General features: G+C 48.3%; 5 protein-coding genes and 1 pseudogene across 10 annotated transcripts; 5 read left to right on the top strand and 1 right to left on the bottom strand.

The window, feature by feature from the left end:
• The first annotated feature begins 2,295 nt into the window (after positions 1-2,295).
• On the top strand, positions 2,296-5,784 carry TMEM42 (transmembrane protein 42). The gene is made up of 3 exons (XM_061195306.1): positions 2,296-2,526; positions 4,396-4,542; positions 5,155-5,784. The coding sequence occupies exons 1-3, from the start codon at positions 2,335-2,337 to the stop codon at positions 5,293-5,295; spliced, it is 480 nt and encodes a 159-aa protein (XP_061051289.1). The 5' UTR covers positions 2,296-2,334; the 3' UTR covers positions 5,296-5,784.
• Positions 5,785-7,707: 1,923 nt separating this feature from the next.
• LOC133095745 (protein SET-like) lies at positions 7,708-8,872 on the top strand (annotated as a pseudogene).
• Positions 8,873-16,351: 7,479 nt separating this feature from the next.
• Positions 16,352-35,722, top strand: TGM4 (transglutaminase 4). The gene is given in 12 exon segments (XM_061197468.1): positions 16,352-16,427; positions 19,692-19,758; positions 24,282-24,382; positions 25,282-25,323; positions 26,032-26,136; positions 26,139-26,198; positions 27,693-27,974; positions 28,549-28,596; positions 28,599-28,714; positions 30,265-30,401; positions 32,973-33,135; positions 35,642-35,722. Coding segments are annotated over 12 exon segments (1,278 nt in total).
• On the bottom strand, positions 31,277-89,111 carry ZDHHC3 (zinc finger DHHC-type palmitoyltransferase 3). 6 transcript variants are annotated; one of them, XM_061196618.1, is made up of 9 exons: positions 88,867-89,111; positions 87,518-87,617; positions 72,999-73,328; positions 61,942-62,066; positions 54,876-54,972; positions 54,131-54,212; positions 53,927-54,022; positions 50,326-50,456; positions 31,277-36,088 (listed from the first exon to the last, which is right to left on the bottom strand). In XM_061196618.1, exons 3-9 carry the CDS (start codon positions 73,302-73,304, stop codon positions 35,831-35,833), a joined length of 1,095 nt encoding a protein of 364 aa, XP_061052601.1. In that variant the 5' UTR covers positions 73,305-73,328; positions 87,518-87,617; positions 88,867-89,111; the 3' UTR covers positions 31,277-35,830. The 6 variants fall into 6 exon arrangements, with proteins under 6 accessions (XP_061052601.1, XP_061052600.1, XP_061052602.1 ...); XM_061196617.1 differs by lacking the exon at positions 87,518-87,617; XM_061196619.1 differs by lacking the exon at positions 87,518-87,617 and having other exon boundaries at positions 88,858-89,111.
• A 42-nt stretch (positions 89,112-89,153) lies between these two features.
• Positions 89,154-118,697, top strand: EXOSC7 (exosome component 7). The gene is made up of 8 exons (XM_061196623.1): positions 89,154-89,256; positions 96,905-97,006; positions 97,311-97,405; positions 104,058-104,223; positions 109,384-109,454; positions 113,794-113,917; positions 114,982-115,137; positions 118,148-118,697. Exons 1-8 carry the CDS (start codon positions 89,200-89,202, stop codon positions 118,250-118,252), a joined length of 876 nt encoding a protein of 291 aa, XP_061052606.1. The 5' UTR covers positions 89,154-89,199; the 3' UTR covers positions 118,253-118,697.
• Positions 118,698-128,058: 9,361 nt separating this feature from the next.
• On the top strand, positions 128,059-136,465 carry CLEC3B (C-type lectin domain family 3 member B). Its single transcript, XM_061196624.1, has 3 exons — positions 128,059-128,310; positions 132,396-132,494; positions 135,907-136,465. Exons 1-3 carry the CDS (start codon positions 128,202-128,204, stop codon positions 136,305-136,307), a joined length of 609 nt encoding a protein of 202 aa, XP_061052607.1. The 5' UTR covers positions 128,059-128,201; the 3' UTR covers positions 136,308-136,465.
• Positions 136,466-141,656: the final 5,191 nt, after the last annotated feature.

Raw genomic sequence — 141,656 nt, forward strand, 5'->3', positions numbered from 1 at the left:
AAATCCAAAGCTGAACCCCAGGAGCTGTGCGAACAAAGAAGAGAAAGGGAAATCTCTCCCAGCAGCCTCAGGAGCAGCAGATTAAATCCCCACTATCAACTTGATGTACCCTGCATCTGTGGAATACCTGAATAGACAACGAATCATCCCAAAATCGAGGCAGTGGACTTTGGGAGCAACTGTGGACTTGGGGTTTGCTGTCTATAAATGATTTGTTTCTGATTTTTATGTTTATCTTAGTACAGTTTTTAGCGCTTGTTATCATTGGTGGATTTGTTTAGTGGTTTGGTTGCTCTCTTCTTTTTTTATTATCATTATTATTTTTTATTTGAATAATTTTCTTTTATTTATTTTCTTTCTTTTTTCCTCCCTTTTCTTCTTCTGAGCCGTGTGTCTGACAGGGTCTTGGTGCTCTGGCCTGGTGTCAGGCCTGCGCCTCAGGTGGTAGAGCCGAGTTCAGGACATTGGACCACCAGAGACCTTCTGGCCCCATGTAATATCAATCGGTGAGAGCTCTCCCAGAGATCTCCATCTCAATGCTAAGACCCAGCTCCACCCAACGGCCAGCAAGCTCCAGTGCTGGACGCCCCATACCAAACAACTAGCAAGACAGGAACACAACCCCACCCATTAGCAGAGAGGCTACAGGAATCCATAAACAAGACGAAAAGACAACCCTCAGAATGGGAGAAAATATTTGCAAGAGAATCAACGGACAAAGGATTAATCTCCAAAATATATAAACAGCTCACGCAGCTCAATATTAAAAAAACAAACAACCCAATCCAAAAATGGGCAGAAGACCTAAATAGACATTTCTCCAAAGAACATATACAGATTGCCAAAAAACACACGAAAGGATGCTCAACATCACTAATCATTAGAGAAATGCAAATCAAAACTACAATGAGGTATCACCTCACACCGGTCAGAATGGCCATCATCAAAAAATCTACAAACAATAAATGCTGGAGAGGGTGTGGAAAAAAGGGATTCCTGTTGCACTGTTGGTGGGAATGTAAATTGATACAGCCACTATGGAGAACAGTATGGAGGTTCTTTAAAAAACTAAAAATAGAACTACCAAATGACCCAGCAATCCCACTACTGGGCATATACCCTGAGAAAACCATAATTCAAAAAGAGTCATGTACCACAATGTTCATTGCAGCACTATTTACAATAGCCAGGACATGGAAGCAACCTGAGTGTCCATCGACAGGTGAATGGTTAAAGAAGATGTGGCACATATACAATTGAATATTACTCAGCCATAGAAAGAAACGAAATTGAGTTATTTGTAGTGAGGTGGATGGACTTAGAGTCTGTCATACAGAGTGAAGTAAGTTAGAAAGAGAAAAAAAAAATACAGTATGCTAACACACATATATATGGAATCTAAAAAAAAAAAAACTGGTTCTGATGGATCTAGGGGCAGGACCGGAATAAAGACACAGAGGTAGAGAATGGACTTGTGGACACGGGGAGGGGGAAGGGTAAGCTGGGACCAAGTGAGAAAGTGGCATTGACATATATACACTACCAAATGTAAAATAGATAGCTAGTGGGAAGCAGCCGCATCGCACAGGGAGATCAGCTCAGTACTTTGTGACCACCTACAGTGGTGGGATAGGGAGGGTGGGAGGGAGACGCAAGAGGGTGGGGATACGGGGATATATGTATACATACAGCTGATTCACTTTGTTATACAGCAGAAAGTAACACAACACTGTAAAGCAATTATACTCCAATAAAGATGTAAAAAAAAAAAAAAAGCACTAACCACCCCTACCCCCCCAGCCCCCCACCCCCGCTTTCTCGCTGAATCTGCCGGTCTCTAGCGCCCTCTGCCGAAGCATCTCTACGTTTTGCGCTTCTCGAACTAGGAAGGTGCAGGCCAGACTCCTGGGGGGGGTCTTGCTAAAATGCATATGCTAATTCAATGGATGTGGGGCGGAGCCTGGGATGGGGCGTTTTAATCATATTCCCACGGGAAGCTGATGCTGGACCACACAGAGTGACAAGGATTGAAACTGCTAGGCAGCGAAGAGTTATTCTACAACAGCAAGCCCAGTACCACAGTCAGCCTTGGACACCGGCCCAGCAGTGCTCCTCGGAAAGTCTCAACGTAACACGGAAAGCCGCCCACCCTCGGAAGAAGGCTGTCTGTGGCTGGGCCGGCGGCCCCACCCCTCGAGGCCCTCGGGGAGCCTCAATTGGCCACCCCTCTCACGTGAGCCTCTCGTCACGTGAGGCCGCCGTCCAATCGCGGAGCGCTCTCGGCCCAGGCGGTGGCTGGCGCGGCGGGCGCACGGAGAGGTGGTGGCGGGCACCATGGATGGAAAGCCTCAGTTCGCTGGCGGAGGGGTGTGCGCGGCTGTCTACCCCGACGCCTCCGCCGGATTTCCCCCGCACCTCCAGGCGGGCGCAATGCGGCGCCGCTTCTGGGGCGTGTTCAACTGCCTGTGCGCCGGCGCGTTCGGGGCCTTGGCTGCCGCCTCCGCCAAGCTGGCCTTCGGCAGCGAGGTCGAGCCGGGGGCGCTGCTGCGGCGGGCCGGCGGGTGGGGCCGGGGCAGGAGGGGCGCTAGGGGGCAGCGGGACTTCGGGATGGAGCGGGGCTGGGGACGCAGGGGGCAGCCTCACCCCCGCTGGCCTGTTTGGCCCACTCCGCAGCCGGGCACTACTGACAGCGTGGGCAGGAAGGCATCCCTCGACTCCACATCACGCCCAACCCTCGTCCATTGTAGGTGGTAAGAGACGTCGGGGACTGAGGCTTGTTCCCTTACCAGGGACCTAAAATCTGTCCTCCGATTGGGCTAGTTCACTCTCGGGGAAGACGCACACCTCCTACATCCACTCTCTACCTCTCATTTTAAGCCCTTTGTGCCCGAACATTTCTCTCCACGTGACTCTAAAGGTGAGACACCTGTTGCCCATCTCTGTAACTCCGTAGTTAATGGCTGTTTTGACTGGTCTCCCCTGCTGGCGGAAACTTGGGAATTTGGGATATCCTAGGTATAAGGGAGACTGAGAGAAACATTCTGGACATAACCCCGATGTTGAGAACTCCTTAACTGCCTCCCCATGTCTGCTAAGGTGTACCTTTGCCTCTCCCATCGCGAGTCATAGGCCACCTTCTGCTTGTTAAAGAGATTTCATTGCATCTGCAACCCAGGGTTAGGCCCTGACCTGGACAGTAGACAGGTTGATTCTTTAGGTTTAAGCTAATCCAGTGGGAGCTGCCATGCTCGAGGTTGGTATCCTGTTGGGTGTAATTCTTGGAGTAAGTGGTCCAAAGTGAGATGAGTGACTATGAGCCATGAGGTTTTCTAGTCTTCTCAGTTGTGCATCAGACTTTCATAAGCCTTCACGTAAGCAGGTTGGCACTGGCACATAAAATGCTTCTGTGTAAATTATACAGAGACACTCCTTCCTCAAGACTCTGTATATTCAGCTGCTGATGAGAAGTAAGAGGATGAGGTGTAGATGGGCACCATCCCCAGGGGAAGCAGCTCTGTCTGCAGGCAGGTTTATAACTCAAAACCAAGCAAGAGGTCTGCATATCCTTTGTGTAGGAGGCTTCTAAAGATCCTCTCTTCTTTCAGTGCTCTCCTTTAAAAAAAAAAAGAAAAAAATCTGCAAGTTTTCCAAGTGATGCCTGGGGTCACCAGTTAAATAGTCCCCCATGTGGTTTTGCTAGGCATGGCTGTGTCCTAGTTCAGATCATGGAGCCACACTTCCTGGGCCTGAATACTGGCGGCTCCCCCCAGCTGTGGGGCTTTAGGCAGGTTACTTAATGCCTCAGGTTCTTTATCTGTAAAATGAAGTTAAGGAATAAATGAAAATGTACTTAAAACACTTAGCACAGGGCCTGGTACAGAGTAAAAGCTCAAGAATGCCCAGTGGGACCAGCCTGAGTGGGTTTTAGCCTTCACAGAATGGGGGCAGGGGTGTGGGGGGTGGGGAGATAACTAATTCATGCTTTACCTGATCCCGGGAAGTGACGGCTCCGCCCCTGATTTACTCATCCCTCAGACTGAGCAATAACCACTTGGCCTGCTGAGACTGAACTTCATGCACTGGTCACTGTGAGGCCAATAAGGGACTGGTGTTCAATAGAAGATAACTGGTATGGATTCGTATTTTACTTCTGCCCAAGGTCACATGGCTGGCAAGATGGCCAAATAAGTGTCTCCTCTGAGGTTGTTTCAGCTGTTAAATGGGTGTGCTCCCTGCTGAGGGTTAAGTGAAGCCCTGTGCAGGAAAGCTCTTGAGGACCCCCAGGCTGTGGTGGCCTGGCTGCCAGCAGTAACCATGACCCTGGGTGCTGTGAGGGGGTCTGCTGGTCATGCTGCCCGGGGCTGGCCGTGGCTGCAGTGACACTTTCTCCTGCAGGTGAACGTGGGCTTCTGCGTCTTAGGCATTATTGTGATGGCTACCACCAATTCTCTGATGTGGACGTTCTTTAGCCGGGGCCTCAGTTTCTCCATGTCTTCAGCCATTGCATCTGTCACGGTGACTTTTTCAAATATCCTCAGCTCGGTGAGTAGCCTGAGCGTACAGTTCCTCTGTCCCAAACCTGGGTTCTGGGAGGGTTCTGGGCGGGTTGTCCTTGGGCAACCCCTGCTTTCCCACATAGGAGAAGGGCCAGGAACTCAAGCAGAGGTTGGGCTGTGTCTTGACTCCCGGTGGCTGCTCCTCTAATCTCTAACTTGGAGGAATTCTCAAGTTAAATGGGGATGAAGTCCAACTGTCAAAAGCCTACTTGCCGTTCCTCAGGGGTCTGTGAACTCAGGCAGGAGATGTGGAGGGTCGAGGTTCTCTCCCAGGTGGGGCTGAGCCAGTCAGCCCTGCAGTCCAGGCAAGGAGGGCTTGGTGGACCAGCTGTGTGCTGGGCCTAGCTGCCGGCCTCTGCTGGGCTTTCTTGTGCACTTTGCTGGGTCCGATGCTGTGAGGAGGTACCCTCCCCACTTCTCCAGATGAGATATGCTGAAGGTAACAGATGGGTTTCAGGCCCAAGACTTCCAGCTCCAGACCTTTCCTCCCGCCCTAGGGGGGCACTCAGCCACAGGGGAGTCAGGTGGTGCCCACCCACCGTGGTCGCATCCTGCGGGCACGTGCCTGCCCAGCCTCACAGCTGTCTCTGTCCTGCAGGCCTTCCTGGGTTTTGTGTTGTATGGAGAGTGCCAGGAGGTCTTGTGGTGGGGAGGAGTCTTCCTCATCCTCTGCGGACTCACCCTGATCCACAGGGAGCTGCCACCACCCAGGAAGGCTCTTCCACACAAGCAGCAGTAGCACCAGCGGGCTGGGCGGACCCGCTGGAAAGACAGTGATGGCGGCTCAGGCTCGGGCTGGCGTGTGGGGACTGCTTCTCAGGGCGACCTGGGTGTGCAGCCTTCTGACCCTCGGCCAAAGGGAGATGCTTCCCAGGGAACCAGGCCTGTGACCGAGCAGCCTTGCGGGTGGACAGCTCCGGCCTCTGTTGGGGGAAGTACACCGCAGCATGTTCTGCCCGAAGCCTTCTTGGTCCGTCTGCTCGGTGCTGTTGATTCTCACGCTCCACAACCCACCCGGTGAGCCATGGCAGGTGCGGGAGACCCTGGGGTTGGTGGGCTTCCTGTATGGACTTGAAACCATTGCTGTAACTGCAGTCCTGTTGCCTAACAAAGGCCAGTCATGGAATTTTGGAATCAGTGACTGGTGGGGCTTTCGACAACTTCACACTGATATGTCAGGCCGTCAGCGTCATGCTTCTGGATTATGGCAAGAGAAGGAAAACTAGATTAATAAATACTTTTTTTGTAAGTTAAAACTGCCAGGTGTGGAATCTTAATTCTTTCCTACTTTTTTTCCTTGCCTAATTTTTTGGAGTAAGAGCAACCAGGGTGAGCTGCAATTCCCAGAGGGGGAGTTGAAACTCCTCCCCCCGCTTCCAGACCTGGGGCTTGACTGCTCTCTGCCTGCCTGCGTGGTTCCTTCCTGACTTCACCCAGGCTGGCGCTCTTCAAATTCAGGAGCATCTGTCCATTCTCTTGGTACCAAGGAGAAAAGATTGACCTCACTTTGGGAGCCTAGTTTTATTTTACTTATTAGGAAAGGAACCTGGCCCAGAGGTTGCTCCCACCTCCTCATGTTACCTCTTCTGTCCTTTGGTCCCGTGACTTTTTTGTATCTTATGCCATGTGAATCTAATTCCTAGTTCAAAACAGTCTGTTTGCTGTCTGCATCCTCTCCCCGTGCATAGCTTCAAGTGCGATGCTCACCTGCTCCAGTTCCCCGGGGCTCCCCTGGCTGTCTGAGAGCCCTCTCAGCTCTCCTGAGCCTGACTGCCAGCCCCAGGTCTCCTTCCACATCCCCTGCAGGAGAGAGGGCCTTCTTAGCCACGAGGCTGGGGGAGAGAAGGGTCGTGTCCAGCTGGCCCCTCCTCCCCACGCACATAGCACCTTCATTTCTCTCCTCCATTACTTGTGGCAGTTGCCGGATGCTCTCCAGAGCTGTTCTGTGGCTCCCAGTGACTTCGCTGTGGCCCAGCCCCCTCTCCAGCTGCTCCCTTGCTGCCTCCTTCCCTCCCCTACTCACCGTGCCTCAGTCACCCACACGTCTGCATCTCAGCAGTTCTCGAGGCCACCACAGCCAGTCGTGCCTCCATGCTTTTGTGCCTGCTTCTCCGTTTGCCTTGGATTCCCTCCCCCTTCCCCTGTCCCTGGAAAACTCCTCCTTCATATCCAACAGGGCACAATTTGCTGCTCTTTCTGAGCTCCCACAGGGGCCAAGGCCAAGCTGTGATTCACAGAATGGTAATTGACTAGCCCCGCTTTGACACATTGAAGCCTCCCAGCCTCACTGGGAGGGAGGTTTTTTTAAAATTTATTTTATTTTATTTACTTTTGGCTGCATTGGGTCTTTGTTGCTACGCACAGGCTTTCTGTAGTTGTGGTGAGCGGGGGCTACTCTTCGTTGCGGTGCGTGGGCTTCTCACTGCGGTGGCTTCTCTTGTTGCAGAGCACAGACTCTAGGCGTGCGGGCTTCAGTGGTTGTGGTGCGCGGGCTCAGTAGTTGTGGCACACTGGCTTAGTTGCTCCACGGCGTGTGGGATCTTCCCGGACCAGGGCTCGAACCCGTGTCCCCTGCATTGGCAGCTGGATTCTTAACCACTGCACCACCAGGGAAGAAGCCCAAAGGAGGTACTCTTGTTACTCTCATTTTAGAGGTGAGGAAACTAAGGCTCAGAGAGGTTGGGTCACTTGCCCAAGGTCACACAGCTAATGAATGCCCAAATCACTGTGTGAATCCAGGGTTTGGCTCTTAATCCGTATAACCATCCTGCCTCCCCCTTCAGCACGTTAAAGCCCCAGAGAGGTCCTGTGGACGAGGATCCTGTTTTACAGTGTCTAATAGCGCTCCCCAGGTCTTACCTTCTACCCCTCTGAAGGTGATGCTCCCTGGAACACTCTTCACATCTCCCTGATCAAATCTGACCCCATTATTCTACCAGTGAGGAAGATGAAGGCCATTCAAGGCTCTGCAGGGTGTGTTCACATATGTGAGTCAGGCACCCATCCAAGGCCAGACGTGAAGGCTGCTGAGAGCTGGTGGCCCGGCCTCCCTGAGCAGTTCATGAAAAGGGCAGGAAGAAGTCCATCTCGGAGCAGACGTTGTCACGAGGGGACCCAGCCTCCCATCCAGACGCCTGCCGGATACATAAAGATGCTTGAGGAGGAGGAGGTGGCTCGGGGAGATGGAGCAGCGAGCTGGAGCACAGAGCGTGAGTGAGGGAGCTGAGCCGCCTGCCCGCCCGCCGTTGCCTCCCCTCCGTAAGCAGGAGCCCGGGCGGGCCCGGCACGCTGCCTCAGCCCATCCAGCGTCTTCAGGCTGTCTTCAGGCCGCGAGGGCAGCGCGTGAGCCAGGGGGAGGGAGAGCGAGCCAGCGAGCGCCAGTAGGAGGTGGCGGACGAGACCTCAGAAAAAGAACAGCAAGAAGCAATTGAACATATTGATGAGGTACAAAATGAAATAGACAGACTTAACGAACAAGCCAGTGAGGAGATTTTGAAAGTAGAACAGAAATATAACAAACTCTGCCAACCATTTTTTCAGAAGAGGTCGGAATTGATCGCCCAAATCCCAGATTTGGGGGTAACAACGTTTGTTAACCATCCACAAGTGTCTGCACTGCTTGGGGAGGAGGATGAAGAGGCGCTGCATCATTTGACACACGAGTCGAAGTGACAGAATTTGAAGATATTAAATCAGGTTACAGAATAGATTTTTATTTTGATGAAAACCCTTACTTCGAAAATAAAGTTCTTCCAAAGAATTTCATCTGAATGAGAGTGGTGATCCATCTTCAAAGTCCACTGAAATCAAATGGAAATCCAGAAAGGATCTGACAAAACGTTCAAGTGAAACGCAGAATATAGCCAGCAGGAAGAGACAGCATGAGGAACCAGAAGGCTTCTTCACCTGGTTTACTGATCATTCTGATGCAGGTGCAGATGAGTTAGGAGAGGTCATCAAAGATGATATTTGGCCAAACCCATTACAGTACTACTTGGTCCCGGACATGGATGATGAGGAAGGAGAAGAAGATGATGATGATGATGAGAGGAAGAAGGATTGGAAGATATTGATGAAGAAGGGGATGAGGATGAAGGTGAAGAAGATGAAGATGATGATGAGGGGGAGGAAGGAGAGGAAGATGAAGGAGAAGGTGACTAATGGAACACTGATGGATTCTGACCTTCCTTTTTAAATTTTCTCCAGTCCCTGGGAGCAAGTTGCAGTCTTTTTTTTTTCTCCTCCTCCTCCTCTTGTGCTCAGTCGCCCTGTTTTTGAGGTCTCTTTTCTCCTTTATACTGTGGCTCACAACTTATTTGGGGGGGAAATACCTTGAGCAGAATTCAGTGGGAAAAGAATCTCTACCCCTTTCTGTTCCAAATTCATTTTTATCCCTTCCTGTCTCAACAAAAACTTTATGGAATCAATACCACCATGCTCTGTGGGAAAAAAGAAAAACCTTCTGCTCCCTTAGCTCTGCTGGAAGCTGGAGGGTGCTAGGCCCCTGTGTAGTAATGCATAGAATTCTAGCTTTTTTCCTCCTTTCTCTGTATATTGATTGGGCTCAGAGATTACACTGTGTCTCTATGTGAATATGGACAGTTAGCATTTACCAGCATGTATCTGTCTACTTTCTCTTGTTTAAAAAAAGAAAAAAAAAACTTTAAAAAATGGGGTTATAGAAGGTCAGCAAAGGGTGGGTTTGAGATGTTTGGGTGGGTTGAGTGGGCATTTTGACAACATGGTTTCTCCTTTGACATGTTTAATTGTGATGTTTAACAGACATCCTTGCAGTTTAAGATGACACTTTTAAAATAAAATTCTCTCCTAGTGATGACTTGAGCCCTGCCACTCAATGGGAGAATCAGCAGAACCTGTAGGATCTTATTTGCAATTGACATTCTCTATTGTAATTTTGTTTCTGTTTATTTAAAAATTTTTCTTTTTGTTTCACTGGAAAGGAAAGATGATGCTCAGTTTTAAACGTTAAAAGTGTACAAGTTGCTTTGTTACAATAAAACTAAATGTGTACACACACACACACACACACACACACACACACACACACACAGTGTTTGGTGCTGACCCAGACCATCTCACTCTCAACTCAACAAATGTGCCTGCAGGAGACCATGGGACACAATGAGATGTTTGTCTAAGAGGAAGGTTTGTCATTTTTCAAAAAGCAGAGAGATATGTGTCTCCATCTAAGAAGATGGGGAAGTGTTCACTGTGTCTCTTTACTCATTTCAGAGGTATCGAATCTTGATAAGAGAATGAACTGTGTATCTGAATTTGTCTTTCTGGTGTGCACCCTGGATGATGGGTTGGAGTTTGTTTGCTCTGGAGCTGGCAATTTGACATCCAGGTTCAACAGCCAATGGCCTGATAGGTCAGTGTTACTATTTTTTTTTTCTGGTTTTAAAATTTTACTTATTTCTTTTTAATGTGTATAATTCAATAGTTTATTATATTCACAAAGTTCTGAACCATCACCACTGTCTAATTCCAGAACATCTTATCACCACAAAAAGAAACCCACACCATTAGCAGTCACTCTCTATCCACCTTCCCCTCAACCCTCTGGCAATCACTAATCTGCTTTCTGTCTCTATGGATTTGCCTATTCTGGACATTTCATATAAATAAAATCACACAACATATGGCCTTTTGTGTCTGGCTTCTTTCATTTAGCATAATATCAATATTTTAAAGGCACATCCATGTTGTAACATGTATCAGTACTTTATTCCTTTTTATGACTGAATAATATTCCATTGTGTGGATGTACCACATTTTGTTTATCAATATATCTTGTGATGGACATATGGATTGTTTCCACTTTGGCTGTTGGATAATTCTGTTAAGAATATTTGTGGGGTCTTCCCTGGTGGCGCAATGGTTAAGACTCCGCGCTCCCAATGTGTGGGGCCTCGGTTTGATCCCTGGTCAGGGAACTAGATCCTACATGCATGCCGCAACTAAGAGTTTGCATGCCACAACTAAGGAACCCGTGTCCTGCAACTAAGGAGCTGGTGAGCCATAACTAAGAAACCCTGGAGCTGCAATTAAGGAACCCGCCTGCCGCAATTAAGGAGCCCACCTGCTGCAACTAAGACCTTGTGCAACCAAATAAATAAATATTGTTTTAAAAAAAGAATATTTGTGTATAAGTTTTTGTGTGGATTTGTGTTTTCAGTTCTGTTGGGTATATACGTCGGAGTGGAATTACTAGGTCATATATAACTGTATTTATTTTTTGAGAAACTGACTGCTTTCCAAAGCAGCCATGCCATTTTACATTCCAACCATCAAAATACGAGTGTTCTAATTTCTCCACCTTGTTGCTGACAATTTTTATTGTCCATAATTTTATTATAGTCATCTTAGTGGCACCTCATTGTGGTTTTGATTTGCGTTTCCATAATGACTAATGATGTCAAGTGTCTTTTCTGTGCTTGCTGGTCATTTGTGTATCTTCTTTAGAGAAATGTCTTTTTAGAGCCTTTGCCCATTTTAAAACTGGGTTTCTTATATTTTTATTATTGAGTTGTAAAAGTTCTTTAAATAAAAGAAAGAGTTATTTAAATAGTCTGAATACAAGTGTATCTTATCAAGTATACGATTTGCAAATATTTTCTTTCATTCTGTGGATTGTCTCTTTCACTTTCTTGATATTGTCCTTTAAAGCATGAAAGTTTTTATTTTGATGAAGTCCAGTTTATCCATTCCTATTTTGCTTGTGCATTTGGTGTCATATCCGTTGCCAAATCAGAATATGACCCCAGATAATGCAGGGCCTGTTTTAGATCATTGAAAGGACTTTGACTCTGAGTGAGTGTGCAGAAGAGAGAGCTGGTCAGCCATATCTTAAAGGAGTCCCTCTCATTGAGAGCAAACTACAGAGGGCAAGGGCAGCAGCAGAAAGACCTGTCAGGAGGCTGCTGCCACTGCAGATGAGGGAGAGGAGCCTTTGGTGGCAGTGGGGGTGATAAGAAGTGATCAGACTCTAATCCACTTTGAGGGCAGAGCCAAAAGGATTTGCTGATGGGTTGGATGTGCCTATGAGAGGAAGAAGTCAGTGATGCCTCCATGGTTTGGGCCCTACTGTGTGCCAGGTGCTGGCGGCACTGAGAGATTCGTGGTGCAGAGCCTTTCCTCACACATTATCTCAATTAAATAACAGCTGTTAGTCCAGCTCTTCTAGAGTTGATCTTCATGGTAACTGGAATGGCCAGCCACACGTGGGTGAGGTCATGGGGCCTCAAGAGTCAAGCAAGACAAAATAATAATAGTTGAGAGGTAAAAGAAAGTCAAGGGCCTTTAGTTCCTCCTTAAGTTTTGCAGATACTAAAAACCCCACCAGGTGGAAGAAGTTAACTGCGTGCTGACCACCAGCACGTAGCCCCCAGACCAGCTGGAGCTGAGGATTGATAATACTGACCCCATGATACCACCTTCTTACCTCCCCATCAACCAATCAGATAATTGTGCACAAGCTGATTGCACACCTCACAACCCTCTCCCTCGCCTTGCCTTTTTTTTTTTTTTGGTCGCGCCACGCTGCTTGCGGGATTAGTTCTTAGTTCCCAACTAGGGATTGAACCTGTGCCCTCAGCAGTGAAAGCGTGGAGTCCTAACCACTGGACTGCCAGGGAATTCCCTCACCTTGCCTTTAAAAACCCTTCCCCCCAAGGCCATCGGGAAGTTTGGGTCTTTTGAGTATGAGCTGCCCATTCTCCTTGCTTGACCCAGGTTGGGCGCATTGGCAAGAAACGCTGTGCTTTCCTTCACCACAACCTGGGGTCAGTAGATTGGCTTTACTGCGTTTGGGCTGGTGGACCTGGTTCAGTAACATAGAGGTGGCACCTGATGGGCTACAACAGAAGTGCTGGGCTGAGCACTTAACGCCCATTTGTCTCAGCTCGTCTGTGTAACCCCACAAGGTAGGTATGTTCACCCCCATCTTACAGGTGAGGAAACTGAGTCTCAGAGAGGCCCATGCCTGGCTGGAAACCCAGCTCTGCCCGGCTCTACCTCACTGCAACGTCAGATTGTGGAGCCAAAAAGAGACAACTGGGGAAATGAACATTCTCTTTTCTTTTTTTTTTTCTTTTTTTTTTGGCTGCGCTGTGCCGCTTGTGGGATCTTAGTTCCCTGACCAGGGATTGAACTCGGCCCCTTGGCAGTGAAAGCGCAGAGTCCTAACCACCGAACTGCCTGGAATTCCTCTCTTTCCTTCTTTATTCCACATGGTGTGTTGCTGACAGGTCTGAAGGTTCTCCATGCTGACTTCCTGAAAAAGGAGATGCCATTCCTCACCACACGTTACAGTTCCAGATGTGCAGACTCTGCTCTGGTGAGGCCTGGTGTTTACCTGTGGCTGGCGCTCTGCAGGCCCTGCAGGCCTGGGACAGCGCACCTGCAGCTCTCCTGCGCTCGGGGTTCAGGGGCCGGACCATGCTGGTTCTGATCCTCAAGTCTGAACCAGGAGTGTCTTCGCCTCCCTGGTCCTCAGTTTCCCCATCTGTAAAGTGGGAATGATATGGGGTGCAATGAGGATGCAGTGGGAGATGGGAGAGACCTGGCCCGTAGTGAGTCCTCCCTCCTCAGATGCTCCTGTTCCTTGGCTAGGAGCTGGGGGTTGGCTGGGGAGGGGCAGAGAAAAGAGAAGAAACTCAGCTGGGCAGCTGCTTTAGAAGGGTCTGGGATGTTTCTAGAGATGAATCATAGGGCTGAGGTTTGCTGACACCATGGAAGTGTGGGCTGGAGGCAAGTGGGCAATAGTGATTAAAACACCACACCTGGGGTAATAGATAATGGAAATGGCTCAGCTGCTGGTTATGATTGGCTATATCTATGGGCATATGTGCAATTAGGGGAACAGATCTACAGATCTGGTGACAGGGAATGGGATAATGGGGAGGGTCTTGCTTCTTTAATGCCGTTTTTTAAGTTTTATAAATAGATTTAGTAGATCAGCGTTACAAGAGAGTATATGACACCACTTCCTGGGAGAGAGCTTTCATTCCTTCTCCAAGGGAGGGACAGGCAGAGAGTCTCCTCAAATGTGCTGGTGGACCTTACAGTCAGAACGGTCTCCATTCTCTTCAGCCAAGACGAGATAAGTACCTACTATGTTCTGTGCCGAGGGCCCCCTGCTCAGCATGGACGACAGGACGTCACGGTCCCCAACATCTGTGAGTATATAGTGCCCCCGAGTTCACGTGCATCCCTCTCACAAACATTTACCTTGTATCACTCACCCACTCACTCAGCAAATAATGCCGAGTACCCACCGTGTGCCAGGAAACATCCCAGGCTCCAGGAATCCACAAGTAAAGCAGTGCCTGGCCTCCCAGACCTGCCCGTTCTAGTGGAGGGAGTCGGACAGGAAGCCAACAAGAGCACAAGGTCATTTCAGACAGGGACACATGGGCCCAAGAAACCAAAGCAAGAGGGTCAGGGCAAGGCAGGAGGGTTCTCCTGGGAGGTGGCCTCCCTGATGGGACCCACACCCCATGCAGGAGCCACCACTAAAGACCTGAGAGCAGGGTTCCCAGTTGGGGGCACAGTGTGTGACCCCCAGGGAGGCCACACTGGCCATCAGCATTGTCATGAACTGTCTCTCTGAGGACCAGAGGCTGGTCATTGCAGGGAGGAGAGGGAGGGGACTGGGCGGGCTGGAGAAGCTGCACGGAAACCATGTGCGGGCTATAAGGAGGGGTTGGATTTGATCCCAAGAGCAGTAGGGAGTTCCCGGAGGTCATGACATAACCTGACCAACGTTTTCTTAAGTCCTCCAACAGCTGGCAGGGTGGGCAGTGGCATCTGCCTCTTTCAGGCGAGAGAAACAGAGGCTAAGCCGCTAGCACTGGCTGCCCAAAGCAAATGAGCCTGTGCATCTGAGCAGAGCCCAGCGAGGGCTAAACAGACAGGGAAAAGAAGCAGGTGGGGGACACGTATGTAGAAGAGGCACCGGAAAGTGCCACACGCGGAGACAAGAGGGAAGCCTGGGTTCCGTTGTGGTGAACAGGGAGGCCGTGGAGAGCAGGAGGCAGAGGAGATTCATCCAAGTTGAGCAGAAAATGAAAACTGGACACTCGGGGCAGAGGGAGGCCTTGCAGCCCTGGCGGGTGAGGGCAGTTGGATAGGGAAAGGCTGCAGGTTGCAGAGCTGGACGCAGGGCTCCAAGAGGCAGAGGACACAAGTGAGGAGCCTCAAAGGGGGCTGGGAGCTGAGGCTTGGGGTGAGGGGGCAGCACGTGTCTTGAAGCGAGGGAACCTTTCTGGGGGCTACCATCAAAACTCTGTGCCCCTCGGGTGTTTCCAGGGCTGAATCTTGGTGTTTCCAACAACATCGTGATGGAGCTGGACCCGAGATCATCAGACAGACGTCCCTGGCAGGCAGCCATTCACAATGAGTCCGGTGTGGAGGTGAGGGCCCCCAGGCTGTTGCGTAAGTGGCTGGCTGGCTTCTGGCAGGTTCCTGCCTAATCTGAGGAGCCCTTTCCTTGCCGTGCTGAATATTCACTCCCATGATGCCTTCAACACCTGAGCCCAGACCCAGTGGGTCATCTGCTTCTAGGGGGAGGCTGCCCACCCACGGTGACACCTTCACTTCCTGTCCAAGAGGCCTAAACCTCTCAGGGATGTTCTAGGACATTCAGTCAGTAACGGTGCTGAAGACCAACCCCCAGCAGAGTGTAGCAGGGGCTGCGTCTCCAAACGTCTCAGGGTTTGCTTCCTCACCCTCCCCGAGGCTCTTAGCAGCTCTGACTGTGGTCAAATCTCCTACATGTCACCTCCTCCCCTTTTCATTTCAGAAAGGGACAATGTTCATTGGAGTAAACAAGCAAGAAGTAAATAAAAATAACCCATCATCCCACCAATTAACAGTTGTCAATCCTTGCTTCCAGGCTTTTTTCTATGACTCTATAATGGTTAGATACAAAAATAGAAGTGTTTTGCCTCTCACTTCATTCACGTTATAAGATACTGTGAATGCTCCTGTTCGTTCAGTGGTTCCCCTACAAGAGAACTGTTCGTGGCAGCTTCCTGCTCTGGCATGTGGGCTCGTGGTGTCCCATCGGCCCATCTCCTCTTGGGGGCTGTGAGGATTAACAGTTGTCCAGTCTTCCCAGGGTTGTCATAAACATGCTCTCAGCCAGATCTTTGGACTAATCTGTGAATATTTCCTTAGGATAAATCCCCAGAAATTTAATTGTGAGGTTGATTCCAGGATTTTCTTCAGAAGCAGAACTTGCAGCTGGAAATGAGGAGGTAAGTGGGCCAACTGCTGGCCTGTGTGTCCTTCCTTCCTCGGCCTCCGGTCCAGATCCCAGACTCCCAACCCTGATTTTTGCAGCATCTGAGTGTTTTTCAGGGATTCATGAAAATCTTCCCAGGAAAAGGCCGTTGATTTAATTTTCCTTTCATTTGGAAGTCTCTGTTTTTGTAAGAAGTCTGGTGGGAAAGTTGCCTTCAGGGTTATGCCTGAGAGGTGGAAGTGGGGTGGAGGAGGGAGCTGCATTTCTTCATTCAACAAAGTATTATTTAAAAAATTTTTATTGCTGTACAACACATATAAAGGATGCATATCTTAAGTGTCCCTACGATGAGTTTTTACATATAAATACACCCATGGAACCACCACCCAGGTCAAGGTGAATAACATTTCCCACATCCTGGAAGGTCACCTGCACTCCTTTGTAACATCAAGGAGGGCCTACTGTGGGTGGTGATGGGGATGCAGCCGGGAAGGCAAAATTAAGGTCTGCCCTGCGGCTTAGCGGCATGGGGACACTGTCACAGTTCTGCTGGTGCCAGGACATGCCCCTCACGGAGTCCAGGCCCCGCGTGGATCAGTCGTGTGGGTCAGCTGCCTGGTGGGTTGGGGGCAGGGGCTCAGCGCCCTCCTTTTGCTGCAGGTGAGGGGGGTGTGGGGAGGCAGAGTGGTGCAGGCGGAGTTGTGTCAGGGGAGTCCTGTCCCCACTTCACCTCCTGTGTCACCTCTCTGAGCCTGTTTCCCCACCAGCAAAATACTAACAATAGTTAATGAGCTAATAAATGTTTATCTCATAGTCCTATTGGGGCGGGGGGAGCACTATGGTCATTCCAAGTGTCTAAATGAGGAACCTGAGGCACAGAAGAGATTAAGTAACCAGCCGAGGTCCTACAGCTGGTAAGAGGGAGAGCTGGGATTGCGACCGAGAGCCCACTGTTCCTGTAAGATATCTTATAAAAACAAGCATCTCACAGGTTTTGGTGGGGGGGAGATCCTGGGTCACAAACAGAACTGTTTTGTGACAACAACAAGCCACTGTGGCTATAACAACTTCTACCTATCCATCCAGTCATTATCTACCCTCAAAGGCTGGGTGAAAGCCTGGGGCACCCTGGGACCGATGTCCCCCTGGGGCTCAGGCTCAGGCTGCTCATATTCCAAGAACAGAGACAGGGGGTTTTTTTTGCTGCAAAAGACAGCTGACATTTAACTTGCCCCCTGAAGTGCCAGGTGGTGGGCCAGGCCCCTTATGTTTATATTATCTATGGAATCGTCCGAACCACCTGGGCGGCTTCCCCTCCATGCTGTAGTGAAGGGAGTAAAGGTCAAAGGGGAAAGGTGAAAACACCCGCCAGGTTTCAAACCAAGTCTGTCTAGGCCCGTCGGCAGGATTCGCCGAAGCCGCCTGCTTTGCGTGGCTGCTTTTCTGTCTTGGGCATCTGCTATCCCAGCCCATCCTGGCCACTCCTGGTCTCTGGGGGAGACAGGCTTGTTCCAGACGGGGTGATGTGTTAGGACTGATGGATTCTTCTGGGAGGCTTTTGTAGAGTTCAGGGTGTGGCCAAAGGGGATGTGTCCACCATGTCACGTGTCTTTGCTTAGGTCAAGGTGGTGGTCGGCAGCCCCCGCAGGCTGTCTTAGGCAAGTACCACCTGCCAGTGAAAAGTGGAATCAAACATCTTCAAGTCTGAAGAAAATATGTTGTACCCAGGTTTCTTTTCAACCCATGGTGTGAGGGTAACGCGAAACTCAGGTCAGCTAGGGAAATGTGTCAGGTGAGACTCATGGGAGGAGGCAAGAAGCAGCGCCTACTGTGTGCCTCGCATGGTCTGTGAGCTTTGCTTACTGTCCAGGTGGTTTCAAACTAGGTGAAGGGACCAGACCCAGGGACAGATCATGGGTGGCTTTGGAGCAGCCCCTCTGTGGCTGAGCTCCTTGGCCATTTCACTTCTCCCCTGCCTGACCCCCGCCATCTGGCTTTGGCCTCCACCGCTGTACGGAGGCTTCCCTTGTTGGGGGAGTCACCCCAGCTTCTTACTTGCCTTCTCCGGGTGCGGGGCCTGAATCCTGACAGGTGTTTCCTTCCTCCTGAAAACTCTCTGCTCTTTTGGGTCTCCTCTCTCCCCTCCACGTTTTCATTGGCCCAACCCCTTCCTACCTGCGGCTCCATGGGAGCCTTCGCGCAAACGGCACTGGAGGGCATTCCTCCCCCACCAGCACCAGCCTCTCTCCCGTGGCTGCTGGGCATCTCGCCACAGCTTTACATGCGCTCGTTGGTTACCAGACCTTCTCCACACCCACGCTCCTACAGCCACCTTGAAGCTAAAAACTCAGGTGTACAGGCTAGAAACCAGGGAGCTGGTTTTTTATTTATTTATTTAGTGTTTGGAAATGATTTCAAGCTGCAGAAAAGTAGGCAAAAATGGTATGAAGAACATCCATATGCCCTTTATCCAGATCCACTGTGAACATTTTGCCCTATTTTCTTCATCATTTTCTCTCTCTTCCTCTCTCTCCACACACCCACACTTTATTTTTGAACCATGTGAGAGTGAGTTACATACATTATTGCTCTTTACCCATAAATATTTCAGTGTGTATTTCCAAAGAATAGGAATATTCTCTTGCTACACTGCTGTTATCAACTTCAGTAATTCAGTGTTTACATAACACTGTATGTAATCTACTTACTGGAATTCCAGCTTAATCAGTTGATGCAATCATGTTCTTTATAACATTTTTTTCCCTCCAGTACAGGATCCAGTCCAGGGTCACATACTGTGTTCGGTTGTCCTGTCTCTTTACCTCCTTTCATCTGGAACTGTTCCTCAGCCTTAGTCTTTTTTGATATGGACATTTTTGAGTAATAGACCCCCTCAGCCCCCCCCTTTTTTTCACTAGAACATTCCTTATTTGGGGTTTGTCTGATGATTCATGATCTTTATTTTTTTGTTTTTATTTAATTAATTTGTTTGTTTGTTTAATTAATATTTATTTTTGGCCACACTGCACGGCTTGCAGGATCTTAGTTCCATGACCAGGGATCAAACCTGTGCCCCCTGAAGTGGAAGCGAGGAGTCCTAACCACCGGACCACCAGGGAAGTCCCGATGATTCATGATCTTTAGATTCGGGTTATGCCTCCCTGCCTGGAATATTACATAAGTGATGCTGTGTCCTTCTCAGGACATCACAGCTGGTGGCACACAATGTCCACCTGCCCCTCTTTGGGGATGTTAAATTTGATCATTTGGTCAAAGTGTTGTGCAATTTCCCTGCTATATAATTACTATTGTTTCCTTTGTTGCTAATAAGCAGTCCTTGTCTTGTGGCAACACTTTCAGGCCGTGCAAATATCCTGGTCCTCATGAAAATGCTCCCCCCCTTGATTTACCAACCACTGACAGCTCATGCCTGAACCAACCTTCTCTATGATGGTTGCACAGTGATTTTCCAACTCCAGCTCTCCCTCCACACTTACCTGCTGGGCCCTGGTATTCTCCTGTAAGCAGAGCCCTCCCTTCACCAATCTGTCTATCATCTGTCTGTCTGTCTGTCTAATCTATCAATCATCTATCCATCTATGAAACAATCTATCTGTATGGACTCAGGGATCTCATTTGTTCCCAGTGGTTTACAGTCATTCCTGTTCTTAATTATGTTTATGCTCAGACTGTCCCACGTTTGCCCAGTGGAAGTCCCGCACAGCTGGTGAGGAAGTGAGCATCTTTTTGACACCTGTCTTAACTCTTGCCTCCCATGTCTTACCCCCCAACACACACTGTTTCAAACCCCTCGTGTAGACCTTGCGGGACCTCCCCCCCACCTCTCCCCCCCACCTCTCCCCCAGACCAGGCAGCTTCCTCCTGTGACAAGGCTGCCTGTGTCCAGGGGGTGGACGATAACCCCACGTGCATGTGTGCCCTTGCTTCATAGGACGTGGTTTTCACGGCTGATGAGACAGAGTGAAATGAGAGCGTCCCCCACAGCACTGGCTACCGTTACATCTGTTGTGTCGACTCTATCAAAGAAAAGCCCTGGAACTTTGGTCAGGTGATGAATTGGTCATCCTATGGCTGGGCCAGGCCCCACCTTTTTAGTTAGGTAGTAGCCAGTAAAGGTTATGCAGAAACGTTTGTGAGCCTCATGCCAAACCCCAACCCTATACATGTGACACTTGCCTAGAGAGGGGTAACCCTCCCCCCCAGAACATGCAGACAGGTGGCAGAATCAGAGCTGGGCCTAGGGCCTTTCCCATCCCCCTCTACTCTCTGCCACCCCCCCACCCCCACTTCACAGTGTATTTATCAAAGAACCAACCACCTAACAATTATTCACAAGGAAGCTCCATTACAAGTGAAATATTGACAAAGATAAAGAACTTCTAGAACTTTTTTTATTTTTTTGGCCACCCCTTGCAGCTTGCGGGATCTTAGTTCCCTAACCAGGACTGAACTCGGGCCTGTGGCAGTGAAAGCACAAAGTCCTAACCACTGGACCAGAAGGGAATTCCAAGAACTTCTAAAACTTGAGGGAGATTTTTTAGAAGACTTTGGTCTGGAGGCTTCTGCTCAGTGGAAGGATGAATGTCTCTGTGCAGCCACGAGGCAGAGCAACAATGTGGAAGGAGGAAGGGCTCCATGGCTCTAAATGCACAAATCCAGTGGCGAGGACTTATGGCACCAGAAACTTCCAGCCTTTCGTCTCACCACCTTTTGCAACAAAAAAACTTCTGGAAAATGCCATACTCTACACAACTGCTTGGCTGCCCCTCCCCTCCCTGGGTCTGGACACCTAGGATAGGATGGAAATTGGGACAACAGAGGGGGGGACTCCCATGAGTGAGGCCTGCTGTGTGCACTCTGCAAGGTGCTTCACAAGCATCCTCTTGTTTCACCCTCACTCCATCCCTGGGGGGCGGTTACCATCACTACTTACAGGTGAGGGGGTGGAGGGAAACAAAATGGGAGGAAGTGGTTGGCACAGGAGGTGGGGAGCAGGTAGCGAGTTGGTGGGGGAGCAGTCACCAGAGGAAGGAAACAGCCAGAATGAGGACCACAGCAGGGTGGGGAAGAAGGGATCACCTGAATCCTAGGTAATTGCCCCTCTGAGAAAATCAAGGGGTAACTTTAACAACCTCAAAGAATTATGACCATGGAACTTTCTAAGACTCTTTCTGAAGAATGAAGATTATTAGCTATTCCTTTTATTTTGGTAGTTTCCCTCTCAGATTACAAAAATAACACATGTACTTCAACTCTGTAAATATACTAAAACCATTGAATCATCCAGTTTAAAGGGTGGATTTTATGGGCTGTAAACTATATCTCGATAAAGTGGTTTAAAATAAATATATCAATAGAATTCAAAAAGTAACACATATGTTTATCACAAAAGACCTAGAAGGCTTAGAAGATACAGAGACATGGAAAGAAATGAAATTATAATCTCCTCCCTCAGTGATAAATACTTCATGTTCTAGTGTGTGTCATTCTTTTTCTATCACTAATTCATGCTTACAGAGTTGAGATAATGTTATACGTGCACAACTTTGTAGTCTATTTTGTTTATCTTGATCACAAAGGAATTTTCTCCATGGTATTAAAAACTCTGCTGGTACGTCTTTATAACGGCTGTGTAATATTCCACCCCATGACTCTGTGGGTTTACTTAACGGCTGCCTTGGGTATAGACCTTTAAGTGGTTTCTGGTTTTCCATGCTGTGGGAGACTTCTCTGTGAGCCTGTGGGCAGAGTTCCTTGCCGGGAGATGGGTGGTCCCACAGGGTGGTTGTGAAGTGCAAATTAGGGAGTATGTGGGAACTCCCCGGTGGTCCAGTGGTTAGGACTCCACGCTTTCCCAGGGCGTGGGGTCAATCCCTGGTCGGGGAACTAAGATCCTGCAAGCCACGCGGCACGGAAAAAAAAAAAAAAAAATTAGGGGGTATGTGTTAAGTTTCTGACATGGAACAAACACTTGTTAATGGCCTCTTTCTTCATTTCCCAAAACAACTGCTGCATTTGTCTGCCAAGCCAGAGCCTCCTTGAGATCATGGAGCTGAAGCACCCCACGCCGGGGTCCAGGACCCTGTGTGCTCCGGTAGGTGTGGGAGGCCTGGTCATGGCCTCCATCTCCCCTGCTTGGACATGCTGTTCGGTGGCCTGCCCTTTCTCTCCTAAAGCCTGCTCTGGGGAAAGCAGTGGCAGGGGGGCCCCTTGATTCCTAGAGAAATCCCCTCATCTTGCCCATCAAGTACACATAGGGATGGACACGACCCCTAGTTCCAGCCTCTCCTCCTCCAGGAAGATCTCTGGCTGTGAAGTCAGGGCTTGGTCACCTCTGTTGGTCACACAGGTCTCAAATCAGAAGCCTCCTCTTCAGGGAGATTTTTCCTGGCTCCCTGGCCAAAGGAGCCTGCTGCTCTCACATCCACCTGCTGTCTTTTCTTCATAGCACTTGTCATTCCTGAAAGTGTTCGTGTGTTCCGTGTTTACTGTCTGACCCCCAGTACCCACCCCAATACCACTTCCCAGACCAGAGCATGAGCACCTGGTCCTGTGAGGACCAGGATCCCCAGTTCTTACAGGGATCCCACTTGTTTGAACTATCGCAGCTCTGAGAGTCCTTCATAAGTTTTCTTACCCAAATAATAATAAATCATAAATAATATTACAAAGAATACATACATTGAATCTCAGTATAAAAAATTCTGATAATACAGAAGCCTGTAGAGTAATTTTGCCCCAAATTTGATGCTGTCTTATACTGTTTACCAATTGCTCAGCAGTTATTAGGTCCCCCCGCCCCCCCGCCACCGCTGGACTGTAATCTCTTTAAACTACACCTCAGTGCTAGGCCTGATTGACTATTCAAAGCTATCAAGAGATCTACACCTGCTGAAGTCTATTCTGAGTGCAGGTTTTCGTCAGACCTGAGTGCAGAACCCCAGCCCTGCCGCTTGGAGGCTGACCCCACGGCTTGACCTCTCCAAGCCTCGGCTTCCCCATCTGCAAATGGTATTCACGTGGAATTCCCTTTTCCTGCCTGCAGGCTGGGCTCCAGTTGGGTAAGCAAATTATTCCAGTTCCTTTGGGACATTCCTGGGTTTAGGACTGAGAGTCCGTGTCCCAGGAAAGCCCTCAGTCCTGGGCCAGCAGGATGGCTGTCACCCCTGTCCACCTTGCCCAGAGCAGCTGTTCTCAAATGGTTTGGTCTCAGGTCCCTTTTACACTCTTACAAATTATTGAGACCCCAAATCACTTGTGTTTATGACTTTTTTTTTAAGGGAATTTTATTTTATTTTATTTTACTTTTTTTTGGCTGCGTGGGGTCTTCGTTGCTGCGCTTGGGCTTTCTCTAGTTGCGGTGAGTGGGGGCTACTCTTCGTTGCAGTGCACAGGCTTCTCATTGCAGTGGCTTCTCATTGCAGAGCGTGGGCTCTAGGTGCACGGGCTTCAGTAGCTGTGGCTCACGGGCTCTAGAGCACAGGCTCAGTAGTTGTGGCGCACGGGCTTAGTTGCTCCGCAGCATGTGGGATCTTCCTGGACCAGGACTCAAACCCATGTCCCCTGCATTGGCAGGCAGATTCTTAACCACTGTGCCACCAGGGAAGTCCCATGACGTTTCTTTCTGCAAATATTTACCATTTTAGAAATTTAAACTGGGAAGTTTAAAATATATTTATTTAACTGATTCTAAAAGAGTAATAATAAATTCAACACGTTAACATAAATAACACATTTTTGTGAAAAATAACTATTTTTGGAAGCCTAAACTATGTCAGGAGAGTGGCATTGTTTTAAATTGTTATAAATCTCTTTAATGTCTGGCTTAATAGAAATCAGCTGGATTTTCCTACCTGCTTCTGTATTCAATCTGTCCAGGGACATTGTTTCAGTTGCAATATAGGAAGAAAATCTGACTTCCCCCAGATACGTAGGTGGAAAAGGCAGGCATAACTCCATAGCCTTTTCAGATAATGGTGGATAGTCTTCTTTGATTCTACACCCATGTGTAACAATTGGTGGTTTTGTAAAGTTGATCGCTGTGTGGAATCTGAAACCATGTCAATCAACTTTTCATCTTCGGTCCGTGTGGGAGAGAATGAGAGGGAGAAACACAAATAATGCCTGGGGTTTATTGTGCAAATCGTTTTGGTCACAGACCTCGGAACAACCCAGCCAGCACCCCGGGAACACTCTCCAAGGCCCAGAGAGAGAGACAGGAGCCATGGGGCTGCTCTTGCCACCTGGGTGGTGGGCAGCTGCGTTCATCTCTAGGTGAGTCTTAAATGCCCCCTTTGTGGGGTGGCTGTGACTGTGTACCTGACCCAGGGGGATGCCCCCTCCATGGTCGGGGCTCCCACTCCCTCCTGGCCTGCCTGGTAGTTCCAAGTAAGTGACTGGTATTGTACCCACAGGGCCCTCTCGCTGGCCCTCAGGGGCCCAGGCACAGAGCGCACGGTGCCCGTGGAAGGATATGCCTGCTCCTGCCCCTTTACCACCAGGCCGAGTTCTCCAGCCCAGGGCGGTGGGCTGGAGTGTGAGGAAGGAGAGGAAAGGGGACAGGCCGCCAGCAGGCGAAGCTTGTACTGGTCTTGCTCTAGTTCTCAGGGGTGCGGGTGGACTTGCACCCCCTTTCCAAGCTCTGTGACCCGGGGCAAGGCTCTGAGCTTCTCTGGGTTTCTGTCGGCTCATCCTTGGGTTAATATGAGGACTCAGTAACATGTAACAAGTATGTGTTATGCCTGACACGTGTGGGCCTGTTTGTACCTATTCCCAGGTGATTCTTATGTGTTGGAGTTTGGGAAGCAGTGGGCTAAACCACTGTTTATTTTGAGGACACCAGCCCAGAGACATGGGGCAGGCGGCCCAAGGTTGCACAGCAAGGTGGTGGTTGAGTCAGCAACACTGACTCCCAGGGCAGTGCTCCCTCCCGACATCCAGGCACCTTTTTAGCCTGTGCCCCAACCTTGAGCACCCAGACCTCCCAGGTGTTGCGGCAGTCACTTCCGAGGTTAGGTTAGAAAAGATTCCATCGCGTGTAAGGGAATATTGCTCCTTCACCCCTAGAAATATGTTGCTGTCCTTGGGCCTGCAGGAGCTACTGTGAATCTTTGGCCACAAGGCAGGGCTTCTGGTCAGGGCTGCCTGACTAGCACTCCCACCCTGGGCAGGGGAACTGGATGGGCAGTTAGCGCGTTGGTTATCTGCTGCCGTGTAACACGTTACCCCCAAATGTAGGGCCGTAACACAACAAATGCTTATCATCTTGCAGTGTCTGCAGGTCAGGAATCCAGGCATGGTGCTCTAGCTCAGGGTCCTTCAAAGACTGTAGACCTCTTGGGGCTCTTGACTGGGTTGGGGGCAGGCGCTCACACGTGGCTGCTGGCAGCCTCAGGGCAGGGACATCAGTTCCTCACCATGTGGGCCCCTCCACAGGGCTGCTCACACCAGGTAGCCGACTACTGTCAGAGCCAGTGAGTGAGAGAGGGAGACTCCAGGATGGAAGCCGCAGCCTCTTTGTAACCTTGTCTCAGAAGTGACATCCCCTCACTTTGCCGTGCTCTGTTGTCTAGAAGTGAGTCACTGGGTCCAGTCCACATTCTGGGAGAGGGGTTTCTGCAGGGAGGAGGAGGGCATTACTGGGGGCCCTCTTAGAAGCTGCCTACCACACCTGGGAAGAGGAATTTGCTTTGTTCCATAGGAAATATAACACCGCCCATTAGGATTTTTGAAAGCATGAACATCTTTGGAGCCCAGCATCACTCCCTATCCCTCCCCGCCACCCATTGCTCTGTGGATGCTTGGGTCCAGGAGGCACTGACATGCCGGGGCCACTTGGGACAGGAGGAAAGCATAAACATGTCATCTGCAGAACAACCCTAAAGGTAGGTGTTCTAACGATTACCATTTTACAGAGGAGGAAACTGAGGCACAGAGAGGTCAGCATGTGCCTCAGGTCAGCTGGCTGGTACGCTCCTTGGCCCTTTGTCCTGGTCCAACTGCACCCTCCCCATGTTCTGAGATGCTCTGTGGGGCCGCACTGGGGGCTGTGTGGCCAGGCTGGGCTAGGCTGCCAACACCTTGTTCCGCTGGGGGTGGGCACTGACCATCCCCCCTTGGGAGACCAGGGGCCAAAGGGAGAAGTACCAAGGTGGGGCTGATCGCCCCTGCCTGGTGTCATCTCAGAGCGGAGAGCATTGGGCATCCCAGCACGCGGCATGACCGCCTACGATTCAGCCCATGACACTGAAAATAGCCTTACGGTAGACACCTACCTGAAAGAGACAGGCGAGCCATCTCTAGCATGACTGAGATTCCATCTAACAGGTCTCTGCCCTTCAGAGTGTATTCTTGTTGGTTTTGTGTCAGTCCTTCTTTAAGTAGGGCTTTTAGGCCTGGGGAGAGGCAAGCAGGCCTTGCACCTCTTTTTAAAAATGTCCTCATTAAGGTTTTTGTATTATCTGACCAGCCGATTCAACTTGCTATGACCTTCAGTGCTTCCCAGTACTCCCCAAATGAAATAGCAGTTCCTCAGCCTGGCCTTCCAGCCCCTTCAGAGTCAGCCTCCAGTTCCTTTCCTGACTTTACACCCCAACTGTGCTGCTCCCTCTTCCCTTAAACGGCTTCCCCCCTCCAGACCTCTGCCTCTGCCTTCCCCATCTGCTACTTTCTTTTCTGAGGTCTCTGCTATCCACGTGCCCCTTGCCCCCTGGCCCCCAGTGTGTGTTAAGTTTTGTTTGTTTGCTGTTGCTGTTTGTTTAGTAACTTTCCTGACAGAGTTCTGCAAAGTCTGTATTCTTTGTTGTACATGGCCACTGAAGTCTCTGCTCAGTGTGCTTAGTGGTCAGCTAATGACTGGACAGGAATTTCCATAAACATCTTGGATTGATAAGTCTCCTAGCTATTGCCAAGGGGCTCTGTGTAAAGTTGGGGTACACATTTAGTGCTCTGGCAGGCAGTTTTCAACTCTGCCTTAGCCTTCACTTCCTGCCTGTGCAGGGACTCAGGGTCAGTCAGAGGTGACAGCTTATGGCCTTCTAGGTCTTTCCTGGGCATGTACACAGCCCTACACATGCATGTGGCTTTCTAGATTCCCAGGAATCTGTCTGAGCTTTTCAAAGCCCCTATGGATGTTATTCAGCTTTTCCTTTTAAGTTTTTTGGTGAGCTTTTTCCCTCAGCTGTTACTGTTGCCTTAGGCAATTTCAATGTTAAACAATGCCCTTTTTTTTTTTTTTGACAAATGCTTTTGGGTTAAGGCAAATTATAAGGAGTGAGCTCTGAATCAGCTCAAAGCCCCATGGGTTGGGGTTTCCAGGGGACTGCCAGAATGCCAGTTCTCTGTGGGTGGGTATTTGGAGATCCAACCCCATTCTTCTCCCTTCAGAGGTGATTAGGCTGCTGGTTTTCACTGTGATTGTGGTGCTGTTGGATTTTAAGGCTACTGTGGAGCTGGGGAGAAAGGGATGGGAATCAGCAAGTTAAGAAAACCATAAAACACTCTATTGTTACAGAGAATAAATGCTCCTCAGATAGTTGCAAGCCTTTGGCTAATTTCAAGGGTTCTGAAAAAGTTGATTTTGACCATTTTTGCCAATGTTCTCATTGCTTTTATGGAGGAGTGAATTTTCAGAGGTCTTTATTCTGCCATTCCCACTGACTGACATCAGAATGTGCTATTTTTCAGGCATGGTGATTTGAACACCTCTCTGAATCCATAGCCCTTGGGTCCCTGAAATGTCCTTGGAGTCCAGGCTGGTGGGTAGGCTGCTTCTGCCTCCGGGGTGCATTGGGACATTGGGCCCGTGGAGGAGCCCTCTAAGGAAACTGCTTTTGGGTCTCACTCAGGCTCCCCTGAGGAGAGGGAGGTCATGGACCATGCCTTCTCCCTCCGCAGTTATGAGAGCGAGTACAAACTACCCCAAAAAGAGGACCTTCTTTAGATGTATGTCCACGCAGAGCCTGTGCTGCTGGGAAACCCTATCGAGTTCACCATCACTCTCAAAAGAAAGACAGACAGCTACCCCAAAGACTGTCACATCTCGGGCTTCCTTGAACTGCAGACATACATGGGCAAAAATGCCACCAGCCTGGGCATCCTTCATAAGACCACACAGAGGCAAGGTCAAGGTACTGGAACCATGGGCAAGAAGAGGGATCAGAGTCCCCACTATCTGAGATGCCCCTCTTCTCTGTGGACTATTTCCATACACTAACAAACTTGTGCGTATGAGTAAACACAAACAAACATTTATTAAGTACCTACCACCTGGTAGTTACAAGGAATCTAGGCACAGAGAAAATGGGGGCCAAATAGACTACTAGTCCAGGAGCCTGGGGTCTATCACAGAGTCAGAAATTAGGGGTGCTGGAAGTGTCATTAGAAGTCTTCTTTTATGATGGCAAAGATTTTATCTCAAATGCCTAATCAATGGGTTGTGGGTACCCAGGGCAGTTGAGAATGGGCAGAAAGCCCCCAAAACAGCTGTGATGTCTCCATGGACTCAGGATGGGAGCCTGGAGAACGCAGCCAATTATTATTCCACCTTTAGCCCAACTTCTTGTTTTCCAAGGAGAGGAAGAGACTTACCCAAAATAACCCAGTTCCATCCATCTAGATTTCATCTAATTCTGTGCTTGATGATCACTCATTTGGGGGGGCTATAATAAATGACCACACCCCTCCTCTCTAGCTCTTTGGCAGCATCTGAAGAGACTCTGCCCTTGGACTCCAATACCTACATGGGCAGCCTATGTTTGATGATGAACCAATCATCAAAAGTTTCATAATTGCAGGAATTCTAGAGTCCAAGGAAATGACCGCCTCTCAGGAGTTTGCATCTTTCCAGTACCCTGAGCTCCCCGTAGAGGTTAGCCACCTGCAGGCAGAAGGGGCTCCTGGCTGGAGTTTGGCCTTGGCTTGAGGGTGGGGCCTTAAGAATCCTGGAGGGACCCCTGGTTGGCTCATTCTTCAGGTCAATTGTATTCCTAAGAAAAATGACACCTTGCTTTTCCAAATAATTATTTCTGGAGAAGTGATGGATCAAACAGTTTTTTTTTTTACATTTTTAGTCAACTGAATTCTTAACACTTTAATTTTTGGAATAAGTAATTATTTGCACATTGTACAAAATTCTAAAGATGCAAAAGTTACAGGGGCCCACCCTCCTGGAAGGCAGTTAGCGGTCTTTCATTACTTAATTGTCAAGAGTTTCTCTTAGGGAATTTCACTCCCCACCCTCACCCAAGTGGCTTAGCAGAGTATTTCTTCCACCTCCGGAGAGGAGTCTGGGAAAACGCACATCTCTCCAGGCAGTCATGGTTCCAGGGATGTTTGAGGTGCCTTTTAACAGGTGTTCTAGCTTTGCCTGGCTGGCCTGCCTTTTAATTGGCTCTGACTGTATTTCAGGAATTAAGAGGTTTTAGCTAATATATCTGCATTGCCAAAGGCATGGAGAAACCACAGGGTGTTGGTGGGGAGTGGGAACTGGATCAGAAGAGCTAGATATTTGGATGAATGTTACAAATGAGGTGAAACCTGAAACATGCAAAACATGATGTAAGCCCAGGGGATCCCTGGGTGGAGGAGGGGCACCAGGCCTGAGGTGTGGGTCTGAGGAAGAGGGCTCAGCCAGGGCCAGGTGGAGGAAGTGGGTACACTAGTGTCAGGTGTTCTGGCCAGATTAGAGGTAGGGGCACTCTGAGGGAAGAACAGAGCTTAGCTTCAGTTCTGCTTCTTTCTCTGGGCTGCTCTGTGAGGCAACTTGACTGACAGATCCCTTTTGGGATTTGGGGTCTTGTCTGTGAGGAGGTATGATATCCAAGGGTATGGAAGGGAGCCCTGGTGTGGTGGGCGGGAGCCTGTGTATTAACCCTGGAGCTCGGGAAGGGCATCTATGGGAATCCTCCCTCACAAATGTGCCTTGTTTGAAGGGCCTTTCTGGGGAAGCCTCCTTGCACCCGTCTGTCTTGCTAGATGGGGCATCTCAGAACCACAGGCTGCAGGTGGGGCTGGGTGGTGCAGGACGGTCCTTAGTTTGGTGAAGAGGGATGCTGCTTAGGGCTGCAAAGAGGCCAGGATACAGGTCAGGCTTGAACTCTGGCTGGCATGGCATGACATGTCTTGAGTTCCTTAAAAGAGAGTCTGACAAAGCTCAGGATGTCAGGTTATTTATACATATACATGATTGCCGGCAACACCAGAAGCTAAAGAAAGGCATGGAACAGATTCTCTCCTAAAGCCTTCAGACACACACACACACACACACACACACACACACACACACACACACACACACACACTTTCGTGGCTTGATATAACTCATCATTTTGGTTCTATTTCTCTGCTTTTACTTACCATGAAAACATGTACCTGACTCACACATCTTCTCCCCCGCTTCTCATCCCCGCCCCACCACAGCTGCCTGACGCAGGCAGAATTGGCCAGCCACTTATCGGCACATACATCTTCTAAAATGCCCTGCACATCCCTTTGACAGACACCAAGTCCTCTGTGGAAAGCCTGGGCGTCTCCCCGTTGCAGACCATTGACCAAGGGTGAGTCCACTTAAGCTGTTCTTACAAACAGTGCAGAAAATCTCTCCAGGACATAGATCTTTGCTCATGTGTGCAGGTATTTCTGAGATGTGAATTCACGGTAGGGGGTTATAGGGTCAAAATATAGATACATTTTGCTAATGCCAAATTGCTTTGGGAAAAGATTGCATTGATTTATGCTCCACCGACAGATCTTTTTGATTTTTGCCGATATAATGGTTGAATAATTTCACTGTTGTTTTAATTTGCATCTCTATTTGTGAGGCTGAATATTTTTATGTTAATTGACTATCTCCTGTGAATTGCTTGTTCAGATCCTTTACCTATTTTTGAGTCATTAATTTGTTCATATTGTGTGTAGTCTTTATACAAAAAAGTGTTATTGCTGCAAATCATTTTTCACAGTCTTTTTTTAACCTCTAAATGCCTTTCACCACTAGAACTTTGCCATTTTAATGTAGCCAAATTTGTTAATTCCTTCCTTTAGGGATACTGGGTTTCATGTCACCCCAAGAATATATGTTTCCTATGCTTTTTTCTAAAACTTTTGGCTTTATACTATTAGGCACCTGGAATTTAATTTTTTAGCATGTGGAGTGATATAGATAGAGCTCCAACTTTCTCAAATAATCTATCATGTCCTAGTGTTTTGAAATGCTGCTTTCATACATCTGGGTCTCTGGACTCTTTAATTTGCTTATTTATCTTCTCCTAATGCAATATCATACCATCTGAAGTATTGTAGTTCTATAGTACATATTGATACGTAGTAGGCAGATGCTCCTCACCACTATTTTTCTTGTTCATAGAACTTTTAAAAACTGTTGGGATTGAGATTGGCACTGCATTGAATTTACCAAGTTATCGGGGGGGAGAATCACGCCAAGTGACTACACTGAATCTTCCCATCTAGGCATGTGGGACATTGTTCCATTTATTCAGGTCTTCTTTGTTACATTTAGAAAAGTTTTATTGTTCATACACAATTTGCACATTCCTAGTTGGATTACATCCAAGATGTATTTATAGCTTTTGTGAATGAAATATTTTTCATTATATTTTGTACTTGCTTGCTGGACTATATGGAAACTATTGATTTTGATACGCTGATAGATCTAGCAAGGGACTTGACCAAACTCTAATGCTTTGTTCCTGAACGAAGGTTTCTGATGGTCTATTTCTTATAGGGTGTCTGAATATTCCAAGGAAAAACCAGTAAACTACTGTTTTCCTTAGACCTTAAGATACAGACAAATTAACTGGGGGAATATTGTTAAAATGTGTATTCTGATTCAGCAGGTGGGGTTGGAGGCTCAGAATCTGTGTCTCTAACAGGGCTCCCAGGTGATGCCACTGTTGCCAGTAGTGTGGCCCCCAGAGTACATTTTAGTAGTGAGAGGCTAGATGATTCCTTTTCTGTGATCCACCATAAAACAGATGTTCCTCTTGGATTTCATATGAAACAACTGTTTGCTAATACCCATGGAGCAAGAACATCTGTAAACACGGGCAGGATTCCTAGGAGGGTTTGTGAAATGTCAGAGCTGGAAGAGCCCCTGGAAGCTGGTTTAATCACCTTGCTTTACATCGGAGAATACTGAGGCCCAAAGAGGCGGCATAGTCATCTAAAGCATCAGAGCTGTGTCCCAGATCTGGTGAGTGCCATACCGGGGCCAGTTTATTCTAACTAGCCAGGGGACTGGCCTTCAGCAAGCCTCAGAAACTGAACCTCAGTTTCCTCATCTATAAAATGAGGATAATAATACCTGTTCACCGCATGGCACAGCTGTGAAAGTCAAATGGGCCAAACAGCAAGAGGAAAATGGATAGAGAATGGCCTGAGTGCCTAAGAGGACCCAGGTCTGTCTGGCTCCAGAGGTCATGCTTGTTCCTGGCCCTTTGTCTTCCCCCAGGGTGATGGTGAGTGAAGAGGAAGCCTATAGACCCAGGGGGCACAGACTCAAACTGGCCAGACCAGTTGGCGGTAACAATGGGGACAGTGGGGTGTTGTGGACAAACAGGAAACAGGTGGTAAACAGGAGTGGGTGCTGCCACTCACCTCATCTAACTGAGACTGTGTAGGAACGTGGGCCCTGCACTTCCGGATCTTCTGACCTTTCAGAATAAGCTAGAGGAGCATGTGTGTTCTTCTACAGTGTAAAGCTCCTGGGTCTTAAAATGCGGCAATTAATTCAAGTTGTAAAAATCACTGTGTGGATCAGACACAGCAAGTCAGAGGTTAAACTTGTCTTTAGCTTGTCAGTTTATAAACAGTGCTGCCAACAGCTGAGATGCTACTGGCACCCCTGCCCCGCCCTGGTGCCATGTTCCAACCCTGACAGGCTGCATCTGACTCTCCAGCATGGGTTTAATCATCAGTATTCATCAAAAGCTCCCTAGGTGCTTCTCACAGCACCCAGCATGGATGCCCACTGTGCTGTGTCCAGGAATGGCCAGGGCCCTTCAAAGAGGCTGAGCTGAGGTTGGGACTCCTGGTTTCTCACACAACTTACCTCCCCTCTCCTGCAGCATCCTCAGCTGAATGCATGTCTGTGTGTCTGAATTTTCCAGGACAGTGAAGCCAGGTGAGACCATTAGATTCCAAATAAAAGGCATCCCAACAATAGCTGGACTTGAGAAATTTATCAAGTTTAGTTCCAATCACGTGAAAGAGCTTCATGCTGAGAAGACTGTTCTCATCACAACTAGCCTTTGCCTGATGCCTTGGAAAGAGGCAGCAGCTCTGACTGGCTCTAAGCCTTGGCTGAGCGTTTCAGCATTTCCTGCTTTGGGATTAGCTTTCGGATAATTAGATTTTATTACTCATTAGATTTCAGATGATTAGATTTGATTACTCATATGAGGGCAGACTCAAGAGCCAGCTAGGTGAAAGTTAGCGTTCAAAGGCCAACACAAACCACAGGCAGCAGGACCCGCTAGGCCAGGTCATGTGGAATCACAGGGTAGCCTGTTGACAGCTAGAAACGCCCAGCCTGGGCCACAGAACCTCACCTCCCTGCCTTGAGTCATGGCCTCAAAGAGCAGGGCCACCACTATCTGCAGTCAGAACCAAAGGCGTCCACAGCCACAGAGTCCCTCTGTGGAGACACAGGCTATCAGAAGCTGCCGCCCACTTGCCCGGTGAGGAGGGACCACCTCTTCAGCCTCAGAGTGCATCAGCCCTGGAAGCACCAGCCAGGTAGAGTCTTCTGCCAGAACTGGGCTGGGCCTGCTGGAAATACATTCTCTCCTCGCTATTGTCTGCCTGAAATCCCATCCCTCTTCCTTCCCTGAGGGGGGCCTACCTGAGGAAGAGCGGGTGGACGAGGCCTTTCCCTCGGATCTCTGCACACACCGGGCCTGGGCCTGGGCCTGCCCGCCAAACCAGAAGCAGGACTGAGGGCCAGGTGCTGTCTGTTCACCTTTGACTTTCGACAACTTCAGGCAACTTGAAACTATGGCACCTAAAACCCAACTTCACAGCCGCTACGCTTCCCCACGGTTGGTGAGCCTTCGAGGCACCTGTAGTGTAGTAGGCATGTCCAGTCTTCCACGTGGAAGGAGCCCCAGCCCCTTGGTGGTGGCAGATGACCCAGTGGTCCCTCCTACTTGATGACTGATGGTGTTGGTAAGTTAAAATCAGGAACCTTCAAGGGGGCCAATGCGGGGGTGGGGGGGTGAGCGAGGGAGGGAGGAAGATGGTAAACGGCCCCACCTCTCCTGGTGAGGGAGCCTGCATACCTGCTCCCTCCATACAGCCCCGAACCTTCTGCAAGGAAGCCACAGCCTCCTCACCTGGTCCCATCCAGACATGTCACTCTCACTCTAACACCTGAAACATCCCCCCCCTCCAGGCAGCGTTGGGAGTGATCGGAGAGCAGCCCTCCCCCTCATACTAGGCAGGCCCATCCCAGGCCCTTGCCCTGCTGAGCACTCCCAGCTCACGCGCGGTGAGGACAGCCAGCCCTGTGCTCCCCGGACATGCTGCTGGACCCCAGGTCCCCTTTTCAGGAAGGCCTTCCCTTGGGAACCATCTTGGATGTGGCCCTAGATGTGGTCTGTGAATTTGCTGATCCTGTTGCTTCAGTCCCTCTCTCTCATGGCCAAGGAGGTAAGATCCATCCCTCTGTACCTCCCATTCACTCCCCCATCCCCAGGAATAAAGCTGCCTTTGTGACCCTGTGGGCCTCCACCTCGGGGTGCAGAGGGGGCAGGCCAGCCAGAGGGGTCCTGACTTGGACCAGACCCAGGAAAAGAAGGGTGTTAAACAAGGGTGCCCCTTCCTGACCTTTGGGGTAAAGAAGACATCCCAAGGGGTGCCCCAAGTCTGCCTTGCCCACCACCTCATCTCACCAGTGCTGGTGGCCCCATAGGGGTGTGTGTGTGTGTGTGTGTGTGTGTGTGGTGGGGGGCTGTTTCAATCTGCAGGCCCTGGCCACCACCCATCCTTTCAGAGAGACATGATGGGCACTGTCTTGGGAGAACTGGCCTAAAACATTCAGGCCAGATTTCTGGTCAGTTCTGCCCATGTGGGTGGTTAGACTCTCTCCAGGACGGACAGTTAAATGCAGTTCTCATGGGGGAGGTCAGAGTTCCGGTAGCTCTAAATAGGTTCTTCCTCCCGACCCTCCAGTGGGAATGGACCGATTTTTAGCCACAAGGCAGGACACCTCCGAGCTGACTCAGGGATTCTACTATCTATGGAACGGGAGCTAAGTTTGAGTGCTACTGTCATAACTCAGGCTTGCTTCCAACCTGGGCATGTCCCGTGTGTGTGTGTATAGCCTGCTGTTGGAGTCCTGTCTCAAACCAAGCCTGAGCCCTGAAGGTAGCTGAGGCCGCCATGCCTTTCTTCTAGTTTAGGCAGGCACCAGGGGGAAGCCCTTTCGGGGGAGTGACCAGGATCCTTTCAGCCTTTCCAGGTCCATCTCTCCTGATGCCAGTGTCCCACCCCAGGTTCCCAAGGCCAGCCCTGCTCTGTTCTTCCATCACAACCGCACGGCCTTAGTTCTCAAAAGCCAGGAGCCTGGGCCCCAACCTTCTCAAGAGAAGACAGACATCCCACGAAAGGACAGAGGCCAGTTCTTTTCTGCCCCCAGGCTGCCCTATTCAGAGCTTCCTTTGCTGGGTGAGGCTGCACAGGCTGTGAAGGGCGCCCAGCCTCGGAGAATGGTTCCCGACAATCCCTCATGGGCAGATGAGCTCAGAGCAAGTTTCTCGTCTTCCTCTGTCACCCCTAGTCCACCCCCATCTCCGACCTGGTCCAACGTGGGGAGAGGGAGGAGGGGTCAGAGGACGGCAAGGCCAAGGGGGTGGTGTGAAGGGAGCAGTGGGTGCAGGGGAGCGAGTGGTGCCCAGGAGCCCTGTGGCCACGCCGCTGGCATATAGGGTGATGCGACTGCTTGGCGCCTGGCCCTCTCCCCACAGCATCATTCATCTGTCACCTCCACAGAGTCCTCGTCCTTCCTCTGCTCTGACTGCTCCTCTGTTGTTTCTGTGTTCTCAGTGTCTGACAGCGATGCCACCTGTCGCACCCAGTCACTGTCACTGAGAGGCTTTGGATGACGCAGTCCGGAGAAGGGGTTGAACCAGTTCAGGGAAAAGTCCCCACCAAAGGTCTCTTTGACTGACTTCCAGCTGCCTGTGCGTTCCCTGGGCTGGTGCTTTCGCTTGAGGCGCTCAATGCCCTGGAGGGACAATGGGATAAAGAGGGTCAGTGTGGGACAGCCGTGCACCATCTAGCACACCCCAGGTCCCGGCAGAGCAGAGCACCAAGGCCCAGAGCCAGGGGCTCCCAGAGGGTGGGGAGGGGCTCGGAGCAGCACAGCAAGCAGGGCCTGTGTTTCCCACCAGCTGCCCTCCTTTCCTTCCACAGGAGCAAGGGTGCCCGGCCAGCTGCTGCGCGGTGACCAGGCTGCCCAGTGGCTAAGGGCCAAGGAGTAACATCTCAGGCCTCTGCAGGCATGAGCTGGGCCACCTGTCCAGAGACCACCCAGAAAGACGACCCCTCCCCAAGTATCCTGGGCCACTCCCCCTACAGCAGGCGCAGCAAAGCCAGCACGAAGGAGGATGATGGGGTTAAGGGGGAGCGCAGGAGACACACGAAGCGTGAGGTGAGGAAGCAGAGGTGTGCACAGCGAGTGCCAACATGCAGCGGGCAGCTGGAGGGTGCACGGGGCTGCTGCGAGGGGGCAAAGGCTGGTGTCGAACCTGCACATGCAGTAGACATACCCTGTGGCCTCTCCCGAGCTGCCCACTCACCTGCCTCTGGGTGTCGGCTGCGCCAGGCCACAGAAGAGGGTGTTGGGAAGGGGGAGAAGCCAAAGGAGTTAAAGGCACAGCCAGGCCAGCTCTCCAGGCCCACCACACCCTCTGCAGAGGCTTTACCCCACTGGGGCTCTGCCTCCTCCATCTCTTCAGGAAGCCAAGGAGATTTGTCGTGGGCTTGCCAGGCAGAGGTACTGCTCACTGACAGCGCTTTCCACCTCAGAATGACCTCTGAGTACCTAGTTCTAGGTTTTCTCTTCTTTTCCACACAAGATCCTTACATAACCAGCATAATTCTTTCTGTTGTTCCGAAGGAGAAACTGAGATACAGGCACAGACTGAGATCTGGCCACACCTGGGCCAGTTCCTCTCCACCACTCTTTCTTCCCACACCATCTCAGAGATTTAAGTTTCTTGGCTTTTGGAAAAATGGTAGGTTAAAGAACCTGATCTCAAAGTATCTCCTCATAAGATACTTCCTAATTACCAAGGGTAAAACAGTACCTTTACAGTAAGGAAACTTCACAGATATAACTTTAACCAAACTGAAGTTAACATCACCAATAATGAAATGTATCAACATCACGTGCCCTCGGATACGGTGCCCCAAGGACAGAACATCACTGGTTTTCCTGCCCAAAAGGCATAATCTCAATCTAATTATGAGAAAACATCAGACAAATGCAGATGTCAGGATATTCTACAGAATATCTTCAACAGGATAATAATCTTCAGCAGATCAAAGTCTGATGAAATTGTTTTGGAACCAGACAGAAGTGGTGGTTGTACAATATTATGAATGTACTAAATGCCACTGAACCACACACTTTAAATTGGTTGCTTTTATGTGATGTGAATTTAACCTCAACTAGAAAGAGGATCAGGTTCATGAAAGAGAAAGACTGAGGAGGAACTAAACACACAGGACAAATGATGTAATGTGGCATCCTGGAACAGAGGACGATACTAGTGGGACAACTGGAGAACTCTGAATAAAGTACATAGATTAGTTAATGGTATTGTATCAGTAAATTTCCAGGTTTTTATATTTGTGTTATGGTTTTATAAAATGTTTACATTTGGAAAGACTGATTGAAAGGCATACTATTTGTACTATTTTTTTTTTTTTGGTTAAGTCTGAAATTATTTCTCAATAAAAAGCTAAGAAAAATCTGCGACACGATTTATGCAATACAGTCTTGAACACGGATTAATAATGAGAAGTTGGAAACAATCAAAATGTCCAGTAATGATGGCTAAGTAAATTATTCTATAAAGCAGAACACTATGCAGTTATTAAAAGTGGCATCAACGACAAGGGCCTAATTTTCAAAATATACAAACAGCTCATACAACTCAACAAAAAACAAAGAACCCAATCAAAAAATTGGCAGAAGGCCTAAATAGACATTCCTCCAAAGAAGACATACAGATGGCCAGTAGGCACATGAAAAGATGCTCATCATCGCTAATTATTAGAAAAATGAAAATAAAAACTGCAATGAGGTACCACTTCACACTGGTCAGAATGGCCATCATCAAAAAGTCTACAAATAATAAATGCTGGAGAGAGTGTGGCGAAAAGGGGATCCTCTTACACTGCTGGTGGGAATGTAAATTGGTGTGGAAAACATACCAATGGCTGCTATGGAAAACAGTATGCAGGTTCCTCAAAGAACTAGAAATGGAGTTGCCATGTGATCCAGCAATCCCACTCCTGGGCATATACCCAGACAAAATTATAATTTGAAAAGATACATGCACCCCCTATATTCAAAGAAGCACTATTTACAATAGCCAAGACATGGAAACAACCTAAATGTCCATCGACAGATGAATGGATAAAGAAGATGTGGTGAGGAGATATATACACACACACACACACACATACATACACACAATGGAATACTACTCAGCCATAAAAAAGAATGAAATAATGCCATCTGCAGCTACATGGATGGACCTAGACAAATACCATATAGTATCACTTAAATGTGGAGACTAAACTATAACACAAATGAACATATCTAAGAAACAGAAACAGACTCACAGACACAGAGAACAGACTTGTGGTTGACAAGGGGGAGGGGAGGTGGGAGAGGGAAGGATTGGGAGTTTGGGATTAGTAGATGCAAACTATTATATATAGAATGGATAAACAACAAAGTCCTATTGTATAGCACAGGGAACTATATTCAATATCCTGTGATAAACCACAATGGAAAAGAATGTGAAAAAGAATATATATATATATATGTATAACTGAATCACTTTGCTGAACAGCATAAATTAACACATCATTAACACATCAGAAAGTCAACTATACTTCAATAAAAAAAAAAAAAAGTGGCATCAATACAGTTTTACATACACTGGAAAGTCCTGTCCACGTGGTGACAAGGGAAGAAAGCAAAGTTGCATCTGACATCATTGTGGAACCTGGCGTTTGGGGATGGGATTTTATTTTATTTTTAAAAAATTAATTAATTAATTAATCAGCTGAGTTGGGTCTTTGTTGCTGCACGCTGGCTTTCTCTAGCTGCAGCAAGTGGGGGCTACTCTTCATTGCAGCGTGCGGGCTTCTCATTGCAGTGGCTCCTCTTGTCGCGAAGCATGGGCTCTAGGCGCCCGGGCTTCAGTAGTTGCAGCACGTGGGCTCAGTAGTTGCGGCACATAGGCTCTAGAGCACAGGCTCAGTAGTTATGGCGCAGGAGCTTAGTTGCTCCACGGCATGTGGGATCTTCCCGGACCAGGGCTCGAACCTGTGCCCCTTGCATTGGCAGGCAGGTTCTTAACCATGGCACCACCAGGGAAGTCCTGGGGATGGGATTTTAGATTTGATTTATTTCTGTAGACTTCCCACATGTTCCAAGTTTTCACTAAGAAGCAGGTGTGACTTTTATAATCAGAACAGAAAAGCTGTTTCAGAAAATGGACCTTATTGACACAACTCTTGAGGGAACCTCACGTGGGTCTGGGGCACAGGATGCTGTGCTATTCACGGTCTGGCCCCTCACCAGGCCTCCCTCCTTAGCAGGAGCGGCAATGGCCAGCTGAGTGACTTGCTTTGGGGATTCTGGGTTCCCTTCCTGGGTGATCATTTGCAGCCTGTTGAGACAGGCGTTCTAACCATGACTGCAAGGGAGCTGGGATGTGGCCACATGGCAGACCAGGCTGCAGAGGGGACATCCAGAAATGACAGACTTGCTGGGTCTGCACTGACTGAGCTCACTTAAAGCTGTGACTGTGGGTCCTTACAACCACCCTGAGAGGAGGTGGGTGTTAGTACTAACACTCGTTATAGGGGTTCTGAGAGGCTGTGACAGCGGCCGAAGCTCATCCTGCTGGTTGTGCCTCAGAACCAGGACAAGAACTGGTGTGTTCTCTCTGCCCAATGCATTTTCAATCCTACTGCAAATCCTCACTCCAAGGCAGAGAAAAGCTGCAGAGGGAAATGAAGCAAAAGAGCCCACAGGACAACACAGATGGAAAGATATATTGTGTTCTTATATTGGAAGAATTAATATTGTTAAAATGACCACACTACCCAAGACAATATACAGATTCAACAGAATCCCTATCAAAATACCAACGGCATTTTTCACAGAACTAGAACAAATAATTTTTAAATTTGTATGGAACCACAAAAGACCCAGAATAGCCAAAACAATCATGAGGAAGAAGAACAGAGCTGGAGGAATCATGCTCCCTAACTTCAGACTATACTACAAAGCTATAGTAATCAAAACAGTATGGTACTGGCACAAAAACAAACAGATCAATGGAACAGAATAGAGAGCCCAGAAATAAACCCACACATTTTTGGGAAAATAATCCAAGACAAAGGAGGCAAGAATATACAATGGAGAAAGGATAGTCTCTTCAATAAGTGGTGCTGGTAAAACTGGACAGCCACCCATAAAAGAATGAAATTAGAACATTCTCTAACACCATATACAAAATACACTCAAAATAAATTAAAGACCTAAATGTAAGACCAGAAACCATAAAACTCCTAGAGGAAAACATAGGCAGAACACTCTTTGCCATAAATCATAGCAATAAAATTTTGGATCTGTCTCCTAGAGCAAAGGAAATAAAAGCAAAAATAAACAAGTGAGACCTAATTAACCTTAAACGCTTTTGCATACCAAAGGAAACCACTGACAAAACAAAGACGATCTACAGAATGGGAGAAAATATTTGCAAATTATATGACCGATGAAGGGTTAATATTCAAAATATATAAACAGCTCATACAACTCAATATCAACAAACAAACAAACAAACAAGCTGCTTAAAAAATGGGCAGAAGACCTGAATAGACAGATCTCCAAAGAGGACATGCAGATGACCAACAGGCATGTAAAAAGATGCTCAACATCACTAATCATCAGAGAAATGCAGATCAAAACTACAGTATCACCTGTAAGACTGGCTATCATCGAAAACAATACAAATAACAAATGTTAACGAGGATGTGTAGAAAAGGGAACACTTGTGCACTGTTGGTGGGAATGTAAATTGGTGAAACCACTGTGGAAAACAGTATGGAGGTTTCTCAAAAAACTAAAAATATAACTACCATATGACCCAGCAATTCCACTCCTGGATATATATCTGAAAGAAACAAAAACATTGATTCAAAAAGTTACCGCAATGTTCAAAGCAGTGCTATTTACAATAGCCAAGACATGGAAGCAACCTTAGTGTACGTCAACAGGTGAATGGATAAAGAAGATGTGGTATATATATACAATGGAATATTACTCAGCCATAAAAAAAGAACTTTTGCCATTTGCAACAATATGGATGGGTATTATGCTAAGTGAAATAAGTCAGACAAAGACAAATACTGTATGATATCACCTCTATGTGGAATCTAAAAAATACAAAAAAACAGTGAATATAACAAAAAAGAAGTAGACTCACAGATACAGAGAAGAAATTAGTGGTTACCAGTGGGGAGAGGGAAAAGATGAGGGGCGATATCAGAGTAAGTTATTAAAGGTACAAACTGTTCTGTATAAAATAAGCTACAAGGATATATTGTACAACACAGGGACTATAGCCAATATTTTATAATAATTATAAATGGAGTATAACCTTTAAAATTTTTCAATCATATATTGTAACATATAATATTGTACATCAACCATACTTCAATTAAAAAAATTTTTTTAATTAAAAAAAAAAAAAAGAGAGCCCACAGGATGATGATTTTCCCCTGTGGTGGCGTGTTCCCAGAAGAGCACTCTTGGTCTCTACTCAACCTCCTCAGCAAGCTCATAAAAATGTTCCAGATGGAGCCTGGCCTGCCCACCAGATGAACCTCCTCAGCAGTTAAGTAAACATCCAGGAGTGTCAACTCTGGGTCTGAAGAGGAGAAAATATTCCAAACGAATCTGATGCATAAGAAAGGCTGAGGGTCTGGACCCTCAGGTTCAGAAGGAGCCAGTGGGATTTCTTTTTCCTGGTAGGACTCAATTTTGAGTTCTGTGTGGATATAAAGGCGTCCTGAAGGCAGAGTTCTTAAGCTGGAGGTTTGCGGAGGCAGCAGTGATACCCACTTCAGGCTCATGCAGACAAGAACGGTTGATTCCTGGTAAGGGGTCAACAGCCTAAACCAGCACCTCTTGCAGGGAGTGTGTGACTTGGGCCTTTTGGGCCTGGTCTCCCTGGGCGACACATGAGCTGTGATCTATAAACAAACTCACGAATGCCCCAAAATGAATGTACCAGGACTACGGCTCCCCAGGAGGCAGAGACCCAGGCACATGCTCTGTAAGGACTCAGCTAAGGCCCACGGAGCAAGAGCAGGAGGTCCCCCTGCTCCCTGCATCTCAGACGTAGAAAGTCGGAGGTGCTGCAGCTTATGCAAATGTGTCCTCCTCAGAGATGGCCAGACAACTCTCTCCTCATCAGTGGTTTCACATCTTTTTAGTGCAGCCCACAATAGGAAATACTCTTCTGTTGCATATGAGCGCGCATGCACACCCCCCCTCCCCCCCGTTTCACGAAACAATACGTATTTTACAAGGTGTAATGCATTATTTTTTATTTCTTTAAAAAAATTCTGTTGCAAACCAATACACTGATCTCACACATCATGAACAGTTGTGCACATAGTCTGAAAGTACAGCTTCAACAGAGCAAACCTTCCCTAAAGCCATACAACGTGCCAGACACCATCCTAACATTCACATTCATTTCTCTCTTTGAATCCTCACAGCAATTTTGTGATTTAGATTATCTCCCTGATTTTACAGACGAGAAAACTGAGGCTTAAGTAAATTACTGCCAAGGTCACACAGGAAGGAAGCAGCTGAGCAGGGATTTGAACCAAAGACCGAGGCCAGGGCCCAAGGCCACATCACCCCATGACCTCAGCTGCAGAAATTCAGGGCATCCTTTATGTCCATGTCAGAGCACATGTCTTCCCCCTGAAGGTTTTTGCAAACACTATCCTGCAACGCTTTTCATAATTCCTTGGATCAGCGTCATCAGCTCCCGTGTGCGCAGATGAGGGATCCCTGGGGCTCACTCAGCTTTGCTAGGGTAATCACGAGGCTCAAGTCATTAATGATTTTTTCTTGAGGAAGCTGGAGGGGGGGGGTGGTGGGCGGGGAATGAAGTCTTTGGTTTGGGAGAGTAGACTCGTCAGTGGCTTGTTTTTGTTTCACTGTGAATCCTTTTCCTTTGTTAGGTGATTCTCAGGCAGATATGTATTTAAAAGATACAAGAAAAAGCCACATGGGTGTTGAGGTCCACAGATGGAAACCAAAGACCAGGACATTCATGTGCGTGGCCGCCCCAGGCTCTAATCACTCACTGGCCACCACTCCCACTGGGAGGACCCTGGCTTCACTCTGTCTCATCTCCTTTTGGGATGGTTCTTCACCCAAAGGGCCCCTCGGTCCAGAAACCAGTTGGCCAGATAAGATGTGCAGAAGGATTGCTGGACAGACTAACAGTTTGGCTCTCCTTCAAACAAATACTTTCCTTGTTTTCTCAGCACTCATTGGCTGGGGAGGCCGCTGGTTATGAGGGAAGAGGGGCTCACAGTGGGCACAGCCCACCCAGCACCACACTGAGCCCCGCAGCACACAGGATCACTTAATCAGCAGGCCTTTGGGCAACCCCTGCAAGCCCCAAGTGGATCCTCAGACTTTAACATGCGTCAACATCACCTGGAGGGCTGTGAAAATGCAGATCGCTGCCGCCCCACCTGCTCAGAGTTCCTGATTCAGCAGGTCTGGAATGGAGCCTGAGAATCTGCATCTCTAAGTCCCCCGGTGATGAGGATGTTGCTGGTCTATGGACCACACTGTGAGGTGCACTGCCTCAGTACATCCTCAGCAAGAAGATTCGCAAGAGGGAATCTAGTAAAATCTTCTTCTCTTCACGTATCTTTGACAACTAAGGTCCCCTTTTAGGTTGGAACCCCTCACTTCTACTGGCTGGCCCACCCTGGAGGCTTATGCACTACAAGTTTTGAAGTGAGAAAAACGTAAAATCCATTGGCCTAGCTGGGAGAGCCCAGCTCAGGCTCTCAAAGTCTGGGGTTTCTGTGTGATGCCAACCTCACGTAAGTGTTTAATAAACATTGCTTAATCTACCTCATCAGGAAGGTGGATTTTTTTTTTTTTTTTTTTTTTTGGCTGTGTTGGGTCTTCGTTTCTGTGCGAGGGCTTTCTCTAGTTGCGGCGAGCGGGAGCCACTCTTCATCGCGGTGCGCGGGCCTCTCACTGTCACGGCCTCTCTTGTTGCGGAGCACAGGCTCCAGACGCGCAGGCTCAGTAGTTGTGGCTCACGGGCCTAGTTGCTCCGCGGCATGTGGGATCTTCCCAGACCAGGGCTCGAACCCGTGTCCCCTGCATTGGCAGGCAGATTCTCAACCACTGCGCCACCAGGGAAGCCCCCAGGAAGGTGGATTTTAAAAGCTGGTAACTCAACGTGTCGCACTTTGGGTTCTTCCAAGGAAAAAGTATTACAAAGATGAAATGGTATGATTAAAAGGAGACGTAGCACATACATTTCTACCCGAATCCACTTTGAGCATGATGTCACCAAGCCTGTGGAAATATGCATAGATTTGTTTGCTCCTAAGCCTTTTGCATGGTCAGTCTGGTTGCTATGAACACGAACAGGAAGTTGACAGGCAGGAAGGAGTCACCTAATCCAACTGGCCAAGTCACCTTCCTCTTTATTTTTCCTTTCCTCTCCTCAGAGCCCACATTCTGAAAGACTGTGGCTACTACTGTCTCATTTTCCCATGCACACACCATTCAGTGCTGTCAGGATTCCTGTGCCGAAGCAAAAGGCTAGGGCTGCCTTTGTGTAGAGGTGTCCTCCTTCATCAGACGTCTGGGAATACTGAGGAGGGCTCAAGGATGCCTGTTTCTTCCTGTCACTATGCTGCAGAGGACAGCCACATTCCTTAGTCATTGTGCTCCTGGCAAAACGTTCTCCATCTCAACAAGATAAAATAGGAAGAACACAGAGAATTTTGGGCTATTCCTATGTTCTGAGTACAGCATTTCACTCTGGCTTGAGAACTGGGGAAAATTCATTCTTTCAGCCAAAGGGCTCGTAAAAACCCAGACAGAATCATACAGGATGTCGGAAGGAGACTCTCCCTCTGGGAAAGATATACATGGTACGCTTAGGTGTAAATGATGAGTTTCCATTTTTAGGATCTGAAAAAAATTCAATACATCTTCAGCACTGTCTACTGTATTCCTTAGAAATTCCATGGGAGGAAGAACCAACTTGGGTCACTTAAAAAAAATGCCCTTGAAGATGGGGTATTTTGAGGCATCCAAATACTTAAAAATATTCCCTGAGTCCTACTCTCCCTTCTGTGGCAGGAGGAGCAGAGCAAAAGCACTGTCTCCCAAGGGATGGATCCATGAGGGACAGCAGCAGAGTCAGAGCTTTCCAAACTGCTCTAGAGTCATTCAACACCACACTTCTTTCATAAACATATGTAGGAAGAAAGAAAAAAAAAAGCACATGGGCAACAAATGCTACAAACTAGATTTAAAAGCAGCATTAAAAAAAAAAAAGCCCAGATCGCAGCCTTGACCATGGCGTAAACAGCACAGCAGAGGCAGGTCGAAGTTAATTGACTTAGAAAAGGTCACAGGGTTCCTTGGTTAAACATCCGAGGCGTGGTGAAGAGCTCCTCAAAGCGATGTCCTAGGGTGTGTGTGGAAGCTTCCAGTGATTTCCTCTGGCTCGACTTTGCCTTCTGCTGGGTGGGCAGAAGAAAACGGGTCTCTCTCCCAGGCCCAACCCTAGAAGCAAACTCCACAGACCTGATGAGTTTTTCTGTAGCAACTGGGAGCCCACAAGCATAACAGAAGGGACTCAGGCAGCAGAAAGAGCCAGAGGAGAGAGGCCTGGTGGGGGCACCTTGTCCAAGAGGGGGCTGTAAACATCCTTTAGTGGTAATGCAATAGAGACCTCATTCAAGAGAGGGAGCATGCATACATGTCCTTTAAAAGCAATGAAAGAAATGCCCAAATACAGCACACTCACGTTGACTGGACGATCGACTCTCCCCGAGGGGTAACACTGTGAGAGATGGGAGCTCAGCCAGAACAGGTTTTGGAAAAATTTTATTGCGTTTTGTTTCCATGTGGAAGCACTGACAGAATTGAAAAGAGGCAGCATGTTCCACTTACTTTTCTGAAAGATCACATAGCTAGATGAAGTCTCTCCCCACCCAGGGCTGATTTAATAAACCTCACCCCAAACCCACCCCAAGCAAAAGATAAAAAAAGGTTTGTGGTGATCGCTTAAAAAAACAAATCCATGTTGAGATGGTATTCGGATTTGCGACCTCTGCATTTGATGCGTACTCCCTGTCCCCTCACCTCCCCCCACTGTCTTCAGGCCCTTCCTCCTTCAAATGAGACTCAACACACAAGTGTGCAAATGGAAAAGCTAGTCAGTTTCGGCGCTGTAGGCTTAGGTGTGTCTGCCGATTCCAGTGGATGGATGGCCATCTCTCAACTTTAAAATGTTTGGCTGTAATGTTGCCCTTGCATCACGGTCAGCCCATACAGGATAATGGTCTCCCAGGTTAAAATACAGACAAGACATGGGTATGTGCACATTTATGGGTCTAAAATATCAGAAAGCAAACCCACTGCAGGGATTTACAAAATGACGAAGAAGGGGTTGACGGTGGAGCTGAGGCTGTTTCCCTTGGCAGTAACACTGCTTAACCGACACCTCGCTAGGAGAGGGAGGGAGGTGGGGAGGTCAGAGAAGAAGCAAACGTTAACGAGGGAAATGTAGCTCGCCTGAAGCTGGGTCATTTTCTTCTTCTTTTGATTGTATAAGGCATTTTGAACTGGAAAAACTTCTTTCTTTCACATTCTTCCAAATAATCAGAGTTGGAATATAACTGGTGATTCCGAATACAAATAAGACCCCTTTCATCTCCATCCCCCACCCCAAAGTCATTCTACACACCCACAGCCCATAAAGTACAAGGCAGGCAATTGATTTTGTGAATTAGGAGGCGAATTGTGTTCACATGGGGGATGAGGCCACTGTGTCAAGGACCCTTTTTAGGGCTCCAGCCCTGATCCTGGCCCTCTCAGGTCACAAGGAGTAAGCATCCATCTTCGGTGAGGTTTTAACTCCCATTTAGGCGCTCGCCACTGCCTCCTGGGCAGTGGGAGGTCATGGGCCCTCCTATGCATCCCAAACAGGTGTCCGGGCTGGTCCATCCACGCACAAGCGTCACGACTCAGTTAGTACAAGGCGGCAAGGCCTGGAGACAGCGCCCTCCACGTTAGTCATGCCAGACAGACAGCAGAGAGGAAACCAGAGATCAGAGAAGTGATTTTAAAAAGGAAAAAAGAAAAGCAGCTTCGGTCACCAAAAAAATAGAAAGGATGATCTTTTAAAAATAAAACATGGGGACATTTTTTTTTCTCTGCAATGTTCAGCCATTTTACTTGAGACATTAAAAAAATGTTTTAGAGTAGTTGTTTTGCTTTTTCGGTTTAAATGTTCATGAGAACGGATTGGATGGTAGGGCTGGGATGTGGTTTGTGTCTGAGTGGCAATGCTGGTCAGGGGTCCTTCAGACCACATACTGGTACGGGTCTGCCTTCCCTTGGTCTGGCGTGGCAAAGGGGCTGGCCCAGCCTAGAGAAAAGGGGTGGCCAAAAACGGCTTTCATGTTCATCCATTTTGTTTTTTTAGCCCATCTTCTCTCTTCCTTTTTCAATTGTTCTATTCCCTGAAAACAAGAACAATCATACTTTCAGTCAAGCACTTTACTGCTGTGGTTTTGGGGGAGATATCCATTAGCTCGAGGTGAATGGAGAAAATGTTTCCTTTTTAAAGCCATGAAGCTTATCTACATAGTACATTTTTCTTCTCTTTCTCTCATAAAAAGTGCTAAAGAAAAAAAATCATAATTTTTTTTTTTTTGGGGTGGGCACATAGGCACGTATGTATAAGTCCCTCCAGGAAGGAAGGGACAAATGAGCAAAGTCAGTAGGCCCCTAAGCCGCTGTTCCTAGTTGTGCAATCCAGTGTTTTGTTAAGTGAGTCCCTGCTGGGTCTGCAGAGGCGCTTCAGGCCTGGTGCTGAGCTGTGTGTGTGGGAGCACTGTGAAGGCTGGGGCGCAGGAAGCCTCAGCTGGCGGGGAGCTTGAGATCATGATAGCCAAGGACGGCTGTTAATTTGGGATCGGTTCATGTTAAGTCTGAAGCTACTATGACCACTTTGCAGACAAAAAAAAGAACCAAGTCAAAGGACCAGCTCTGGTGCTGTTAGGCCCCCCAGCCTGGGAGGCCAAGGAGCGCCCTGCTTAGCGGGACTGGCGAGGCACAGTGGAGGAGGTGGAACAGGAGGGAGAGGTCACCACAGAGGAGGAAGGAAGAGGGATTAGTATAGGTTAGAAGGGCCGCACGGACAGACCGCTCAGCCTCAGTCTCAGTCCCGGCAAAGGCCTTCCTGTGCTCCTTTGGGGAGAAGTGTGACCCAAGGCCACCTCAGCAGTTGTCACAGAGCCCGCACCACCCCCTGGCCAAGTCTCGCAAGAAAAATGTGGCCTGGGGGAGTAGGCTGATCCCTCCCTTTTTTCTTCTCCTGAAGGAGCTGGTCAGCAGATGGGGCTGGAGGACAGGGGAGAAGCAGCCTGGCAGGAGCCTGGCCAGGGGTCTGTCTGCCGTGGTCTCTGTGAGGTGGAGGAGCAGGGGTGGGGCCTGAGGGGACAGCCCAGTCTGAGTCTCGGTTCACAGCCTAGGGCCCTGGGACAATACAGGCCAAGGGCAAGATGCCCTTTCCCATGAGCTGCAGGCCCTCGGCTCCTTTCTCCTTTCCTTTCAATGTGACTCCCTTTAGGAATAGCCTTGAGGGGGAAGAACAACTAGGACCAGGGCCATGAGAGTTTTCCTTCCAGCTCCCCCAGACCATGGCTTGTGTGGCCTGGGGGGTGTTCCAACAGCGGGTAGGGCCAGATAGTCACCTCTGGGTTCCCTGCAGGTCTTACGCAGAGAAGTTTGTCACCTTTACTGCATGGATACACAGCTGGATCTACACCATTGGCTACTATTTTTACAGACACTCTTTTATAATGATATGAATGCTTATAAAAGAAAAAAGGTGCTGAGAGGCACCCAACCTTCTAAACCATGGGGAATTGCCCCAGATTCAAATGGTGGTGCCTTGGCAGCCGGCAGCATCGTCCTTCTGCACATGCTGAATTTCCACACCCACAGGGATGGGGCCGCAGCAGCAGCAGCAACAACTGAGTCTTCCTATGACCCTCCATGTAAGGCTGACTACCCAATCGGCCGAAGTTCCCCCGAAGAACCCTAGACGATTGTTGAGAGCTGCTACCTGAAGGGGACCTTGGGAAGCCTGGACGGACTCATAACCTCACCCCAGAGCTAAGGGCTGCCCCTTCCTCCTGGGGCCCCTTACGCAGACCCCAAACCCAAACAGGGAAGAAATGCCCACATCACAGCCACGGACTGACCACCTGGAGGCTTTTGGACACCTTAGGAAGGTTGAGAGGTAGTGGCAGTGGCACCAGGGGTATGGGCTCCAGCTCGGCCGAGCCAGCAGCTTCGAAGCTCCCAGAGAAGGAGCTGTGAACGGGGCGGAAGGTGGGGGCAGGTAGAAGGCAGCAGACGAGGACCAGAGCCGGGCCTTGCTGCCCACTGCTCTGGGGGCCCAAGCTGGGCTGTCTCCTGACTCCACCCTCAGGACCTGTTCGTGAAGGCACCTTCTCTGGGAAGCCGACCCCGTCTGTGCCACCTGGGTCAGGGTGCCCTTTGTCCACCACCTGTCTCCAAGCCTGTGGCCACTGGATGGGAAGGGCAACCCAGTGCCTAGCAGAATGCCCGACCCAGAGCCGTGTACAAGACAGAACCATCACGGGAAGGTGGAAGGGCTCGTAACAAAAGGGAACCCTTTGCCGAGGCTGCGGGGCCCCATTCCTGGTGCAATGTGAGTGCCAGCCCCAAGTGGGGAGGAAGAAGATCCTGAGTCACTGCAAGTGGAGGAATGTGCCCTGCACACCCAGGGCCTGGCCGCTGGGCTCCCAGGTCTGGCCTGCAAGCAGCCCTCCCCCCACCCCAGCCGCGGAGGTAGGTGGTGAGCAGGCTGCCCGCTTGCTTACCGTCTCATCCGTGCAGATGGAGTGCACCTGGGTCCCAAACATGACTGATGTGAAAATGAGGAAGAGCAGCCCCTCGAAGCACAGGAGGATGAGGAGGATCACTGTGGTGGGTGGCGAGAAGGAGCTGCACTCTGAAAGGGAAGGGACACGTGGGGCTCAGGGCTGCGCCTCGCCACCCCCAGGGCTCCTCTCTGGCTTCGAGGCCATGGCAGGGGCTGTCCTCTCCCACACCTAGCCGCACCAGCTCTCCCTCAGGAAAGCCCTCCTCAGCAGGCTGGACCTTGCCGGCTTCCCCTCCCTCACACCCACCACTCCTTGCTCTCCGTCCCTCTTCCCGGACAGCACGGATATCTGCATCCTGGTGCCAAGCACAGTACCCAGCACAGTCTGGAAGGACCAGAAAGGACTCAGAGCTGAGGCACAAAGGCCTGATGACACCACAGGGAGACCCTCCTCTCCTCAGAGAGCAAAACGCAGGTTGCACAGGTGGAGGGGCCTCAGTCCAGGCCTGGTTTGGCCGTGGGTTTTCTGGGCATTCCTGTGCCTCTATCTGCTCATGGGTGAGAGGAAAAGGCAGGTCTGGAGGATCACGCAGTGGCTGTGGGATCTAGAGCTCGGCAGGGGGCAGTCTAAGTGCTGGGGCTTGGCCTGACCCAGTAAGCCCCACGGGGAAGGCCCGCTCTCAGGAGCACCTGCATCCCTGAGACAGTCAGTCCTGAAGCTGGGGAGTTGACAGAAGAGCCACCTGGCCCAGAGCAGAGACTTTCACTCCCCTGGCCCCTACCTCGACCCCATCCTGACCTGGGCGTGACCCGAGGCAAGTCCTTGTCCCTCTCCAGGCCTCTACTCCCTCCACTGTAGAGCAGTGAGGTTTGACCAGATGTGTGGTTTTGTTTTAGGCAACAGAATCCTTTGTCTGAGCAGAGTCTAAGTCAGAAACCCAGCCCACTGAAAAGCAGAGGTGCTGAGGGAGATGGTGGGGGGTGAGCAGGCAGAGGACCCCTTCTCTGGCTCTTCACCGTCAAGGCAGCTTCTCAGGACAGCCCTGGACCACCTTGGGAGACGGGGGCCCCACTTGTGGCACTGGTCCAGGCCCCTTGGTTGGCACTCACTACCCAAGGACTCCTGCCCTTGCCAACAGCTGCCGGGCCTGTCACACCCGGGCCGTGGCCCATGTTTCTGGCTCTTCCAGTGTTCTGGCCTGTTTTCCTGACAGGAGGGGTCTGATCCTGCAGGGCAGAGCTGGGCTTCACTGGGCTTTGGGAATTCAGGGAGTAAGTGCCCCCTCCAAGCTGCCCTGCTAGCTCCCTCACAGGAATGTCAGGAGAGGAAAAGGACATAAATCTGGAATGAGCTTAGAGACACATCAGCACTGAATGGGTAGCAGGGTAAGAGCATCTTGTCTAAATGCCTTATCTCCCCACATTTTCCTCAGAACTTAACACCTCCACATGACTTCCCTTCTTGGTTCCTTGCTGGGCAGGGTGTGGTTAGGGTGGCCCAGCAGCCTGACGGGCTGGCCCTGGGTGGCCACAGCTGGGGCAGGTACCTGCCTGACTTCTGGGCTGGTCAGGGTGGTGGGCAGGACAAGGCAGACAGGGTGGGCATGGATCCTGTACCAACTCCTGACTATGAGCTCTCACTAATGGCCTGACCTTCCCCTCTCTAGCTTGGGCTGGAACTGTGGCAGTCACAAAAATGGGGAGACATGGTGTTATGGACTAAATTGTGAACCGCCCCCTGAAATTCACATGCCGAAGCCCTAACCCCCAATGTGATATTATTTGGAGCCAGGGCCCTTGGGAGTTAATGAGGGTTGGAAGAGGTCATGAGGGTAGGGCCCTCGTGATAGGATTAGTGCTCTTATGAAAAGAGACACCAGAGAGCTTGCTTTTCTCTCTCTGCCATGTGAGGACACAAGAGGAGAGGGCCTTCTGCAAGTCAGGAAAAGGGTCCTCCCCAGGAATGGAATTGGTTGGTACCGTGATCTTGGACTTTCCAGCCTCCCAGACTGTGAGGAATAAATGTTTAAGCCTCCCAGTCTATGGTATCTTGTTATGGCAGCTTGAGGTGACTAATACCCATGGGGTTTCTCTTCCCCTAGATGACGTCAAGCCATGCAGAAATGCGGGCAGGACCGGGGAGATACACTAAGTCCCCTACATACGAACCTTCAAGTTGCGAACTTTCAAAGATGTGAACGTGTGTTCGCATGTCCAATTACGTTAGTTGGATTATGTTAGTTGGGTACCTAGGCTAACTTTGTTGGACTTAACGAACAAATTGGACTTACGAATGCGCTCTCAGAACAGAACTTGTTCGTATGTAGCAGACTTACTGTAGAAGGGGGGCAGATGCAAACTACAGAGGCAGGGAAAGCCTCTTAATATCTTGTTGGGAGCTAAAGATACTGTCCTTTTCACAGCCTCACAAGTTCTGGGGGAAATAATAGCAAGAAAAAGCCTAAGAAGTCAGTATGTGCAGGAAGAGCAAAACTCCTAAAAAATGATGAAATGAAGAGGGGGACCAATCAATGGAAAAAGAATGAAAATACGATGTTTCTGCTCAAGATGTGTCTCACAGATGTATGTGTGAAAGATGGAGCCCAGCAGGTGGCCTCTCTTAATTCCTCCAGTATCTGTAGTAGTCTTCCCCTTATCCTTGGTTTTGCTTTCTGCAGTTTCATTTACCTGTAGTCAACCTCAGTGCAAAAATATTAAATGGAAAATTCCAGAAATAAACAATCCACAGGTTTTAAAGTACAAACTGTTCTGAGTAGCGTGATGAAATCTCACGCCATCTTGCTCTGTCCACCTGGGACGTGAACCATCCCTTTGTCCAGCATGTCCATGTTGCATGTGCTACCTACTATCTCGGTTACCAAATCAACCACCGTGGTATCACAGTGCTTGTGGTCAAGTAACCCTTATTCTACTTAATAATGACCCCAAAATGCAAGAGCAGTGATGCTGGCAATTCAGATACTCTCTTACTGTGACTAACTTATAAATTAAACTATGGTATGTATGTATAGGAAAAAACATGGTGTATATAGGGTTCTGTACTATCTGAGGTTTCAGGCATTCCACTGGGGGTCTTGGAACATATTCCCTGCAGATAAGGGGGGACTACTGTATTAAAAATTGTTTTCTTATAACTTATTTTTATTCTTCTTAAAAAAAATTTAAATTTTATTTATTTTTTCAGCATCTATATTTTTCCCTCAGGATTTATGCAATTTTGTGGTTGGAGTTCCTTCCTCAGCATTTGCACATTTAAATGAGATACTTCAAAAGCAGGAAGAATTTGTCTACAATCTTAACGTAAATTGGTGATTAAGCAGTTAAAAAAACAACCACCACACAAAAAAACAAAAAACAAAAAACAAAAACCGTCCATGTCCTAGCCAGAAAGTTAAAAATGGATTTCTGCAAGGTTGGAATAAAATGACCTTCAATTAAAGCTCCTCACTTAGAGACATGGAAGCAAAAGCTCTCTCTGCAGGCACAGCTCCACTCCAGGGAATGCACCTCCCTGCTGGGGGCCTGCATTTTCCCTGGGCCCACTCAGGCTAGAGGGTCTGTCCAACTCACTACCTTACCTGTGGAACTGACTTTAAGGGGCTGCTTTTTTTCATGAAGAGATATTCGGGCCTCTGCTGTTTCTTCCCTGATAGGTCCATAGGCTTGCAGGAGATCTAATAAAATGAGGTTGGCCCCTGGCACCAGGACGGAAACAAAGAGCCCACCCTGCTTGGGTCACGCGCCCCCCTGCAGCAAGGAGGGAAGACCTGGCACATACTCACTTGTCCAATCTTCTTCAAAGCAGTGCAGGAAGTGGAATCCCACCATGATGAGGGCGTGCAAGGAAATGAGAGCTATGTACATCTGAAACAGGAAAGCAGTGCAGACGCCATTGTTGTGAGAACCTTCTGGCCGTGCAGGCTCCCGGGACGGGGTGCTCGGAACCTCCCATTCAGGAACACTTAGGCTGAGGGCTGAGCAGGAGGGGGGCCAGAGAGGCATCTGGTGATTTCCCCACTGGTCCCCCGCCCCCAGCCCTGGGTCTGAGGTGAGCGGCCATTCACTGGGAGCGTGTGGGACAAGAACAGAAACAAGCACGTGTCACCAGGTGTGACCTGGGCTGCCCTGGGGGCTCCAGGCCGGCTGCTGCTCCTCACTTGAAAGGTCAGGGCGCCCGACTGCCATTGGCCCCTCCAGCCCTCAGGCTAGATACACTCCACCTACCTGCAGCTGAGGGAGGGTTGCCGCCTCCTTTAGCTACTTAGGTCGGACACCAGGCATGGGAGCCCAGAACAGGGCCCTTGCTTATAGCTAATCAACTTGAGTCAACTTTCTAGATGCTCAAGTGAAGGGCCCAGGAACGGGCACTTGTTGAACCAAGGAGAGCTCTGGCAGAAAGGCGGAGGTCTGCGTGGCCAGGCACTATTCTGAACAGCAGCGAAGAACACTGTGAGTGCTGACAATTTTCGAAGGAACAGAGCTCTCCATTGCTTCAGAGGGTGGGGCAGAATTTGGAAGCTGACTTACTGTAAACAGGACGAAGTACTTCTGGTTGTTCTCGCCAACACAGTTATTGACCCAGGGACAGTGGTGGTCCATCTTCCGAATGCACCGCTTACAAACACTGAAAGAGCCGCAAGGCAGATCTTTAGGGGGGTCCTCACGGAGGCGGGAGGGTCGAGGGCACTCAAAACCCATGCTCCTGCACCACTCCTGGCAAGTGGCCTCTAGGGCTCCACCCAATGTTTTGCTGCATGTGTGTTGTAAGGGGCTTGGAAGGCAGGGCCAGGACCTCCAGGGTCACAATCATTCCAAACAGGGGAACAGTTATCCACCTCCAAGGCCTCTTATCTTGTTTCACATAAAAACAGGCTGGAACTGACAAGGCTGAGAAAGAGACTGCTCTCCTGAGGTAACAGTGGGCTGAGAATTTGGTTTACTGAGAGGACAGAAAGAAGAAGCACTTTCAAAAACTTGACAGGATGAGATGGGATACAGCTGCTCCTAATTTCCCCCCAAAGACCAAAAACCTGACCAGGGAACCTCCCAGGGTGCGGCTGATGAGAGAGATTGCTAGAAAAGTTCAGAGTGGGGTCACGAGCGGTGCATCACATGGCGGCAGGAAGTCCCCCTCAAAGGACCTTTCAGCTCTAAGATAATATCCACTTAGCCCAAAACAGCAGAAAAGTCATTTGAGCTTAAGTGTTGATCAGAAATCCCACTAATTTGCAAATTACTAACTTGTTACTGGGACAATTTTTGGACTGAGACTGTTTGAAGCTTTGTTTTTGATAGCAAATGCCTTCCCCACCCCTTTTTGGACGATACAAGTAAGAATCTGAAACAAGAGCACGAGGCTAATGGGGGCTCAAAAGCAACTACTCCCAAAGCTCAAGTTCAGGAAGACCCATTTGCCAATAGATGCGCTCATCAAAAATTGTTTCTTTCTCAATTCATTAAAGTAGGCTCCCTAACATTTATCTTGGGGGCAGTATTTGTTCAAAACAGTTTGAAATACTATAAATACAAGCTTGGAAATAATAGAATTATATATATTTTTGACAGTCCCTTAGTTCACACCAGCTTTTCTTTCTACTAGTTTCCATAACCAAATTTATCTCAGGTTCTTACTAAGGTGGGCTATGGTGGGTGGACCCTGGGGGAAGGGTTGGCTCAGGGCCCGCTGAAGAGAAGGCTGCCTCGTGCTCACACACAGTGCTCGCTGAGCTCTGGCTGGCCCACAGACAGGGCAGGGATGGCACAAAAGGAGCTGTTCCCAGACCGCAGGCCAGGAAGCACAGACCACTCTGAAGGAGGGCTCACCTGCACCCCCAAGGGGGAGGCGTGGGCTTTTCTAAGCATGGCATGAGCTCCGGTGGCAAGGCAGACCTGGGCCCCCCCTTCCCCCCACAGGACGTGAGTACCGTTATAAGAGAAAGTGAGAACAGATGCTGGCTCAGACGAGTGGTGGGGTCATTCTGGTCTCCACCCTTGTTCTTCCCACAGCTTCAAAGGGTCATGATAACACAGGCGTATGGGGAATGGGCACATTTCAGAGATGCTGACCCAGCTCCAGAAATCTCCTTGGGAGCCAGAAAGGCAGGGTAAGAAAAGGACGCATGAAAGGGGCATGGAGGGCAATAAAGAGAAAGCCAGGTACCAGCAACTCCATTACTTGATCAATCAATCTCTCTCTCTCTCTCTCTCTCTCTCTCTGTGTATGTTACCGATTTGAATGAATGAATGAAAGAATAGGTAACATGTGTTCCCAGCGTACAATCTTGAAAGTACAGACAAGTAGGCAGTAAAGCTTCCTGCGTTCTGGGCCTCAGCCAACACATTCCCACCATGGAACCACCCCTGTAGCCCATTTCTTGTATGTCCTTCCTCAGCTCTGGGGTTTCTTAATCCCCTCCCTGTCTGGGGAACTCCTGAGGGTAACCACCTCCCTGCTCTGGACTCTTGAGCAGTTTTTCTTCCACTTGTACTTCTTTGTAAAAGGGGTTTCAGGTGGGTGCTCTGAGGCAGTGTTTGCTCAGCAGCAGAGAGGTGCCAAATGGCCTGACATCCTCTGAAAGCTGTCTAAGAGATTAAGCAAATCTGTCCTTTGCTCTCCCCTCCCAGCCTCTCTGAAGAGGCCAGGTGTGAACCCTGGGAAGCTGGGTTTCACAATGGGCTAAGTTTCACTGGGCAGCCAAATTAGAACACTACTCATCCTTCTGGGAGCAGGCAGGAGTACAGCCCACTGAGAGCTGCAAAAGTTGTCCAGAGTGCTGGGCTCTGAGTTTCCTATTTGCAAAGACAGGAAATGCCAAGATGGCGCCTCTCCCTCCGGCTTACGGAGTTGTTCAGAAGCGGGCTCCTGGGGCAGGAGGTAGTGCACGTGGGTGGCGGAGGTCCACCCACGCATGTGGCTGGAGGCGCTGTTTAGAGGCTAACTGACCCACGGCTCACAAAACACCCAGCCTGAATGTCTCTGGGGCTGGGGCCTGGAGAGCACCAAGGGCAAGGCCTGGTCCCTCAGTGGGCCAAGTGAAGGATGCTCCAGGCCCAGGGGGTGACTGCCCACACCTGCCTGACTATTTCATCTCAGGCACCAGCCCACAGGGGGAGGAAGAAAAAATGTGAGCCTTCCACAACCCGACACCCCACTGGGAATCAGGCACCTCAGAGTCAGTCTTCTTCCCAGTCCCCACAGCACAGTGGGCTCACTGGTGTCCCCTCCCCAGACACAGCAGGGCAGCCCAAGCACAGCAGCCAGGGCAGGCTCCCAGAGGGCCCTTTCTCCACTCTTGCCTCCTGGCGAAATCCACCTTCCCTGGGGCTCCTGCCTGCACTCCTCTCTTGCACCAACTCCAGTGTCTCCCGTGCGAGACGCTGTGGACACAGACATGTCCTACGCATTCAACGGCAGTTGCTGAAAAGACCAAATGTCCTCAGTGGAGGTATTTGGGGTGTTCCTACCTTCAGGGTTTCCCAGGCCCCTCCCGTTTTTGTTTTTTGTTTGTTTATTTTTTTAATTTATTTTTGGCTGTGCGCGGGCTTTCTCTAGTTGCGACAAGTAGGGGCTACTCTTTGCTGCGGCGTGCGGGCTTCTCATTGCGGTGGCTTCTCTTGTTGCAGAGCACGGACTCTAGGTGCATAGGCTTCAGTAGTTGTGGCACGTGGGCTCAGTAGTTACGGCATGTGAGCCCTAGAGCATGCAGGCTTCAGTAGTTGTGGCACACGGGCTCAGTAGTTGTGGCTCACGGGCTCTACAGCGCAGGCTCAGTAGTTGTGGTGCACGGGCTTAGCTGCTCCGCGGCATGTGGGATCTTCCCAGACCAGGGCTCGAACCCGTGTCCCCTGCATTGGCAGGAGGATTCTTAACCACTGCACCACCAGGGAAGTCTCCCCTCCCACCCCCTCGCCTTTTTAAATCCTGGTTTTACAAGAGGGAGGATGCTTCTCTCCTTTTCCTCCAGGTTCCCTACCATTTTCAGTCCCCAGAGCACTTCTTTCGCAAGCTTGGAAGAGCCCAACAACCTCACCGGATTGTGTGCATTCAGGTTCCCTGGGGCTCATGCTCCCTCTCCAGGGAGGTACAAGGGCCCTTCCTTGGTACTCAGACCCCAAGGAGCAGGTTGAGGTAACCTCTTGCCCACCCTAAGTGATGTCCCTGTGACTCTCCCTACAGCGGCACCCACCAAACTGTATCACGGCAGACAAGTGCATCTGCCCTGCCTGGGCGGGAGGCCCCTGGGTCAGGGCCATGTCCCATCCACCACTACAGCCCAGAGCCAAGTCTGGGGCCCCGCTTAGCAAGGGTTGGAGGAGTGAAGGCTCTGACACTATAGATGGGGAACTGGGCTCCACCACCTCAGGCTGGGATGCCACAGTAGAGGAAGAGAAAAAAACATAGCAAGGAGGCACCAAGGGGACCATGCTCCCCATACAGGTTTTCATCTCACATCTCATTCACTATGATTAAAATTATAAGAAAAAAGGCATCTATAACATCCTGGCCCCGGCTCAGACAACGTGGGGTAAGGCAGTGCCCAAACAGGGTAAGGCCCGTGGAAAGGACACTGCCCTCAGATCACCACTTTGGGCTCTGGGCAAAGAAACTTAGCTTCTCCAAACCACCCTCTGTAGAACTAGCTCTGCTCTCTCAGGGTTAGAGATGATGTGTGTAAAATGCTTTAAAACCAATGCTAGGGCTTCCCTGGTGGCGCAGTGGTTGAGAATCTGCCTGCCAATGCAGGGGACACGGGTTCGAGCCCTGGTCTGGGAAGATCCCACATGCCGCGGAGCAACTAGGCCCGTGAGCCACAACTACTGAGCCTGCGCATCTGGAGCTTGTGCTCCGCAACAAGAGAGGCCGCGACACTGAGAGGCCCGCACACCGCGATGAAGAGTGGCCCCCGCACGCCGCAAGTCGAAAAAGCCCTCGCACAGAAATGAAGACCCAATGCAGCCAAAAATAAAATAATTAATTAATTAATTAATTAAAAGAAAAAAAAATTTAAAAAAAAACAAACCAATGCTAGTGCAATATAAATTTATCAGTAACTGATGAACAAGCTGGCAGGGGCCCTAAGCAGTCCCCAACTGTCTCATCTCAGTGTGTGTGTGTTTGTTAGCAGGTGGGGAGGGGTGTGAGGCTTTGCCAAGGTCAGAGGTCTCCACAGCCCGTGCAAGAAGAACCTAACACATAAGCCTAACACCTTGGCTGTCCCCGTTAGCATGACCCACCCACCCCAAGGATTTCCACAGGCTTCCATGATCCTCAAAGCCAGGATGAAAGGAGCCTGCTTGGAAGGAAGACCCAGCCACGTATCACCAGGCTGGAAGGAACACCTACAAGTGCAAGGTCAGGGAATATTTGTGATACCCATCAGAGCTCAGGGAAAAGAGTTTTAAATTCCATGGACACTACTGGGAGGAGAGGAAGCAAAGAGCTGGGCACAAACACATGCCCCTTCACCTGAGCAGGAAGACTGACACCAACTTTCTCTAGCAGGGCAGCAGGCCCCTTGGCTCAACCAGTCACAAACCCAGCTCTGTTTGGTGTGCTGGGGATTCTGCTTATCCAAAACCATGGGTCCCCAGATGGCCTGGGCCACCACAAGCCATCACAAAGGAGCAGTTGTCAGCATACATTTCCTGACACAGGAACAGGCGACGCACAGGCATCCTCACTCAAGTTGATCTGAATCAGCAGCTCTTGTTTTGCTCAAGCTGATTTGTTTATTAGCACTCAAGAATACCTCCCTTGGATCATCCTGGGGAGAGAGGCGAGGAGGAGGCGGTGAGGAAAACGCCAGGCGGTGGAGGTTGCCAAGGGCTCAGGGAGGAAAGGGAAAAGAACCACTGTGGTCACCCAAGTTCCTTCTATAAAGTTCACACTTCCCTGTTTCTGGTCCAGCCTATGTAAACCCAGCACATCCCCAACGCTCACACATTCCTCCATTAACAGATAGATATTCATACTTAATCCTCACAAGCTCAGGAAGAACAACCCATTTTGCAAAGGAGAAAGCTGAGGCTCTGAGAGATGTGGTGCCTGGCCCACAGTCCCCAGTGTGGCAGGGACAGAGCTGCCTTTCCAATGCTGACCTCTCCAGCTTCAAGGCAGGAGCCCGCTCCACCACACTGGGCTGCCCGGAGGAATCACATCACCCAGGGGATGAAAACAGCTGGCTTCCCGAGCCTCGGGGTGGCAGGAAAAGGCTAGACTGATGCCTCCATCTCAGGCACAAGAAGAAAGCTTTGAATTAGTTTCTAATACAGATTTCAGAAACAAGCTGACCCAGACACAGAAAACCCCACAGGAGATGGCAGTTCCCATGGTCCCTGCCCAAGCTCCTTGGCCCTCACCCTTGAGAAGTGGCAACTAGCTGGGGAGGTCTCCAGATCGCTCTCTCAGACAGACAGAAAAAGATACAGAAAAATATGCATATGGTTATATCAAGTCACACAAGTCATCCCAAACTAGAGTTCTAGTGGAAAGAGCCCCAGACTCGGAGCCAGAAACACCAGGAACCAATCCTGTCTCTCGTAGTCACCGGCTGTGTGACCCTTGAGCAGCCACTTAACCACCTTGAGCCTTAATTCCTCATCTAGGGAGGGTCATGTCTATGGCAGAGCTATCTCCGGGGGTGACCATGGGGATGACGATGATGAGACAGGGTGGGCTGAGGTGCCTGAGACACAGCAGGTATTAGGAGCTGACCATGGCATCTGGATGTTGAGACTGACTGCTCTCCTCCAAAAGGTGGGCAGTGCGGCCCACACAGAAAAGCCACCTTTTAGCCGCTCAGACCTCGCACAAAACCCAGATGCTTCCACAGCCTCAGGATGACGATACCTCCTGACATCAGGAGCCAGTTCATTCCTCCACAGCCCCTCCCCACCCCGAACACACACTAGTGTGAAAAAGGGACTAAGTGACAGGTTCATTATTTCTGTAATTTAGCATTTAAAGTTCTCATCATGATAAAGTGCAATATTTAGCTGGAGGTTTTTTTTGTCGAGAAGACTCAAAACAACAAAGAAATTTGAAAATCAAAAGGGAAAAACCACCACAGATAAAACAGGGAAATGGCTTTTTTGGCTGAACTCTACAACTGTCAGACCTCTAGAAGTTTTGTTTTAAAGAAAAGTCTTTCTTTTCTTTCAAGGACAACCCCTTCATTTCCCTATAAAATTTAAGTGAAATTGCACCTGCCCCTTAAATGTATCAGGGGCTAGACATTCACAGAATGATTTCCTAAAGCTTTGTCTCACGTGCCCTTAAAAAAGTAATAAAGCTGTGCAGTAGGAAGAGCAGGAATCCCCTCCATTTTACAGATTTGGAGACAAGGGTGGAGACAAGCAAGGGCCTGGGCAGGGCCCTCCAGCAAGTGTGGCGAAGCCAAGTGTCCTGAGCCCAAACCAAACACCCTTTCCCACCCTTGCCCTCCTGTTCAGGTAGGGAGGAAGAGTCACTGTGGTCACTCCGTGCCCAGAGCAGGGCACGTTCAGAAGTCCTGTTGCTGATGGCACCCGTGGAGGGAGGGGGAGGGTGGGGGCGCAGGGGGTGAGGAGGGGAGCCCAGGCGGGGGCAGTGTACCTGCAGTGGTGGGCTCGGTCAGGCTTGATGCTGCAGCATTTGGGACACTTGTACACCACCTGCCCAGGCTTCAGCTGTAAACTCTCGATGAATTCTTTAGTGGCATTTCCTTTGGGCACTGCCCCCTGTAAGAAAGAGAGGTGTCAGGGTCAGGCTAGGGGTTCCCTCAGTTCTGACATTCCACAGAGGCAACGGTCATTTGAAAGCAGCAATTCCACACACGGGGACAGGATATTTTCATCCCAACGACATGTGGGTTCTGTTCAGAGTTATGCCAATACCAATAATAAGTTATTAACAAAGAATTTCCCCAAGGAAAAGTGAATGATTTTCTACACTGCACAGTTACATTGTTCCTGATGATCTTCTATTTTCATTTTACTAACATGGTTTTCATTGAATGCATTCTTTCCTATGTAAATATTACAGTGAGGATTTGACTCATCAACTACTATTTTGATTTACATTAGATTTCCCAGTGACAGTTTCGGCCTTTGTGAATTTTCATTGGTGAGCATCACATCTAATAGTCCAGTTTTCCCAGGTCATAATTCACAGCTCTGAATGTTATTGGGTTCTGTTTAAACTGGAATCAAGTTTTATTTTATTTTATTTTTTACCAGTACTATTGTTATGGATTGGTAATCTGTGTTTAGTTCTCATGAATCCACAAGCAACTGTGAGCCACTGCCCTAAGATACTCAAGTGCTCTCCACACCAAGATGCTGAAAACCAGACGTGACTCAGGATAATGATCACCTCTGTGGTGGTGAGGAGGCTGGGAGTGGAATGAAGTAGGGATGGAGTGGAGTGGGGCATATAAAGAGGCTAACCTGTATTTGTAACGTTTTTTTTTAATTTACAAAGCTGGGAGGTGAACACATGAGTGGTCATCATATTATCCTTTACACCCTTTCAACTGTCTCAAGTATTTCATTAAAATTTTTTCTGAAAGTTCAAAAGAGAAGTGGAAAATAAAAATATAGCCTGCAAAATACAGTCAGATGCCAGAAGAACCTATCATAGACCTTTTAAAAGCAAACAAACTTTGGTAGGCAAGGACTACCTGGTACATACAATGCCATTTAGGCTATAGTTCTTGACATCAAATAGCCATAAAAGTACACAGCTATTGACATGGGAAACATCTATGATAGACTGTTAAAGGGAAAAGTAGATTCCCAAACAGTATGTAGACTACAAGCCCATTTTGGTAAAGATTACACACACACACACACACACACACAAAAACACACACGTACATGCCAAAGTATTAATGGTTATCTCACGTACTAAAATCACAGGTAATTTTTAATTTATTAACTATATTTCTTAAATGTTCTAATATGAACATGTGGCTTTTGCAAAAAGGAAAAAACGCATTTAAAAAAACAAGCAAAAAAATATACTCAGGAAGAAGCTACGCAAAGTAGGAGTATGACCAACTTTCCTGAATTTTGTAACCAAAGTGCTATGACTTGTCTCACCTTGAGACATCTGAGGGTCCCCCCTTAAGGCACCAGTGAAGGGTCAGGGTCTGGAGGTCTTCACAAAGGTAAGGCAGGGCCCAGACCACCTAGACGAGTGGATTTTTAAAAGGGGCTTGGGAAGGGCGCTGGCCCAGGCAGAGGGGAAGGTTGCAGAAAAGCCCAGAGGGTCATACTTTAAATTCTCTTTAATGTAAAAAAGTAATTGAGTTTGGGCAACCGTGTGACCTTTTGTGGATCCTGAAGCCAACAGACCGCATCTGGAAGTCACTATTGTCATGTGTACAAAAGAAATGCACTAAGGAACATCGTTTCCCCAAGGTGATAAAGCAATAGGGCTGTTTTCCTAAATGAAGGTCGTTTTGGGTTTTTTTCAGGTCCAGTTTTTAAGGTCCCCACCACCACAATTTGCTGTAAATCTCAGGAGACCCCCCCCATAAAGGGCTACAAGAGCTTTACAGAACCAACGGCAATCGGAGCTCTTATTTGGTCCTCTCATTACTGCCTGTTATTCCAGACCACAGTCAGAGACATCATTCAACAGCGCAGCCTTCCTAAAAGTTCCTCCTCCATGTGACTCCATTTGCACAAATCTCCTGGAAAGCTCATTCCCATCCAGGCAAGACCCCACCTGCCCAGCGAGCCCACCTCGCAGAGCTAGAGACCAGCTGGGCCAGCCCCTGAGACTGTGTCCTCCTCCCTCCCTCCCTCCCTTTCTCTCTGTCTCTTTCTTTCTTTAAAAGAATAGGCTCTTCTGGGCTCATCTCCACAGATTTCAGAACTTACTAGTTCATGGTAAGGAATTTTGTTCTGTATAACTCCTGATAGACGGCTGGGAGTTGGAAGGCCTGCTGAGACATTTTTGCCACTGCTGTCACGCGTGCACTAAGAAACACCCCCTACCTCCACCCCTACCCCTGTTCTTATATCTCACAGGGATGGCTTGAAGCTTCCACATTACTGCACTCCGGGAGAACAAAACATACTGATTTCTTCCTCATTTCCAAAGTAATACTTGTTCATGATTTTTAAAAATGTATAGAGAAGAGAAAATTAAAAGGGAAGAATGCACCCTCTGATTCGATCATCCAAAGATTAGTACTATTAACATTTTGGAGTATAGTTTTCCAGTCTTTTCTCCTTGTAGGCTACAAACACTTAAAACAATCTATACATCCATAAAAATGCTCATATGCTTCTAAAACATATATTTGGTCCCACAGTGGAATCCATTTGAAACTGGGGGCAGGAGGCTTGACATAGCTCCATCAACCATTCCCCTCAGTGGCTAGCCCAAACTCCCAGTACCTTCCTCGACCTCTGCCCACTTCCTTTTCTATGTCAGAGGAAACTGAGGCTGCCGGGGTAACCCCCTCCATACTCCTCCTCTCCCTCCTCCCATCCCTGGACCCACAGGGACCCACTGTCTGGAGGACAAGGGGCCCTCAGGGGCTCATACTTCTACCTCAGAGCTTTCCCTTCATGCTCTTAGCAGACTCCATGCTCTCCTCCCTTCACAGCTAAGCTTCTCCAAGTTGTGTACACTTGCTGTCTCTGCTCACCTCTCACTGACTCTTTAGTTCACGGTTCTCTGGCACCTGTTGCCTCCATACCACAGAACTGCTCCCACTAGGTCAACGAGCAACTCCCTGTGGTCAAATCCAAAGGTCAGTTCCCAGCCCTCATCTTGCTTGGGTCTCCTCAAGCCCACCAGTCCCTCCTCCTGTCACTCTCTTGTGACTGCTCCATGCCCTCTTGGTCTCCACCTGCCTCTAGGGCTATGCCTCTCTCACTCTCCTGCCCATCCTGGACATGGGTGATTCTTGGGGCTCCACCACTAGCCCTCTTCCCTGTTCATCCTGCATTCCCCAGACAATCTTCCTCTACCACCAGCTCCAGCTCAGACCTCTTTTGGGGATGAAGATGTTTCTACCTGGTTGTTCAAAAGGCATTAAAACAAAATAAAACAAACCCCCAAAATTCAACTTGGTAGAACTGAACCCATTACTTTCCCCGCAAACTGTACTTCCTGTTCTCCCTCCCTGGCCCATGAGACATCATCTACCCGGTCACCTGGGATAGAAACCCAGTAGTCATCTCCAGCTCTTCTAACCCTCTGCCCCACACTCCCACCCACTCCACCAACTTAATATGGCCCCAAATGATGCCCTGAATCCAATGTTCTCCCCTCCATGCCACTCTCACAGCCTTAGTTGAGCCCCATCATCGTGTGCCCCAGACACTAGAGTCCCCCAGGTCTTCCTGCCTCCAGTCTCTCCCTGTATCCTGCAGCCTCACCTCTATCCTTTCTCCCCACTATTTTCCAGAGTAAACTTTCTAAAATGTGAATCTGATCATGTCATTCCCCTTGCCTAAAAGCCTTCCCCGGCTCCCTAGAGCCTTCACATGGTACAAAGTCCAAGCTCCTGGGCAGGGCTCAGGCAAGGCCACCAAGATCCAGCCCTGAACCACCCTTCCAGTGTCACCTCTCTCCCCTGACAGTCCCACCCTGTGGACTGCCTGGAGTTTCCCAGAGGCTCTGTGCTCTCCAAGTCTTCCTCTTGTGCCCTTAGGGACCCACATTAGCACCTCCCCTCCAGCCTGTCAGGAACATCCTTGCCTCCTGCACCTACAACAAACCCACTCAGGGACCACATCCTCTGCCTTCTTTCTAATGGCCCCAGGCTACACCCAAGACAGAACCCATCACTCAGCCTTTGTGCTACCATAGCTTGTATTTGTCTTATAACACCTATCATTTAAGTATACACTTCTCTCTCCTACATGACTGTAAATTCCTGGAGGACAGAGACAATGTCTTTAATTTGTAGCCCAATGAATTGCCCAGGGCCTGGCATGGAGCAATTCTTCAATAAATCCAAGCTGAATAACAGTGATGATACAACAGACATTTATTGATTGCTTATATGCCAGGCACAGTTCCAAGGGCTTTACTATACTTTGTCAATTAATTCTGACAATAAACCTATGAGGCAGAGACTATGATATTCCTCGTATTATAGATGAGGTAACTAAAGCAGAGAAGTTAAGCAACTTCCCAAGATCACAACACTAACAGGTGGCAGTGGCAGGATTCAGACCCAAGTCTAGAATCTATGCCTCTATCAGAAGACAACTTACATATTTTATTATTTTTAAATTTTTTTATCTTTTTGGGTGGGTTGGGTCTTCGTTGCTGCATGCGGGCTTTCTCTAGTTGTGGCGAGTGGGGACAACTCTTTGTTGCGGTGCGCTGGCTTCTCATTGCAGTGGCTTCTCTTGTGGAGCACGGGCTCTAGGCGCACTCTAGAGCCCTACTGAAGCAGGCTTCAGTAGTAGGAGCGCAGGCTTCAGTTGTTGTGGCATGTGGGCTCAGTAGTTGTGGCTTGCGGGCTCTAGAGCGCAGGCTCAATAGTTGTGGCACACGGGCTTAGTTGCTCCGCGGTATGTGGGATCTTCCCGGACCAGGGATCGATCCCGTGTCCCCTGCATTGGCAGGCGGATTCTTAACCACTGCGCCACCAGGGAAGCCCCCAGCTTATGTTTCTATTTCTATTAAGTGATTGAAGAGGGTTTTCTTTTTAATTGCCTTGATGCCATAATATCATTCTCCTGCGAAGAACTGTATAACTACACAAACATTAAGGTTGAAATAGGCCCAAGATAACAAGGCCTGTTTCAGTTAGTATCCAGGATAATATGATGTTGTAAAAACGACACACTTGGAAAGGGGTGGAGACAGGTTCCAAAGAAGCACCAATGATTCCATTTATTTCAAGCAACAAGTATGAAAACTTGCTTAAACTGTTTCAGGGGCCATGGGATCACGGCATGCGCGCACCTGCTGGTCTAGGCAGAAACTCTCCCTCTAATAGCTCTGCCAGGAACAGGTGACCAGCCCCAGGCCTGTGTCGAAAGGCCACCTGTCTCCTCCACAGAAAGGTAGGAGGTAGGTAACCCCCAAATTGGTCACCCTCTTCTCTCTGGAGCTAGAAAGATTTTCTGGTCAGTGTTTATGGATTACTCAGTGGCAGGTATGAGAAACTGCCTGGCACGAGGCAGAGTGCAGCACCCTCCTCAAATGAACCCTGAGTCAAGTCCCTGACCTGATCCAGGGAATGTGTCAACACCTTTGGGCAAAGTGTGCAAGGCCCTTCTCTGGCTGCACGCAGCACCCACGCACATTACATGGCACACTGCAGGACGACCCGGTGCTATTCGTCCTATGCTCCCACGGACCAGACCTCATTCTGCCACCGTACTGGCCCGAGTAAATACTCACTGATTCTGTACACAGTTGTGCTCAATAAGGTCACCGAGAGAGACTCCAGAAGGGATTACCATCTGCATGTTGAAGTGAGTCCTGTTATTCTGGTTTGGGCAGGTGAAACTCCAATCACTGGCCTGCATTGGTCTCAGATAGTCATGTGAGGTCTGTTTATAGCAAGGTGTTCACAGGGTGTGATTCAAAGGCAGGGAGGGGCACTGGCAGGCAGAAAGATGAATTTTCTTTCCCTTAATGTGGTTAAATTGAATTCATTTATATTCCTCTTGTTCTCAAATCTCAGATTTGAGATAATTTACAATGAGGTTAATAAACGATTAGGTCCAAAGAAAGCAGGGGCAAAAAAAAAAAAAAAAGCTGATCATAGGGTTGACACAACTGCTGTGATTGTGTAGTGCTTGGCTTTGGGCTTCCGGCAGCCAGGACAAAAAGAAACAAGCTCTCAGCTTTAAGCACCTTCTGGGAGACAGGCGTTGTCCCAGATCTAAATTTTAAATGGAATCCTTCAGGATTCCTGAGGGGGTTCCCAGGATGAGGAGTTAAAATGTATTTATAATTGGAAAAGGTCAGGTGATGAATTGGGATGGGGCGGGGAGACAGAGCAGGTACCAAGGTCAGAAAGAGTCCCTGAGCCCAGGTTGCCTTCAAGAGGCTGCCTCCTCCAGGCAAGCGGAGCCACTCTCGACCTCGCACCGTCTCAAGTGTTTCAGGAACACAGAAAGCTCCTTTGAAGACATTACACAACCTCAGAGCAGGCAAGGAGAGGGCAGCCTGAAATCAAACACCAGTCTGACTCGCGCGCCTGCCCAAACCATGCCACCTCCAGGCCAGCACACCTGCCAAGTGAGGTACGGCCCCTCTGTCCACCCACCCCCTTCCCTCTTCTTACAGGCCTGTCTAACCCTTTCACCCCATTTCTGAAATGGGAGTTCCACCTCCAAGTCATTTCTTTCTTCCCTTTTCTGCTCAAGCTCTTTGTGGACCCACTTACTACTATGTTGGAGTAAATGACTGCTAAATGGTCCAGAAAGCTGTAGCGGTTGCAACTGTTTTGATGTTACATTTGGAATAAGAATTTCAAAGCTGAAAGGGCTACCAGTAACTGTTTGGGGGAGACTGCAGGAGTTTTTTGTTTGTTTTCTGTTTTTGTTTTTGTTTTACTAGTAATATTAACAAACCAAAATGATATACAATGCATACATTGTTATACATTGTTTATAACCTCCGGACATAAACTTTTCTGAAAAATTATACACAACATGAATTCTTGAGATACAAAACATTACAATCCTATTAGGGAACTCCTTAGAATCCTGCAGTGATGCCTTTTTAAAAACAGACTCTGCCTGCAGTGTTAATAAGGAACCCCTAATTGACTTGCTTTCAGTGTGAGATCTGGGCTCCCAACTCCGTCCCTTGGAAGCCCGGGGTGTCCCAGGGTTCCTTCCTCTGCAGCCCCACCTCTCTCTGTTTTGTGTAGTGGGTTTTGCATAAGATGTCACATGTTGGGAGTGGGGAGAGGCAGGTGGCAGCATGAAGAGCCTGAGATGGGGCAGGTCTGCAGGGCATGCTTTGAGTTGCTCCCCTTACTAATGGTAGATATTTGGCAGACGCTTTATTTTTTTGCCCTGTTTTCTTTCAGGCCAACAGCAAAACACACCTATGAGAAGCTGAATGGTGTTTGGGATATAGTCTGTGGCTCTCATTTGGGATTGGAAGCCGAGCAACATACAGTGAGAATCACTCTCTCCTGCATCCGACTGCAAGGGGCCAGACTGAGGAAGACCCTGGAGAGGGCACAATGTGGAGGTCAAAGAACACACGTGTGTGAGGGTAGCAGGAAGGCCAGGGCAGAAGCCTCTTCTCCCTCCCACCCGACATCCAGTGCCCTGATTCACATGCCTTCTAGAAACCAGTAAACTCCACACTCTACTCTCTGATCCCAACTCCCCACCAGCCCCAGACCTGGCTGTCTACTGCCTACCTAGCACTCCTGCTTACACGTAACAGAGACACAGTTTGGCCAGAATAGAAGTCTTGATTTCTCCTCCAAAATCTGTTCTCCCCAGACTCTCCCATTCAATAAAGGGGACCAGCAAATCTCCCAGCTACTCCAGCCAAGACTCTGGAAGGCACACTCTCTGATCCCTCTCCCCTTTTGTCACTCTTCTGAATGGCGGTTCTCAGACCTGGATGAATATGAGGGATACCTGGGAGCTTTAAAGCACCCCAATCCCAGGGCCCCATCCCAGACCAATTAGAGTAGAATCTCTGGGGATGGGGCCCAAGGCATCAGTACTTTTCGAAATTTACTCAAGGGATTCTAATATGCAGCCAGGCCTGAGCATTAGGGGCTTAAAATACCTTCCAAATCCAAAAGTTTCTCTCCCCCAGCCTCATCGCTCCCACCTTGGTCTGAGCTGCCACCACGTCTTGCGTGGCCCACTGCGATAACTCTCATCTTCCTTCTTCTACTTGCCCCACCTCAGAACCCTATCGCAAGCACAAGGCAGTGTCTTTTTAAAAATCAGGTCACATCATGCCTCTCTGATGGTTTCTCACTGTACAATAGAGACCAAGGTTCTCACGAGGCCCACAGGTCCTGCCCGGCCTGGCTTCTGCAGCCCTCCCCACCTCTTCCAGCCCCTCTCGCCTCCACTCACCATGCTCCGGTCACCCTGGTCTGAGTCCTGTTTCTCAAACACGCCAAGCACGCTCCTATCTCTGGGCCTTTGTACCTCTCCTCTGCCTGCAAGGCGCTGCCCTCCGACCTTCACCTGCCTGACCTACCCCTTCATGATATTTAGGCCTCAGCTCAAGTGGCATCGCCTCAGGGGTCCTTCTCAGATCACCTTCATTTAAATAGTCCTCCTGGGACTTCCCTGGTGGTGCAGTGGTTAAGAATCTGCCTGCCAATGCAGGGGACACAGGTTCGAGCCCTGGCTCAGGAAGATTCCACATGCCGCAAAGCAACTAAGCCCATGCGCCACAACTACTGAAGCCCGCGCGCCTAGAGCCCATGCTCGGCAACAAGAGAAGACACCACAATGAGAAGCCGGCGCACCGCAACGAAGAGTAGCCCCCGCTCGCCGCAACTAGAGAAAGCCTGTGCGCAGCAACGAAGACCCAACGCAGCCAAAAATAAATAAATTAATTAATTAAAACCAAACCAAACCAAACCAAACCACTATGAGCTTTCAGGAGTTCCCTGGTGGCCTAGTGATTAGGATTCTGGAAAAATAAAATAAAATTAAATTAAATTAAAATTAAATAAAAATAAAATAAAATAATAAGTAAGTAAGTAAGTAAATAAATAAATAAATACTCCTCCTTCGCCCCAGAAAAGTCACTACCACAGCCCCTGGATCACACGGTTTTGCTGTCTTTAAAGCCCTTTTCGACTTCTGAAATTACCTTGTTCCATCACGTCTTTACTGCCTGACGCCCTACGCTAGGATGTGGGCAGCAGTAGGGCAGGGATTGTGGTCTGTCTTGCTCACAGCTGTATCCATTGCTCAAAAGGACCCTCTCACATAGTAGGTACTCAATAAACACGGCATTCATTTTGTCCCACTCCTCAGTGCCCCCAGGGCTCCTCCTCACTGCTGCCACGGTGATCCTTGTAAAATGACAATCTGATCTCATCACTCTTTTAAAATCCTCAGGGGCTCTCGCTGGTCCCATTTTCCAACTCCTACCCCACTTCTTTGGCACTCTGGCCACATCACCAAACCAAACCCATTCTCCTAAGTCCCTACCACTCGAAACAACCACACTCCTGCATTCCTGTATCTCTGTGTATGCTGCTCCCTCTGCCTGGAATGCTGTCAGTGTCTTCCTGCCCTATCACCCTCCATCTTCCCTGCCCATGTACACTGTTCTGACAAGAACTGGCCTGGGCATCACCTCCTCCAGGCAGCCACCCCTGCCTAGACTGGTTAATTTTTGTTCTTCCACAGCAACTTGTGCTTCCTTCTGCCACAGCCTTCATCACACGGGGCTAACCTCACCTGTCGTCTCCTCTAGACAGAGGGCACCTTGAGAGAAGGAAGAGTGCCTGGGGCTCAGCAGACACTAAATTATAAGCTGAGACAAATAATGTCTTTTACTCTTGCATCCCCAATAGCAAGGGCATCATAAAAATTTCTGAATGAACCCTTAATTTGTTTCCATTATGATCTAACTGATGCTGCTGAGGAAAACTGTTTATACCCTGTGTTTCAGGGCACTTATAACCATGTACTTCATTTCCTTCAGGTGACAGCTGTTCAACAATCCTACAAGCAGTGCTAACACTGGGCCAACAGGCCCCTGCCTGCCAGTGTGTGCGATCTCTCCAGGCACGTGCATGAGAAGAGGCGCCATATGGGCCGGTCACTGACTCGTGATTGAGCCGGGAAAGCGGCTTTCCCTAGGGACGGATTAACAATCCACCACCTGAACCAGCAGGAAATGGAGCCCTCCGAGAAGGGAACTAGCTCAGGACCCAGCATTTTTACTGTGCTTTCCCCGGGACTCACAGAAACGAAATCTGTGCGGCCAGTGCATTGCCACTTGCAGTGCTTTCCCTTTCATAATTTAAACACACTCGTCCCACGTACTGAAACAATTAAGCCATAGGAGGTGTTTATCAAATAACGCTCTCTCTCACTTTTCCCATACAAGATAATGAGCAGGAACGGAGAATTTAATACTCAACAGCCACTTGCACAGCTTGGTATGTTTAGCTAAGTCATCGGGCAGAAAACCATGGCTTTACCCACAGATACTCACCAAGAGGCACTTGCTAGGGCCTGAAACAGGCTTATCCAGCTTTTCAGGGAAAGATGAGCCTCGCCCAAACAAGGTAAAGGCCACTGTCGTGCAGGTTCCTGGAACTGGATAGGGCTTTAATTTCAGCTTGACCTCGCTCCAGTCCTATCTTCACTGGGAGGCCCCATCCTGATCCAACCCCCAGCATGCTTTCCACTTGGATCATCTGGCCCCAGCCTCGTGGTTTTCTCACTGTGCCTTTCTAACTAGAGGCTAAGCCTCCTCTAGATCAAACTCCTCCCATGGTAGGCTCAATTAATGCAGACACCTATGTACAGAAAGCATCATTCAACCAAGACAGGCTGTGGTACAGATGGGGTCCCCTCGGTGGGGCCTGAGTCCACTTTCCCACCCCAGCCCTGGCCCTCCTATTCTCCACATTCCCAAGGTCAGGGGGCACATGCAGGCTGCGGCCATGCCAGGGCCAGAGGAGGAGAGTGTGGGCTGGTCAAAACAAGCCCAGACATACTCACGGGGTCCGTCAACATGGCCCGGCAGTGGGAAGCCAGGGCCAAGAAGGCCAGCAGGTTGAACATAATTCCATTGATGATGCTGTACACGTAGTCTCGGGATGGAATCAGCATGACAAAGAGGACCACAAACTCCGCATAGAGGACCAGAAACCAGGTGACAACGGCACAGGCGATGCCACAGCCATCGCGGATAAACCACATGGTTCCCACAGGACTAGGGTGGGGAGGTGGGACGCACTTCTCCGGCTGGAGGTATTCTGGCTTCCGCTCAATGTCTCGGAAGTGGTGGGCGGGGATAAGCATCATAAGCTATTCTGTCCATACTGGCATCTGGAAGAGAGAAAAAAGAACCCAGAAATTTGGTGTGGTCTTGTCATCAAGGAGACTTGACAAAGTTACCTTTCCAAAGCGAGCCATGAGTATCTATGTGTGAACTTCTTGCAGAAAAGCTGCCTAAACCTTCTGTTCATTTCCAACGTGAGTTCTTGTCCCTACTTCTGAAAGCTAAGCTAGCCTTGGTGAAACAGGGCCACCTTGCCCAAAGCCTTCACGTGACACATAAAGGAAGGGGAGGCTTCAAAGGGCAAATGCCTCGCCTGAGGTCAGCCGGCACACACAGCACACCGGCTGGGAGGCGGACTAACAGATGTGTTCAAAGTTTGACCGAAAAGACAAAGGGGTGGGAGGGGGAGCACCAGGCCCTCTGGGAAAACTCTCTTCATCAGTAACACTGCTGCCTCTACACTGTGGACAAACCCAGAGACTCATGTTGAGGCTGGTTGGGATTGAGTAGGAGGAAAGTAGTGGTAACCTAGGACTAGGGTTAAGCTGCAACCATGAAGACCTTCTAACTTACTGCACTGCATTAGCCAATAATAAAGGCAAAACACTCACTAGGATGGGGAATATTCTTGAAACAAGCTAGGGTTCTTAGCCCTATGGCCAAAATGGTTTATGTTCCAGGAATGAGAGACTCTCTGAGCTCTGCTCTACTCGTGGTGATAGGGCAAAGAGTAGGAATGTTGGACAATGAGTCCAGAGATGTTTCCGCACCACCTGCTTGTGGGGCTTTGTGAGTTCTGGTCTCCTGACCTAGGAAAACACCCACATTCCAGCCCCAGCCCCCTCCTCACAGTTGGTGTGAGGGTCGAGGGAGTTGGAGGTGCCTTTTACTCGTGCTGTCAACCGCAAGACCCTGTGCACGTCACAGGCGGTGCGCACGTCTTCTCTCTAGGAAAGACGTCAGTTACTTCAGAAGCAAGTGCTGAGCAACGCGTCCTTTCTTCCTCACAGCTGCAGCTGAGTCTCTGGAGAGAGCAATGAAATCACTAAGACTCGGTAACTGAAGTCTCTCTGTCCACAGCACACGCTGCAAGACACGGCAAGTCCAGATTCCCCTGCTCCAGTTCTTTATCTTAAACTCTGGGGCCTGTCGTTTCACCAACCAGGTTTCTCAGAAACCGTGATGGCTCCAGTTCTCTGCCAGATGTAGGGGCCATGGGAAAACCACCTGGAGCACAGTCTATGATGCAGGCAAGCAACATCTCAGTCTTTTGAGAACTCAAGTCACTTCACAGCAGAGGAAATCACTCAAAAGCAGCACTGGCTCTGTGTGTTTTTCTGAAGACTGCAGCTCTGAAGGGAAAGGGCAAGCTTTCAACGGCTGTACTGGGTTATCCTTACCCTTTGCCCAATTTTCCTCCTTCCTCCACTGCCCTCACCCCCAACGAAGAAAGAGGATCTGAAGTGACTACAGTAGAGTCATGAAAAGTAAGGATGTGTCCAGAAAGCTGAGAGGGCAGATCAGTAACTACTACTCAAATGACAGACATTCTGGAATCAAAACTTGCACTGACTAATAATGAAAGAATAAGGCCAAGGCCTCCCCTCCCACGGTGGCAGAGAATTAATGGCTGAAAGGCAGTTAAATGTGTACTGCGTGCTTGTCCAAAGGAACACTGACTCAACAAATACTCAGAGTGACTATCACATTCAACCAGAATTTTCCAATAGAGCAGCCTTGTGCTCTTCACAAGATAGTGGCAATTAGTGTTGCCAGGGACAACCTAGAGGCATTAAAAGATGCAGGGATACCTTCTGAAGCACCAAAGAGAAGGACAGCAGGAGATTGAAAACTGGGGACATCTGGGACCTGACCTATGGCAAGCAAATTCTAAAATTCTAAACTCTGTACAACCAAAACCAAACAAACGAAAAGCTGAAATCCCATTATGATTCAAAAGCTGATGGAAGCTCAACATTTTGACAACCTCCAAATGCAAGCATTCTCTTGGTTTTTCCTGCTGCCATACTGATTTGTATGCATATCATCTATGTCCCCACGATTGCTATTTAAGTTCCAAACCAATAGTTTTATTGGACCACAGCCATACTATTCGATTACACATATTATATTCTCTATGTCTGTTTTGCAGGGTTGAATAGTTGTGATGGAAAGATCCATTAGCCTAAAGTATTTCCTCTGGCTCTTTACAGAAGTTTGCTGGTTCTAGGTAGTTGTCACCCACCAAATAAACACAGGCACACCTCGTTTTATTTCTCTTCACTTTATTATGCTTCGCAGATACTACTTTTTTACAAATTGAAGGTCTGCGGCAACCCTGTGTTGGGCAAGTCTATTTGTGCCATTTTTCCAACAGCATTTGTCTCTGTCACATTTTGGTAATCCTCGCAATATTTCAACCGTTTTCATTGTTATTACATTGTTATGTGATCTGCGATCAGCAACCTTTGATGTTACTATTTGATTAAGCTTAGTGAGGAAGGCATTTCAAAAGCTGAGACAGTCCAAAAAGCTAGGCTTCTTGCACCAAATAGTTAGCCAAGTTGTGAATGCAAAGGAAAAGTTCTTGAAGGAAATTAAAAGTGCTACTCCAGTGAACACACGAATGATAAGAAAGCGAAACAGCTTTATTGCTGATGTGGAGAAAGTTTTCGCGGTCTGGACAGAAGATCAAACCAGCCATAATATTCCCTTAAGCCAAAGCCTAACTCAGAGCATGGCCCTAACTCTCTTCAATTCTATGAAGGCTTTGAGAAGTGAGGAAGTTGCAGAAGAAAAGTCTGAGCTTATTAGCAGAGTTTGGTTCATGAGGTTTAAGGAAAGAAGCGATCTCCATAACATAAAAGTGCAAGGTGAAGCAGCAAGTGCTGACATGGAAGCTACGCCAGCAAGTTATCCAGAAGATCTAGCTAAGATAATTCATAAAAGGTGGCTACACTAAAGAACAAATTTCCAATGTAGACGAAACAGCCTTCTATTGGAAGAAGATGCCATCTAGGACTTTCGTAGCTTGAGAGAAGTCACTACCTGGCTTCAAAGCTTCAAAGGACAGGTGGACTCTCTAATGCAGCTGGTGACTTGAAGTTGAAGCCTGTGCTCATTTACCATTCTGAAAATCCTAAGGTCCTTAAGAATCATGCTCAATCTACTCTTGCCTGTGTTCTATAAATGGAAACGAAGTCTAGATGACAGCACATCTGTTTATAACATGGTTTACTATTTTAAGCCCACTGTTGAGACCTACTGCTCAGAAAAAAAAGATTCCTTTCAAGATAGTACTGCTCATTGACAATGCACCTGGTCACCCAAGAGCTCTGATGGAGATGTACAACTAGATTAATGTTTTTTTCATGTCTGCCAACCCAACATTGATTCTACAGCCCACAGATCAAAAAGGCATTCTGACTTTCAAGTCTTATTTAAGAAATACATTTCATAAGACTACAGCTGCCATAAGCAGTGATTTCTCTGATGGATCTGGGCAAAGTCAATTGAAAACCTTCTGGAAAGGATGCACCATTCTAGATGCCATTAAGAATATTTGTGACTGGTGGGAAGAGGTCAAAATATCAACATTAACAGGAGTTTGGAAGAAGGTGATTCTAACCCTCATGTATGACTTTGAGGGGTTCAAGACTTCAGTGCCTCGAGGAAGTCACTGCAGATGTGGTGGAAACAGCAAGACAAGTAGAATTAGAAGTAGAGCCTGAAAATGTGACTGAACTGCTGCAATCTCCTGATAAAACTTGAATGGATAAGGAGTTGCTTATTATGAATGAGCAAAGAAAGTGGTTTCTTGAGATAAAATCTACTCCTGGTGAAGATGCTGTGCAGATTGTTGAAATGACAACAAAGGACTTAGAATAGTACATAAACTTAGTTGATAAAGCAGCGGCAGGGTTTGAGAGGATTGAGTCCAATTCTGAAAGACGGTCTACTACGTGTAAAATGCTATCAAACGGCATTGCACACTACGGAGAAACTGTTCTTGAAAGGAAGAGCAATCAATGCCACAAATTTCACTGCTGTCTTATTTTGCCACCTCATCCTTCAGCACCACCCTGACTGGTCTGCAGCCATCAAGGCCAGACTCTCCAACAGCAAAAAGATTATGACTTGCTGAAGGCTCAGATGATGGTTAGCATTTTTGAGCATTAAAGTATTTTTAAAATAAGGTATATGGGAATTCCCTGGCAGTCCGGTGTTAGGACTTGGCGCTTTCACTGCCATGGGCTCGGGTTCGATCCCTGGTCAGGGAACTAAGATCCTGAAAGCCATGTGGCACAGCCAAAAAACAAAAGCAAACAAACAAATGAGGTATGTTCATTGTTTTTTAGACATAATGCTATTGCACACCCCGTAGACTACAGTAGAAACGTAACTTTTATATGCATGTGATTTGCTTTATTGCAAAAAAAATCATGTGACTTGCTTTATTGCAATTTTCACTTTATTGCGGTGGTCTGGAACTGAACCTGCAACATCTCCAAGGTCTGCCTGCTTCCCCTGCAGAACAGCTCAGTGTGACCTAGATGGTCAGTGACGACTTACCCCACCCCAACCTATGTCTGTGGCAGTGTATCCTCCTGTCATCTGCTGCCTGAGGGTCATCTCACCACAACCTGTGTACTCCATTGTTCTTCAATTATCATAAACTGTGTGGTTTTCAGAAATGGATAATCACTGAAAATAAATTTTAGAGCAATGCTCTTGTTTACATACTTCCAGTGATCACATTATGCTCATGGTGTATCTTCAGAGTAGCTGACTGTATTCTATCTGTCCTCTGACAATTGCTCATTCTTGTACATATGGCAATGAGTTGACTAAACTTGAGCTGTGTTTCACAGGTGTGGTTTTCCTGAGGAATAGGCCCTCCCACATAAGCAAATTTCCCAGGTAACTGTGGCTTGTTCCTAAGCAGAAACACATTTTAACAATTTGGATGGTTAAACTGGAAGTACTAAAAAGTAAAATAAAAAACAACAAAAAAGGGATATTATAGCTCTTCCTGTCTTAAGTACAATAACCATCCATTTCTTCGGAATGATTTAGAGTCATTACCAGGAACATCAATTAATGGAGTGTGTTAGGTAATGATGTCCTCAGGGGGTACAGAGATCCACTGGGCTCTCGGCCTCACACCAACTGGCCTGTGCAGACTATTATAATTGTAATTCTGGCATCTCCTTTGTGTGGTTCTTTGTCTTCCTCCTCCATTCCTGGCTGTCATTCCTGTGTCTACAGCTACCAATCTTTCCAACATACCCTCTATTTACTACTGCTAATTGGCTGTGGACTGGAAAAGCAAATAAAACTAAATCTTGTTAGATTTGTTTGTAAAAGAAAGGTATTCATTGTAGGTAACTGGCCTTTAGGGAACACCAGCTATGTTCTCCTACCACACAGTCCTTGAGGGCTGGGAGCCCTGTCTTTTCATTAGCCAGTGCCTGGCACGTAGTAGCCACGCACTATCTGTGTTCATTACATGAATACAGGAGTAAAATGCCATGAGCTTTGTGTCCCCCGGCCCACCTCCTGGAGCCCTCGTTTGATTACTTTCAGGGCTGTGGTCATCTTTTAGACGGCGAAGGGTGCCCCCGATAGGACTGTGACTCTGACTCAAGTTCCCAGATGTTCCACACTCAGACCACGTGAGCCCAAAGGGTGGACAGAGGAGCTGTGTTTCCCCACTGCCCCACGCTGGCGAGTGAGAGCCTGTGATCTGGGAAAGAACCCAGCCAAGGGTGTCTGGCAGAGCCAGACACTAAGGGCCGAACCGAACAGCATGTTCCAATCCACGCTTCAGAGTTTCAAACAGTCCAATCAAAACCAAGGAAGGCACGCTGCTCTAAAAACTGTTCTTAACCCCCAGCTCCCCCACAAGCAACGGAAGTAGCTTTCCTTACATTAGCCAACTGAAAATCTGAGGAATATGGGGGAAAACCCACCTTGAAACAAACTGTACACATTCCCTTCACTCTGTCCCTAGTAACAACAACAGAAAAGGCAAATATTGACCTCTTTTCCTTTTCCAATTAGGGAAATTCCAATCCTTGGGGTTGAGGCTCTTTGCCAAGGACCCACTCCTGACATGAGTCCTTGCGTGAGAGGAGGTGTGCAGAACTGGCTGCTCAGCCTCTGGGGCAGGTCCACAGGGAGGTTGGTCAGTCCCAGAAGCTTCAATACCACTCTTGCCAGCCTGCTTATACCACAATGGGGCAGCCTCCTCCAGTTTCCCTCCCTGCCTTCTTCATCCCATGCCCTTGCCCTGTTTGCTTTCTCAAGCCCCCTCTCTTCAATTCAACTCAAAAAGACATGCATGAAACAGCCACTAACCACAAGGAACTGTGCAGGGCACTCACACCCAGGGATGACAATAATATGTGTGTGCTGCCCTGGTCAGGCCCTGCCCTTCCCTGTCCCAGCTCCCAATCTGGTAAAACTACAGGAGAAAGAGATTCGCAGGATCAGAGGTGTTCTGGAGCTCCCTAGAGAAGGTGATCCCGATGATAAGGCAGAGATGGTGTCCAGAATGACAACCTGAGCTCTGCGGGGAGTAGAGTGTTGGAAGTCTAAGAAAACCATCTAGTCTTCCTTCTTAGAGTTTCAGAAGCAAAAACCAAGAAATGACTGAAATTAGTGCTAACTTCCAAAAAACGCCACTGCTTCTGGTCCAGAGAATTGCCTCCAGATCCACCTATAACACACGTGCTTCATTATGCCTGACCACAATCATGCCCTTCCACTAATCCAAATAAGCAGACGAAAATGTATTTAGTGAAGTGCCATCTAGAGTCCTGTGAGCCCCAGGGACTGGGGTTCTGGATCGGCCTTGCAGTACATCACTTATGACTCAGTTCCCATGCTGCCTATCCATGGCTGGGCAGCTGAAAGGGTTTGAAAGTGGTGATTCTAAGGCCAAGCTCAGAGGCCCCATTCCACTATGGCCCATAGATGGTTGTTGGCCAGGCTAGCCTCCTGGCCTGGCCTAGTGTTGACAATTAGTGATGGGCAGAATCCAGCTACAGTGACTGTAGTTAATCATTATTTGTTGAGTGAGGGGCAAACCCTTATAAATCCATCACCTGGCCTAAGAAAATTGACCAAAAGCCCATGCTTTATGAACAAGGGTCAAAGGCATGACCATCACATAAAAGTTCAGTACTGGATGTATTAGAACCCCCAAATCCCACTGTTCTCAATCCAGCGAATGTCCCAAGAACCCCAGATCCTCTCAGATTGCCAGCTGCTTTCCTGAGAGAAGATACTACACTAAAGTCATGGGTGGCTCAGCTAGATCTAAAACCAAGTCCTTAAAGGCATCTCAAAGGACTTTGTGAAGATTACTTTTCTAAAACAGCACACCCACTCACATTCTCACGTCCACACATGCATTCATGCACAACATACAAGCAGATCTTGGAACTGTATAGATTCAGAACTCCTCACGTTTTAGGGTGATGGACTTCAAGTATTCACAAACCAGCCCTACAGCTTTAGAGATGAATAAATGGTCCATTCCCTGGAAGCTTTGGAAATAAATCTGATCTAGCAAAAAATGAATTTATCTGAGTTACAATTCTCTTAATTTGTGTAAGGATCCAAAAGGATTGTAAATTTCATACCCATTTTTGGATGACTCTCAGAAAAAGAGAATGAACCATGAATCACTATGTTTGAAATGTTTCATAAAAAAACCAGAATGAGTCACTCAAGTCTTTCCAAAAGGTAAGGGTGTGGTCCAAAGGAAAGGTGCCTTATCTTACCCTCTGCACCACACCTTGCCAGGCAAGGAAGGTGTCCAGACAGGCAGAGCTGCTGGCCTGTGCTAGAAGATCTTTACCAAGGAGTCTACATTGTGTCTCTCTATACAAGAGGGTCTGTCTCCCTCTGCCTGCCTGCTGTCTCTGTCATACTTAACCTTCAACAAAGAACAGGAAAAAAGAAAGGAAGGGAGGGAGGGAGGGAAAGAGAGAGAGAGTGAGAAAGGAAGGAAGGAAGGGAGGGAGGGAAGGAGGGAGGAAGGAAGGAAGATATCACACGCCCAAACCAAATTCTGTATACATTAAAATTCACTGAGGGAACCAGCAAGTGGCCAGTAAGCGAAATTTGCCTTCTTCCTATAAAAGCCACCTTCCTATAAAACCCACTCATGTGCAAACTCAGACTCCTAACAATAAGTCTCCATTTCAGAAAAAAGCTTGGGGATTTGGAAGCTCATGGAGGCTAACGGTTCCTCCATTTACTACAACTATTACAGTACTACAACTGGCTAGTTTACCACCTCCTAGCTTTCTAGATCTATTAAAAAAAATACACACCCACATATAGGATGACATATGTCACAAACACTGGGGATCAGTAGAAACTACCATTCGTTTGGGTAACACATTCATCCTTTTTTATGAGCGTGCTTTATCATATGTTGCAACAATGAGAAAAAAATTAAAACAAGACCACGCATAAGATTAACTGGTAAAAACAATCACTATCTGAGTCAGAATTTTAGAGTGGGAAGGAACCTTAAAGACCATCTAATAGATTTTAGTCAAACTCTTCTGCTTTACAGATGAGGAAATCCAAGTGCAGCTGAGATTTTGCCTAGAACATGCAGTGCTGCTATAGGAATGGAGATGGGCACTATCATTAACTGAATGCCCATTAAGACTGAGGATGTACACAAAGCAGCCCCTCTAAATTCTCACAACAACCTAGCACAGTAGCTTTTATTATTCATTGTAATGACGGAAAAAGTGAGGTGTAGAGGTTCTTAATAATATTCCCTAGATCAGATAAAGCCAGGATCCAAAACCAGCTCTGTTTGCCGCTACAGACCACATTTTGAGCACCGCACATGGCTGTTTTTTCTTTCTTTTTTTTTTTTTGCAAGAGGGGGACAGGAGGAATGACCAAGCAGGAAACATGAGTTCTGCTTCCTGCTCCCTCGCACACAATTCATGGACCTAAGGAGAGGTCACTTCAACTTAGCTTTAATGTCTTCATCTCTCAAGTGGGGAGGCCTAGTTCTCTAAACTTTGTGACTCTTCTTTTAAAAACCTTAGAAAAGGACTCTAAGCAGATTTTCCTTCCACTCCTGGGAGCCTATAATACTCATTCTTTGGAAAAAAAAAAAAAGAAGGAGCATTCTTTCTTCTATGAGCCATTTTGCTGCTGGCGGCTTCCTCTTTAATGGAGCACAGCACCCACCAGGCCACCTCACACACTTGGGCCCTCAAAAACACCGCCTTTCGGGAAGAGACCATAGGGACTAGCTGACCTCTTCCAAACTCTGGTCCAGCCTCTTCTACAGATGGGTAAAGAAATGAAACTCAAGGAGTCAGCTGATTTCCATAAAATGGTTAGAGAGGTAGCTAACTTCCTACCTAGGTCTAATGGATGGTATCCTCTTGTTGCTTATGCGGCCATCTCCCTACATTAACTCCTCCTTCCAGGAAGTCTGCAACCCAGCAGGAAACTCTTTAAAAAGGCAACAATATATCACTGATTTAGCTACCCAATTAATATTTGTCAACAAGTGTTATACTCATAGTACATGGAACCCTTTGTAATCAGGTGCATGATCTCACCTGACACTGAACTGCCCCTGGCCTCTGTCAGGGTAGGTTCCAAGATGGGCCTTTTGCTTGGCAGCTGCCACAGTGCAGGGCACGCCCAACGTGGAGCGGGGCCCTGACTCTTACTGAAGGTCTACTATACTGGGCTGTACGCTAGACGCACCTCTCATCCTGCTCTATCCTCATATCTACTGGACCTTGTAGGATAAGTCCTCACTTTCCCACCCCCTTTTAGAGGTGAGGAAACTGAGGCATGGAAAGATTACCCTATGTTCATACTGCTAGGAAGCAATGGAGACAGGATACACTCCCAAGCCTGCTCTCATTCCAGAGCCTACCTTTAACTACTCACTACCATCATTAACTTTGCCCATTAACTAGAAACAAAAGGAGGAGGGGTGCTGATGTTTCTACCAGTGACCTTGGCTTACTTACTGTTTGAATCTCTTGCCCACACATGGTCACCCAGAGATGGCACTCTCGGGTGGGCCACATGCAGTGCTGTTCATAGACCACAGACCTGAACTTAAGCATTTTGTGCTCTAAGGTGGGGCCCTGGCTGAACACCAGCCACCATTCGGAAGACTGATCCTGCCTTAACTTAGGAAGCAGGAGGGCTGTGAAGCTTCAGCCAGGAGAGTCACCCTAAGATTGAATCCCTAAAATCTGCTTCTGCTGGGGAACACTTCCTGTAGGGCCAAGTTCCAGCACGCTGCTTTTTCTGAGGGAAAGCCCACCCATGCTAAGCAGAGACCAACCAGCAAAGGCTGAAAATGGCACCTGGCACCACATTGTGCCATGTGCAGATATGCAGCCACTGTGACATCACCCAGGCAAGAGCGTGGCTTTCTTAGGGACTAAAAGCAAAAGTGCTTAGAGGGATCTGAAAGAGGAGTTAGGGAAGGAGAAGAGAGAACCAGTTACTACAACTGTACCGGGCTTCAAGGAGGGCAGCCATTTTGCTTTCAGGTCCCTGCTGATCCCACTCACCTCAGGCCCTGTAAGTGGCAATGCAAGAGCAGAGCCTTGGGAGGAAACTGGGCCCAAGGAAACAAGGCCCTACAAGTCCACAGCCCCTGCCTGCCAGGCGAGGCATCTGTTAGAGGCCTTTGGAGATAGATGGCAGACTAGTGCTAAGCAGAACAAAGACTGGGCTTGGAGTCAAGTGGCCAGAATTCTACTCCCCACCCTGCTGCTCACTAACCTCATGATTTGGGGCAAGACAGTTACCCTCCATGGGCCTCAGTTCCCTCACCCATAAAACAAGAGGGAAGATTGAGCTGATTGCTAAAGTCCTCTGCAGGGCTGAGATTCTGATTCCTCTGTTCTCAGAAACAAATTCAACATCTTTGTTAATTTCTTGGATTTTTTTTTTATTACCAAAAGTATCCTTTAACTTTCTTTCCCCATTCTTTGTTAATATTCAAAAAGAAACAGTTGTCTGTTAGCAATTTTCCTGAGCATGTTCAATTTTTTCAATGAAGTATGGCATGTAATTACCACTTCCTTTGTTCTTTCATTTAATGTTTTGCAGAGAGGGAAAAGCACTATCAAAATACATCAAATATTACAAAGTGGTAAAAGAAGTCTTAAAGTCCAAAGTTAAACATGACCATTTTTCAATGTTTAAATGTCTGTATATCCAAGATCTACTGTGACTTCTATAACCTGGTAAGATAGGCATTTTCGTGTAAAATGAGGTTTAGAGAGGTTGACTTACTCAAAGTCACAAAGCAAGTGAGTGGCAAAGTCTAATCACTGGAATAGATGCCCAATAGTCTTTCCACCATAGATCATTATCTTCCTAGCCAACCTGCCTTTCTAGATTCTCTGCTACTCTTTCTTGGGTTAGAAACGCACACTTTGTACAAAGCAAAGTCAAAACTTATTGCAACAGAACTGCAGCCAGAACTGTACTTGTCCCACTAGGGCCATTGTCCTAAGGTGAAAAAGCAATACTACCCCAAGATATTCCATCCCCACTGACCCTGAACAGGAGATATTCATGTCTCAGGTAGACCAGAAAATCCAAAGAGTTCAATCAACAAGTCTCTACATACCAGGAATGTTACAGTTTGGAAGAAACTATGAAAAGAGGAAGTTTTCCTGGTGTTTCCTCGCATTGCCTGGATGAATGACTGAATTAGGTGGGACATGCAAGGTAGTCTTCTTACCTACACAGTCAAAAGTCAGCAATAACCTGGCCATTTGTCTCTGGAAATCTGCTTTTGAAGAGGAAGGCAAATGATTTAAAAATGCAGAAAACAGGAAGAAATTCGAGGCAGCATGGCATTAGCCTCCTCATTTCCCCCAAAAGGTCAATAGCCAGACATCACACCTTCACTGCTGCTTCAGCTTCTGTTACTTTCTATGGCTATCGGGGTGTATACGTGTTTAAATACTTCCAGATTTGCTAATCAGGACATGTGACGCCCTTTTCTCACACATGCCCTAATGAAAGACATAGGAAGCACCCTGCCATTCGCTCAGAATGAAACACACGTGAAGACACTTCCTCTAAATGAGAATAAGCTTTACCTATGTATTCCCATCAATTTTTCTATCACTGGAACCACAAGTTATGATTTCTAGAATGACAAGACAGACAGACCTGCTGGCCTGACTATGACAGGTTATTTATACCGAGTATTCTTTAAGACAAGGCACAGGCAGGACAAATGCAAAGTGTTTAAAGGAAACGGATCTATAGGGAAAACAATAGCTCGCTTTTGCTTTTCTGGGGTGCTGGGCTAATTGTGAGAATGCAAAGGAAAAGGCCTAAAACTTGGCTACCTCTGTTTAAGACTGGGAATAAAATATTCCCTTGCTGGGCTTTTAAGAGGTCTCTTTTAAGAGCTCTCTGCAACTTCAGCACCATGGACTCAGCACTGCCCCAAGCTCTCCTATAACTGACTTTTATTGCTTTAATTAACCAAGGCTAGGTGGGACAGATTTACTGCATCTGTGTAATGTTACTGTTATCCACCAGTGGCTAGCAGCAGCTCTTTACTTGTTGCTCTTGATGCCTGGCCTGCATAATTAGCACCTTATTATAGGTCAGCCTCTCATCTAACTACCATGTGTCTCAATTGAGCACTTTATTTTGTCTTGTTCATGTACTAGTTCAAGAGCCTGGGCTCCGCAGTTATAAGAAATCTTAAACTCCTTTTAGGCAGGTGTGTGTTTTCAGTTTCTTATCTCTTCAGGCCCACAAGAACACTAGGGCCACACAGGCATGCAAACAAATACTTCCTGATTGTTTGAAGAGCTTCTAGATGTCTATTCTGGGAATAAGCACGTGGTTGGAATCTGGGTCTCCATGCCTATCTCAACCCTCTGTACCTGATCCACTGGCCTTCTCTGACGTTGAGGGATCTCAGGTACTTTGAGTTAAGCTCTACTTGGTCTATATGTAACCCTTCCCCTTACCTAAAAGAGTTGGCTGAAACAGACACATGAGCTTCCCATCAGCACCACGTTCAATGTTCCTCTAGAAAAAGGAACAGATTCCTTGCTTTTGGAATTAAAACTAACTATAACTTATAGGGCATTACCAGTTCCATAACAAACACAGACCTCCTTCAAATACTCTGGTGAATGAAATGAAAGGGGACAGCTACATAAAGGGGATGGTTAGGAATGCAGGTATGGGAGCTAGGTTTTCTGGTCTCAAATCCTGGCTCTACCACTTACTAGTTGTGTGACCTGAGACCTTGGTCAAGACAGCCTCTCTGCACCTCAGTTTTCCAATCTGTAAAACAGGATAATAGTACCTGCCTCACAGGGCTATTGTTAATAGGACTGAATCAGTTAGTCTTTGTAAAGTGCTTTAGAACAGTGCTTGGCACATAATAAGCACTATTATGCTTAAGTTACTGTTAGATAAAATTAATAACAGTACAGAGATTTAGAACAGACAGACCTATAAATCAGTATGCCTCCAAAAGAATCTGACAGTGATGGGAAAACAAGCAGGTTAACAGAATAATATGCCATCCTTGGTGTTTTGATTTTCTGGCAAACATACAATCTTTGAATTGCTTCAGTAAACCAAAAAGAACTCTGGATTTATAGGTTTTTGAAATGTCTAACACATTATCACAACAAATGTGATAAAAATGTTCTGGCTGCATTCAAGCAAAACAATTAGTAAAGGTGTCATTGTTTTAGTAAAGAATTTTAAATGAACATTCTACTGTTTACACCTCTTATATCTACTTAGTCTAACATGTCAGACATTGTTCATGATGTTATTTAGCAAATACTGCCAACCCTTCTCCAGCAAAGAATCTTAGTCAATTATCAGGGGAACACTTCAAATGTATGTTCTATATTTTAAAAGATTCATTGAAAGATGAATCTTTATATAAAGATGATTCCATGGTATCCAAACTCAGAATTTTCTTTCGGTGTCTTTTCTGATCTATTCACTGCCACTTTTTAAACCCTCAATCTTCTTAGATATCCTAGTTACTAAAATTCCACATCCAGGGTCTCTCCTTTCTGAGCAATCATCTAGCACAAGATACCATTTCTAACATCAGCAGTCCCTTGTTATCTCACCACGGAGGTCCTCTCTAGAATCCAGGCATCCAACCACACACAAAGGCATCTATGTGCCAGAACAGGTGGGGTACCTGTGCTTTCGTTAGGGAGGAAACACTTCCAGTTTCACCTCGCCTAGTTTCCCTGGAGGGCAAAGTTCAACATTGCAGGATGTCTTCCCTGTAGGTTCACCTGCAGAGAATTATGTAGAGACATCAGAAACAACTAATGTCCAGTCTACTAAGAAGTGATCATCTATTTTGGGGCTCAGCAGTTTAGTGCTTAAGAATGTGGGCAGGCACTTCCTCTCCATACCCTCCTCGGACTGACCTCCCTATCCCACTGGGTTCACTGGTGCCACTGTCATAGCTCTTAACCACCATGTTCTGTGGTTATGCTGGCCCTGGGTCCTTCCCCTCTGCCTGGGGAGCTTCTCTGGGCAGAAGTTGTGCTCCACTTGTCTTAGTGTTCCACAGCTAGCACAAAGCCCATCTATGCTAAGCTCCCAAGAGTTATGTGAAAAACTGTATTTGAGCTACTATCTGAGAAAAACCAAACGTTCTTTGGATGATCAAGCTGTCAAGGGTTACTTTCACTTTTGAGTACAGGGAGGTTCCTCAAAAATGGGGCATTCGGAAAAGTCATCAGAACCCCTCTTTGTTTCTGTCGTTTTGGGTTAACTTTCCCCCATTTATCCACGTGGCCCCTTTAAAATTTGTTTCATGCCATGTCAGCCCCGCCTTAATGGGCTCCTTCAGTGACCCCACATTCACCTTGCAGGTATCCTTTCTGAATATTCAAGGCCCATATTCTTACTTGGCCACGAGCGGGGCTGGCATTTTTTTCGTCCACGGCTCCCAGCGATCACCAGTCACTGCTGGGAAGCGCTGGGGACGCCTGGGCACTGCGCCCCCCAGCCAGCGCCGACCAAGACTCTCCCCCGCTACTCTCTTTGGGACAATGCTCCGGCAGCCACCCAGGGCAAGGGGATCCTGCAAAGGTTCCGGGTCAGCGTTCGGTCAGCCAGCCCCAGAGAGAGAGCGGGGGTGGGGGTGGGGGAATCCCTGGGGTGAAGACGCCTCGGGACTAGTGGGCATTCACTCCTGGCCCAGACCCTTCCCACCGAGAACGGCCTAAAGAGGTCTTTATCGCCTCTTTCTTTTCCACCATTCTAGGGACCAGAGAAATGCAAGACAGGGGGCAGGAAGGAGAGCAAGGAGACAGCCTCTCAGGCCAATCACGACGTCCGCCTCCCCTCACTCGGAGTCTGTCTGTCTGTCTGTCTCTCTCTTACACACACGACCTGCTACTTCAACTTCAGCTCTGAGCAAACTGCGCCGCACGTCTCTCCTACTACGAGTCCTCCAGCTCCGGCCCCGGCCCGTGCCTCTCGTCTCACCCTAGCTTTTTCACCCAATCCCAGTTTCCTCACCCAACTGACCGTGAAGCCGGAGGCAGTTCCCCAGTCCCAGGCCCCCGGTGGGGCTCGGCTGCCGCCGCCGCCGTCGCTCTCCCTGCAGCCCCCGACCCGCGATCCGGCCTCGGGCTGCAGCGATGGCTCCCCGGTACGAGGCGCCGCGGCTCCCTGGACTCGGCCAGACACAGGGCGGCGCGGAAGAGAAGCCCATCGAGCTCCCGGCGGTGGTGGCGGTGGTGGCGGCGGCGGCTGCTGGAGCGGCCGCCGCGCAGGCTGATGACGCATGGGCGCGGAGGGGGCGTGGTCCGCGGGGGAGACGCTGGCAGATGACATCTGGCGGCGGGGAGGCTCGGCAGCATGGCGTTTGTGGCGCTGAGTGAGGCGGAGAAGGTGTACATTGTGCATGGCGTTCAGGTAGTGGCAGCAGCGGTACCGGCGCCGGCCGCCGGGTTCCCCTAGGACTGCGGCTGACTGGGTTTACCTTGTGATTAAACCGCTCTGCGGCCGGCGTGTGCAGCTCGAAGCCGGCAATGCGGGCGTATTTGGGACCGGGCGGCGAGAATCCATTTAGGATTGTATGCATACTTGCTTCTTTCTGGGTCTACAAGGTTCCACACCGGGGTAGGAAGCGGTGGGCAGTCCCTGATTCTGTTAAAGACCCTCTGAGCCTTTGAAGGCTGAGCTGTCCCACTTTTGTTAGGTACATATTCTATCATAATTTTTATCCCATTGAATCTTTGTAACAGTCCTGAAGGTAAGTATTATCTCTACTTTACATATAAGGAACTATGCTCAGAGAGGTTAAATCACTTGTCTGAGGTCACAAAGTAAGTGTGTGGTGGTGTTACCCGAAAACAGGGTTTGCCTCTTGGTGGGTGCCGAGCCAAAAGACACAACCAAGCCAAAGATTGGGAGAAGGAAGGATTTATTAATTGCAGCAAGTGAGGGGACACTGAGGATCTTTTCCAAAGCAGTGTCTATCCAATTACCAAAATTGGAGAATAAGCTAAGGGCACATGCATATTCATGTAGGGGCTTGAGCAGAGGAGAATTTAGCATAGAATTGGGGCAAAGGTTAACAGACTCCAAGCTTTAGTTGATTGGAGTCTCCGAAGGTCAAAAAAGGTCAACATCATCCTTCCTCAGGTTGAGACCAGCTTGGGGTGTTATCCTGTAGTTACCATCCTCTAGCTGGGTGGGGGCCTTAGTTCTTGTAGAACAAGTCAAAGATCTGTATCAGATTGTTAAGTATATCCCTTGAGGAAAAACTAGGGCTCTGTTTTATCTCAACTGTTATTTCTTCACTGCTTTTCCTTTTTTCCTGCATTCTTTACTTCCCTCAAGATCATTGATTACAGAGACCTGTTCAAGGGCAAGCATTATGGTCAGGCTTAGATCACAAAAATGCTTAGGCCTAAAATGGCTTCTCTTATGTCCAGAAAGCCATGCCTGGTTCTCTTTTTCCGGGGCCCCCTACCCTCTCTGCTTACAGTGGACCTGGGATATAAATCCAGATCTTTCTGATTGCAAAGCCCAACTCGACTTGCATGCCACTTTCCCTTTTTTAAAATAGGGATTCAAAGGCAAAGGCCAGAGAGACTCCCCACTTCTACTTCTCTTTCTTCTGTCCTCTGAAAGCATGTTGGGGAAATAAGAAGGGGGAGGGCAAGTTCTGAACCCCACCGTTTTCCTAGACCTTAAATAGTATATTGACATATATTGCTATATTGTTATCTTTTTAGGTAGTATTTTTTCCCACGTTGGTTCTAAGTTTCTTTAGAACCCTATTTTGCATTCCTTTGTACAACTTTTGTTTTACTAACTTGTATCAAACTGGTTTTTATATTCAGGAATTTGGGGCAGATGTCAGAGTTTCCAGAATTAGCATTTAATCCTCTTTTGGGGTTTGCTTAACTAGCTAAATATGTGCTTTCTTCCTCCATGAAAAGACATTGCTAACCTCCGTCTTAGCCCAGTGATTCTGAAACCTTGAAGCGCCTTTTACTCACAAAATAACAGCTTCGCGGGCTTTACCTGGACCTTCTGAATCAGAATCTCTGGGGCTGGGGCCTGGGAATGGGTATTTTCATAAATGTTGGGAGATTTTGATGCAGTCACCAGACGTTGGGCTATGGGCAAGCCTCTGGCTTGGTCCAGCCTGGAGCCTGCTGCAGAAATCTTTGCCCCCCTGCCTGAGGTTGTTGCAGGAAGGGGGACCCCTTCCAGGGCCCGAGAGTGGGCTCTTGTCTAACACTTGGAAATGAATTGTCCGAGGGGACACACGTGCTGACAAAGCAAGAGACTTTATTGGGAAGGGGCACCCGGGCAGAGAGCAGCAGGGTAAGGGAACCCAGGAGAACTGCTCTGCCACGTGGCTCGCATTCTCAGGTTTTATGGTGATGGGGTTAGTTTCTGGGTTGTCTCTGGCCAATCATTCTGACTCAGGGTCCTTCATGGTGGCGTGTGCATCACTCAGCCAAGATGGATTCCAGCGAGAAGGATTCTGGGAGGTTGGTAGGACATATTGACTGGTGTCCCCTCTCCTTTTGACCCTTCCTGAATTCTTCCGGTTGGTGATAGCTTGTTAGTTCCGTGTTCCTTACCAGGACCTCCTGTTGTAAGGTAACTCATGCAAATGGTTACTATAAGTTCTGGCCAGGGTGGGCGGTTTCCGTCAGTGGTTCCCCTAACAAGGTCACATGGCCCCCTGCGTCTGTTTGAATGAGAACTTGGAGTCAGACTGAGCAGGGATCCTTTCCCGGCTCCACCATTCACAGTAAGAGTGATTCTTACCTGAGTAGCTGAGCTAGCTACCCCTGTGTAAAATGAGAACATATCCATCTGGGAGCAGAAAGGGATTGTGAGGAATGATGAGAAAAGAGAATATGGACCACCTGGCATGTGGTCAACCCTGAAGAGAAGTTGGCTCCCTGTCAAGATTCTTCCATCAGAAGTGTGGCTTTGTCCGGAACCATCCATACTATATCCGCGACCTTCATAGTGACCCCATGTGGGGTTCAGCCTGTGGCTGTTGAGATTTAAGCTCTTTTGATTTGGAGGGCTAGAGATTGTTAAATTGTCTCAAGACAAGGGGGATTTGTGGCCAGGCCTAGAAAGTCCCTAGGCAGCTCTGGGGCACTGCCTTTTCAGGGCTTCAGCATGGATCACGTAGACTGTGTGACTCTGCCTGTCTTTATGTCTCTGGTGACAGCCCTACTTCTCTCTGCTGAAGTGTCTCACTTCTCCGCAGCCACTTGCTGTCCAGCTGCCCTCCACCTTGGTACATGCCATCCCCCCACCTTTACTTCTGTGGGGCCTCTCCAGCCTCCCTCCACACCATGACCTGTCAGCTCCTCTTTAACTCCCTTTCCCTCCCAAGTATTTCCCAGATCAGAGATCAGATTGCAAGGAGAGACTCCATTTCACGCCCCAAAGAGCTGGCCACTCTCTGGATTGTATGCCTTTGGGTCAGGCCCTTTGCAAGGTGAGTGGGATCCCATCCTAAAGGAATGCAGGCCCACCCAACAGGCTTGGAAAGTGGAACGAGGACAACATCTCGTTTTGCCTGCTGTGTCTGGGGCCTGGGCCTGCAAAGCTGGCCCTTTCCAAAGTAGGGTGGCTTTCTAGTAGGGGAGGCCGTCTGGTCTCAGTTCTCCTCCAGCAAGCTCTGCGCTCTTGGACAAGTCAAAGCAAGGTAGTTGGGGGTGGGAGGTGGTTAACATCGCCTCAGAGGACTACTTTGAGTCTAAATCCTCCCAAGTGTGTTGGATTAGGAGAGCCAACAGACAACTCCCATTAGGAAGTAGGACTGGGTTACCTGGGTGTGAGGAACAGCAACTCTGGGTTGGGTCATCTGTCCTGCCTCTCTGTCACAAACAGGAAGTTAAACTTGGCGCCTCAGTGTCCTGGTTTGTAACCTCTCTCCGGGTTGTTTTTGAGGATTCAGTGAGTTAATATGTGCCGCCAGAAGCAGAAGAAGGAACTGCTGAGCAGGGACTCCTGTGTGCTGCACTGTGCTGAGGATTCTCCTATAACTCTGTAGGGTCGGGGTTATTCCCGCTTTCTAGACAAAGAGACAGACTCAGAGCTGTTGAGGAACTAACTTGCTCAAGGTCAAAAAGCTGGCGTGGAACAGCGGAGTTTTAAATATAGGTTGGCGGTGACTCTGTGCCACACCCAAACAGCAGGGTTGTTGTGATCACACAGGTAACAACTTGAAAGTCACGAGGAGCCATCCTAGCATCCAGAAGGCCTTTACCTAGAAAGGTGCTCAGTCCCCTCTGCTGAGAACAGGGTTCCACTCCCTGGTGTGGTCCGTCACCTGTGGACGTCTCTATTGATTTTTTAAATGGAGCTTTCACTTCAGGGCAGCCCATGTTTAAGTGTTCACATGGATTGATTCCTTAGCTCCTGGATACTACAGATGAATAAAAATTGTGGTAGGGTGTCAGGCTCTGAGCCAGGCCAAGCAGGTTTGGCGATTTCCTAAGCCTTTTATGAGGAAAAGTGGATTTTTAAAAAGTCCTGTGTGCAGTGATTCAGGGACTTTGTTTTTCTCCTGTGGTGTGCTTTTTTCTATGAAAAAGATTATACTTTATGCATCCCTGGAAAGGGAAATTTGTAGCTTTTTTATCTCTTACTTGTCACCCAAGCCTTCCTGACTGAGCCTTCCCCGGGGGCAGAGACTGATTTAAAGACTGGAAAGGCAAGCTCTGGTGAGGCCCAGTTTTCTGACACCCCTCCAGCCGCATTTTGGAACAGTGGGTTGTCACTCCAAACGGTTTTGACTAGAGTGAGTGGCAATTTAAAGCAAGAGTGGGAAGCCCTGTAGCCTTGCGGCCTCCCTGCTTTCACAGTCGTCATTACCATCTTTAGGACGAACTGGTATAGCCAGCCAGTTCGTCCTTTCAGGGAGGCCTGTGCTGCCTCCTTTGCACAGTGAAGAGACTCTTTAGGATGCAGGAGACTGTGTGGAATTGGGGTTAAGAGCTCTGGCTTGGAATTCAAGTGCTATTTACTGGCTGTGACGTTGGGCCAGCCATTTAGCATCTTTCAACCTGATCCCCATTTGTAAAATGGAATGAAAATTTGCTCTCTTACATTATAGGGTTATTGCGAGGATTCAACATGTTAACTGTATAGTGTTCCTAGCACATTATCTGGTAGATAGTAAATGCACGTTAAATAGTAGCTACTATTAGTTCTTGCAAATAGTTGTGGCTCTTTTAATTTATAGATCCACAGAATTAGAGAAGCACCTTTGAGGCTGTCTAATTCAATCTCTACATCTACAAATGAGGAAATTAGTCTAGAGGGGAAGGGTTAGGGTTAGGGTTAGTCCTAGGTCAAGCAGCTAGTTAATGGCAGGACCAGGCCTGGAGGCCATGACTGATGCTCCTAGTGATTGCTCACACTTGTGCCATGCCTACAATCCACCAAGGACTCATCGTAAATGCTATTTCTGGGCCAGGTGGTCACTTCCTAGCAGGGCACACCTGGGGGACGGGGCAAGCCGAGATTGACCTAGGATGCTTTCATGTGGGTAGGCGTGGGTGGGCTTGTGAAGAGACACAGTTACATAGTTTTGGGATCCTCCAGGGAAGAGAACTCACTCTGCAGAGTTCAGGAGACTCATTCTCCTAGACTTGAAATTCTGTTGCTTTTCGAGAACATGTCTCCCCAGGCTTCAGATAGGGATTGCCTCCAGGGAGGGGATGGCTGGGAGTCGACTGGCTGCAAAAGGACTTCAACCTGATTTAGGATGTTTATTTTCTCTCCTTTAACAGGAGTTTAAAGAGTGAAAGAGTTGAAACAAACACGACAGATGGTAGTAGTTGGTACTGTGTGGCAGGAGTATTCAGTGTTTTCCTTTTCTGTATTTTAATTTCTCAAAATAAAAAAGTCAATCAGATATGCAGTGAGCCAAGCAGTTTAAAGATAAATTTCTGACAGATACATACTTCAGAACAGTGGTGGTTTGTTTGTTTGGTTTTGGTTTGTTTGTTTGGTTTTTGTTTTTAACATTTTGAGGCGCATTAATCCCTTTGAGAATCTGATGAGGCTAATGATTTTTTTTGTTGAAAGAAAGAGCTTTCAGAAAATGTTTACAGAGAATGAGGACAATCTCTATGAGCTGATGTGGAGTGATTTCCTGCATATGTATTGTTAATTGTTTAAAAAAAGAAGCTACGTGTAAAAGAGTATCTGTAGTATGCCATATTTTATATAAGAAAATAAGGGATATTAAAAATACTCTTATCTGTTCATTTGTGCAAAGGAAGTACATGAAAGATGGACTGGGAACTAAAGAGATTGGTTACCTGCCTGGAGCTGGTGGGAGGGGGTAGGAAGGCGGGGCAGGGGGGATGAAAATAGGGATGAGGGGTGAGTGACATTTCTCTGAGCACACCTTTTCTGATAGCTTTGACTCTTAGAGCCCTGGTGATAGTAATTAAAAGTAGCCAGGATGTGGGGGACCCAAAGTGGAACCCCAGCAGTTACAAATGAACTGACAGGGGTACAGATGAGTAACAGAGGCACAGGAAGGATGCGGAAAGACAACTGGAAACAGTATTTTGAGTGGGTGCTGTAAGGCTAAAGACAAAAAGAACTCTACACAAATACTCTATTGGTAAATTTGTTTTTCACAGGGGTATGGCATAGTAATTCTGAAACTACTTTATGTATATACAGAGATTTAACAAATACATAAATACATCGTAGATAATGAGAGCCAGGTTTCTCCCTGTCTGAGAAAGAAGTTACAAATAAGACAAGGAGGTAGGTTAGAACCAACTCTCAGTATGAACACATGACTTTTTAACAGATATGTGGATAGATACAGAAATAAATATAGGTGTGTGTATGTGTGTGGGTTAGTACACATACGTATATTTTCTAACACTGTTCTACTGAGACGATCTAGAAGCAATGATACCCCAGTAGCAGTGAACCTACTTAGCACCCAGATCCTGGTTTTTAAGTACTATTCTGCAATGAAAGGAACCAGGGCTCCTTGGAAAAAGGGCCGATCCCAGGGCTGGGGCAGGTAAAATACAAGTGGCTGGAACACCTTGTGTTGTCAGAAGTAAAGAAGTGCTCAGAAGAGATTGGAGACATGTTGAGAGAATGCAAGAACCAACCCAAAGGAGCGCCCAGTAGCCAAATCTGGGACACTTTGAGCAACACGATAAATAATGGAAGTACTGGATTACAACCACAGCATAAAATAGTTATCTATGAGTTATACTGATAGAAGTAAGTAATTGAGGAAGTAAATAACTGGGGATAAGGCCAGGCAGTACGTAGACCACCCTGAAACCCATCCTCTGTAGCAGGGGTTGGCAAACTTTTCCTGTGAAGGACTAAATAGTAATGATCTGGGGGCTTCAAGTCATGTGGTCTCTATCTCAACCCCTCAGCTCTGCTGCTGTGGTATGAGAGCACCCACAGAATACCTGAGTGAGCGGACACAGGTGCGTTCCAGTAGAACGGCTTATGAAAACAGGCAGCCCGCAGGCCTAACTTTGTTGATCCTGTTCCAGAGAATGCCTGTTTTAGAAGATCTTTTAGAAGATACCACTTAGTTGTTTTTAGCTGTTTACAGACTAGATCTGATTGGGTTTGCGGGGTAGGAGGGCTACAGCCAAGACAGTTGTACCTGTAGCTCTGACAATCCATACTTCTTGTGACTTCAGAATTGCAGATTTGGAAAGAGACAGCTTTTATTTTGTCTGTTCAGATTTTGTTTGTGTGTGCCTGTTCTGTATAGTGGTACGTAGTTTGGACTTTGCGCTCCGACAGACCTGGGATGGAAGCTGAGCTTTGCTGTCCCTAGCTGTGGGACCTTGGACGTGAGATGCTTAACTTCTCTGAGTCTCCATTTCCTCATTTGTAAAATAGTAATGTTATTACCTATGAGGACAGAATTTTTGGATGAATCACTAAGAGAAAAAGAGTTGTTGTACCACATATTTCTCTGTGGGGGGAAAGGAGTGAGTCAGTTGAAGAGTCTGTTAGAGGTTTAGGATTATAACCTTAGGATTTTGATTGTTGCATTCAGGAAGACCTCCGCATGGATGGCCGTGGCTGTGAAGACTACCGATGTGTTGAAGTGGAAACTGACGTGGTGTCCAACACCAGTGGGTCTGCCAGAGTCAAGCTGGTGAGTACTGTGGCCACAGTCTGTACCCAGGTGGAGGAATGGGTAGGCTCTGGGGAGCCAGTTGCAGGCCCCTCTGGGCTTTTGGAGTGCATATTGTTCCAGGGGAAATCTAAGACCCAAGCCAAACTCTGGGAGGGGGTCTATATATATCTGAAGGACCCCTCACCTTCTCAAAGGGCCACTTTCCAAGTCCCAGCACTGATGCTAAGCGAGTGCCCTGGAGGTGTATGTCTGGGAGAGGAGGGTGTGGTTGGGTGCCTGGCTGCCTGCCCCGAGTGAGGACCCTTCTTGCATGTGTCTGCAGGGTCACACAGACATTTTGGTGGGAGTGAAAGCAGAAATGGGGACGCCGAAGCTGGAGAAGCCAAATGAAGGTTACCTGGAGTTCTTTGTTGACTGGTCAGTACTCTGCAGATGTTTTTAAAGACAAATGATTTAAAAGATAGAAGATTCAGAGAATGAACCTCTGGTTTCTTGTTGAGCCCACTTTTATTTTGTATTTAATCATCATGCACCAGCCGGCAGGTATTTACTGAGTTCTCCTGTGTGCTAGGCACTGGGAAATGTGAAAGGAGGCCTTGGCTCAGGTCCTGCCCTTGTCCTAATCAGCTGGCCCTCACTGTGCTTCATTTTCCCTGTCTGAAAAAGGAGGGTGTCTGCCAGGTAGCCCAGCACATGGTAGTTATGAGAGTCAAATTACATGATGTCCTGTTTCTCTTCCTACTCTAGTTTTGCAGAAAACTTTTCATGACTTGCTTGGCAGAGCAGGGACTAGGGCCAGCCAAGCAGCCTGACAGGCCGAGGGGGTGGCAGCTGGGCAGGCAGTGTGGGTACTGGGAAAAGCAGAGACTCCGCAGTCTCCGTAACCAGCCAGCCAGCCTTGTTGCTGGCTTCCTTCTCTGGCTAGCTGTGTGACCTCAGGCTAGTTACTCAGTCCCTCTGTGCCTAAATTTCTTTATCTAAAAAATTGAGATAATAATACTGTTGTGATGATGAGGAAGCGAAGTAATGAAAATAGAGTGAGCATCCAGCACAATGACTGGTTCAGTGGGCTTTCAAAAGTGTTCTTTCTCTCCTTCGTGTTATCTCCCCTTCTAGGGGTTGGGGCTTTTTATCGGGTTGCCAGCCCAGTCTCATCTTCTATCTGTAACTCCTCTTCTAGCTAGGTGGTGACAGCAGACCTTCTTGAGGTGGGTAAGGCTCTATCGGCTCACGCTAGGTGCAGGTACTTTACTGGGAGGGGTGGCAAGACCACCCCCCACATTCAAACATTTCCTGAAAGGACTCACAGGACTTAGTATAGAGCATGGAGTTGTATTCAGAGCTATGATTATCACAGAAATGCAGCAACACATGTGTGATGATTCTGCCTAAGAAAACCCATTAGAGACTCAGCACCCAAGATTTTGATTGGGGCTGGTCACATAGGCACCCTCTGCTTTACACATACCAAAGTTCCAGACTCCCAGAAGGAAAGCAGGTGTTTAGCATAAACCACGTTATTTGCACAGTCTAGGCACAGGAGACCCAGTTTACTGTTGACTGAGTCCACTCTGAGAGCCAAGTGCCCAGATGCCAGCTGAGGACCAACCTTGCAAGCAGACCCTTCTAAAGGTAGCAGCCTTGCACCTGCAATGTCAGCCCTTTTCTGCAAAGATGCTAACCCACATTTGCACAGCGAGTTACAGTCTTCCAGTCTTCACTTCCATACACAGAAGTTGATCCTCACAACACTCCTGTGAGAGAGATGACAAAAGGGGTTCAGAGAGGGTAAGTGACTTTCCTGAGATCACACAGCTAGTAATGCCATCTCAGGTCTATCCAGTGCTGAGTCTTTGCTCTTTCTACTTCATGTAGCCTGCAGGAGCCAGCTTTAGAGGGATATCCTGCTTAGAGTTTTCAGAATGTGCCTGCATTCATCTTTCTGGCCAGTTTTCCTTCCAGCCCATCCCTGCCCGGCCCTGGCCCCCCCAGAGCAGTCTCCTCTTGGTTCTGCCCAGCTGCTCTCAGCAGTCTGAGTTGTCCAGTGGAATCGGCCCATCCTTTAAGTTGCTGTGCATGATGGTGAACTTGTTAAGGCCTCCAACTTATCCTTTCCTTTGCTCATGGAGGAAGAAAAAAATGCCTCTCCTGCCTTGATCTGCCTGATTCGGTGCAGTAAGCAGTCACTGAGGAGCACACGCCATGTGTTAGGGTCTGTAATTTGCTTTCCTTTTCTTCCTCTTCATTATCCTTCTGCCTCCTTCATCTTAGGCAGACCAAAGGCAGTCAGCCCAGCCACACCAAAGAGAGGGTGTTGCACTCAGATGCTTGGTATAGGAGACACGTTTCATTGTGGCTCTGTGTCTGAACATGACTCCAGTTAGCCTGCTGCTCTTGTCCCTTTCCTGTCCCAGCTGTAAGAGGGTGGCTCCAGGGTGAGAGGAGCCTTTGAGCTGCCTCTTCCCAAGATCTGGCTTCTAGAAGTAAACCTCTGTCTCCTGGCTGAGAGTGGCTGCCTGCTGGTCTCTTTTCTGCCTTTGTAAGTCTCAAGAGAACCTCACCAGGCCCAGAAACTCCATTTCCCAGGGAGTTCTCCTGAGTCTGTTTCTCAAGGTGGCACCCTTCAGCGTCTTTAAGTGGCTCAGTGTGATCAGCCCAGCAGGTAGAATCACCATGAGAGATTCATAAAACCCCATTTTCCTGCAAAGAAGAGCGAGGTTACCAAGCACCACTGGCTGCCACCTTTATCAGAACCTCATTTGCATATTCAAGGAGCAACTCATAATTGTGTAAACAAATAAACCCCTTTATTTCAATCCAATGAATAGGAATGGCTTCTGGGCACCTGTGGCTATGCCCAGCCATAAGGGTGCTGCCCCCAACCCCATCCGGGCCCCAGGCGTGGGGCCTCTGCTGGAGAGCTCAAGGCATGCACCCATCCACAGGCTGAAACAGAGTTGTTACCCAATGGGAGGAAAGTAACTGGGGGGGGCGGGGGGCTCCTGCCTGACTGAGCCCAGCTTGACTTAACTACTTACTAGCAACTTTCATGTTTTAATTATTTAAATTACCAATGGTAATTACCAGAGAGGTCACAGAAAACGAATTGCTTTTCTGCTAATTCCTTCTACTTCTATTTGTCTACTTGGAATAATATATGGAGCCTGGGGTAGACACCTTCTCCCACCCCAGTGATTCTCCCTGGGTCTTAGAAATGATGCCTTTAGGAAAGGGTACCCATGACACAGACCCTGATCCCCACACCAGTGGAGGAGGAAAACCTTGGGGTTCCTGAGATCTACTCCAGAGATGCCTGGCAGCACTTTGACTAAACTGGGAGCACACTCGGACCTTCTAACTCCTGTCTCTATGTCTTTGTTTTGTTAGTAGTAGCCTGAGAATAGGCCATTTTAAATAAGAAGCTTGAAACTTTGGGAAAAGATGGTTTCCATCTAAAGCCCAGAAGGTAAGAATTTAGTGAGCTGGTGTTTCACTCTGGTTACCACCAGGTGGCAGACCATCAAGTCACTTCTTGGCTCTCTGGCCACCATGTTCATGGGTTTAGGAGCTGTGTTTGGTCTCTCAGAGAGGCTGCGGGTTGTAACTGGAGGAGGTGAGGAGAACACGTTTCGTTCATAGACATTTCAGCGTCCCCGGCACTTGTCACTTCTCTGGGATCTCAACTACTTTTAAATGTGACCACTTGTTTTTTTTCACTAATATTGAACTGGAAGCTTCAAGCCCTGAATTGGTGGGTGGAGCCACTTGATCTCTGTTCCTTACCTACTTCATGCTGCTTGAAGGGGGCACCATTCTCGGCTGAAGGGCTGGGGGTGGGAGCAAAGCAGAGAGGCAACCTGCAGAAGTCATTTGAGGCTCACTGTGCTCTGAAAGTCTCCAGAGCTAACGATATAATTCTCCCAGGAACTTCAAACAAGGGCTTACGATGAAACATTCAGAATGTGCCACTGTTCCCATACCCATTTATAGGGAAGCTTTTGCAGGCTCAGAAGTGAGCTCATGTGCTCCCTGAGGAATTGGGACCTACCTGGGGGCTAGATGACTAGAGGGGTAAGGCCCGGAGTCATCTCTGGCCCAGGTACCTACTAAATCACTTTTTCTGCCGTGGGCCTGGCCTGGCCTGGCTGTAAGGCTTCACAGATTTTCAGGCTAGATTGACAGCAAGGGAAACAACAATGGGCCTAGTGTCTGAAGTCCTGTTCCAAGTAGTCATGGCCTTGATCTCAGCCTAATCCAGTTAAACCAGAGATGTGCCAAGCAGGAGGAGCACAGTGGAGGTGATAAGTCAGGAGGTTGGAGAACTGGGAGGGGCAGCGTTCCCAGGATTTTTATGTTTATCCAGCGCAATAAGCGATTTCCCAACAGCCCTGGAAGAGGGGCTGGGTCATACTTTATGAAGGATCTGAATTGGTTTTGGTAATTGTAATTATAGAAACCACTTGTTTTATGCCAAAAACAAACAAACAAATAAAAAAACAAACACAAGTATATATTCCTCTACTGAAAGAATATATTGTGATGCCTGTGAACAGGAGGCTAGGATTACCAGCCTGCATTCTCTCGCTCTCTTTTTTTACTTGGCACTTAATAGAGAAGCTTTTTATTTAGGACTCCCTTGGTCTGCATTCGTTGACTCCAACATTCGTGGCCTAGTAATAAGTCCCAAGACCAGAGCACCCATTCATTACCTTGAGGCATAAGACAGACCCAAGGAGCGCTAACCTGACTAATGTTAGGCTACAAGCCAAGCATGCTGAATTACACATTCTGGGAGAGTCCAGAGCAGGAGCTTTCCGTAGTCTCATGAGCATCTAAACCTTCCTTTCTCTGGCCACCAGCTATGCTGAAAGAGTTAACCTGTATTTTAAAAAGGAAAAAAAAGAGAAACCTTTTAAAATGGGAAAATTTTCCACTTTAAACCAGCCCAGTGTCAAAAAAAAACCAATGGGGGGTGGTTTTGTAGGTAGATTATTTAGCCGATTGGCCTGGGAAGTTCTTAAACCATCCCTTTGGGCTGTAAAAGCGTTTAGTGCGTCAATCCCCAGTAATTAGTTCCTCCCAGAAGGATGTGGCCCACTGTAATCAGGGAAAGGTCAACATTTTAAGCATAAGAATCTCTGCCTGGATTTGTTTACACAGTGGTCTATTTAGATGCGTTTTTTTTTTAATATAAATTTATTTATTTATTTTTGGCTGTGTTGGGTCTTTGTTTCTGTGCGAGGGCTTTCTCCAGCTGCGGCAAGCGGGGGCCACTCCTCATTGCGGTGCGCGGGCCTCTCACTGTCGTGGCCTCTCTTGTTGCGGGGCACAGGCTCCAGACGCGCAGGCTCAGCAGTTGTGGCTCACGGGCCTAGTTGCTTCGCGGCATGTGGGATCTTCCCAGACCAGGGATCGAACCCGTGTCCCCTGCACTGGCAGGCAGATTCTCAACCACTGCGCCACCAGGGAAGCCCTAGATGCGTTTTTAAACACTTAAAAGATGGGACTTAATATTAATGGCTTAGCGTTTAAATTAGAAACATGTTGTCTTTTGCTAGCCGTGCAAAATAATGAACTTGTTCTCTAGTGACTTGATTATTTTACCATAAATGAGCTTCTTTTCATGGCTCAGTGCCCGAGTCTGGCAGAGGCAGTGAGGGAACAGTGAGGTTGCTATGACAGTAATGAAGTTTCTCATAGGGGTTTTAAATTGGGGTTCTGCTGGCTCATAGTAGTAAGGGAAGACTATGAGAGTAGCAAAGTTATTATACAACGATACACTCTCATTGTTTTAGGATTCATCTTACATCTATATTAGAATGGACCAGACAAAAGGGACACTTAAATATATTAGGTGAGGTTTCTTTCAGCATTACACAAACGGGGTGGGTACAGCCTTGAGCCTTCACATAGGTTTTGCTTTGCCTGGAATCCCCTTGCGTGTCTATGGTCTGACCAGCTTCTACTCATCTTCAGGTTCAAGGCCTCCTATTACCCTCAACACTGGTTGACATCCCTCTTGACCCCCCACTCCTCCTGTTTGCCCACTATCATGTGACTCCCCCCAGCAATTGGAATTGCTGACTTAGGGTCTGCATCTGCCTTGCTCAGTCTCTAGGTCTCCAGTGCCTAGCATAGGGCCCGGGACCTTCCAGGTGGATGAGTGGATGGACAGATGGATGGGGACCAGAAAGCTTCAGTATGTGATTTTGTAGAGACCATACTGAAACAACTGATTTCTTGTCTTTCTAGGCCTTATTTATTACAATAAAACGATTACTGGAATGTTTATATGTCTCACAAGTGTATTAAGGATTTGTTTTCATTAAGCCAGAACCCTCAAAAATTTCCTGTTAAACACTTTGAGTAGTGCTTAGGGTGGCAAATGTCGATGCTTGTTCATTCTTTGCTGAGGTGATTTGGTATAAAATTGAAGAGGCTAAAAAGGAAAAAGTTTTCTCTAGAAAAATAAATAAAAGAGAGAACCTAATATTTAAATCAGCCAACAGTCTTATTTTCCTGCTTTTCAGTACCATGATAATCTAAAGTTAATGACATAACTCTGGCATACTGTTATATATATATCTTCTAAATCATTCCAGGAAAGTTATTGTACCTACATTGTGGTTTTTGTTTTGAGAGTATCATATCATCATCTAGGGATGGTGTATATAATGTAACCCCTCTGTAGGCCAGACTGATTCTCTAGGCCTTTCTGGGCCTGCCAGAGAAGAGTCTTTATTATACCCTCAAGATACGAGTGTTCGTTATTACTGGCTGAGGTTCATCTTACCAGCATTCTTGTTTCTCTTTGGATAAATATGGCTTCCGTAGAAGTCAGTGGGAACTCCCACCACACACACTGACACATCCAGGACATGGTCCTGGCCTGGCTCATTGTGTGTGTCTGGAGGCTGGAAAAGTGTCAGATGTATCCTTTCCTCATTTCAGTGACTTTCCTCATAGTGCTGGTTCTTCCAGCATCCCCCAGGGAAACTGGAACAAAGCCTGCCCTTTTGCTCGTTGCATTCGACAAGACTCACGCCTTTTCTGTTGCCCTTCTGTATAGTTCAGCTAATGCTGCCCCTGAATTTGAAGGTCGGGGAGGTGATGACCTTGGCACAGAGATTGCTAACACCCTCTACCGGATATTTAACAACAAGAGCAGCGTCGACCTGAAGTCCCTGTGCATTAATCCTCGGGAGCACTGCTGGATTCTCTACGTGGATGTGCTAGTAAGTATCACATTGCTGTACTGGCCATACTCTACCTTTGTTGGAAACCAGTTGGCCTACTTTCCTCCCACTGCTTTTTCCGTCTTCAGTTGGATGCTTTCAATTTCCAGGGTGAGGTTAGTTGGGAAAAGATTGGTCTCCTGTAATAATTTTTAAATTAAATACAACATAGTAGTGCACGTATAATGCCATCCTACAGTAAAGTTACAGTCATATCATGGTAGCACCTAAAATTATCCACAGAGGCTGTCAGGGAAGAAGAAAACAAGAGATGCTCTCTAGATGGTGCCAACCAGAGTTGATGGGCAGAGTTTAGACAAAAAGGATAATGGAAAGATGATGAGCTCTTTACATGCATTTTCATGTAACCCTTACAAATGTTTTGTGAGTGGGCACTTGTTTTCCCCATTTATAAGTGAGGGAACTAAGACACAGAGAGGTCAAGTAACTAGCCCAGGAGGTCTCAGCTTGTGAATAGTGGTCCTGGGCCTCAAAGCCAGGTCTGTTTAGTGCCAGAACTGGCTCGTGACCTCACCAAGCCATCCTCCCTCGAAAACACCCTGTAGCCCAGCTACTCTGAGTCCCTCGTTTCCCCAGTGAGGCCCCTGAGGCCCTGCCTCCTCCCTCCTCCAGAGGCTGCGCCTGCAGGAGTCGTTCTAGTCTAGCGCTCCATTTCCTTCCTGGTGCTTCCCTCCCAAATACTCATCTGCCCAGTTTTTGGCACTTGGCAGTAACTTTTCATACAGCTGTGATTAATTTTGCCAGTCTCTTGTTCATGTACAGGCTCTTGTTGGGTCTATTTTATTCCTTTTCATTTAATTTTATGAACCTTGAGATTAGTGGCTACATCTTCCACTTCATATTGAGGGCACAGGGCTAAGCCAGTGACCAAACAGGTTCTTTAATGAATCTGAAGATAAAGCCCATCTTGTGGACTGATAGTGAACTTCATGCAAGGAACAGCCCAGCTGTCTCTAATTGTCGGCCCTGCATGAAACAGGGCGGGGCTTTCTGGATACTTTTAAATTAATTTGACAATAGATGGGCACAGCTAACCAAAAGAGAGCAGTGCTTACCATTGTCTAGCAGGTTAGGGCTGTTCTGAATGCTGATGCTAATGGGTAAAAATAATGAAATTACAAGTCCATTTGCTTTTTCTCATCTCTGGTAAGCAGGATGTATTTGTAGTTTGATTCCTACCAAGCAGGTAATTTTACACGTCCTGGTTTTGAGGAGGCGGGAACTGGCAGCCTACAGTCATTACCAATAAGAGGCAGGCTTCATAGCTGCCCAGGGAGGTGCAGCCCTGCACACTTGTGGTTTGGTAGGAGGCTGGCCCGGTGAGGGGACCTGATGCTCTTTTGATTCAGGCAAGAAGCCTGTTCTCTCAGTGCAGGCTCTTGAAAAACTGGTGAACATCATAGGGATGTTATCTCAGCTTAGAACCAGCATGCTTCTTCCATGAGCAGGGATATATGGTGAGCAGGAGTGTCTCGGGTGCATTGTGTCTTGGTCACCTGCAGGCCTTTCTTTTCTTTCCTTCTTTTTTTTTTTTTAATTTTTGGCCACACCCTGCAGCAGGTGGGACCTTAGTTCCCTGGCCAGGGATTGAACCCACGCCCCCTGCAGTGGAAGGCAGAGTCTTAACCACTGGACTGCCAGGGAAGTCCCAGGCCTTTGTTTTTAAGACTTTTTGCATTTGGATTTCTTCTCTAATATTTGTTTTAAAGGTTTCACTTATTTTGGAAGAAGATGTGAGCTTTTGAAATGTTGTCATCTTCAGAAAAGTTTTTAATGAATTAGAAAAGCATTTTAAAAATTATATTATTAATGAGGTAGATCACTTTTTATCATTCACATAATTGCTTTCAGCCTTGGTGGGAACGTACTTCACGCATGTGAGGTAGGAGATAGGCTTTTGTTTGGGGAGTAAGTTTTTGTCCTACATCTAAAAATACATTGGATACATTGAGTCCATGTTTGAAGCAAGATGGTGGAAATCCAGTCCTGTTACTGGGATTGCAAAAGATGAATCTCCTGTGATTTATTTTTACCAACTGGTCTGGGTAGTCCTCAGGCAGAGCCCATCTTTCAAACAAATATTCACTGGGCAGCCTTCCATGCTTTCATACTTTTATTGCAGGCACAATTACTTGAAACCTATTATAGTCAGATGATCCACCTGTTTCCAGTATTGGTTTTTTCCCCAATTGCATTATTTTATGAGTAGAAATTTACCATCATGGAAACTTCATTCATCTTTGCTCTTCACGGTTCTTTAACGGCATACTTTTTACCCCAAGTGGGATAGCTTTGGACTTCATTGCGCTGACGGTGTAAAGGCGACCTTTGGTGGGGAGGTGGGTCACGAGGCTTGTCTTGCGAGGGGCCCCAGGAGTGGTGATGAGACCCGCATGTGGTCTGTGGCACTGGGCATGGGAGGGAAGGTGGAGTGGAGGAGCCATTGCAGCACCCGGCAGTGGCTGTGTGTGGTGCCAGGAGGTGCTCAACATGGGTGTCTGAGAGGACAGTGGGGGGAAACCCAGGAGGAGCAGGATTTTTGTGGGGAGGCAGGTTTTCTACTTGGCACACTGTACCTCCTAGCAGTATGGTTTGGAGGTGTACCTTATGAAAAGAAGAGGCTAACAGAATAAGTTGTCCTGTTCCCCTAAAAGAGCCATTGTAGTATTTGTGCATCTGACGGGAGGTGCACCTGTGACCAAGTGTGTCTTCCTTCCCCTTCCCCAGCTCTGCTCCTGCCCCACCTCTGTTACAGGAGGGGTTTTCTCCTCAGCGAGGTGGACACCTATGACCTCTCTGGGACCACAGTCCAGTCCCTCTGTAACACTAGTTGTCTGGCACCTCCCCGTTTCCTCCCAGCTCGAGTAGGCCTGTTCAGACAGCCCAGTCAGGCTGCTTTGGGTCTCCACATCCCCCCCACTCTCCCCCTTCTTCTTGGCTGTGCCACTGTGTTTAGCAGAAAGATTCTAGCTAGCCTGGGCCTGCTTGGCAGCAAGAGAGGAAGGTAGGGTCTCTGAGCACCTCTTATGTGCCAGGGATGTAGGGATCTCATTTAGTCCTCATGGCCACCCTATAGAGAAGCATGGCTTTGCTTCACTGAGGGGGAAACCGAAGCTCGGAGGACACCTGGCCAGCAAGTGGCCGAGAAGAGTGTCAGACGCACGCTGCCCGGCCTGGGTTCCTTGTCGTGCGGTACCCTGTGAGGAGCCAGGCAGGCAAGCTGAGGCCTGGAGTTGGGTGCCTGCCCTTCGGGGGCCCCTCAGCAGATACTTAGGGTTCAGCATTCCGCCCTCTCGATTTCATCTTTTGGTGATAAACCAGAATGTTGAAAACCAATGTTTGTGTCCAGCCTTAACGGGACGTGGTGCTGGACAGTAGAAAGAGCTCTGACTGGCCGTCAGGCCCCTGAGCCCACCTGTCAGGGAAGGGTTGGCTGAGGTGCTCTCCAAGTCCTCTCCAGCTTGGAGGCCTCACAGCTGCTAGGGCAGACGTCAGCATTTATCTAGCACTTTCCTTGCATAAAGCAGATACTGTGGGCAGCAGAGTGTAAAACGGTGGTCTTCACCCCTGGCCAGTCATCAGGACCACCTAGGACCTGGAGTAAAATGCAGTTTCCAGGGCCTCACCCTGCATTGTTAATAAGCTCCCTGACCCCGCATAGCCAGGGTTAGGAACCTGGGCTGTCAACAGTGAAGATGGAGAACATGCAGATGCACTCAGACAGTCTGTGAGGACAACAATGGGAAGATGAAAGAGCAAATTGGTATTTATCTTAAAACACTTAGCTGACGCCTACTATGTGCCAGACACACTTCTGAGGGCTTTACAGATACTAAGTTGTTCAACACTTCTGGGAGACAGTGTGGCTTTCACCCTCCATGAGGCCCAGAGATGTTAGGTCCCACCCCGGGTTATTCAGTTACCCAGCAAAGATAGGAATCAAACCAGACTGTCTGGCGCAAGAGTCTAGCCAGAGGTGGGGGCCATGCTGTAGTCTGTACTTGAACCAGGGTACAGGAGAGCTAGTCCATTTGCTAGACAAACAAGCTGCAGTTACAAAGCCAGTTGGTAATACAGGCTGGGGGATCATATTCTAATAAGCAGTAATTATACCAGGCTGTAGGAAAGATGGTGTCTGCACTGGAGGTTTGCCCAGAAAGCTTAAAGATGGGAATTAGAGTTTGCACTGGGTATGAATGAAGTGCATGAGACGTGCCAGGTGTGATTGTTGATTCTTAGTAGAGTTTGGAAGGCCTGGGTTTAGGGCCTGCCTGTCTTCCATAAATAATCACCAGGTTCCTCCTTCCCAGCAGCCCTTCCTCCTGGGCTTTGAAGATAAAGGAATGAACAAAACCAACAGGGTCCAGCCTCACGAGTTGACAGTTCAGATGAAGAGGAGATAGACTCTGAACAAACGCACATGGAAGTACACAACTTTTCTTTCTACATGTGACTTCCTCTCCTCTCTTCCTGTTGGCTTTATTCCATAACTCAGGCCAAGGCTTCTTTAAAATAAGGAAGAAGGATGTGTTGCCTTCCTCTTAATAATGTGCTGTAACCCTCCCTGTTGAATGAGCACACGAGTACAGTCAACACTTTTGCTCATGGGCAAAAACGTGTGAAAGACCTTAGTTGTTACTATGCTTAATGTAGAACAGGGAGTGTTAGGTGTTTGAGCATCAGATGTACATTGGTAATTACGTGCAGTAGTAACTGCACTAATCAACATGGCCCTGGTGGCAGCTGCAGCATCAGTGGCCACCATTTTTTACTTGTTTAGAGGCCAGGCATATGTTAGCAAAGATGAGAGTAACACTTGCCAAGTGCAACTGAGAGTTACCTGGGGCAAAACGCAGGTGATGAGTTCCTCCTTCAGTGCAGGCCTGACTGGCTGAGGAGCTGCACCACAGGCTGAGGCCTCTGAGTGTTGGTACCACAGCCAGGGCAACAAGGCAGCGCCTGCGGTTAGGGTGAAGACCCAGTGTGTGTCAGTGAGCCAGGAGAGCAGCCATGCGTTCTTGTCTTTATAAACATTTGGTTGGCACTTCTCAGGAACCAGTGTCCTTTACTTGGGATAATAATTAAAGTAAGAAATGATGCTACCTTCTTCTTCTCCCCCTCACTCCCTGTCTCCCTTAGCTGCTGGAATGTGGTGGAAATTTGTTTGATGCCATCTCCATTGCTATAAAGGCTGCGCTCTTCAATACAAGGTACGCCTTCCTGGAAACAGCCCCCTGGGCCCGTGGAGAACCTGAGCAGACACCTGTGATGGGCCACTGAGGGCACTGCTACTGAAGCTCGTAGGAGAAGATAACAAGGGGTTTCAGCATTGACAATGGTGGTATTTAATTTTAAGCTTCAGAAAACAGATTTTATAAGTTATAACTAAATACCTTTCTGTATTTATTTTTTTGGATTATTATTTTCATAAGTAAACATGTACCATATAGAAAAATATTAGAAAACTACAGAGCAGCAAAAAGAGTAGAAGCCAGAGACACAGTCAGTTGTCCAAATACTGTCACTAGATAAAGCTCCACGGAGACAGGGGTTTTGCCTGTTTTGTACTCTGCTGTCTCCCCAGCACCATAAACAGTGCCTGACACATACTCCTTGATTGGACACGTGAATGTTCTCAAAGCAGGGTAGCAGCCTGCTGTTTGGTTTAAGTTAAGAGCAGGAAATGATGATGCCAGTGTGGTTCAGCTTCCCAGACAGGCTGTGTAGCAGAGGACATGGCACTAAGCTTTCTTGGAGTTGACATTCCCTCTGACTGTTTGATGATACGGCCTTTTCCTTCTCTATGTGCAAGGTTCTTTGAGGAAAGTCTGCAGCATTTGAAAATAAGTATGTGGAGGAGGCTGTCCATTCCATGAGAGAGCTTACATTATGGTAATTGGGGGTCCTAGGGTACTTGAAACTGAGGATTAAAACTTCTAGGGATATAGCCTAAGGAATTAATTGGATAAGTGAGCAAAGATATTATTCGAAGATGCTTATCCCAGCTTCTTTGTAGTGATGAGAAGTTGGAAACAACCTGAATGTCCCAACATAGGGGATTGAAATCTACACAGCAGCATATTTAGTATGTCTGTAAATATATATATCCCCAGATGGTCATTGTGGTTATTTTCCAGTGCTCATATCATGGGTGATTTAAAATTTATCTGTATTTTAGAGTTTTTCTGTGGTGAATTTAGACTACTTGCACAATTTAAAACAAAACAAACAAAAACAAAGTTAAATAAATGTAGGTCAGAAATTGCAGGATGGAATATTTGCTGAGAATAAAAGCTATAGAGTCCCTTAACCCTAGCTGTGCCACTAGACTCCTGGCTGACACTAGTCAAGGGTGGGCCTGGCACTTGTGGCCACTGTGAGGGCTCGAGTACCAGATGCCATCAGCAGCATCCTGGGCTTGGGCTCCGTTGGAGAAGAAAGGAAGTCGCCATCTGTTGTACCTCAAGCCTCAGAAATTACTTCCTGTCTGCCAGCTGGTTTCCATGGGCACCAGGGCAAAAAGAGAGAGTAGGACCAGATGAGGCTGTTTGGCTGTGGGGGAGGTGTTGGGCAAACTGTACATCAGGATGGTAAACCCAGCTGCTCAGGACGGGGAGGACACCTGTCATGGCCATAGCTGCAAGTCTCATTCCCAGAGCAAGAACAGCCCTGCAGGCAGCAACCGATGGGGACTCGGCAAGGCACTGGGTCCCTCTAGTGTATGGAGAGACCTTTTGTACAGCCAGGGCCTTTTAGAAGGGTAGAGGCCATTCTCTCGACAGTATCCTCTAGCCCTGCTGAACCATATTGTGGCCAGAGGGTTGGGAAGGGGTGTGTGTGTGTGTGTGTGTGTCTGTCTGTCTGTGTGTGTGTATGCTTATTTTTTACTATACCAAAATTCAAACTGGTTACCTGATTTGTTCAAATAGGATATTACTTAGTACTTACACCCTGGGGACCCCTGACATGGAGACTTCATCCAGGGCAGACCCTAGCAGGACTCCTTAGTCCTTGTGGACATTCTCTGGCTGAAACTCCTTTGCTCTGGACGTTGGCTTGTGTAGGGATGGCCAGCAGGCTGAATCATAAGGGGCTTTTGTTAGAGGCACAGGGAAAAGCACCAACACTGTTTCTATAACAGTAGCTGGCTGGACCACCTCTTCCTTCCTGGCTCCACCCCACACTGGAATGAACTGACTTTATGGCTTAAATATATTTTCAGCACCCAGCTCAAGAAACAGAACACTGCCAGCCCCCCAGAAGCCCTCCCACCCTGTACCCCCATGCAAGTCGCTGTACCCACAGAGGATAACCACAGTCCTAAAACAGTAGATTGGTTTGTGCTTGATATAAATGGAATCACGCAGTGTTTTCTCTTTTATGTCTGCCTCGTTCACTGAGCATTATGTTTTGAGACATCTGTATTGTGGCCTGTAGTCATAGTTTGCTTTTTGCTGTAGGGTGTTCCACTGTGTGAATATGCCACAGTTTATTTATCAGTTCTTCTGTTGATGGATCTGAGTCGTTTCCAGTTTTGAGCTATTGCAAATAGTGTTAGTAGATAATGCAAAACAGTTTTCCAAAGTGCTTTTACCAAATGATACTCCCATTAGCAGTGTATAGAGTCTGAGCTGCTCTACATCTTTGCCAGCCCTTGGATTTCTTTTTGTCTTTTTAATATTAGCCGTTCTGGTGGGTATATCTTGGTATCACATTTTAGTTTTACTTTGCACTTCCCTGATGAATATTTAAGTTGAGCACCTTTCTGTATGTTTATTGGCTATGTGAATAGCCTCTTTCATGAAGTTCCTGTTGAAGTCTTTTGCCCATTTTTCTGTTGGGTCGTGTGACTTTCTTTTATGTTTGGTAGGAATTCTTTATGTAATATGTTAGTTTATATACACAAACACACACACACACAGAGAGAAATATTTTCTCCACTCTGGATTATCTTTTAGTTTCCAAATAATGCCTTTTAATTAATTAATTAATTAATTATTTAGGCTGTGTCGGGTCTTAGTTGCAGCACGCGGGATCTTCGTTGCGGCATGCGGGATTTTTAGTTGCAGCATGTGAACTCTTAGTTGTGGCATGTGGATCTAGTTCCCTGACCAGGACTTGATCCCGGCCCCCTGCACTGGGAGCATGAAGTCTTAGCCATTGGAGCACCAGGGAATTCCCCAAATAATGCCTTTTGACAAACAGAAGTTCATAATCTTAATATATATTATATTATACACACAGAGGCATATTTTGTTTTACTGCACTTCACTTTATTGTGCTTAGCAGATACTGCGTTTTTTACAAATTGAAGGTTTGTGACAACGCTGCGTTGAGCAAGTCTATCAGTGCCATTTTCCCAACAGCATTTTCTCACTTCATGTCTCTGTATCATTTTTTGATAATTCTCGCAATATTTCGGACTTTTTCATTATTCATATATTTGTTATGGTGATATGTGATCAGTAATCTTTGATGTTACTTACCATTGCAAAAAGACTACGACTTGCAGAAGGCTCAGATGATGGTTATCATTTTTTAGTAATAAGAGTCTTTTTAAATTAAGGTATATGCATTGTCTTTTTTTTTTTTTTTTGGTTTTTTGTTAGATAAAATGCTATTGAATACTTGGACTGCACTATAGTGTAAACATAACTTTATATGCAAAAAATTCGTGTGACTCACTTTATTGCAGTAGTCTGGAACCAAACCTGCAGTAGATGTGCTTCTGTCTGTGTGTGTATTCAATTATAATATAACTGAATCTGTTATTTTTTTCTCCCCTTTACAGTGAGTACTTTCTGTCCTATTCAATAAATCTTTGTCTACTCCAAGGTCATGAAAATGTTCTTAGTTTTTCTTATAAAAGCTTTATTGTTTTATCTTTCACCTTTACATCTGCAGTCCATTTGGTATGTGTATGGTGACAGGTACGGATCCGGATTCATTTTTGGACATCTGGTTGACTAAGCATCATTTTACGTTTTATTTTTTAAATTTATTTTTTTATTGAGGTATCATTAATTTACAGTATTATATTAGTTTCAGGTGTACAACATAGTGATTCAGTATTTTTATATGTTATACTCCATTTAAAGTTATTATAAAATATTGGCTATATTCCCTGTGCGCTACAATATATCCTTGTACCTTATTTATTTCATTCATAGTAGTTCATGCCTCTTAATCCCCTACCTCTTTCTAGCCCCTCTCCCCTTCCCTCTCCCCAGCATCATTTTTTTTTTTTTTCCGGCCACGTGGCATGCGGGATCTTAGTCCCCTGACCAGGGATCGAATCCGGGTCCCCTGCAGTGGAAGCGCGGAGTCTTAACCACTGGACCGCCAGGGAAGTCCCTCCCTAGCATCCTTTTTTAAAAGACCTCCTTTCCTCACTGCACTGTGTCACCTGTACACTTTTGGCAGGGCTGACAGGGAGCTTAGGCATAGCATGACTTCATCTCGTGAGGCACAGGGATTCCAACTCAAGAAAAAGAAGTTATCATCCTTCCTTTCAGTTAGTGGGAATTTTAATTGTGCTTCTGCTTCTAGGATACCAAGAGTTCGTGTTCTGGAAGATGAAGAGGGCTTGAAGGACATTGAACTGTCCGACGACCCCTATGACTGCATCCAGCTAAGTGTGGAGAATGTCCCCTGTATCGTCACCCTGTGCAAAGTATGAGCTTATATCTCATAGTTTTTGTCTTCCCTGTGGATCTCCTTCAACCCCAACCCGTTAAGGTTACCTAATAGATTGAGAAGTTATAGTTTCACAACCCATATAGAAGTAGTCTTAACCCAAATCAAATAATTTTGTTATATTAGAGACCACTACCACGAGCAGCTCTTTCTTTTCTTTTTAACTGGAAGATAATGGCTCTGGTCCCAGGAGCACACAAGTGGGGTCATAGTAACAGTAGCCAGAGTTTGCTAAGCTCCTTCTACCTACCAGGCATTTCACCAAAACACCCTGAATGCATATTTCCTTTAATTCTCTCAACTCTATGGTGTCTACGCTGCTTGAGTAGTAAAAGGGTGGTTGAAAGGTGGACACTGTCCCCTCTGTGGCCCTAATGTCCACATCTATGAAATAAGGGGGTTGGAGCAGGGCCTGGGTGTCTAATACATCAAGTGTGGTTTTTACATTAGCACTGAGGCCTGTGGAGCGTAACACCTGGCTGATGCTGATGTGTGACTGGCACCTCCCAAGGCTGTGCAAAGAGGTCTGTTTTGGCTGAGACTGTCGCTGATTCCATGCAGGATTCGTTATATAAAAATCAGACTGAAGCGGTCAGGTTTAATTCCACCAGAATCGCTTCACCCAGGCTCTGGTGAAGCATTGGGACAACTGGAGCCACCTGCCCTTGACTCATTCTTGAGCATGTCCCTTAGCATGGGCCCTCTTGATTCATCTTTGTCATCAGTGAAACTTCCAGGGGCCTGTTAGAAACCCCCTGGTTGGCCTCTGACTTGGAAGGTCTCTGAATTATAATTCCAACCACCCTTCCCCCTACCCCATATTTCCATTTCATGCTTCTGTTACACTGCTTACACAGTAGCCTGCGATAGAGTGATCGAACGGTACTTCAAATATTTTCCATATGAGCAGAAACTAAAATAAGACCTAAATGGGAGATACAGGTTCTTTGCTGGTGTAGATATTCCCTCCACGAGGCTCTCAAAAGTGGGGATCTGGGATGTGCGTTGCCCACGCACGTGCACTGCTGCCTGACTTTGCAGATTGGCTATCGGCACGTGGTGGATGCTACTCTTCAGGAGGAGGCCTGCTCCTTGGCCAGCTTGCTGGTGTCCGTGACCAGCAAGGGAGTCGTGACATGCATGAGGAAAGCGGGAAAGGGCAGCCTGGACCCAGAGAGCATCTTCGAGATGATGGAGGTGAGACTGGTTCTGAGGCAGGTGCTTGGACCTGGCTGGGAGTGCTGGCTGCCTCCTGCCCCCTTGGTCACACTGTGGGAATTCTCCCCATTGACCCCCTTCACCCCAGGCTTGGGGCTTGGAGAGCAGCTGGTATGAGCCAGATGTCGCTGAGCTAGCTGAGGTGAGGGCTCTGGACCAGGAAGTAGCGACCTGCTCATAAGAGTCTCTTATCCTCTCCCTCTCTCATCCTCAGTTCCACATTTCTGAATGAGAATATTGGACTGAGAAGGTGAAGAGTCACTTGTAACTCCAAAATCCCAAGTTTCTGTGATTTGATGAGGGAATTGAAATCCTGGCTGACTGCTTCCTGTCCCTTGAAGGGAGTGAGCAGAGGTGGAGCCAGGGGGCTGAAGGATGGCCATCTCCCCATTCTTCGTGGGTCTGGAAGTGTTTAAGTGGAGATGAATAGGAAAGGTGGGAAATCCTCTCGATTGGCAGATTGCTCGCTTCAGGTCTCCTCAGGCCTGGCAGCACCACTAGGGTGCTTTCCAGCTGCTCTGTACTGATTGGTCGACAGGTCTGTCCCCCACATTGGCCTGGAAGCCCCTCTGCGGCAGGGACCAGGTCCTGCTGACCTGTGTCTTTCCAGACCTTCCTTCCCTCGTGTCCACCTCGACTTTCCAGAAGTCTTTGAGGACTTTGAGACTGACAGACTGACTGACTGACTGACTGAATTGCCAGGAACAGAGTTAGCCAGCCCCAGTTTTTTGCTTTAGGTAACCACTGCCTCACAACACATGCCCAGAGGTCATCTATACTCTTCTTTCATTTCTAGAAATAGTGACTTCTCACTGAAGACTCTAAGCACTTAATGTCTGTTTTTATTTTTATCATCTTACTTGGAAGCAAAAAATTGGCCTTGTGTATAGTGTTGAGGGCCCAAGCATAAGCTCTGAAGACAGACTGCCCGGGTTGCAAATGCGGGCTCCGGGCCACAGTTCCCTCATCTGCAAATGGGGATAACAACAGTAGTAGTGCCTGCTGCTGCGGGTGTTGTGAGGGGTGGGCAGGCTGAGTGGAGGGGAAGCACGTGTCAGAGCGTCTGACGCGTTGTCAGTTTGCAGTAAGTGTCAGCTCCTACTCTGTGCCCCATTGAGCACCCTGAGTTCAGGTGTCTCCAACTGTGCATGGCAACAAGGGTTCTTCTTAAACAAAAGCTCGTAAAAAGCTTTATAATAAGTTCTACCAAAGGCCTCTAGATGAGTGGCTCTCAAATCTTGTTTTCAAAGGAACTCCCCCCTCATCCCCCCCAGGAGAGTTTGATGAGAATTGCAGTATCTAAACAACAACAAAAACAGTAAATAGTTAACGTTTATTGTGTGCTTACTACGTGTCAGACCCTGTTTTTAGTGCTTTAAATAATATCGTGTCATTTACTCCTCAACAACCCTGTGAGGAAACTGTTGTTACCCTTATTTTTATAGACGAGGAATTAAGGCACGTAGAGAATAAGGAACTTGCCTACAGGCTACACAGCTTGTAAATGCGGGAGCTAGGATTCAAACCTGGACTGTGTGCCTCCAGTCAAGAGCTATTTTAACCTCATAAACCAGATCGGCCGTGGATGGGTGGGAGAACCAGAGTGCTGTCCAGTGAGCTGGGCTTCATCCTCCCCTGGGGCTCAGGAATGAGGTCTGCAGACCTTGCTCAGAGGGACCATGGCCCTGAGGCCCTGTCTCACCATTTGTCTTCTCACACAGGGAGGCAGCATTCTGGAGATGCCGCTCGTGGTAAAGCTTAGAAACTCAGGTTGTTGTGCGGCTGCCACCCCCAACCTCTGCAGTCTCTTTCCTGCAAGTCCAGGTTCAGACTTCGCAAGTCCTGGTGTCCTGTCTGTCTCGTCTCCTCTTCTCCTCTCCCTGCCTTCATTCACATGAATAATCAGTTCCCCTACTCGATCAACTTGGACATTTTTTCTTCTTTCTAATGTCATGATAAAAATCTTTCCAAAGTCACTTTGGACCTTAACCCTGACTTCGCATTTCATAGAACTGATCACTCCCCAGCCTATAGACTGAGATCTTCTCCTCATACGAGTTTTCAGTAATTCTTGGAGTCTCATCCCTTGTTATAGTCAGGGGTCAGGGGAGAAGGCACACAGCCCTAGGGAGAATCCACCTATGACTAGGAGGATTGGGGTGGGGGTCAAGGCCTGGGTGCCTTTCTCCCTGACATTGTTGGGAATGGAACCAGTGGCACAGGTGAAACTAAAACTGCTATGGGAACGTGGAAGGCTTGATGAAGAGACTTGCAGTTGGTTCACTGTATTCTTAAAACGATTCATGGGACAGAAAAACAGTTGCCTAAAGAAAGATTTTTGTTGTATAGTTGGGTTTTTTTTGCCGGGGCCCCCTTCTTTCTGCTGTGTAGGAAATCTTGTGGGTTGTCTGACCTCTTGATCTGTCTTGATTCCAACATTTCACGCCTTTAGCATCTCTGCATGTCAGTAACATCAAAGACTCTATCCGGGTATTGACTTTGGTCCTATCTGAGCAGGTCTCCTTTGGTGGCAGGTGAATTAGAAACTGCTTATTAACATGGGTCCTCAGCACCATCTGTTCCTTCATCAGACAGATTTTTGGATTCTCTGTGGCCTCCCCATGCCTTCTCACTGCAGCACAGTGGCTGTAACCAAGACCTGATTGGGTTGACAGTTTTGCTGCTTCTAGTGGCAGCAGCTAAGGACTGAGGCAGCCTTTGTTGCTTGCTGCTTTGGGGTTTGCCTTCTTCTTCTTTTCTTTTTTTTTTTCCTTTTTCAAAATGGAAGTTTTTCCAGAATGCAACTACTACGTAGTTGGGGTTTGTGGTTTGTTTTTATATTGACTTGTTAATTAAATAAAAGTCCTGTAAGGCAGATGGAACGCGTGCAGCTTTACAATGGCTAGCTGGCGGGGAGCTTCTCTTGGTCAGAGTGTGTGTGCCTCACAAGCGGGCCTGTGCCCTCTTCCATCCCTTCTCTGTCCTGCAGACCAGCAAGCGCGTGGGCAAGGTGCTGCACACCTCCCTGCAGAGCGTTCTACACAAGGAGGAAAGCCTGGGGCCCAAGAGACAGAAAGTTGGATTCCTGGGATGATTTGCACATCAACCCCCAACTGCCACGTGTTTGTTTTCTACTTTTCCTTTTAAGCTGAAGTCTGTATACATTTTTCTTAACTATTATGAATTTAAGGCAACATTTGTACATGTAAAATTAAAGTCTGTTTTCTGGTCTGGCTTGATATGGCTAGAATTCCTCAGCTGTAAGCCAAGATGCCATTCGGTGACACCTCAGAGAGTCTGACCCTTGTCTAGTGAATGACAACTAAGTCCAGAGGTCTGCTCCAATGCGAGGGCTCTGGTCACAGGCCTCCCCAGGGAGACTTATCACCTGCCACAGGAGATCAGAACAACAACATCAAGACCTAGCAGAAAAGTGGTTCAAAGGAAATGTTTATGATATGTATATTGTCAATCTTTCTCCCCTGTAGAGCCTTCAAAATAAGAATCACACACAAAAAATGTAAATTCGCCTCGTGTATTTGGGGGCTTCTTGGTGGGGGAGATGGAGGAGGCGCTCTGCTCCAGGTACGGACCCAGGGCTTCTGCCTGGCTGGTGAGACTTCCCGAGTTTTGGGGGAAGCCCAGTTCTTGCTTCTTGCCCTCCAAGAGATTCCCAACCTAGCTCCCCTAGTGTCTGGGGCTTAACATGTACTTTGGTCCTTAGCCAACCTTTCTTATCACTCTTGTTTGGAACTTGCTTTGTGTTTTATAGCCACTCCCTGGTGTTTTGGAAGATTTCCATGTTTTATCAGCATTAAGAGGGCTGCTTTAGAGATGTTGTCATTTGATTACTCAGCTCACCTTCCTACTCTGGGGACAGAAGGAGAGGCCATTCTCAATGGCGCCAGAAGGCTCTTTCTATAGGCCTGTGTTCTACTCACAGTGCAGTGTTGGAATTAAGTCTATTCATGGGTTGAGCAGTCTCTATTTTTTCTCCAGGGGAACTGAAACTCCCCAGTCAATCTTAAAGAGAGCCCTGGGGAAGGAGCTGATTCATGAAAGAGCGTATTTCAGCCGTGGCATTTACTCTCTGCATTTCAGTTAGACAAATAGAGTAAGGAGTTAGTTAGGAAGTTATTGCCTAATGCAAAGAACATAATGCGAGCTGAAGCCCTTAAGGACTGACTCCAGAGGTCCTGGCGTGGGCACCTCCTCCCGGCATGGCCAGGTATGTCCTGTGGAGAGAAGCAGCTGCCTAGACTTGGACCTGGAGCTGCTGCCCTGTTGAGAGAACAGCCTGGGTTCTCTTTTTTCTTTATTTTTTTCCCAGTGATTGTCCTTACAGGCGCCATGACAGTGCTCCCAGGGAGGCAGCAGTCAGCCTGTTTCTCTTCCCGTGCCCCTGGTTGACTGACCGTGCTGGAACGTTAACAGTGGGACTGCACAGATGCAACTAGAATGTGAATAAAGTTTAGAAACCTTCAGTTTTGATGACTGAAGACATCAGATAGTTGAGACAGACAGGTGAGGCCTTCCCAGGCCAGTTGTACAACAGCTACCCAACTGGGCCTGCTGGCTAAGCAGTTATGGTGCAAATGAAGGGGAGAAGTAGATGTTTGTTAGCATCTGTGTCTACCACCCCATCCATACCTTTCCTTGAAGGCCACCCTACCTGGAAGAAGCGTACATCACAAATGAAACAAAATACCAAATGAGCAAGGTCTCTCCAGGAGAGGCTTTATTAGAATTGTCTGATGGTTGCAGCTCTCAGAATAAGAGAAAACTGAAGGCGGAGACTGGCAAAGACTTGGAAAAATATTGTCCTGGGGAAATCCACTGCTTCATCCAGCAGAACCAGAGCTGTCTTTAGTGGCCATTAAATAAATGTCAGGGAGAAAAACTAAAGTCAGCCAAAAGGCAATCAACAGCTTGTGGGTGGGGAGGGTAAGGGTGGGCATAGAAGGAATGAAATGTTATAGAATATTCAAATTGGTTTTATTGTTTCTGTGATTCCTTGGTCTCTCAAATTGTGTAAATTCAAGCCTGCAGAACACATGAATTTAGAATACTGACAGCAGTTTGCATTTTGCTCAATAAACTGCCAGTCGAGCATAAATCTGTGCTATTCAAAACTTTTTGGAAATAATCTGGCAGTGGATATTAAAAGTCTTAAAAATTTCATGCCTGCTGACCTAAAACTCCACTTCTGGAAATGTAACCAAAGGAGAGTAAAAACGAAGTATAAAGAAGTTCATGCCAGTATCACTGCTTGTGCAAGAATGGCAGAGCTGCAAAGGAGCCTGAAGGTGCATCCTTGGCAGGTTCCTTTGCCAGAGACAGGGCTTTCCTCAGGAAGAAAGGGACTCTGACCTGGGATAAAGACAGGATCTTGGTCCCTCATTTTCCCCGGAACGCTTTAGGCAGGCAGAAGAAGCCCCCACCCCTAGCTAAAGGAGAGCAGCCATTTCCCAAAAGAAACACTATACCAGTTCCCATGCAAGGACCATACTGAGGCAGATGTCTCACGAGGTGATACTTGTCAACCTCTGCCCCACCTTCCCTCATTGGCTCCAGACCCATAACTAGGGTCTGATTACAGCCCATCCTGAGCAGGGAAATGCAGTCCGCGCCATGGGAAGAAAGATATTACTCATCAAAATAATTGCAAGACCTGGCTTGGCAGGTACCAAGGAAACAGAGGTGGGAGTGGATCTGAGGGTGTTGGACCAGGGCCAGGGCTGAAAAGGGGGTTTAATGTCCTAGCAAGGAGGTCTGAAGCTGTCCTAATTCACTGCTGGGATAGCCCCTGAAGTTGGACCTGGCCAGCACCTGAAGTAAATGAGGAGGAGATACCAGAATTGAATAAACTGAAAAAGCAACAATGCTTCTTAGATCTGTAAGAGAAGTGAGGTCACAGGGCAACCACTGCTCCCCAAATCAGAGAGACCAACAGGCAAATCCAGAGAAATTAATATAGCTATATGAAGCTTACTTTAAATATGAGACATATAGATTAAAAGTATCAATAAATGGAGGAAGCAAGATAAACCATGGTAACATTAATCAAAAGAAAGCTAGAGCAGCTATATTAATTTGGGACAGATGACTTCAGAGCAAGGAAAGTTATCAGGAATAAAGCGGAACATTACATAATGATAAAGGGGTCAGTTATCCAGGAGGACATAAAAATCTGTAATGTGTATACGCCTAACAACAGAGCATTAAAATACATGAGGTAGGACTTCCCTACTGGCGCAGTGGTTAAGAATCCGCCTGCCAATGCAGGGGACACAGGTTCTATCCCTGGTCCGGGAAGATCCCACATGCCGCGGAGCAACTAAGCCCACGCACCACAACTACTGAGCCTGTGCTCTAAAGCCTGCGAGCCACAACTGTTGAGCCCGTGTGCCGCAACTACTGAGCCCACGTGCTGCAACTACTAGGCACAGGTGCACCTAGAGCTCGTGCTCTGCAACAAGAAGCCACTGCAATGAGAAGCCCGCACACCATAATGAAGAGTAGCCCCGCTTGCCACAACTAGAGAAAGCCCACGCACAGCAACAAAGACCCAATGCAGACAAGAAAAAAAAATGTTTAAAAAAAAAAATACATGAGGTAAAACCTGATAGAACAGCAAGAAGAAATACATGAATCCACTATCATAACTGGAGATGCCAACACCCCTCTATCAGAAATGGACAGATGGGGCTTCCCTGGTGGCGCAGTGGTTGGGAGTCTGCCTGCCAGTGCAGGGGGCACGGGTTTGAGCCCTGGTCTGGGAGGATCCCGCATGCCGCGGAGCAGCTGGGCCCGTGAGCCACAACTGCTGAGCCTGCGCGTCTGGAGCCTGTGCTCCGCAACAGGAGAGGCCGCGATGGTGGGAGGCCCGTGCACCGCGATGGAGAGTGGCCCCCGCTCGCCGCAACTGGAGAAAGCCCTCGCACAGAAACGAAGACCCAACACAGCCATAGATAAATAAATAAATAATTAAAAAAAAAAAAAAAAAGAAATGGACAGATGGAGCAGGCAGGAAATTGGTAAGGACATATTAGGACTCACCAACACCATCAATCAACTGGACATAATGGACATCTATAGACTACTGCATCCATCAACAGCTGGATACACACATGGAACATTCACCAAGATAGACCACATTCTGGACCATAAAATGCACCTTAACAAATTTAATAAATCACAATGATCTGCTCTCAGAACACAACAGAATTAAACTAGAAATCAATTACAGAAAGATAGCCAGAAAATCCCAAAACACTTGGAGATTAAACAACACACTTCTAAATAACACCTGGGTCAAAGAAGATATCTCAAGTGAAATTACGTATTTTGAACTAAATGAAAACGAAAACACAACTTATCAAAATTTGTGGGTTGTAGCAAAAGCAGTGCTTAGAAGGACATTTATAGCCTTGAATACATATATTAGAAAAGAAGAAAGATCTAAAATCAATCATCTAAGCTTCCACCTTAGGAAACTAGAAGAGCAAATTAAATCCAAAGTAAGCAGAGGAAAAGAAATAATAAAAATTAGAGCAGGGCTTCCCTGGTGGCGCAGTGGTTGAGAATCTGCCTGCCAATGCAGGGGACACGGGTTCGAGCCCTGGTCTGGGAAGATCACACATGCCGCGGAGCAACTAGGCCCGTGAGCCACAACTACTGAGCCTGTGCGTCTGGAGCCTGTGCCCCGCAACAAGAGAGGCCGTGACAGTGAGAGGCCCGCGCACCGCAATGAAGAGTGGCCCCCACTTGCCGCAACTAGAGAAAGCCCTTGCACAGAAACGAAGACCCAACACAGCCAAAAATAAAAAATAAAGGAAATAAATAAAATAAAAATAAAGGAATTCCTTAAAAAAAAAAAAATTGGAGCAATATAGATATCAATGAAATTGAAATCAGAAAATCAATGAAACCAAAAGCTTGTTCTCTGAAAAATTCCAGAGAAGGGAGAGAGCTTTAGAAGGGGGCAGTCTGTCACCAGTCATTTCATTCCCTGGGGGCATCTGCAGATTCTGGACATGGGCTCTATGAGGAGTTCCATGTGGGGAAAAAGAGAAACCAGCAAAACTTAACTAGTGAGGTTGTGCAGGGCTAGTGTGATAATTTGGAAACTTCAGGATCCCTAAATGCACAACTGGGTTTATATTTGTCGAATTTTAAGGCCATTTGTGGAGGGGTGGAGGGACAGGTGTCAAAAAGGCAGATGGAAATCTATAGTATCCTACAAAACTAACCAGATTTTCTATTTCTTCCTGTGTGAGCTATTATAGCTGAAGACATCAGGTAAGTGCAAAACGGCCACACGCACAGTTTACTCTTCCCAAATTTACAAGTCAGGTCATTTACTGTCTCAGCCCTGGAGTGGAAGGAGTAAAGCGGTGGACAGAGGCCATGGATCTCTGAGAGCCATGCAGCTTCTCTCACCAGTCCTCCTTTCCCACACCTTTGCAGGTGGCCCAGCTGCCTCACACACAGGATCTCCACATGCTCCTTACAAGAATCCCACTGTGTAGGCAGAGATTATTGCCCTATTTTATGAAAGAGGAATCTGGGTCTTGAATAACTTGCCCCAGAAGACACAAGTGCCAGGTGTCTGAGCTCCATTTAGAATCCAGGAGTCCCAGTTCTCTTTCCACTAGGATACTGCTGACCTTTAGGGACAAAACAACAAGGAATGTGGCCCCATGGAGCCAAGAACTTGTCTAGGTGGGGTATTGCCTCCCCCAGTACTGTGTGCCCCAGGGCCTGGCACACAAGGACAGAGGCAATACTTGTTGAATGAATGACAAGGTTGTCAAAAAGGGTTCAAAAAGAAGCAAATGACTTTCCTAATGACGGTCATTGAGACCATGGTAACAGGCCATTTGTCTTTGGTTCTGACTAAGGGCCAAGACTGCCCTTGCAATATTCTTGGAGATGTGCACCCTGGATGTTCTTACCTTTGAAGAGAGTGTGGAAATTCTCTGCTCCATAGGCGGGGCCCCATTTTTGTTGATACAGGGCCAGTGGAGCTAAAAGGAAACATCTGTGCAGGGAGAGGGTAGGGGTGGGGGATGGTTCCACGTTGGGCCAGAAGTTTTCATGTTGTTTGGGCTGACATGGGTGGGGTGGCCAGAGCTTGTTTTATATAACTCAGACTTCCAACAGCTTTGGAGGGAAAAAAAAAAACACTTGAAACCTGAAATGTGCCTTTTAGAGCTCTCTTCAGATTTTTCTGCCTCTGGCTTTATTGTCAAGATGATTCTTTGTGCTGGGAAACTGATGTGAAAAGACTGGGCCCTGAGGGTGGTGTGTTAGCTCACAGACTTTTCCTTGAGGGTGGGTCATTCGTGAACCTTAACCCAGCATCGTTCTCCTGGCTGAAACCACCCCCACTTGCTGCCCTACCGGCTGGTAGAGGCCTCCGGGACAGTGCCACCAGAAGATCTTTTACGCTGGGACGATGAAATCCATAGACCTCAGCAGGGCTGTTGGTGAGTCCACTGGAGGTGGCTGCAGTGCTGGTTCTCACCTGGCCAGGGAGAGCTGGGGGTGGACAAGAGGACCCGGGGGTTTAGTGGCCATAAGCTTATTACCACTGGCAGCAAATGAGGCGTGGTGGCTACAAAGAGGTGGGCTCTGAACGGCGTGTCCCTTCGGACCACAGGAGGCACAGGCCCCTGCCCACGGCAGACCGCTTGAGAAAACACACACCACAGCGAGGACAGTGACAAGCAGAATTCTATCCAAAGGTGATTTGGGGAAGATAAAGAAGTCCAGGAACCATATCTCAGAGGAAAAGTTGGGAGGAAGCGGCGAAGGAACACAGAGAGGAGACAGTCAAAGAGGGACGGGAAGGCCAGTTGCAAACATTTGCTGGCCTCTTAAATGACTGCTCCAGAGGCCGGCGCCAGGGACCACAGGGTGATGTTTCGGAGGCCTGCCTGCCTCACCACAGGGGGACTTTATAACAAGCTGAGCGTCTAATGATGGAACCAGCTGCTTTGCAGAGTAATGAGCTGCTCGTCCCAGGAGGGATTTAAGCAAGCACATGGAGACATCTGACAGGGTCAGTGGAAAAGGACAGCCCATATCGAGTGGTGGTTAAACCAGGTGGCCTCTTCCCATCTGCTTTTTAGCTCAAAGGTTGAGGGACGGTGGGCCACTTGCCTTTGTTGAGGCCCACCTCAGTCCCACTGGCACAGAGGGCCCCTCACATTGCACTCCCAGGACCTCACACAGGCCTAGGCACATTGTGAAGTGAATGAGGGACCGACGGGGCAAGAACAGTTCCAGGCGGGTCCTGACACAGCCTGGGTCCTGACATAGCCTGGCTCCTGTGTGGCTCCTGTGGGATGAGACCTAGAGCGGGGGGTTCCGGGTTTCTGAACGGCCACAGCAGAGCTTCTCTGGGACCTCCTCCCCAGCATAGCCAGGGCACGGCCTCAACAATCAGGCCTGTCCTGGCCTCATACTTGGAAACAAACTCCTCCCATTTCCCTGCTGCCAAAGAGCTGAGGTGAGAAAATCAGGAAAGCAATGGAGCTTTAAAAAGAAAAAAAGAATTGTAATTTTCTCTTGCCATGTGCTACCCACCCAAATTTCCAGGAAGCAAGGCTCCCTGCCTGTTAGGTTGCATAATCCTCGGCCCTAAACCGTCCCACTGAGGGGCCGGCTGTGAATATAAAACCCTCTCCCACTCTGAGAATGTGAGGGATGGCCCCTGACAGAAAGGGCCACACGGTGTGCCTGCTGCCTGCCCCAGGCTCCTGCCCTTGGGGACCACAGGGGGAGGTCAGCCAGGCTGGGCTGCAGGCACATCCTTCCCCAAATCAGATAGGGCAAGGCGGGGTCCCTGGAAGAAAAGCCTGAATTACATAGCACTGCATTTTCTTTTGGAACAATCTAAAGCTCACAGAAAATCTGCAACTACAGTACAAAGAATATTTTTCCCCTGAGCCATTTTCGAGTGAGTTGTCGACCTGATGCCCAAAGGTTGTGCTTTAGTGCATGTTTCCTACTGACAAGGCCACTCTCCTCCGTAGTCACAACACACCATCCAAACTGGACAGTAACATCCAAGGGGTACATCCCTGCCACGTGCTCCTCAGACCCATCAAGTTTCTCCAGTTGTCCCAAGGGCGTCCATGAGAGCGGAAGGGTCTGGTCCCAACACGTTGAGTTTGTTGCTCTGTGCCTGCAGTCTCCTTCAGTCTGAAACAGTTCCTCAGACATGTCCTGGACAGTTTTGAAAGTTGCTGGGCAGTTGTTTTGTAGAAAGCCCCTCAGTTGGGCTAGTGTGGTGTTTCCTCGGCAGGAGTCTCACGGAGGTGATGCCGCATTCTCCTCACCGCAGCCCATCAGGCGCTCAGGTGCTGCAGGCTCTCCATTTGGCCCATTACTAATGATGCTTACTTTGGTCACTTCATTCAAGTGACATCTTCCAGGCTTCTCCACTGCGAGGTGACTCTTTCCTCTTTGTAATTAATAAGTATTTTGTGGGCAAGTAATCTGAGACGATGTAAATACCCCATTGCTCATCAGACTTCCAGTGTATTCGCTTATTTATTTATATCTGTGTATGCTCATGATTTCCTGTTTTGCTGTTACTGTCACTATTTTGATGTTCAAACTGTCCCTGATTTTGGCCCTAAGAAGCTCCTTCAAGCTGGCTCTGTGTCCTGGCACGTTCTCATCCTTCTCTAAACAATTCCTTGCTTTCTGGCAAAACAACTTGTTCTGGGCTCATTTTCTACTTTTCCTGCCCCAGCCCTGGAATCAGCCATTTCTCCAAGGTGCTCTGGTTCCTTTTAGCGGAAAGCTGTATTTATTACAGAAGGTGGCACTTGGATGCCAGGAGTGCTCGAGGCTTTGGAGGCATTGCTGCTCCACCCAGACAGCTGGCAGACTGATGCGCACATTTCCATTGACATTTATAGATTCCTCTTTAGGTGTCAAAGTCCACAACTGCACACCGATAGCTCCAATTTTAATCCTACACCACAGGATTCATTCTAGTTTTCTCTCTGTATTTGTACCTCCCTTTTCTGACAATGAGAAACCTGGCTCCCATGGTCTTTAATAAATGTACTTATTCGATGGGGTGCCCCTGTATGTAACCACTCTCTCACCTCTGCCACCACCCGCTCTCCCATGCGGACCACCTCTTCTCCTTGCTTGGACTCCAACACTCCATGTAGGACCTCTGCTCCCCTGGGGGTGTCCCCCTCCACCCTGCTGCGCCCTGACACCCCACACCACGCTGCTCCTCACGGGGACATTCTTTTCTCCCCGCTCCATCTCTGACACCACTCTGGGGCACTATAGCTGCCCCTCTCCCACTGTGGTCACCTCTGCTTCAGGACAGGATAGTTGAGAAACAGAAAGTGAAAAAAGGAGAGGACTCCCTTGTATTTTTAACCAAAGATACATCAAGTGCATAGAGACAGAACCACAAAAGAATCACAGCAAACATTCTAGACAATCCAGCAGTCAGCCCCAGCTCACTCTGTAAGGAGACATCATTGTGTGACCATTCTGGAGTCACCCCGCTTGGGGTCAAATACTGGCACTGCCCCTTACAGCTGGGTAGCTTGGGTTCCCTTAACCTCACTGAGCCTCAGTTTCCTCAACTGTAAAATGGGGAAATGACAGCACTTCCCTCATATTGCTGGTGTGAGGCCTCCACGAGGCCAGGGAAAAGTATGACCCAGCGCCTGCCCAAGGTAACTGCTCAGCAGATGTGAGCTATGACAACTGGCGTGCATTTTTCAGAATCCTAGAAAATAATGACTCTGTTTTAGAAGGCGGGGCCAGGATGCTGGGTGGGTGTTCCCCGGGCAGCGAGGCTCTGTGGCTCCAAGGGCTTCCTCCTTTTGCAAGCGTTTTTTTTTGGCACTCCCACAGCCAACTCTGGGAGGGTTTCCTGGACAGAGGTCGTCGTGGCAGTTGCCTTAAGACGTGCAGCCCAGGCCACAGCCGCCAGTGCTCTCTGACCCAGGTCTACCGCAGGCGGCGGCAGCAGCAGCCCCAGCCAGTGCAGCAGCATGGAGCTTTGGGGGCCCTACTTGCTCCTCTGCCTCTTCTCCCTCCTGACCCAGGTCACTGCCGAGACACCTACCTCCAAGGTCAAGAAGGCTGCAAATGTTAAGAAAGGTAAGGAGGGGGGTGGGGGTGGGGCCCCTCCCCATCCTCCAGGGAGCTGATCGCCCTCTCCTTTGCTGGTCCTCACTTTCCTTCCCCTCCTTCACTTTCCTTCTCCATGAGTCCAGGGAACTTCAATGAAGTACCCCTTGGGACCTGGGAGAGTCCTCCAGCAGCAGGGGCAGTTGTCAAAACTGTAAGAGTCACTGGCTCTTAGAATCGGAAAGAAGCTTCCAGATCACCTGACATCCACTCCCCCACCACCCCAATATTTTACAGAAATCAAACCTTTGGCTCAGAAGTCTGGAGATGTCTGACTCTCATCAGGAGTGTTGGCAGGCTTTGCCTTGTCATCTCCAAACCTCAGGTTTCTCAACTGTAAAATAGGGATTGTGGCATTTGCTCACAACGCTGGTTGTGAGGATTTAATGATAGAAAACATGTGAAGTGTCTGGAACATAGGATATAATTGATGCACGGCGGGGGTGGAGAAGGAACAAGTTGATTCTTAGTTCTATAGTGTATCACAGCCTCGAGGAAATAAAAATGTTCAAACCCAAACTAGGATAGTGGAGGCAGCTTTGCTCTCCCTCTGTTGCCTCTGGGTTTGGGGTGTCCTTGGGTTGCCTTGGCCTCAGCAAGGCCTGCCCTTGGAGCCCTGCCTGCAGTGAAGTCACCGCGGGCTGTTTTGAGACAACATTAGTGAAATGCCATGGCAATGAACCGGGCTGTCACCCCCCACAGGGCTCCAAGGCGAGGAGAGAGAGTTCCAGGGGATGAGAGTGCTGATTAAGCAGAGAAACAGGTGGCTGGGGCCAAGAGCACAGAAAAGGCAAGGCAGAGGGGCATGGGCCACCCTCAGGCCCCTCTCTGAGCCTCTTCTGTAAATGGACAGCTGCCCACTGGTCACGGACGACGTACATAAGGGCACATTAGGACCATGGAGACCCACAGGCCTGCAACACAGAAATGGGCGGATCTGGGTGCTGATAGGAAATAATCCCCAAGGTTCAGTTCATAAAGTAAACAACAAAAAGTTCAATACTTTGAATGGATACTATGCTGACATTGGTTTTGAAAAAGGAACTTATATAAAAATATATATTTACTTGTATATGCATAGAATTTTCTGGAAGGATCCACAAGAGTTAGTAACAGTGATTACCTCTGGGAAGAAAAACTAGGGAGCTAAGGGCAGACCTGATTGGGAAGGAGACTTTTTTGAACTGTTTGGGTTTTTTAAAGTTATATGGCTATATTACCTTTTACAAAACGTTCATTAAAAAAAAGAAGACTCACAGCATGCATGGTGTGTCCACGAACGTTAACTGAAATTGCCACCAAGGATGTTCTTTGTAAAGGATACACAGTTCCAAAGGCAAATAACAGAATTTTTGAATGTGGAAAATAGTTGCTAATTTCTCAAGTTTACCAAAGATTTAGTATGTATTTATTTAATCATGTAAATCATGTATTTGATCATATGGACAAGAAGGTCAAACCAGACAATGCCCTGGTCCTCTGCAGCTGTCACACTTGAACCCTAGCTCCATGTGGTCCCCATGGAGGTGGCCCATGGAGGTCCAGGACTCTGGAGGCCCGCAGAACAGCTGACAGAGCAAGAGTGGAGTGTCCTGTCCAGCCCTACCTCTTGCTGAAACCCACTGCAGCTTGGTTTTTCTTCCTTCGACCTGCTGCCCACCTACACCACACATGCTTACAGAGCTCTTTCTCCAGGTAGGGGCCAGTATACGTGCTGAACACTCTAGCAGACAATCAGCATCCCTGCTCTTAAGATGTGAATCAATTTGAGAACCACGGTGGTTCTCCCTCAGGCATCATCATCATCATCTGGGAAATACACTAAAATCCAGGCACCTGGGACCCACCCCCAGAAATGCTGGATCAGGGGCCTGGAATGGGCCCCAGCATCTGCCTTTCCCACCAGTCTCCAGTGATTCCTGGGAGCAGCCAGGACTGGGAATTAAAGGAACAACCTAGTCATGGGGGCCAGTGCACTAAAGTGGGGGAGGGTGTCCGGAAGAGGGACAGTCGTGCCCAAGGAGACCCCTCAGTGCCCGCTGAGTGATGGAGAACAAGCTGGCAGGATGGACGAGGGGAGGAAAGGACAGCATGTGCTATGCCCCCATGCTGGCCCCCACGGTGGGATGAGAAGGGGGAGAGCCCAGGCTGCTTCTGGGAGCTCATCTGCCCCTGGTGTGGGGTGTGGCCTGAGCCAGCTGTATGGGGGTCAGCCAGACATGAGGCAGGGAGGGCTTGGGCGGCTGGAGCTCCAGGGACCACGTGGCCACACCTGGCAGAGGAGCTCAGGTGGGGAGGATAGCCTCACAGGGGGTCATAGACTCTTAGAACAGGGACCTGAGGACCTGAGGGCATCCATTTCAATAACATGCATCAGGAATCTGAGGCTCAGAGGTAGTGAGGGGCAGCACAAGGGCTCCGACTCCCAGCCCAGAGCTGTAGAAACACCCAACTCCCACGCCTTCCTCAGTGGAGTTCTGTTAGCACCTTGCTCCTTGGCCAGTCCCTGGAGGGCCCCTCGTACACCCGGGCACCTTGGTGCAAATCACAAAAGGCTCCCCACTCTGAGCTGACAAATTATAGAAGAGCATCCCTTTCTCTGGTGTGGTCACACAGCACAGCCAGGGCAAGGCTTAGGGGCTGGACATGGGCCCCCACCTGTCCCCTCAGCTGAGTGCCGTTGTGCAGTACCCAACTTTCACAACTTTACGTGGTGCCCTGTGCTGGTGCATCACGGGACTGAGTACAGAGCTGCTGTGAACCACTGAGGCAGAGGCCCACTGTGAGGCACACATAACCCAGTCAGGCTAGTTTGCCAGCCCCAAACACTCCCTTTTTTGCCTTGCTCATCTGGGTGTTAATTTCCTCATATTTGGTAAGTTACATCATGAATTTCTATATATGCCAGTATGTTTCTTGCTCACGTTTCCTGCGATTCCCCTGCAAAGGAATCTGGGGTGGACAAAGGTCTGACTTCACCCCTCATACCGTGGACTTTACGCAGGCACAGCCAAATGGACCATGGAAGCACTTCCCCACCCTCTACCCAAGCTGAGCTCAGCCTTTCCTGAAGCTCCTGGGATTTCAGAAAGACTGGGGTCCACCCACTTAGCTCTCAACTTACACACACAGAGAAAGACATTTCACATCTGCCTCTCATGCATAACTGGCTCCAAACGGGCCTTTGTGCTCAGGAACGCTCACATTAGGAACCTGCTGCCATCACGGACGTGGGGAGAACAAGCTTGGAGCCGTGCGGACTCGGGTTCGGGCTGCTGGCTCTGCCAGTTCAGGCGAGTTGCTTCAGTCTGGCCTCAGTTTCCCGTCTGTGAATTGGTGGTGGTACAGAAGAGACACATTACCCACGTCACAGGGCTGACAATGAGCCCAGCGCTGGTCACATGCTTTCTCTTGGTCTTTATTCTTCTTCAGAGTCCTTGGAGGTGGGGCTATTATCATCCCATTTTACAGATGAGGACAGTGGATTCAGGGAGGCTGTGGAACTTGCCCAGGTCACCCACATGCATGCAACCTCAGAGCCTGTACACACGTTCACCTGTGCTGCTGCACACAGCCCCAGCCCGAGCGCCTGCCCTGCTGGTCCGTGTCTTGTTCCTCCAGCCTGGGGAAGTGAATCTGGGAGGTCTCAAGGGCCCCTGGCCCTGCTTCCTGTGCTCTGTTCTCCTCTAGAGCTGGGAGGGTGGTTGGGTGTCACCGAAGGAGCTGTCTGTACCCCCAACCCCGCTCCTGCCAATCCCAACCCCATCTGATCCCAGCAACTCTCCTAAACAATGCAGTACAGGTCTCACTTTAGCAAGAGCAAGTGAAGGATGGTCCCCCGGCAGAAGGAAAATCACGAGCGATCACTTAGACTACCACCGGCAGGGACAGGGAGAGAGAGAGTATGCCAAGACATCAAGGTCGAGGGGAGTCGTTTCCCTCGTCCCCTTGTGGCTGACAGTGGTCCACCCCTCCCAGTCCCTGCCCTGCCCCAACCCCTACTGCCTTTCTCACATGTTTGTGATTGTCCCCACTTCCTTCTGACTTCATCCTAGATGCCGTGAGCCCGAAGATGCTTGAGGAGCTCAAGACCCAGCTGGACAGCCTGGCCCAGGAGGTGGCCCTGCTGAAAGAGCAGCAGGCCCTGCAGACGGGTGAGTGCATGTGGCGGCCTCTCCAGTCAGGGGTACATCAGACAGAGGGGCTCAGGCCAGCAGCCAGCAACCCACCTGTAGCCTCGAGCCAGCACCAGGGCCCTGGCTGGCCCCTGTAGTCCCAGGCACTGGATTCAAGGAGCCCCCTCCTCAGCCTGCTTCTCTCAGGAAGATCCCCTGACGTGTGGAGGCAGCAATGTCCCAAAAGGACAACAAGCTCTCCCACAAGAATCCATTACCGCCCACTGGAAGTGCGAGCCCTGCAGCGCTCGTGGAGCAGAGGCAACCCTAATGAACCCCAGGAGACCCTCCGCTCAGCCAGCCCCCACAGCCCTACAGGGCGTGAGCCTCATTCCCTGTGTCAGCAGCTTTGCTGAGGCTGCCACTCTTTATCATCATCATTATGCTGAGGCAGGATTTATCACCCCTGTTTTAAAGAGGGGAACTGAGGCATAGAGAGGTTCTGGTTTTGCCACGCCCACCTGGCTAGTTAGTGCAGTTTAGGATGGGAATGGAAGCAGCCTGCCTGGTGCGTGCTGGGTGTGAGGAAAGGTGGGCTTTGGTCTTCCTGGCCCTGCACGAACCAGCTAAGCCAGGATGGACAAAATACACGGCTGCGGAGCCCGGGGACACAGCTCGTAGCCACCTGCCCTAGTACTGCCTGGCCAGCCTACCTGGGCAACCTGTTCTCTTTCTCTCCACCAAGTTCCTTTCATATTGTCTCTATTTTCCACACATCTCAAACTCACCTACTTCTTCGTGACCTTGCCCTGGAGAACACAGAATACAGACTAACAATAATACTTAACACATGGGGGAATGTTTAAAATGAGCACAGTGTTGTTTGGGGCCTCAGTTTCCTCATCTGTAAAGTCGAAGGGCTGGGGGTGGACTTGCAGGGCAAGCTCTAAAGTCTCATGTCTAAGCTTTGTGCTTGTGCCAAGACCATGCAACCCAGATGCCACTTGCCTCCTGAGGTAGGTGATGTGGTGGGGACCTCCCCGTGCAAAGTCCATGGCATATGGAGAACTAAACACCCCCTCCATGTCTGCTGATTCCCAGGAGGTTCACGGGCTCCTGGCCTCCTTGGGGACCTTCTCCCTCTCATCACCCTCTCCTTTACTACCACTACCTGCAAATCACTTTGTCAATAACCCCACACAAAGCACTCCTGAGCTCTCCTGACCTAACTGAAGAGTTGAGAGAATCAGGGGTTAGGGGAGCAACCCTCCCCTCCCGCCATCTGCCCCTTCCCTCCCCCAGTCAGCAAACACATATGAGGCCCTCCCCCCAGCGAGCCTCTGCCAGGCACAAGGAGGCAGAGGTGACCCAGCCGGGGTCCTGCTCTGGGAGCCTCAATATATTCATGAAATCAGTGTATTCACTGGAACCCGCACGTGTAGGAAGATAAAGAAGGATTCCAAGCAGAGGGCACGGTAGGAGCAAAGCTATGGAAGGCCAGCAAGAATCAACGGGATCATGAATAGGCCAGAGTGACAAAATGTCACTAACGATGGTAAGGCACTGAGAACTGATACTTATAGAGGACTATGTTGGAGAGAGTGTTGCAGGTGGGGTTCCCAAGAAGCGGCCCCGAGGTGGAGTTTAGCCTGCAGGAGGTTTATTAGGGAGCACACCCAGGATCAGCGCCTGGGGAAGGGAACAGACAGAAGGACGCAGGAGTGGGAAGAGTGCCCTGCGCGTCTCAACGAAAGCCTCAGCCAACTGCAGAGGGAGCCCTGACGACGGGAGGGCCCTTCAGAGCTGTCCAGAGTTGGGGCAAGAGGGCTCATGGGCCAGTCACTGGGTGCAGGCTGCTCTGGGAAGGGGGCACACCATGGGGGAGGGGGCTGTCTTCCACTGATGCAATCCCCAAAGGGGCTGAGAGTTAAGAGTTGTCTCCCAGCAGCGCTCCCAGCAGCTGGGGTAGTCAATCTTTCACCCCAAGGGGGTCTTGGTGGCGTGTCAGTGTCCCCAGCAGGAAGGAAAGGCAGTGTGGCGCCAGGCTGGGAAGGGCAATGAAACCCGGCTAGGATGAGCTGCAAGATAGCACGCGGTAGGGCTGGCTGCCTTGGGACGGCATCTGTGAGTAAAGACACCTCTGTGATGCTGCAGGCCCGGAGTTCAGAGTTCCAGGAGTGTCAGGTGCTCACGGGGACATGGAGATGTGTGTTAAGTGAAAGCAACTGAGTGAGAGGGTGAGTGAATGAGGGGATGGGTGTGGGGTGGAGTGCAGACCCGCCCCTAACACTTTTGGGGTCAGCAGCAAGAGGACAAATGGAGGCATGTACCCCAACTGCCTAAACATTTAAGTTACAAACCCAGCTGAAGAACAAACTGCTGGGACTTCCCTGGTGGTCCAGTGGTTAAGACTCCACGCTTCCAATGCAGGGGGCCTGGGTTCGATCCCTGGTCAGGGAACTAGATCCCGCATGCCGCAACGAAGATCCCGTGTGCCGCAACTAAGACCCGGCGCAGCCAAATAAATAAATAAATATTAAAAACAAAAAAACCCCCAAACTGCTAAGTAAAAACATTCTATGCTCCTAAGCTGACCAAATATATACCTTCATCACAACCTTTGAGACCAGATTCAAATTTAGAATCTTGGACTCGAGTTCCATGCCTGAGAGAGCTAGCCCCTGGCCCACCGCCTGGGCCATCTCTTCTGTCCCAGGGGCTTGCCCGTCTCAGCTCCATCCTCCCAGTCACCACCCCAGAAGAGGCCCCTGGCAGACTCTGGGAGCTTGCTTGGGCCCCTGGGGCAGGGCTTTGGGGTCCTGGGTACCTGGAGTGTGGTCTAGGCTCTGGGTAGGGATGTCCCCTGGCCCTGCAGCTTCTTGATCTTAGGGAGGGTGGGGCTGGAGGAAGATCAGAGCAGGTGGCTCCGCCTGGGCTCCCCGGGAAGCCCACTCTAAGATGGAGTTCATTTATTAGGGAGAGCCCAGGGTCCCAACTGTGAAGGGAGGGAGGGGTTGGAAGCAGATTGGGCAGAGGGGGAGCTGAGTAGCAGCACAGGCCCAAGGCCAGCCTCTGCCACCCTGTGGAGCCTCCAAGCTAAAAGGCCCCTTCAGAATTATCCTGCTTGGGGGAGAGATGACCCTACCTCTTCCCCTGGGCACTGGATGGGGCACCCAGGAGAGGGGTGTGACCTTGAGGGAGGGGCCGTGTGCAGCTGAGGGGGCTGACCTCACTCCCAGCAGCAGGGGCTCCACCACCTCTTGAATGGGGATCTGAGATGTGCATCAGTGCCCACCACAGCACGTCCCTCTGGCTTGGGTCTGGAGCCTGTCCAGGGAGGACAGGATTTACAGGGATGGGATGGAGGATGGTGTGACTGCCCCTGGCGGTTGGCTCCTGGCTCCGGAACCGGAGACCTTGGGTGACGTCCATTTCCCCCCCTCCCCTCCAGTCTGCCTGAAGGGTACCAAGGTGCACATGAAGTGCTTTCTGGCCTTCGTCCAAGCGAAGACCTTCCACGAGGCGAGCGAGGACTGCATCTCGCGAGGGGGCACCCTGGGCACCCCGCATACGGGCTCTGAGAACGACGCCCTATACGAGTACCTGAGCCAGAGTGTGGGCAGCGAGGCCGAGGTCTGGCTGGGCTTCAACGACATGGCGGCCGAAGGCGCCTGGGTGGACATGACTGGCGGCCATATCACCTACAAGAACTGGGAGACAGAGATCACCGCACAGCCCGACGGCGGCAAGGTCGAGAACTGCGCTGCCCTGGCCGGTGCGGCCAACGGCAAGTGGTTCGACAAGCGCTGCCGAGACACCTTGCCCTATGTCTGCCAGTTCGCCATCGTCTAACGGGCCGAGAGGGGCGGGGGCGGGGGCAGAGTCCGGGGACGGGGCCAGGGGAGGGTGGGATCGTGAGCCCGGAAGAGGGGCCGTGGGACCCTCCTGCCCCGCATCTCCGCCCCCGCGCGCTGGGGGCCTCCTCTTGCAAATAAAGTGGGTGCAGCTTGGCGGAGAGTGGCTGCGGTCTGTGCCGGGTCCGAGGGGTGGGGAGTCCAGGAGCCCGGCCGGGAGCCCAGGGAGAGGTCGCTTAGAAGGAGGCGAGTAGGGAGGTGGTGAAGGATGGCGAGCTGGGCGCAGAGGAGGGGGAGGAGGAAAAGAAGAGGGGGGACGAGGGAACCCCTGACTGCTGCTGCCTTTTTAAAATTAAATAACTTTATATTTCATTGGATTTCCCACTTACAGAAAAGTTGCAAGAATTCCCGTATACCCTTCATCCAGATTCCACAAATATTAATGTTTTCCCATATTTGCTTATCCTTCTATTTTTTCCTGAACCGTTTGACAGTGAAATGCAGACGTGATGCCCCTTTACCCCTAAATATTTCAATGTGTTTCCTGAAAGCAAGGACATTTTCTCACGGAAGCAGAGCACTGTTATCAAGGTCGGGAAATGAACACTGATACAATATTGTTATCTAAGTTACAGCCCTTATTCAGATTTCCAGGCTTCTTACTGCAGACTCCACTTCCTCGTGTTGGAATCCAGCATCCCCTCCACAACTCCAGAGGAGGAGGGACACCCCCACCTGACACCCTCCTGTTGGGGATTCATTTCTGGGATGCACTGACATGCTGAGTCCTGTCAGGGTGAGAGCACAGGCTGCCCACGGGGGATATTTGCATCCACCTTCTTGCCCAACAAGGGGGCTGGTTCAGGAGCCAAATATGACAGTGGCCAACATTGCCTGACTGGTGTGTCCCCCTCCTTCCCGCTCCTCACAGAAAGTTCCACCCTAGCAACACCAGCTAATACTTACTGAGCCCACAGACTCGCAGGCACTCCTAAGTATGTCATCTTACTTAATCTTATCCACCCAGGACAGGCGTGTTATCATCCCAGTTTTGTAGAAAAGGAAGTTGAGGCTCAGGGAAGTTAAGTGACTTCCGTTGGTCACACAGCTAGTAGGCAGCAGAGCCAGGATTACAAGGGCCTTGGCCTTTCCACCACCGTGATACTTGTCTCATGTTACTGGACCTTCCCTGAGATAAAACATCAGAGAAGTGGCCTAGTGACCCCCAGAGGCTATTGGCCAGCTCCTGGTGTGACCTGGCCCATCCAACCATGTAGGCCCAGCTCTAGTGACACCCTTAGGGGAGGTCTTCCCTATCACATCAGCCATGGCATCATCCACTGTGTGGACTGTGCCACATCTTTTCTCCCTGGTTGTCTTCTAGTGTGTCTTGCCTTCAGTAATAAATTGATGATAGTTTGATTTGATCAAGGGGAGTGGGCTGGGCTGGGGTAGGTAGCTTACAATGAACTGTGTGCATACTTTGTGCCAGACAGCCTGCTTGGCATTGTCACAGAAAGCATCTCGTGTAATTCCACAGTTATAGGAAGAGGTAATGATGGATGAGATCCATTATGGGTGCAGAAACTGAGGCTCAGAACAGTAATGTGATTTTTTTCAAGACGGCCTAGTAAGTGAGAAGCAAAAATACGATGCAAATCTTCGTCTGGCAACTCTGAATCTTGGGCTCTTTTTACCCGCCTCAGCTATCTAGCAGGATGTAGGTGGCCACGGATTTTGTGAAGTTCCCTGCATTGGGTGGATGCCCGCAAGAGGGCACCAGGCCTCTGCATGTGAGCATGGGTCCTGGTGGAGAGGTGCCACCGTGGCATTGCCTGCTTCCAGCAGCAGGTGGAAGTATGAGCAAGAGAATCGTTACCCATCTTTAATCAGCCAGGAATGCTCTTACACTTGAGACACTGAGACTTGTGGACTTCAAGCTGGGGTACACCTGTCCTAGGATCCAGTCTTTAAGCTTTGATGTGTTTTTTTATCACAGATTTTTTGCATTAATTTTTATTTTTTAAAACATCGTGTTCAAATATTTTTTATCATTAATTACTGAGCTTTTAGGTACTTCCTTAAATTTTGTACCCCAGGGAGTATCTCACTCACCTCACTATTCCTGGCCCTGGCTACAAAATTTGAACTTTCCAAGGCGTATATAAACAGTGATAAGGTATTGGTTTCTAGATCTTCAAGGGAACTGGTTTCTACATCTTCAGCTTCTCCATTACTCTTTACTAGAACTGATGGTAGAGCCCTCTTTCACAATCATCCATTTCCCTCTTTACCGTGTGTTGCCCTGGTGTGTAAAAAACTCTGAGGATGCACAACAAAGGGATAATTTGAAATACTGCTGTAAGGAGGCAAAAGACTGGGTAAAAACTCCTTTTGCAAGTTCAGTTGTTTCCAGTTCTTTGCCTTCAACAGCCTTGGAGAAGAGCCTAATGCTCACAGACCATGCAAAATAGATTCTGACGACAGAGCGCTTTTGACCTGTACCTTAGGAGAAGTTCAAGTATTAAGTGACATCACTCTTTTCAGTGACACCAGCCTACTTATCTGAACAAGACTGGAGTAATATTGATGCTGAGCCCTGCTTCACTCTAGGATACATGAACCAATGAAAGAAAAATCCATCCATCTGATTAAGAGATTCCTATTTAATCATGTGAGAGGGCGGTTTCTGGAAGGGTCTTTCTCTGTCTGCTTGTTGGCCCTTAACCAGTGTGCTGGAGCCATGTGCTCAGGCTCCAACTGAGCCTTGCTCTCTCCTCTCTGTCCCACCACCGCTGCCACTCCTATTCCTAATCCTTTTGCATTTTGCTGTTCCTACCACCTTCCTCAGCCTAGCTCATCCCAGCCAAGGGAAGGGAGAGTCAAGGGGAGGAAGTACAGATGGAGACCCCCAGTGTGGAGAAGCAGGTGCCCTGAGAGACCTGGGGCTGGTAATGGTGGCCCTTGCTGTGGGATCCTGGAGAAGGCCTGTGGGGCATGTTGGCCCCCAATTTCTTCACCTGCAAAATGAGGTTTAGCTTAGATGACCTCTTAAGCCTCTTGAGTCCAGAATTCTGCCCAACTATCCTCGGGAATGTCTTTTGTAGAATTCTCTCCAGAAAAGAAAGCTGTTTGGTGGTTGTTTCCTCTGCCCAAACAAGCCCCTGCCCCCCGACACTTTACTTTCTGCAGCGATCGTGGGCCCTGCTCTCTCTCTCTTAAATCCCAAACAGGTACAAATTCAGATGCCTGGTGGACACCGCCACCTAGGAGTCCTTAGGCACCTAAGTTAACGTGTTTCAAAAGAGAACTTGGCATCTCCCACTCAAGTCTGCTTCTCTTCCTGAGATCACCATCTCCATGGGAGGTCCCCACCTTACCAGTCACTCAAGCCCCAGACCTGTGAGGCATCACAGGTGCCTCAGTGTCTGTCACGCTTGAGATCCAAGTCATCAGGACTCCTGGTGATTTTACTTGCTGAGGAAGTCTCAGATCACCTCTCCTGTTCTGCTGCTACTAGGCCCAAGGCTCCTGCTTGACCCTTAAAAATAATATCCTTCCTGGCTCCCATTTCCCACCACATCTCTCCCATCCTCCCTAAACCATAGCCTTTCCTGCGTAACCACTAGCTAGCTATACAGCAGAGAAGGCTGGTTCAAACTTTGGTCAGAGTCGGCCCCTGGAATGCGAACTTCCCTCCCACACACGTACACATATTTGCTTCAACTGAAAGCATTAATGTGTCCTGGATGCCTTAAACCTCTAGGCGCATTCTTCTTTTGATTTTGGCTTTGCTGACAGTGGAGATATTAATAAAAACAAAGAAAATGAGCAATGTGTGCATTCCTGATGTGTGCTGGGCCCTGACCCACAAGCCCCTATGTCCTGACAACAACCCAGGAATTACCTCATTTAATATTCATAATAACCTAGGAGAGAGGTGTTATTAAGCCTATTTTACAGTTGAGGAAAATGGAGTACAGAGAGGATAATTTTTCTAAGAACATCCATGGATGGGGCTGGATTTCCAGCACAGGTCTGTTGAGTTCCAAGGCCCGTGCGCCATCTACTATATACATTCAGTTCTTCCTGAATCTTGAAGAAAGTTTTCAGATAATTCATGATGTGATTGTGAAAGTTTTGTGAAAAGGAGTTGATGGTGATGTGCATTGGTGTGTATTTGAGATTGCTGGTAGGGAATCCTGTAAAAACACATTTTCCACCCAGATTTTCCAGGGCTATTTCTGAAGCTTAACGTTAGATTCTACTTTACCTGCTTTCATGGGTGACTCATGAAAAGCATGGTTTATGAGCGTCTCTTTCAGGCTAAAAATCATGACACAATCTACGAAGAAACTAACCATCTTCTCCACTAGAATGTACTGCTGTTTCATACAGTGTGAGAACACAGCCAGGGGAGAAACATCTCAGAGATCAATGCAATCTTCAGATGAAAAGACCGAGGCCCAGGGAGGTTAAGTGACCAGCCAAGGTCAAGCAGCTTGCAAGAGAATGAGCCCAAGAGTCTCACTTTGTTAGTAGAAAGAGCTTTGTGCAAACCATTTCTCCAAACAGCCAACTAGTAAGTACTGAGTGCCTTCCATGTGCCAAGCACTCTGCCAGGAGCTGGGCCATGAGACCTGGATCCTGTTCTTGAGGTGTTCACCTGCTTGCTGAGGGACTTGGCATTTTAAGGAGCTCAGAAACAGAGGGATGGGGCTGGTTTTTCCCCCTAAGAGTAGCTCTCCTGTTTCGCATTGTTGGGAAAACAACTGTGCAGTAGTCGTAGGAAAATGTCTTTCAGAATAGGACATACAAGCCAAATAGCTAGGTCAGAGACAAATTGGAAAACTAGTGTTTCCTCCAGTTCATCACCAAGTTTCATCAGGAAAACCTTACACCAGGTTGAAGTTACTCATTGGTAGTGAAATAGGGTCAGGAAGAAACCCTGGATTTGGATTCCAGCTCTGCCACTTTCTAGTTCTGGGACGGTGGGAGAGTCACAATCTCTGAGCTGTGGTTTCTTCGATTGCATGGCTTGAAATGGGAGAACAGAGCATCAGAGCCAAGCTCATAGACATGGATGGAGACAAACTTCTTAGCCTCTCATGTTCACCAACCATGGCTGCCTTAACTGTGGTTACTGCAGTCTCTTCCAAACCCCTCTGAATTATTCTCTCCGAGGCCATGGGAGAAGGCATCAGAGAAGGGCCTGGAATCCATATCTGTTAAGCTGTCACCCACTCTGCTTCCACAAACCAATTCAACTTTCTGGGGTGATGAGAGGATGTGCCCTCGGAGGTGAGAGCAGAAAACCATCCCTTGGGGACCGTGGTGACCCAGCTTA

The sequence above is a fragment of the Eubalaena glacialis genome, chromosome 7, assembly GCF_028564815.1.
Source record: "Eubalaena glacialis isolate mEubGla1 chromosome 7, mEubGla1.1.hap2.+ XY, whole genome shotgun sequence".
Lineage (NCBI taxonomy): Eukaryota > Metazoa > Chordata > Mammalia > Artiodactyla > Balaenidae > Eubalaena > Eubalaena glacialis.

Excerpts from the sequence above, each read along its gene's own strand:
- TMEM42 (XM_061195306.1), top strand. The coding sequence starts at position 2,335 with ATGGATGGAAAGCCTCAGTTCGCTGGCGGAGGGGTGTGCGCGGCTGTC. Across the intron at positions 2,527-4,395 it reads AGCTGGCCTTCGGCAGCGAG|GTGAACGTGGGCTTCTGCGT; the intron begins GTCGAGCCGGGG and ends TTTCTCCTGCAG. Across the intron at positions 4,543-5,154 it reads TTTCAAATATCCTCAGCTCG|GCCTTCCTGGGTTTTGTGTT; the intron begins GTGAGTAGCCTG and ends TCTGTCCTGCAG.
- ZDHHC3 (XM_061196617.1), bottom strand. The coding sequence starts at position 73,304 with ATGATGCTTATCCCCGCCCACCACTTCCGAGACATTGAGCGGAAGCCA. Across the intron at positions 54,973-61,941 it reads GACCGAGCCCACCACTGCAG|TGTTTGTAAGCGGTGCATTC; the intron begins GTACACTGCCCC and ends CGGCTCTTTCAG. Across the intron at positions 36,089-50,325 it reads CCATCTGCACGGATGAGACG|GGCATTGAGCGCCTCAAGCG; the intron begins GTAAGCAAGCGG and ends TTGTCCCTCCAG.
- EXOSC7 (XM_061196623.1), top strand. The coding sequence starts at position 89,200 with ATGGCGTTTGTGGCGCTGAGTGAGGCGGAGAAGGTGTACATTGTGCAT. Across the intron at positions 97,007-97,310 it reads GGTCTGCCAGAGTCAAGCTG|GGTCACACAGACATTTTGGT; the intron begins GTGAGTACTGTG and ends ATGTGTCTGCAG. Across the intron at positions 104,224-109,383 it reads TTCTCTACGTGGATGTGCTA|CTGCTGGAATGTGGTGGAAA; the intron begins GTAAGTATCACA and ends TGTCTCCCTTAG.
- CLEC3B (XM_061196624.1), top strand. The coding sequence starts at position 128,202 with ATGGAGCTTTGGGGGCCCTACTTGCTCCTCTGCCTCTTCTCCCTCCTG. Across the intron at positions 128,311-132,395 it reads GGCTGCAAATGTTAAGAAAG|ATGCCGTGAGCCCGAAGATG; the intron begins GTAAGGAGGGGG and ends ACTTCATCCTAG. Across the intron at positions 132,495-135,906 it reads GCAGCAGGCCCTGCAGACGG|TCTGCCTGAAGGGTACCAAG; the intron begins GTGAGTGCATGT and ends CCTCCCCTCCAG.